The sequence below is a fragment of the Pleurodeles waltl genome, chromosome 10, assembly GCF_031143425.1.
Source record: "Pleurodeles waltl isolate 20211129_DDA chromosome 10, aPleWal1.hap1.20221129, whole genome shotgun sequence".
Taxonomy (NCBI): Eukaryota; Metazoa; Chordata; class Amphibia; order Caudata; family Salamandridae; genus Pleurodeles; species Pleurodeles waltl.
This window is the reverse complement of record NC_090449.1, coordinates 1,005,122,599-1,005,266,777: the sequence shown is the minus strand read 5'-3', so window position 1 is coordinate 1,005,266,777 and position 144,179 is coordinate 1,005,122,599.

Here is a 144,179-nt window from a genome sequence, read left to right as displayed (position 1 = left end):
GTAGTGAGGGTTTCACTGCACTCTCCTCTCCACACATTGAACCCAAACACACAAGCCTTCAGCCTCTTGTGTAATGTGTGAATCTGGCACATTGGAGCCCTGTCGTCAATGGTGTTACGAAACTGGAGGGGGCCCCCCTCCGGACTCACTCAGGCCAGGTGCCGTCTGAGGGGAGCTCCCTGGAGCTCGACCCCCCCTTGCACCGCTGGGGCTGTGGGGGCCTTTGTTACACCTGTGCCTGTCGTGTTTCAGCAGGCCCAACCACAGTTAGCCAGCTTCATTATAGAGAGACTAGTGTAGGGTTTCCTCTGGTTTATACTCAATTGGCTCTACTGGAGTAAGCTTTGATCTAGTGTGAGATGGACAGTCATTCCACCATTTTTAGGATGTAAGACCATCAGTGGATTTCCCTGCCTGAGACCACCATGCGTGGCATAGCAGTCTCTGGCAAAAAAAATTGATTAGTGACACTCAGTGAGAAAACTCCATGTGCACCAAGACCCATGTTTTAAGAGCGGCACAAGAGGAGGCGTGGTCGGGCCGCGAGAGAAGATGGCCGCCTAACCCGGGAGCTCCGCGCCGCGTCGGACTCGGGGGAGTGGCGGGGGCAACGCGGCCACCGTAAACAGGATCATAAAACCTCCGTAGGCTCTCTAAACACATGGAGCCCTGATCCCTGTTTAGGAGGCCCAGAGAAAGCAGCTGGGAAGACTGCCGCGCACCTCGGCAAGAAAGGCCTTGTCCGGGGGCGGAGTTGCGTCTCCCGAGGCTGGAGCCGATCGGCCCGTCAGGACGGAGACAACGACTTGCGCGCCCCATCGCCGTCGGTCAGTAGCGCTGTGCCACTCATCAGGACGTTGTGCCTTCCCCCTTGACCCCCTCCCCATCTCTAGGAAACAGAAGCCGGCGTCAGCCTCGGAGGGGCAGCGGGGACCCCGCAGCTGCCGCAAACAGGACCACAACACATCCGGAGGCTCCCTACAACATATGGAGCCCTGATCCCTGTGGAGGAGGCCCAGAGATAACAGCTGGAAGGACTGCCGCGCACCTCGGCAGGTAAGGCCTTGTCCGGGGGCGGAGTTGCACCTCTCGAGGCCGGAGCGGATCGGCCCGTCAGGAACGGAAGCAACGACTTGCGTGCCCCATTGCCATTGCCTGCAGTCAGTAGCGCAGCGCTACTCATTAGGACGTCGTGCCCTTCCCCCTTTACCCCCTCTCCATCTCCAGGGAATAGAAGCTGGTGATCGGAGAGAGGATGGTGCCCGCCCTCTCAGGGGAAAAACGGGGCAACGAGGCACTGGCATAGGTTAGCATCACCTACCCCCCCCCCGGCTCCTTATTCAACAGTACAACCGCAAGGGCCCTGACATCGACAGAGCCCCCTTGCCGCCACAAAGCGGACAAGTCAACATCTACATGGCCTCCTGCGATTAGGGCGAAGCGCCTGCCGGACGGCCCCTCACAACACTGGGAACAGTAGAGCATCAACCAGCCCTCAACCTTCTCTGCTCGCAGCTATGTAGGACCGAGCAGAGGCAGTGCTGAAGCCACGCTCCAGCAAAGACGAGGTGCTCTGACACAGGAGCTAATGATGGCCCTAAATTATCCCACTGGATAGGAAAGACACTCTGTTGATCAGGCACACTGCCCCTTCTGAAAAACTCTGCAGTGGACCACTAGTTCAACCAGGACAGGTCTCAAGCAGCCCCTCGGATTGGATCAGATTTATGGGGACCCCAGGAAAATATACCTCTGGATACAGCGACCCGGATGTAGCACAGAGGAGGGCGATGCTGGGACGCGACCACCCGCCTTCTCCCTAACAACCTCCGGTGCCTCCAAAGACGAGCAGCTCCACAGTGACAAATCCAGTTCAACAACACAAGTAGGGGAGGTTGGGCACTGACTGACCCACGCACTACTACCCTCACCAGTCCCCGAGAAAGAAAGAAGGGAGGGAAAAAGGGCCTCGGATTCAATAAGGCCTCTCCCACAGGCTGGCACTGAGATGCCCGGAGGCAAGTCAGGACAAAAATCCACAGGCAAACTTGCACAACAATTGCTATTTTCAGAGGCGCTCCAACATAAGCATCTTGCTTCCCCAACAGTGGGACCTCACACAGCCTTAACTCCAACCCAGCCTTCGACGATGGCTGACAAGGAACAGCCTACAACCATGGAACGGATACTACAGGAGATCACCGCCGTCAGTCGCCGGATAGAGGGGAGGGACACTTCTATATACTCTCTGACTCTGGAGACCAAATCCATGCGATCAGACATTGCAAGCTTTCAATCCCGGGTGACAGGATTGGAACACCGCATGGGGAACCTAGAAACTCATATGGCCACAATCCAGGACAAAGACCAGGACCTTCTTTATCTCTGGAGCAAAATAACGGACCTGGAAGATAGAAGCCGAAGAGATAACATTCGCCTTTTCGGAATCCCAGAAAATGAAGAGGGACCAGATGTACAGGCCTTCCTTAACTCTGTCCTCCCCAAGCTGACCTCGCTGACCTTTGACCCGCCACTGGAATTCCAGCGAGCACACAGAGTGGGCCCGAAACGTCCCGATGGGGCCTCAAGACCTCGCTGATCATTGCATGCCTGCTACGCCATACCCAGACCCGCCAACTTCTCCAAGCAGCACGAAACCACTGACCCTTCCCGATAGACAAATATGAAATCCGCATAATGGCCGACTATTCCAAAGACACCAACGAACGCAGAAAGGCCTTCCTGGCTTTAAGACCCAGACTCCGTCAGCTGGAGATGAAATACGGCCTCTTTGACCCAGCGAGAATGTGGGTCACCAAAAACGGGGTATCTAAAGACTTCTACAACCCCGAGGACCTGAGACTTTTTTTGGATTCCTTCCAGCATCAATCTATGGATTCCACCACTCCGACCACAAGACACTTCGGGAGACAACAGTGACATCCCTCCCTTAGGACCGGAGAGGGGAGGCACGGAACAGTATGACCCTGACAACTGCCCTAGAGGCAGGGACCTGGAGGGACTAAACAGGGCACATGACGACAGGGGCCAGGTCCTACACGCCGTGGCACCCCACACTCAGCTCTCGGAAAGGGACAAATCCTGTTCACCCCTAAAACCGGCTTCTATACCCCCCTGAGATAATGATCTGCCACAGGGACTATATGGGACTATATGAGACAACAACGAGAGCCTCGGGGCACGACTGTCGTCAACCCGACGGACAGATGAGTATTTGCCCGGACTCTGCATTTACATTTTCTTTACTGTTGCTGATAATGTCATTACTAAATAGCTAATATGCCTCAATCCCTACAATGCAAGGTTATACAATGTAATGATACAATGCAAGTTATCTCTAGCTCAATTCTGTGCACACATTACCTGCATCCAGGCCAGGCATTGTTGATACCCACTGTGTACGCATACGACAGGTTTATGCCCCATGCCGATGTTGCGAATGTTTTGTTCATTTATTCCTACCCCTTTAATACAAAGTAGTACAATGCTATAATGCAATAGAAGTTACCTCTGGCCCATTGCCGAGTTTTTATTGCCTATATCAAGATTAAGAATTTGTTTATCCCCACTGTTTACACATAGGCCACGGATATGCCTTATAATCCAATGTCCTGCACGCAATATTATGATACTAAGCCACAGAGATGTTATCTATGAAGGGTAAGACGTATGCACATACATGTATGTGTACTTTAAAGCCTTTCCCCGGCCCACCGCTGATCTGCTCTCCCTGCTCCGCTCCTCTTCCCTCCCCTTCCACCCATGCCCCGGCTCCATCAAGCCGTCCCTATAGTATAGGACCCTGCATGGCAGCGATGACTAGACACAGCGGTCCCCTACCCCATCGCTAGGGGTGCATAAACAATATCAGCTCTCACTCGTTAACAGAATGGCTACCCCTCTATACCTTTTTTGAGGAAGTTTTGTAAATAGCCAGACCTCCGCTCTTACCGTTCTTTGAAAGTAATTGAGCATTGACACTCATTTTATTACTTTCCTGTGTTTTTAATCTTGGTGTCATCCCTGACTATTGATTAAAATGATGATATATGCAGTGATGTTTAACCAATTTTATTCTTAATTCTCCTTGTTCTCTCCTTTTTACGGGTGCTTGAGTGTAGGCATGTCCGTTTAGATGGTGCTACCTCTTTTAGTGACTATCGGTACAATACGGCTTAGTGCCCCCCCGATGTGGGGAGCCCGTCAGGCGTTGCACTGCCGACCTGGCGAGGAGCATTATCCGATGATGATGCCAGTCATCCATTGTGATGCTTGAGGGCACTCGCTCCTGATGATTCAGGTCTCCCTAGTTCATTTATCTTCTCGTTGTATGGAACAGTGTACTTTTGGTTTGTCGTACTATTATTGGGAGAACGTACACTGGACCAAGTAATCTCCCGGTCCCTCCTCTTTTTCCTTCATACCCCTCTATACCTACACCTGACCGCCCCCTTCCCCCCTATCACCAACACAATAAGATTCTACTCTGTCAATAACCACAGATACTCAATACCCCCCTCCTTCGCTCCAACTCTCTCTCCTCCCCCTTCCCCCCAAATAGGATACTCAACCCCTCTATTGCCACTCTCCCCTAAGTTCCCCCGCGACAAACCTAAAACACTCCTCCTGCCTCCGGAGACAGACAGAAAGATTCTTAACAAACGGCGGCCGCCCCTCTTTCCCCCCCTGGCCCCCCGCCCCGACCTGGACCTGATTGTCGGCGCTGAGAGCTCCTATAGGAAAAGGACCTGCAGTCTACAGATCTACCCCTCCAGGGTATATTGTTCCCCTAGCTTTCCCAGTCTAGCTTCTCTATCCTCACCCTTACCCATCCCTTCTCCCCCTCTCTTCCTGACTGCATCTCCCCCTCTCGCCTTCTACCCTACATCTCTACGCTAACCACCTCCTCCTTCCTCTCCCCACCTTCTCTCCTATCCCCCCTCCCTCTTTCAATCTTATCTACCCTCTTCTTCCCCCCCTTATGAAGGATCATTCGACGTCCACCAGCTATCCCCCCTAACCGTTACGCTGCCAAAGACACGCTCCCTGCCCCAACGATAGAAGCAGCCCTCTACACTATCCTCCGAATTGCTGAGACCCTACCCTGATATCCAGCATGCCAAGAGCTGCCCTTTGCGGGACACACCCACTACGAATCATCTCCTGGAATGTGCACGGCATGACGAATTACATCAAACGAAAAAAGGTGCTTCCCTAACTCAAATCTAAAAGAGCGGATATAGCCCTGATTCAGGAGACCCATCTGGACAGTACGGAGACTAGCAAGCTCCGTCGGGACTGGGTAGGAAGGGTTTCCTTTAATTGCTGTCCAGCAGCCCAGGGACCCGGAGGAGGCACCCCCCAAATGCAGAGTAGCGATATTGCTACGTAAAACCCTTCCGGTTATAATCATCAAAACATGGAACGACCCGGAGGGGAGATACGTATTCGCAAAACTGAAGGTAGGAGACACTTTCCAATGCGTGGGCTCAGTCTATGCGCCGACCGGTACAAAGCGATCTTTCTTCCTACAATGAAACCGCCTCCTGACTGAAATAGGGACCACCCGCTACATCCTAGGGGGAAACTGGAACCTTGCCCGGGACGCCATATTAGACAGGACGGGCCCTATCGATACGGGCAACAATCACGACAGGGCACTGCTGACGGACTTAATCACTGATGCAGACTTGGTTGATTATTGGAGACTGATACACCCAAAGTACAAGGAATATACATTCCTGTCGCCTGTCCATGGCATCCAATCTTGCCTGGACTATTTTTTTGTGTCGCACACCGTAGTTCCCCAACTCCAAGATACTAGTATATTTGAAAGCGGACTTTCAGACCACTCCCCTATTTTGCTCCAGATCCAAACGGTTCTCGCTTCCCCTGGTCGCCAACCATGGCACTTCGCAGTGCATAGATACCGTTCCCCCAAGGGAAAGAACAACTGAGGACCCATGTATCCACATACATGGCTGACAACACCGGCACTGTGGCCTCCAAACGAGTTTTCTGGGCGGCGGCGAAGGCAACCCTGAGAGGTAATATGATGCACGATGCAGCACTGGCCAACAAGGATAGGATGACACCCCAACGAACCCTAGAAGACAACATCCAGAGACAATACACCGCCCAGCCGTCCCTCGCACTACGCCGCTCTCTCGAACAAGCCCGAATGGCACACAACGAGCTCTACACCTCGCAGGCGGAATACGCACTGCAAAGATTATGCGGCCGTCACTATGAACAAGGCGAGAAAGCGGGATGACTCTTGGCGGCACAACTCCGGCACAGAGAAGCTGCCTCTGCCATCCTGGCCATAACGTCCCACTCAGGAGCAGTACTAACCCGCCCACAATACATCGTAAATGAATTCGCAGCCTTTTACCACCATCATAATACCCGTGAAACAGCGGCCAATAATGCACAAACCGAGGCCTTTCTCACCACGGCCAACCTACCCGCATCTCGGAGGCGGGCCAGGCTCACCGAGAAGGCAACATAAGTAAGGAAGAACTAGTGCAGGCCATTAGGAATCTCCCCTACCACAAATCACCGGGTGAGGATGGCTTCCCTACTGAATTCTACAGATGGGCAGGGGCAGTCACTGCTGTACATGAGGCACTCGCAGAGGCATGCCAAGAGGGCTTCTTAGGCGCACTGTCCAACAAGGCCAAGATTGTTGTCCTACCCAAACCGGGTAGAGACCCCCTACTCTGCGGCAGCTATCGCCCTATTTCCCTCCTGAACGGAGACGTCATACTCTTGGCCCGCGAGTGTAATGGCGGCTCGCTTACGTTAAGTGATCCATCACACCCAGGTGGGGTTCGTACCGGGCCGCACCTCCAGAAACCACATGCACACTCTCTGTCATACCCTATATGAATCTCTAAACATGCCGGAGGAAGCCCTGTCCCTTGACGCGGAGAAGGCGTTTGACCGCAGCGAATGGCCCTACCTGTTCGCTACTATGAAACACTTCGGTCTCGGAGAACAATTTATCTCCAAAGTTCGCTTACTGTATGATAATCCTACGGCGCAAGTTAACTGCGGGGGTTTCCTATCCGATCCGTTCCCCATTGGAAGAGGCACAAGACAGGGTTGCCCCTTGTCACCGCTCCTGTTCCTGCTAGCAATGGAACTTTTGGCAGCTACCATACAAAACTCCCAGCGGATACAATGTATCCATTTAACAGGCGGCACCTCCAAAATCTACCTCTATGCTGATGATATCTTGCTCACTCTGTCTGATCTAGAAAGGTCCCTGCCATCGTTGCTCTAAATCATAGGGGACTTTGCATCCCTATCTGGATACTGGGTAAACTGGGACAAAAGCGGAACTCTACCCCTCTCAAGAATAACGTCGAGGGCCGCAATCCATGGTCTTCCATTCAAATGGACTCCGACACGCCTCAAATATCTGGGAACACTTGTCAAACGGGGCCTGGAGCACATGTTTAGGGATAACCTAGACCCTCTTGTATCCCGGATGAAACAGGGCTTCGCTAAATGGTCGTTATTGGGCCTTTCTATGTGGGGCAGGAGGCAGGCGGCCAGGATGGTCACCCTCCTGCGCTTTACGTATGTACTAGGCATGCTTCCCCTGCATGTACCCCTTACCCTGCTCCAGATGATAGACGCCTCAATAAGAACTTTTGTTTGGGGCTCTACACGCCCGAAGCTGACGCCAGCAAAAATATTGGCACGACGATCCTGCGGAGGTTTAGGTCTCCCCTCAGTGGAATAATACTCGCTAGCCCTACAGCTATCACAACTGCCATATTTACTTCCTGGAACTCCAGATCCCCCACAGTGGGTAGCCACAGAGAAACTCCTATGGGATCAGCACGAAGGGCTAGGAGGGATACACACTGACCGCCCCGAACTGCCTAATCCTGTCCTTACGGCAACAAATGCGGCGTGGTGCAGGGCTCATCGTCTCCCAGGAATACACCCCTTCTTACACACCCAAGCACCTATAGAGGGTAACAAAAGCATTAAAATTGGGGGAAGTACCCTAAAATGGCCCCAATGGAATAATGCCGGCATCAGCTGCATAGCCCAAATCATAGATGGCGATCAGCTCGACCCTTTGCCAACTTAAGGGAAGAGTTTGATTTACATAATAGCCAAGAATGGCAATGCATACAGCTTAAGCATTGTCTACATAAAGTACTGGGAACCCTTTTGTGGGAGGTCAAGGCCTCGCCAATTATCGCCCAATCTACAGACATGGGGTCACCACAAGGGTGTGATGGCAGGTTTATACGGAGTGGTAGTTACTCACCTTTATTCACAACCCCTTCTTGAAAGTTTACGCCTCAAGTGGCAAGACCGGCTCGGGATGACATATACCAAGGAGGAGTGGTCGGACATCCTGGAGGCACTCGACAGAGGCACCCAGGAGGCCCAACTGAAGTTTTGCCTATTTAAAGTCCTCCAGGACTGGTATTGGACCCCCATGAGGCTTTTCAGGGCAGGTCTGATACCACATGCGAATTGCTGGCGATGCACAGATTCTCACTGCGACCTACTACACATCCTGTGCTGCTGCCCATCGATACAACCTTTATGGGATGCTGTGCGACATACCCTGGCGGACTCCCTTCAGATGCCGCACCCAATCCCGCCGTCACTTATCCTTCTCCACGATATGCACCCGTACCTCCCCGCCACGATCACAGCAGAGATTGCTACACACGACAATCGCCACAGCCAAAATTTGCGTACTCCGGCACTGGAGATCCAGCGCCGCCCCTACACCGACAGAATGGAAGACTGCTATGATACAAACCGCCACTCATGAACGGCTAATCTACATTTACAAGATCAGGCAGCCCTGTTCACAGAAGTCTGGAATCCCTTTCTGACAGGACCGTAATTGACAACAACCCTCCCCTACACTCCACACTTAGCACCTTTTCCGCTCACACCACCCCCGCCTCATACCAGCTGGTGGACAGTCGACAGATGCCAACTATGTTCTCCCTCCCCCTCTCTTCTTTTCTTCCTTTTCTCCCCTTCTTCTTATATCTCATATCGTATGTTTCGATTTTTCGCTTTTACTCATCTCTACTCTTATTCCCCATGTCAACTTCTTCATCTCCCTCTCTCCCCAACTCCTAGATCACCCACCCCAGATGGAACTCCTCAACCCCATAATGCTTAAAACTTTAATCAACAACTCCGTCCTCCCTATCTCCCTCCCCCATGTTGCAATGCCTTCCCCCTCTCCCCTCCAACCCTCCTCTCTCTCTATCCAACTTATATTAGATCGACCGGTGCAGAACCATTAGACCCGTCCCCAAGAGTTTCAAAATGTTAAAGGACACCTATGCAGACTTCCCTCGAACCCACCTCCCCTACTCCACCCTTAACATCCTGGATCTTGTGCCTCACATCATAAGTGAATACATGCGCACCCATACATAACCCCACATGATAGTTCATACAATAAAGGAAACCATCAATATACTCTTCGAGCCATCCTGGCACGCTGACATAACACTCCCCCCCCCTCTCCCCCCCTTTCTGTTCTTCTCCCTATTCTCCCCTTTCTTTTCTCTCCCCCACCCATCCCCCCGGCCCAATACTTCCTTCCACCTCTCCGCTCCTACCTATCCCTTCTCTATTCCTGACCTCATATCCCAATGTTCATATTATCTTTCAGTTAAACTTATGCGTACGCTAACCGAGAAATTAGCCTTTGTCAAAAAACATATGGGCGATGCCCAACAATGTATTCTGTATCATACCTCAATTTTCAGTAAAAAGATTAATTAAAAAAAGAAAAAGAAAAAAGAGCGGCACAAGAAACATGACTCCTGCTCATCAGAGCAGTCAGAATACCTGCTGCAACCTTGGTTGCCCTGAAGGCCTAGAGATCCCTGCCAGCAGAAGGAGATCTATAAATAAAGAAGGTTTCCTCTGTTAGGAAAAGAGAGGTCAGGGCCGGTGCTTTTAAGGTCTAAATGGCCCCAAACGTGTCTCTTATTTATGAAGTAAAATCTCTTTTTGAATTATCTGCCATTGGGCATGTGCTGTGCCCCAAACACGATATCTCTTTGCAAAATTCAACTAATTGTTGTGCTATGAAAGGGAAATTCTGTTCACAGCCCAGTTCATTCATCAAAATCAAATCTTTCTTTCCTTTCAACAATCTGACAAAGGCTGCCACAAAACTATCAAGGAAACATTCATAGCCCCTGTGGCATAAGAAACGGTGAGGGGGGCTCGCTGCAAGAAATGCTGAAGGTTCCCCCACCCCCACTCACATCAGTAGTGACTGAGGAGGCGCCCTTCCAGTATGGGTAAGCCTGGGGCCCCCTCCCGCACTGCAGGGGCTCCAGGGGCCACTGATACACCTCTGCATAGCACCTATAACACCTATGAAAACTGTTCTTTTGACGACACCGTTCTAAGCCTACCTTTGCCATCATGTTGGTGACTGAGTTGGCTATTAAAAATTCAGCAGCCAGAGTGGATTTCTGGCCCATCATATAAATGAATCTGCAGCCTCCATACCAGTGCTTTGCCACAAGGCAATATATTTTAATGCCATGGGGCAATTTCTTGTATTTGTTTATCCCCACATTGCAACATTGAAATTACTAGACTAAAGAACGAGTTACTGCTGTTAAATGCCGGATCGCTGACAGAATATCAGAACTAAAAATATGGAGGACCAAAATATGGAGAAGGCAAATGCAAATAGGTAAGTATAGATTTACTATTCTTAACTCCGAATCCACGTACCTTGAAGAAATATATATTGTGAAGGTACAAATACCTATATAAACTTACCTTCACCATATTTTTGTTCCTAATATACTTGACACAACATTTTGTTCCACAATATTATTGGTTCAAATATTCTGTCTGACCACCTTAGAGTTTGTATGACAGAATAATGCCTACAAAATTATCAGCACCGATCACACAATCAACTTTCCATACTTTGCAGATAAAGTAACAAATATTAACTATAAAAATACAGAAACCCACAATATTGCCATCATATAGGACAGCATATCAAAGTTAACCTCAGTGAATACACGAATAAATGCATTTTTATTGACCAGTTAATTAAAACTTTTACAATGAAAACTCGTTGCAACAGCACCGTCGGTTTGGGACTTGTTTTCTACTTATCAAACCATAAATCACCCTGAGTAAGTGCATCAAGTGATGATAGCACATATCAAGTTTTGGCACAAGAACAGATGAATCACTTTGTAAATGAATTATGTGCAAATGCGCCATGAATCAAAATAATTACACCAATTACCAAAATATTAATAAAACGTTCTCACGAATTTGAACTGCTGGTTATAGAAAAAAGTGCAATCTCACAAGTATAAAAACAGATTATGAACATACTAAAACTTAGGTTGCACCTGTTATCAAAGTTTAAAAAAATACTCACGTTTCCAAAGTGCTAGTTGTACAAAGAAAGTACAACCTCACAAGTGTAGGCATAGATTTTGAACATACTAAAAATGAGGTTGCACCGATTTCCTTCTGCAGTTCGCCGTTTAGGCCGCACTAATAACAACAGTGTACAAGATAAGGTTTAAAGTTCCTCCCCTACTACAGTTTGTATCGAAAATATGGTCCAACCTTAGCCCATCCCAGTTAGCAGAGGCTGTGTCACTGACAGTTTTATTTTAGGCTAGTGCCATCAATTTTAAGAATCTTCCCCTGAGCTCTAAGTCATCTTATTGAAGGGGGGCATTGCTGCCTTGCCTACATGTATGAATATGTTTTCTCTTATAAAGTGATACCTTTAAAGCCCTTTTTGTTCCCCCATCAATGCTGGACATCTGCGTAAAATATGCAATAAGTCCTCCTTCATGCAAGTGCACAGGGGACACGCAGTCTCGATAGATGGTCTTATCCAAGGAGGGTGTTAAGCAAAGTGCCCGTCAGTTTCAGTTTCGCTTTGATTCCAAATGGTTCCCTCAAATAGCTTTGCGGTTTCAAAAGGCTACACCTACCAGGCGTCATCCGTGCATGGGATCTTTTTTAAAGCAACTCCTTGTCCATCAGTGGGGAGGACATTTTAACCACTGAGTTCACCGCTTTATTGAAAGCCCCCTGACTGAAGGAAAGCACCCATAGTGGTTCGATTTGCAGCCTTTGCGTAGCTAAATTAATGTATTTGTTGGCTTGGGATTACCTTCTCAAGATATGACTTTCCTCAAGATGTTGTTTGGTGCGCCTCCCTGCGCTCTTTTCATTTTATAACACATTTTTAAACAAGTGCCCAAGCTGGCCAGGTCTTGTCCGCACAGTCTGTGTTCTAGCCTTAGTTGCGCTGGCGATGTGTAGTGTGGCGGCCAGAACACCCATCAGTAAATGACAATAATCACATGTTCAATGGTTCCGGCTGCCCTCCCCCTGAGTGCTTCAGTACAAGTGCTTAATTTGTGCTTGTTGTTTCCGGTGCTCAACACATGGGATATTGGGAATCATTTTTCGCAAATGTTCTATTATTTGTTCCCAGAATTGTTGAATCCCAGAGCATTCCCATAAAATATGTACAATATCGCAGTTGAGTTGGTGACATCTCCAGCAGTCAGAATTTTTACTAAGTTTAGCCGAGTAAAGTTTAGAGGGTGACCAATGCCATTGATGTAGAATCTTAAAGTAATTAGATTTTAACCTCACATCACGAAGGCCCTGATTATAATTCTCTAGGACTTTAGTCCATTCCTTATCTAAATAGTTAATATGAAGTCGTGTAGACCACCATATTTTTAGATTTTCAGAAGTATCTTCTGAAAAAAGATTTATCGATTAATAAAGAATATAAGCCAGATATCATGCCTTTAAAAAAATTCCATTTATAGATATGACAAACAATGGATGAATGTATTATAGGATCTGTATTCAGGTTTCTTATGGAGTTTAGAATTGACGTTAATAGTACATAATTATTAAATTGTGAATTCAGAAGCTTATACGTTTCTTGCAGTTGTAAGAATGATTTCAAGGAATTATTCCATGTATATGAGTCTGATCAAGTATTAATTTTATGATTTCTCCAAACAAACCAGTTAAGTTCTTTACCCTTGTGAATAATTGCTGAGTTATTACATATTGGAGCATATAAGTGAATTTGGGTATTACATTTTATAATTTTATGGGCTTTTTGCCATGCCACTTGAGAAGAATAAATGATCGGATTGGAGAATTGTGAAAATTTTGGACATTTTGTATAATAAATGGCCATGGGGGTGGCAGTTTTCAATAAGAATTGTTCCAGTTTCGCCCATATGGGCGTATTATCCTTCATGGATATCATATAAGTTGAATGTGATAGTTGTTGTGCAATCCAATAATTTTCTAAATGTGGGAGTCTAAGACCTCCTTTTAAAGAAGATGAATGTAATTTTGAACCACTTATACGAGGATTTTTTCCTCCCCAAATAAAATGAGTAATCATTGATGTAGTACTTTTAAAAAAAATTGATGTAATGGGAAGGAATAACATATTGAATACATAGTTACATTTTGGAATTGTATTCATTTTAATAATCTGTACTCTGCCCCATAATGATCGATTTAATTGAGATTTAATTGAGACCATCTCATAAAATCTCTTTTAAGTTTGTCTATAATAGTGTTCAAATTGTCCATCATAATATAACCCAGTGTTACGTAGAATCCCAAGCTATTTAAGTTGTGATGATTTCCATCTAAAAGAAAAATTACCCAATGAGATTGGTGTAGTATTATTGTTCATTGGTAAAGCTTCACATTTAGACCAGTTAATCTTGTATCCGGAGAATAGCGAAAACTGATTTAATGAATCAATCAAAGCTTTAACTGAGGACTTCGGGTTAGATAATGTGAGTAAAACATAATCTGCATAATAAAAAGCCTTTACCTCTCCCATTGAAGTGCCAATACCTTGTATTTTAGCATTTTGTCTGATCGCAATGGCTAAAGGTTCCAATGCAGTAAGAAATAACAATGGAGAGAGAGGGCATCCTTGTCAGGTACCGCGCAAACTTTTGAAATAAAAGGATGTGAAACCATTAAAAGTAATCACGGCAGTTGGAGAATGATACATTCCCTTAGTTAAAGTAATAAAATCAGTCCCAGAACCCATTCTATCCATGGTTCAAAACCAATATCCCCACTCTACTCTATCAAATGCTTTTTCAGCATCCAGGGATAAAATTATACTTTCTTCTGGTTGCCATAATAGGTTTGAAGATGATCGAGATGGAACAAAACCTGCTTGAGAAGAGTGGATAAGCGATGTAATGACAGAATTTTATTGTGTCGCAAGTATTTTAGCCAAGATTTCAATATCGGAGTTTATTCGAGAAATAGGTCTATAACTGGAGCATTACAATGGGTCTTTATCAGGTTTAAGAATTACAGTAATGCATGCTCTTAAAAATTCCGTGGGAAAATGACCTTTTTTTAATGCTTCATTAAGAAAGGATTGTAATATTGGGAAAATTTGAGTTTTTGTGATTTTATAAAATTCAATGGGGAAGACATCTTCTCCGGGGGCTTTATTTGTAGCTGAACAATCAATAGCTTTTGCAATATCATCCATTGTTAGATGTCCCTCTAATCTTAATTTCTGTTTTTGCGTTCATTTTGGAATCTTTAAATTAGTGAAAAAGTCTTCTTCCATGTTAGTATCTTTGCAATTCAATGATGTATAAAGTGTTTCATAATAGTTCTGGAATTCTGCCATGATATCTGTTGGTAAAGTGATCAAATTATTTGAAGAGTCTCTTATAGCAGATATTGTTCTGGATGTAACTGTTATGCTAAAAGACGTCCAGCTTTCCCCCCCTTCATGATTACGTTAACAAATTAGAAACAGACATTTTTCTGCATGGGAAGTATATAATTATTGAGTCTGAATTTGGCCGACATTAGATTTTTAAAAAAATCAGGGGATTCAGATGCATTATAATCTTTTAAGAGTGATGCAATCTCTTTTTCCAATAAAACCCTCTCATTATTCGATTGTTTTTTAAGAAGATATGAGTCTCTCATAATCATTCCTCTAATGACTGCTTTGCCTGAGTCTTTATTCTCCTCCAAAAATTGGTCAACATGCTGACATAGGTTTAATTTGGCTTGAGGAGTCTTATACATAGAAATATTAAATCTCCAATTAGATTTAGGAGGTTGTGTTAATTCAATGTTAATAAGTAAATCTATTAAGTCATGGTCTGAGAGGCTACAGGGAGTAATTCCTGCATGTGTTATTGCTTGTAACATTGCGGATGATGTTAAAAAGTAATCTATTCTAGAACTAATTAAATGTGAACAAGATGTAAAAGTGTAGTCTCTATCATCCGGGTGCAGCAAACGCCATGGTTCTTGTAATGCAAAATCTTGTATAAGATCTTTTAAAAAATATCTATCACTTGTATGATAAATATCTGGTTTGCCAGATCTGTCAATAAATGGGCCCATAGTAACATTCCAATCACCCCCAATCAATAATTTTGTAGATACAAAAGATGAAAGTAATCTACTAATCTTTGAGATAAATATCGTTTTGGAATCATTGGGTGCATATATTGTGCCTATGATCATAAATTAATTTCTAATACGTATTTTAACAAATGCATATCTGCCTTCATCATCTTACCATGTCTGTATGATTTTAGGTGGTAAAGTTTTATGAAATAGAATAGCTACTCCACATTTCCGAATAGGTGTATCATCATTGTTAGAGTTATTATGTGTTATACTTGCATGTATAACTTGGCCAATCCAATCTCTTTTCAATTTTTCACTTTCTGATTCGTTAAGATGTGTTTCTTGTAATAAGGCAATATCTGGTTTTTGTTGCCCTAGAAAATTAACTATCTTCTTTCTCTTGATAAAGTGTGTCAAACCATTTACATTCAAGAATATAACATTCAAAGGTTTCAATTTATAAACTGACATAATTAGACTAACAAAACAATATCAATCTGAATATTTGAAGATAGGAAAGGAGGATATAGGCTAAGGTTAAAAAAAAGGAAGATGAGGAGGAATATAAAGAAATAAAGAGAGATTATGAGAATTCAAGTATATCTGGAAGAAAGAGAATTACAAATAAAATCACAGATCAATAAAATATTTATATTAAATCAAAATAAGAAATGATTATTTACCTAGCCTATCAAATACTAAATAAATTGCCCAACAAAGATGTTAAAACAATTATGTACACCTGACATCTAAATCTTTAATCTGGGGGAATAAACCGAAGTGTCGTGGAGAGGTGAACAGAGAAGAAGAAGAGAATGCTATTTCAAATATAAAATAAAATATCTGATTTTTTTAAACAAGTATGATCTTCAAAAGAGATATATGTTAAAGAAAAAATATACAAAGCAGCATCGTCTATGATTTCTATTTCAGCCTAAATCAAGATTTCATGGGTGATCTAGACTTGTCTCTTGGTTGGTATTTTTTCCATGCTTTAAATTTACCACCATGTGTCCAATGACGTTGAACAGTTTCCCATTCACCTTGATCTACATCTTCTGTGGAATGGGATGGAGAAGGTTTTTTTTTATTGGTGAGGGAGAAGAAGATTTATGTTCCATCTCTGAGTCCTTCCCATCCAAGTCATTCAAAAAGGATTCCAAGTCATGAGGATCTGAGTATTCTTTAGTTTTCCCTTGAAAAGTTATAATCATAGTGGCAGGTTCCATAAGACCATATTTTATATCTCTTTTCTTTAATCTATTACGTACATGTAAAATTTGCTTCCTTTTGAGCTTAGTAGGTGCTGAGAAGTCTGCTGTGATGATTACCTGAGATTTCTCATACTCATATGGTCCATGTTTTTTAGCTGCCATGATTATTTGATGGGCTTGTTGATGTCGTAGACAGTAGACTAAGATATGTCTAGGTCTAGTGGAGCAGTCTGTTCCACGTGATCGAACATGGTGAGCTCTCTGAAATTCTAAAGGCAATGTAAAGGTGATGTTTGTCAAAGTTGGGATTAAAGTGGACAAAAAGTCTGAAATGTAATCTTTCTCTATTTGTTCTGGAAGACCTATAATTCTGAGATTATTCATTCTACTCCGGTCCTCTAAATCAGTCACTTTTTGCTGTAGATACCAGATGTGTTGACCAGTATCAGGTATCGAATCGAGGCAAGATTCAATATTCGTAATTCGATCGTCCATTGATTGTATGCAAGATTGAAAGTTGGTAACATCGCTCCATAAACCTTGAACTTCCATAGTATTGGTGGAAATGTTATTGTCCAGGGATGCAATGGAGGATTTTATGTCTAGAAGTTCCTTCAGGATTGTATCCATAGCTGCTGAGGATAATTCAGTAGAGTCAGCCATTTTACATTTGAAAACAGTGTCCCCAAGGTTTGATAGTAAAGCTTCACTAAATAACAATTGCCTTACTGCCTTAGGTTCTGACATAGGGAGTAGATTAGTTATCTTCCAGACTTCTGTTTATGATGTGTAATTAATCACTTCCATATGGTAATAAAAGAGAATCAGAGAAAAGAAAAAGGGCAATGAACCAATTCAATCTCCGTCTTCCTAAGCAATTGTAAAATTCACCGTGTAAATTACAGTAATTTTTAGTCAAGAGTCACTTTAGTTCTATGAAGCTTTGCGCGTGTTGTCCCTGCGTCTTCCAAGGTAAGTACTCTTATGAAAGTTTATTCAGGCCGGATAGTACTCAAAGCAAATCACAACAGTCTTGTTGTTGTTCAGAGCAATGAGGGAGGGAATGATCAGATTATCCTGTTTCCTCCAGATTAAACATATGTTATCCCGCCGTTCTCCACAAGGTGTTACAATGCGATATAATTAGTCAAGTGTGAAAGTAGAGCAGGAAACAAAAAACAAATAGAGCATCCAGCGTTGTTACGTTGCAATTTCAATACATGAAGTATTAAACCAAGAAGCGTGCATGTTTGTTATTTACCACTAGGCGGCTGTAATCTATCCCGTACTGTATAATAATATGATCGGGCATGTCGAAGATCTTTTTCAAGCAGCATACGGAGTACCTGATGTTACTCGATGGATTAAAGAAATGATCGTCTTTGTTTCTAAAATTCCAAAAGTGTAGGAGAAAGCGATCCATACCATTCAGAGCTTGAGTTTTACTCTACGTCACCATTTTGGCCTCCTCGATCAGCGCGGACCTCAGCATATATTTCGGTTGTGCAGCATGCGATCCATATATTTTTATATTCTACACCATTCTGACGATATCCGACACAGATGCTCACTTTTTTAAGATGTACGGAAATTGGAGAAACGTCTTTTGGCATATTTCTCCGTCTCCGTTCTTTCCGGCTCTAAAGAGGAGCCGCCATCTTCCTCTGTGCCTGGATCCGCCCCCCAGGTCATGTGTTTCTGACCAGAGGAGTTTTTTTGCCTCTGAAGGCCTGCCTTTGTGTGACTGAGCAAAACGACGTTATCAGCACCTTTCACGTTCGGAGCATTGAAACCTACCACATTTAGGGGGTGAAAGTTTACCTTGTTAACTGTTGTTAATTCTTCCCAGTTTACATTGAACTGGAAAGGCACGAGAACACAGCCCGTTTGAAACTGTTTTTAGCATATCTTTACCACAAGAATGTTGTTCGGGTCCTGAGCCTGATTCTTATCCATGTGTTGGAACATAAGAGCTGTAGCGTTTAGAAGCACAATGCAATACGACCTTGCTGAAGTTTGGGCCACAGTAAGTTATACTGGACTGCATCAAATGGGGACTGAGAGTCCACAAGACACAGATGTAGGTTCTGGCTGTGATTCCTTGCCTTATCAATTATTAGGGAAAGCATTAAAGTATTGGTTAGCATTCCTGTATCCTTGATAAAGCCAGTTTGGTTTGGAGGCAATAAGGAGTTTTTCTCTGTCCATTCAGTGAGCTCAGACAATAGCACTGATGCTAAATATTTTGCCTCCCCGTCCAACAGTGCAACCAGCCTATAGTTTGATGGCAAGGAGTTGTTCTCAGCTTTGTAAATTGGGGTTATTATTAAGCCCCGCCAGCTGTCGGGCATCACCTGATGGAAAAGAACATGACCGGAGACCAGACACAGGTGCTTTGCCCAGTACTGCGGATTTTCTGTATTAAAGATGGCCTGTGGTAGGCCAATGGGGCCAGGAGCCTCTTCTCTGCACCCTTTCATTATTGTTTTAGAGACTGCTTCCAGGGAAACAGTTTCCTGAGCAGAATGAGTTGTAATGCTAGAGGGGCAGTGGACGTGTTAGTGTCCCCTCGTCTGATTTTAGAAACAACGCCTTTACATCGCCGAACATTTCTTGCAGGTAGGCCGCACGCACTTCCTCAGCTATGATGGATGACACAGGTGGCTGTATAGGTACCACAGTATTGTTCACGAGTTTACAGAACTCACATGCGGTTTTCCTTCTTGTATCTTCCAACAGTTTCTGTCAGTACAGGCTTCTCTCTTTTTAATAAATCTTCCATATTGTTTTATGTGCGAGCTTCTCAGCTTACTTAAGCTGGTCATCTGGGCCAATGATATGTGCTTAATACAGGATATCCCCAGAGCATGATATAGATTTTTTTTTATGTCACCATCTCTATTGATGGTTTCTTGGGGCAGGCATGTTGTTGAAAATTTGTGGCTTTTTAGACGTGTTTTTACAGACAGAAGTGCAGCAGGCACTCGGGTCCATTGTGCTATGGTCTATGTTGACCTTAATTCTATGCTCCCATAGAGATCTTGCACAAGCTTCAATGTTGGCAATTGAGCTTGTTGTCCATTTAAGCTTTCTATAGTTTCTGGTTGTAATCGTGCCAATTTTATGACTGATAGATTAAGTTTAGGTGGATCACTTGTGCTTGGTGATCACTTTAAAGGCGAGTTTCAATCTTGAAATGGGTTACCATTTGGTACAATGGTAAGACCATCAAGGTGTAGTCAAGGGTTGAATTTGGCTTCCCCGAGTGGAAGGTATATTCTGCTGGTACATCGCTACTTATTCACCCGTTCAGAGTCCTCAGGCCCAAGTGTTTCATATCTTCTGTAAAGGCCAGGCCTTGCTCATCCTTCCTTGACAACCAAGGACCTGATTTAGAGTTTGCGGATGGGTTACTTCGTCACAGCGGTGACAGATATCCCATCTGGCGAAATATAAATCCCATAAAATGTGATGAGTTTATATTTTGGTGGACGGGATATCCATCACTGTCGTGATGGAGTAACCCCTCTGCCAAACTCTAAATCAGGCCCGAGTGTTTAAAGGTGGTATTTGCCAAGTTTGGTTTTGGATATCCAGAGGTCAGCTGGCACTTCCTTGAACAGGTTCATGTTGAAGTCCTCTGTCAAGAGGATGTATGATGTAGGCATACTTCTTGTTTGTGCAATAGTAAAGGCCTTCAAAGTTTCAATTGTTGCTATTTTCTTTTTTGATGACACGTGAATATAAGCATTTATTATTAGAAGCAGGTTAGAGTTGTCTTGAAAACACTTCAAGAGTTGCCCAGCCTGTAAGGTTGGACGATCTACTTGCGTCTCTGTTACTTTTCCGTTTATATCAGCCAATACGAGTTTTCACTGCTGGCTTGTTGAATCCAATGTATGCATGGATGTGTGACGGAGATAGTGCCAATGTTTCCTGCAATACTTCTAATTGGAAGGTGCTTATGTAGGACAGGAAATGCTGATCTTCAATTTTGCTCTGTAATTAAAGAAAACATACCTTTGTAGTATAGTGCAATTTTTCAAGAACTGATTGTGTACTGGAAAGGAGCCCCTTCCAATTAAAAATACTCCGATTTGACAAAATAAAAAATACTTTTCCCACTAGAGATTCCAATCAAAATGGAACCCCGATCTACGCATCCTGAGGAAAAGTAGCATTTGGTGCTATTTTCCTTTATGGCTACTTACAAAACTATATATGTCAATGTGTTCTGTACCATTGTGTGGCATGTCTGGTTACATGTCCCTTTGCCATCTTATGGACTTTTGGAGCTCTGGGCAGGACACATTTTGGGCCTCCTGTTCAGGAAAACCCTATACCCAACTTCAGCTATTTCAAGCCTCCATGATTCCAAACAAAATTGAATTATGTTAAGGTTTTTCATAATTTAGTTACTCAAAACACCCAAAAGCTCAAGCAACGTGGCGCTTCTCAGCCAAAAGTAAATAAAATAAAGCTTCAACATGGTCTTTCCTTTTTGGTGCTACGATCTCAATATATTTGTCTTTAATTAAGCTCCTGAGTTCGCAACACTTTACTGTACTGTTGTATTTCATACCAGAATCTCCAATTGGCAAGAATGATCATACAACTGGCAGAATGGTAAAAATGAATCCGGGGACATTTTACATCTGATTTTTATCCTCCAAGTTAAAGACATTGCTGCAAATATTTTTTCTCAATGCTGATTCTTGCATCCTTCTGAAATGTTTCAAAATCAGAGGCACTATTTGGACCCTGGAGCTTCATTACGGATATTATGAAAAGAAGATTGCTTTCTACAACTTTAAATATGATCTTGGGGTAGCCATGATGTTTCTGTAGTACTGCTATTTATCAAAAAAGTAATGCACAATTCTGCTGCTAGTGTGCGTAAACTTGCACTCACTTACATTTTTTTTACATGAAACTTTGATACATTTTTTAAATCAAGATTGCAGGAAAATGGCTCTTTGTTGCAGTTCACCCCCACTTTTTGCCTGATATTGATGCTGACTTGACTTGAGAGTGTGCTGGGACCCTGCTAACCAGGCCCCAACACCAGTGTTCTTTCCCTAAAAATGTACCATTATTGCTACATTTGGGACACCCCTGGCACACAAATAAGTCCCTTCTAAAAGGTACCAATGGTACCAAGGGCCCTGTGACCAGGGAAGGTCCCTAAAGGCTGCAGCATGTGTGTGCCACCCTATAGGATCCCTCACCTAACACATGCACACTGCCATTGCAGATTGTGTGTGTTGGTGGGGAGAAAAAAGGCAAAGTCGACATGGCATCCCTCTCAGGATGCCACAAGCACAAAATACTGCCTGTAGGATAGGTATATCACCCCTCTAGCAGGCCTTAAAGCCCTAAAGCAGGGTGCACTATACCATAGGTGAGGGCATAGATGCATTAGCAATATGCCCCTACAGTGTCTAAGTCCATTCTTAGACATTGTAAGGACAGTGTGGCCATATTAAGTATATGGTCTGCAAGTTTGTCAAAACAAACTCCACAGTTCCATAATAGCTACACTTAACACTGGGAAGTTTGGTATCAAACTTCTCAGAATAATACACCCACACTGATGCCAGTGTTTTAAAAAATACACACACAGGGCTTCTTAGAGATGCTGTCTGTATTTTACCCAGTCTTTCAGTGCAGGACTGACTGGTCTGTGCCAGCCTGCCACTGAGACGAGTTTCTGACCTCCTGGAGTGAGAGCCTTTGTGCTCCCTGAGGCCAGAAACAAAGCCTGCACTGGTTGGAAGTGCTTCACCCCTCACCCCTGCAGGAACTCTTAATACCTAGCAGTGAGCCTCAAAGGCTCCGTGTTACAATGACTCAGGGCACTCCAGCTAGTGGAGATGCCCGCCCCCCAGACACAGCCCCCACTTATGGTGGCAAGTCCGGGGACGTAATGAGAAAAACAATGAGGGGTCACCCCCTCAGCCAGGTCCACCCCTAAGGTGACCAGAGCTGAAGTGACCCCCTCTTTGGAAAATCCTCCATCTTGTTTGGAGGATGTAGCCCAATAGGATTAGGGAGGTGGCCCTCTCCCCAAAGGGAGGAGGCACAAGGAGGGTGTAGCCACCCTCAGGGACAGTAGCCATTGGCTACTGCCCTCCAGCCCTAAACAAACCCCTAAATTTAGTATTTAGGGGCAACCCTGAACCCAGGAAAACAGATTCCCTGATGACTTAAAGAAGAAGAAGGACTGCTGACCTGAAAGCCCCGCAGAGAAGACGGAGTCGACAACTGACTTGGCCCCGGCCTTACCGGCCTGTCTCCAGACTCAAAGAACCTCCAACAGCGACTGTTAGAAATGTGGTCTCTAGTTGGCAGTCGGTTTGCACCCTGGCAAGTAGGGCCCCTCACTCTAGTCAGGATCAGGGAGATACCCGCTCAGATAACCCCTGCTCACCCCCTTGATAGCTTGGCACAAGCAGTCAGGCTTATCTCAGAAGCAATGTGTAAAGCATTTGCACATAACACACAGTAATAAGTGAAAACACTACAAAAGGACACCACACCAGTTTTAGAAAAATAGCCAGTATTTATCTATATAAAACAAGACCAAATACGATAAAATTCCAACATACAGTAATAAAAATATGAATTCTGCAAGATTTACTCAAAAATACATTTCCTTGAAGCCGATAGCTCCACCTGGGGCTATCATGGCGTCATGATCAACGAAACCAACAGTTCAGGCCAACTGATGCGTTGCGGGCCAGCTACGGTGTCAGGAAGACCCGCAAACAGTACGTTGGATTTGCAAGGCATCGTGATCCTCGAGGTGAGCTCCGGAGAGTGTCGCCGCTGATGTCGCGGTGTCGGTTCTGGAGTCGGTGCAGGAGTCGTGTTGCGGATCGAACTCCAGGCTGATGAAGTCAGGTGTGCCGGCGTGGATGGCGTCGGGGCTGCGGTGCGAAGCGGGAGGATGTGACGTGCGGTGCCCACAGGTCACGGTGCAGGCAGCGGCTCGGTGACGGCATCCAGCAGCGTCAGTCAGACCAGGGCTGCAGTGTGAAGCGGGGCAGTGCGATGTGCGGTGTCCAGAGGTCACGGTGCAGGCAGCAGCGTCGTCGTTGCTGAAACACTGTCGTTGGTAGGCCCAAGAGAGCGGTGCGGGATGGGACTGTGCTTCGTGACCCTCATGAGCAGTGTCCACAGGCCATGGTGCAGGCAGGATGCCTGGTGGCGATACAGGAGTAGATGGTGCTGGCGTCAGTAGACCGGGGCTGCAGTGCAGGACGGGACAGTGCTTTGTGTACCTCACAAGTGGTGACCACAGGCCACAATGCAGGCAGCGGCGCCGGTGTCAGCAGGAGCGGCAGCGATGGGGATGCCCAGGCTGCGGTTAGCAGGCGATGCCAGAGTGAGGGGCCCGCAAGCCACGGTGTAAGCAGTGGCTCAGTGAAGTCGTCCGATAACGGCTTCGGGGAGACCAGGGTCACAGTGTGAAGCGGGGCAATGCGACTCCGTGTGGCATCGGCAGGTCACGGTACAGGCCAGCGGCGTCGTTGGTGGCGTCACAGTGGTGTCTCCTCTTGAACAGCACAAAACACACAGTTCCCAGTGCTGCAGGTCGAGGAAACTGAAGTCTTTGGTGTCCCTTAGACTTCCAACAGGAGGCAAGCTGTACTCCAAGCCCTTGGAGAATTTTCTCAAGCAGGACACACAGCAAAGATCACCATTTGCACTCTTTTCAGGCAGAAGCAGCAACTGCATGCCAGTCCAGCAAAGCAGCACAGCAAACGGATAGTACTCCTCCTTCAGCTCTTCAGCTCTTCTCCTTGCAGAGGTTCCTCTTGATTCCAGAAAGATTCTAAAAGTCTGGGGTTGTGGGTCTTCTTCCTATACCCAGTTCTGCCTTTGAAGTTGGCAAACTCCAAAGCAAAGTCTCAAGTGTTTGCAAGATCCTTCCTTGTCCAGGCCAGGCCCCAGACGCACACGACCTCTCCTCCCTACTCTCTAGCTAAGATGGTTCATCAGGATATGCAGGCTACACCCTCCCCCTTTTGTTTCACTGTCTAGAGAGGTGCAAAACAGCCCAACTGTCAAACTGACCCAGACAGACAATCCACAAACAGGCAGAGTCACAGAGTGGTATAAGCAAGAAAATGCCTACTTTCTAAAAGTGGCATTTTCAAACAGACAGTTTAAAAACCAACTTCACTAAAAGATGTATTTTTAAATTATGAGTTCAGAGACCCTAAACTCCACCTTTTTATCTGCTCTCAAAGGGAATCTGCGCTTTAAGGATATTTAAAGGCAGCCCCCATGTTAACCTATGAGAGAGATAGGCCTTACACAGTGAAAACCAAATTTGGCAGTATTTGGTTGTTAGGACATATAAAACACTCTAGTATAGGTACTTCCTTAAACATACACTGCACCCTGCCCATGGGGCTACTTGGGGTCTACCTTAGGGGTGCCTTACATGTAGTAAAAGGGAAGGTTTAGGCCTGGCAAGTGGGTACACTTGTCAAGTCGAATTGCCAGTTTAAAAATGCGCACCTAGACACTGCAGTGGCAGGCCTGAGCCATGTTTACAGGGCTGCTACTATGGGTGGCACAACCAGTGCTGCAGGCCCACTAGTAGCATGTGATTTACAGGCCCTGGGCACCACTAGTGCACTTTACTAGGGACTTACCAGTAAATCAAATATGCTAATCATGGATAAACAAATCAACAGTACACTTTACACAGAGCGCATATGCACTTTAGCACTGGTTAGCAGTGGTAAAGTGCCCAGAGTCCTAAAGCCTACAAAAACAGGTCAGAGAAAATAGGAGGAAGGAGGCAAAAAGACTGGGGATGACCCTGAAAAAAGGGCCATTTCCAATAGCGACGCATCCAGCGGGACCAATGACCTCTGCCGATTCAGAGGACTGCCCTGCAACCCAATGGAACAAGAAACTCCTGTGGACAGCAGCTCTGTCCAAACAACAAAGAAGAAACCATCTTTAAAGGGACTCCAGCCTCACTACTGAAGCGTGAGTCCCCACCACTCTGCACCCGACGCCCCCGGCTCGTGTCCAGAGAAACCAACACTGCAGCGAGGACCCCCAGGCGACTCCCACGACGTGGCAACCCTGAGACGACCTCCCTGCACCCCCACAGTGAAGCCTGCAGAGACACTCCAGAGGCTCCCCCTGACTGTGACTGCCCCGTAACAAAGAACCCGAGGCCTGGAAGAAGCACTGCACCTGCAGCCCCCAGGCCCGAGAGGAACCAACTAAAGGTGCAGGAGTAACCAGTAGGCGGCCCTCATCTTTGCCCAGTCGGTGGCTGGCCAGAGAAGCCCCCCCTGTGCCCTGCCTGCATCACCAGAGTGACCCCCGGGTCCCTCCATTGATTTACATTCAAATCCCAACACCTACTTTGTACACTGCACCCAGCCGCCCGTGTGCCACTGAGGGTGTATTTTGTGTGCCTGTTTGGGACCCCTACCCCCCACCCCCCAGTGCTCTACAAAAACCCCTGGTCTGCTCCCCAAGGATGCAGATACTTACCTGCTAGCAGACTGGAACCAGAGCACCCTTAGTCTCCATAGGCGCCTATGTTATTTGGGCCCCACTTTGACCTCTGCACCTGACCGGCCCTGTGTTGCTGGTGCTGGGTGTTTGGGATTGACTTGAACCCCCAATGGTGGGCTGCCTATGCCCCTGAGACTAAACTTGTAAGTGCTTTACTTACTTGCTAAACTAACTTGTACTTACCTCCCCCAGGAACTGTTGAATTTTGCAGTGTCCACTTTTGAAATAGCTTATTGCCATTTTTGCCAAAACTATGTACCTTACTGTTTTCATTCCAACTCCTATACTCACCTATGCCAAGTACCTTACAACTTATATACTTACTTGAATTCTGAATCTTGTGGTTCTAAAATAACATAAGAAAATAATATTTTTCTATTTAAAAACCCATTGGCCTGGAGCTAAGTCTTTGAGTGTGTGTTCTCATTTATTGCTTGTATGTGTACAACAAATGCTTAACACTACCCTCTGATAAGCGTACTGCTCGACCACACTACCACAAATAGAGCATTAGTATTATCTCTTTTTGCCACTATCAACCTCTAAGGGGAACCCTTGGACTCTGTTACACTATCTCTCACTTTGAGATAGTATATCCCGAGCCAACTTCCTACAAATATGGTTCATAGTTACATGACTTTTTTTCTCCAAATGCAATAACAGAAAGGATAGCTAGCTAACTACCTACCAGAGAGATCCCTAAGCGAAAGTGTTCCTTCGGCAAGGAAATGCAAAGGTCTTTCCTGTTTTTGAGCAAGGTTGGGATCAGTGATGCCAACTTGTTCTACAAAATCTGCAAATCCACATTCTCCATTAGCCATGGCAGAAAGTCTGATGTAAAGGAGCACACACAGACAAAAAAATACAAGTTGTGGATCGAATCTTCAAGCAGCAACTTCAACATTACCACTTTTTTGGGGAAGGCAGCCCCTGGAAATTCTGAACTTAGTAGGGTGGCTTCTGAAGGTACATTAGCATATCATCTTGCTAAGCATAACCACAGTTTCAATGGACTGAACATCAGCATTGATTCAGAAACTGTATAATGAGAAGTTTTGCTGTGCTTGCACCAAGACAGAAGCCTTGATCATGAACATGCTTGCTCCTCTTGCAATTAGTGACCTAAATTCTGAATTGAATAACATTCCTTGTACATCTGTTTCTATTGATCCTTCCAACAGGAAAGAAGTTACATTAGTATCAATTGTTATTAGGTATTTCACGTACTTTGAGAGTGTTAAAGTGAAACTTTTAGAGTTTGCCTACATTCCTGGTGAAACATCTGCAATACTCTTTGAACAATTGTTCCAAGCCCTTGAGAAGTGTAATCTGCTTGAAAAAGTAGTTGGCTTTTGTGCAGCTAACACTAACAAACTTTGGGGGAAAGGCTAGAGCAGGAAAGAACAATGTGTTCTGCAAGCTTAAGGAAGCTATTCCTAATAATAAGGTACTTGGAATAGGGTGTGCAGCACATTGTCCATAATGCAATGCAAACCACTGCTGATGAGCTGCCTATGGACATAGAATATTTTGTGTTATAATTATACAAATACTGTTACATCTACACTGTCCGAACTGAACAACTGAAATAATTTTGTGAGTTTGTTGATATAGATTACCAATGACTCCTCGCTTCTTTTCCCTGCTTACTGCAGTTGACAGGATGCTAAAACTGTTCCCAGCCCTACGCTCTTATTTTTTGTCCCAATCAAATCCCCCAACAGCAATTGTCTTATTTTGTGAAAATCCTCTTGCTGAAGTCTTGCTCAAATTTTTCGCAACCAACTGTCTCTTTTTAGTGGCACAATAAAGGAGATGGAAAAGCAGATTGCAAATGCCATAGACAAGACAATTTCCACAACTGATAGGAAAGCTGAAGGAAAGGAGAGATACCTGTTTCATGGGCCTTAAGATGAAAGAGCGTCTTAAATCCCTGAAAGAACAAGGACTCTTGCCAGAAACAAAAGTCTGTAACTCTGTATGTACTTTCTACAACAGCAGTATTGATTACTTGGAAGAGTGGGGGGCATATTTTGCTGACAAACACTTTTTCCTGGATCCTTATTGATACTGTTCCTGTCTGAGATAATGTTTAAATGTCTCTCTGCTACTTGTAAAATCTGTATCAAGCACACTTCAGATTAATGAAAGGGAGCTTTTTGACGAAATCACCTGTGTACGGAAGTGTACAGCAGACAGACTCATCGAATGGAATTATCAGAAAAAGACTGCAGATGAACGTTGGGTGGAAATTTTCAACTATTTCCAAAATCAGAATATTACATTTAAGAACATTGGCCTGATGGTTCAGTTTGAATTATGTCTGCCAGGAACTAATGCTCCAGTGGAAAGAATATTTTCCATTATGAATAAAACGTGGACTGATGAAAGAAACCAAATGGAACTGGAGATTCTGAAAGCATTGCTGATCACAAGGGTCAACTCTGAACAAACCTGCAGTGAGTTCCAAAATCGGTTGCTGCAAAACAAAATGGTGTTGCACCTAATCCATTCCCCAGATAAGTACTGTGCAATGCAGCAATAGGCCTTTTACATTAAACAACATTTTATCTGTCCACTTTTTGGATCTTTACCCTGCATATACAATTCTTCAATAATATCTTGGAAATGTGAACCTTTTTTTTTATTGAAGCAAATATTATTTATAGTTCAGTCAACTCTGCTGAATGTAGGGTTTACTGCCAATAAATGGACCTCTGATTTATCTGTAATTCTTCATATGTGCCTGTGGAGGAGGCTGTCATTGTAGTCCCTTTTCTATGTCTATGACAGCTGTCAAGTAGTCCTACCTTTATGTTGATTGTTGTGGCCAACTGTAGTCCTACTTCTATGTCTATGATCTGTCCCGTTTTTTTGCTTAGAGAATCTGGTCACCCTAGCTCACAGGTCCCTTTTGTTCCGTCTTTTTGATTTTGCCACATTAGGGAGTTTTAAATGTTATTTAATGTAGCACTAGTTTCTGCCGGTTCCGGAAGTAGGCCCCAAGGGACCAAAATACACGCATTTGTTCCTGTTTCTACCGGACTCCTTTTTTGCAGCTGGGTGATAGCTTCAAAGGCAGAGGTGAATAAAAAATGTTCAAGCTTACGCATTAAGAATTTTCAATTCTATTAAGGACACGGAGGCGAGGATTATGCTTCTCTTTCTATTGCTTTAATAAACACAGCAGCCAATCAGAGAAGATGTTATTGAACAAAAACATATCCCAACCATAGAGAACACATAGTCTATATAAACTTCTGAGGCAACGGAACTTCCTCTTTTTTTGCAAATTTCAGTCAGTAAAGTCAGTGAAGACAAATAAAATCGAACCCAGACACGGAATCATCCAAAGTCCAGGAAAGGAACAATGACTCAGACATCGGAAATACCAAATTCCAAGGCATGAAGAGCTTCAACTCTGATCGAAACCTGTGAGAAAAGGAAACAAGAACTAATCATAGCATATGCCATAATAATAATTGACATCGACAAATTACATACACTGATACAATCACTGGGTGGGTAAAAACAGTGTGTCATGATAGCAAAACAGAATACTTAACTCGTAAGCAGAGGTCTTATTGTTAACTAGGGGGGATAATCCTCACCTCCGTGTCCTTAATAGAATTGAAAATTCTTAACGAGTAAGCTTGAACATTTTTTATTCTATGTCAGGACCGGATGCTCAGATTATGTTAGTTCAAAGCTGATCAACCACAATTGATGCAATGTCTAAAATGGGTTTATAATAGAAGGTCTTAAAAGTAAATTCTGAAGACCAGTCTGCTGCCTTCATAATGTCTTCTATTCTCATGCCTAAATTAAAGGATTTTGAAGCCATAGCTCCACGCACTGAATGAGCCCCAAACATGGAGACATTAATTCCTGCTTCAGAGTGAAGCCATCTGATCCATCTGGCTAAGGTAGCCGACGAGACCGGATTGAAAGGCTTCTGCAGAGCAATCAACAACTGACCTCTAGGGTCCGTATGAAATTCCACTGTGGCCGCTTCAGAGGCCTTCAAACATTGCACCACACATAGTTTGGGATTATGAGGAAAGGAAGGATAAGACACTGACTTGGTGCCTGTTTTAGTGCCTTTGGAAATCGAAAAGGAAACTCCTGTAGGAGAAAAAATCCTGCCTGCAAGGTCAAGGGAATGGACATCAGATACTGTTTTGCAAGAAATGAGGCATAATAATAGGGATAGTTTGGCCGAGAGTTGTTTGCGTGACAGGAAACTATTGTCTGGCCAAGAAGAAATGAATGAAAGAACCACGTTCACGTCCCAAGGGGAAGAATACCTAGGACGAGGAGGGTTCGAAAGACGAATGCTCCTCATTAATTTGCAGACAATAAGGTGTTCACCGATAGGCTTACCCAAAACTGGCAGATGACCTGCTGAGATGGCGGATCTATAATTATTGATCGATCTGTAAGCCAGGCCCGCAGCGGCCAGTGAAGCCAGAAAATTGACTACTAAACTGACATCAGCATTAAAGGGATTAGAACCCCGTTCCTCACACCAATGAACCCATCGCTTCCAAGCGGAGGTATATCGTTTGTGTGTATTGGAAGACCAGGCTTGTTGGATGAGACTGGAAGCCTGTTCCAAAATGCCTGACAAGGACCATTGACGCCTGAAATTCTCCAGGCCACCAGGTGTAATTTGCCCTCCACAATCAAGGGATGTGGAGTCTCCAGAGGATCCAGTAGTAGGTTGTGTAGAGGAGGGATCAGAAGGGGAAAATTGCACAGCAATTCTAGCGCCATGGGGAACCAGGCTTGAGCTCTCCAAAGGGGGGTTATCAACACAATTTCCGTTCACAGACGGCGGACCTGGGACAGGACCCGAGGAATCATACTGAACAGGGGAAATGCATAACCCCGATGGGGTGACCACTCCTGGAGAAAGGCATTGGTGGCAATCGCTTCCGGATCTGGCCTCCAGCTGAAGAAGAGACGGAGCTGGCGGTTCAATCTCGAGGCAAAAAGGTCTATCGAGAAAGGGCCCCATTTCTGATTCAGAGTGGCAAACACTTCTGGGAGGAGTATCCAATCGCTGCCATCCCGAAGAAATCTGGAATTCCAATCTGCCACTGTATTGTGAGTCCCCGGAAGGTACTCCGCAATCACCGTAATGTGATGTTGGAGGCAATACTGCCAGAAATCCATGGCAATGCGAGCTAAGGTCTGAGATCTCGTGCCCCCCAGCTTGTTTACATATCTGACCGCAGAAATGTTGTCCATTTTCAAGAGAATGCAACAATCCGATTTCAGAGGTGAGAGACTCCGGATTGCAAAGGATCCGGCTAGCAGCTCCAGGCAGTTGATGTGGAGATGGAGTTCCTCCTCTGACCAACGGCCTCCCGTGGTCAGATCCCCGCAACGGGCTTCCCAGCCCCATCTGCTGGCATCTGACTCCAGGATCACATACGGGGACGTGCCGAAAATCGCCCATCCATTCCAGGCCTCCATGTGCTTTAACCATCAGGCTATCTCCCAACGGACCTCTAGAGTCAGAGGTACCATGTCCGTATATGACAAACCCTTCTGGAGATGGGATATCTTGAGCCGTTGGAGGGCTCAGTAGTGTAGGGGGCCCGGGAAAATAGCCTGGATCGAAGATGATAAAAGACGCACCATCCTGGCTAAGCTCCTCAAGGACACTTTCCGTCTGGGTAAGAGTAGGCGCAATTCCTTCTTTATATTGCACACCTTCAGCGGAGGAAGGATCAACTGAGCTTTCACGGAGTCTATCCGAAAGCCCAGAAACTCGATCTGTTGAGATGGTCGGAGACAAGACTTGGGTTGATTGATTATGAACCCCAGATTCTGAAGGAGTTGGATCGTCCAAGCCAACTGGACCTGAAGGAGAAGGGGGTCCTGAGCCATAAGGATCAGATCGTCGAGATAAACTGTTAGGCGCACGGCCCGGGCGTGAAGGGCTTCTACAACAGGCCTCATTACCTTGGTAAAGCACCAAGCAGCGGAGGAAAGCCCAAAAGGTAGTACCTGAAACTCGAAACATTGATCTCGCCAAAGAAACTGAAGGAAACGCTGATGAGGGGGGAAGATAGGGATGCTTAGATAAGCGTCTTTTAGGTCTAGTCGAACGAACCAATCTGCTTCTTGAAGTACAACTCTGAGGAGGTGGATTCCCTCCATCCTGAAATGCCGATAGTCTAGCCAGGCATTGAATTCCTTGAGATTTAGGACCAAACGCGATCCCCCGCCCTTCTTGTCTACCAGAAAGACGGGGCTTAGGAAGCCCCGGGGATGGGGGACAGCCTGACAAATAGCCCCTTTTTTGAGAAGGGCGTGAACCTCCAGGTCTATGATGTCTTGATCGTGATGGGAAAAATGGAGAAAAGGAAGGGGGGATTGCTGGAAAGGGGTCTGGTAACATTCCAATTGGAACCATTGTACAGTTTGTAACACCCAGGGGACCCTGGATAATTTTTTCCATTCTGTCAAACCCTGCCCCCAAGAATCACCTCCGAGGGGTGAATGATTCTCACCTGAATTGGTAGAGTCTTGGGCGGCTCCTTGTTGTCCCTTATAGGAGTTCTTGCAGTAACGGCCCCTGCCTCCTCGGGGTCGTGATGGATAGAAGGTGGTGTTTGCTTGCTGATCTCTGTAATACCTACGGCCCCTGGAAAGGGCATCTCGTCTGGGGCCTTGATAATAGGAGCGGCCAGACGGTCGACCCCGCAGACGTCTGGCTCTCCAAAAAAGAGTCTCTCTGAAGACTTTTTTAAGTGACAATTGGGCCTTATCCATAGTATTGAAAGTCGCGGCAAATTTGGCTAGGTCCTTAATGAAGGGAGCTCCAAATAGGAGGCCTTGGGCTAACGGGCCTGCCTCAGAGGGGGCGAGTTCAGTGAGTTGAGGGTCAATTCTCATTAAAATAGAGCGTCTTCTTTTCATAGATAAGGCTATGTTGGCATTGCCAAGGTAACAAATGGCTCGCTGAGCCCAACCTACCAGAATGTCAGGGTCAATAGGGGATTTTGATTCTTTAGCTACATAAGCCATCTGTAAGATCTTTGCCAACGGGCCGGAAAGGTCCAGAAGTTTGTCTTGGTATGAGCTCCAAGCCCGGTCAAGACCCTTCTTGGGGTCCTTAGCCCATTTCTTTAAAAAGGTGACCATAGTCGGGTCAATGTCTGGGGTGTTGGTGACTCTACCCTCTAAATCTGGACGAGGGCACTCAGCGCGAATCCTGGCCCTCACGTCCTTGTCGAAACCAGCTCTAATGTGGTTCTGGAGGTACTCTGCCACCTCCGGAGGCGGAGTCCAGCTTGAGGAGCGAGGGTGAATGATCTCTTCCGGGCTCAACGTGGTGCTTTGGAAGGTGGGGCTTTAGCCGTCTCCGTCTTTTTGCGCTTGCTCGGGCCTGACAGGTCCCGGAGGTCCTCCTCTGAATCAGAGTCGGATGAATGCTTAGAGGAAGACTGATCCGAATCTGTATCATAGGCATCTTGCGCTTGTGAGGAACTATATCCATGCTCCTTTTGAATGGAGGAAGCCAGTTTTTTAAAAAGATCGGAGTGTGCCCAGTTCTTGGCTTTCGATTTACCCTTGGAAGTAGAGGGTTGGTCAGAGTGAGCCTCTTCAGATGGCGTAATGTGGGGAAGTCAACCTTTTTGGCATGCAAAGCTCTCAAAATAATGGGCGAGGGGGCCCAGAGCTTTCGCCAGCGCCTTATTTACTGATAGCTGCACGCTATTGTCGATTGCACCCACCAAATTATCTTCGAATAAGGGGGGGTTGCCCCCAAAATATTCATCATCATCATAGGCGTATGACTGGGCCATAATATATCTCTGGCACGTTGAAAACGTGGATTCAGGGTATCCAACCCTGGTCAGCACAGTGAGCTCAGGGTGTCAGGGAGCGAGGTAGAGTTGGTCAGAAAAAATTCTAAGAATTTATGAGCCTGACGTACTGTCTGTTGCATTCAGAAGGCTTTAAGCATTCCAATATAGCACCGCCGGGAGGGAGAGCAAGTTGGGAGCACCCGCGCTGTCTCGTTCTCTGGTCGCGCTGTTTGATACTTATGCCGTTTTAAAACGGGTGCCAGAAGAAAACAAGCGAGCGCGGGGGCGAGAATGTCTGCGTGTGCGCACGCGCACCCGAATCAGAGGGAAAAACGCTAGCGCTGACCACACTCTACCGACGGAGGAAGAACCTCCGAGACAGGAGATAACCCGTAAAAATGCTCCCACTCCACTTACATGCAGCGCGATGCAAGCAAGCGCTAATTACAGAACAGTAAATAAACAGCACTGAAGGAAAAGCTATGTAAACGGAGCAAGGTACTTTATTGGCTGCAGAAGCAGCAAAGGAAGAGGAAGTTCCATTGCCTCGGAAGTTTATATAGACTATGGGCCTGATTTTAACCTTGGCGGACGGCGGAGGCCGTCCGCCAAGGTACCGCCGTGAAATTACCGCACCGCGGTCAAAAGACCGCGGCGGCCATTTAAACATTTCCGCTGGGCCGGCGGGCGCTCTCCAAAAGAGCGCCCGCCGGCCCAGCGGAAATGCCCCTGCAACGAGGACGCCGGCTCAGAATTGAGCCGGCGGAGTTGCAGGGGTGCGACGGGTGCAGTTGCACCCGTCGCGTATTTCAGTGTCTGCTTAGCAGACACTGAAATACTTTGCGGGGCCCTCTTACGGGGGCCCCTGCAGTGCCCATGCCATTGGCATGGGCACTGCAGGGGCCCCCAGGGGCCCCGCGGCACCCCCTACCGCCATCCTGTTCCTGGCGGGAGACCCGCCAGGAACTGGATGGCGGTAGGGGGTGTCAGAATCCCCATGGCGGCGGAGCGCGCTCCGCCGCCATGGAGGATTCCCCCGAGCAGCGGAAAGTCGGCGGGAGACCGCCGACTTTCCGTTTCTGACCGCGGCGGAACCGCCGCGGTCAGAATGCTCGTGGGAGCACCGCCAGCCTGTTGGCGGTGCTCCCGTGGTCGGTGACCCTGGCGGTCACCGGCCGCCAGGGTCAGAATGACCCCCTATGTTTTCTCTATGGTTGTAGTTTATCCTTTGAACTCTGGGATATGTTTTTGTTCAATAACATCTTCTCTGATTGGCTGCTGTGTTTATTAAAGCAATAGAAAGAGAAGCATAATCTGAGCCTCCGGACCTGACATAGAATAAAACAGCAGAAGAGGTCAGCCTGCCCAACGACCGCATGGAGTAATTTATAAGTTGGTTGGGTGGGTGTATGCTCAGGAGGTCAAAGTGCATTTGTAGGAAGGCGCTGTTTTCTGGTCGCTTCTCCAGATGAAGACTTGGAGTAACTGCTGGTAACGATATAGTATAATGTGACTAAATGCTGTCTCTGTTTGATGAGCCGCATCACCGGGGTTTAGTTTATGTTTTTCCGATTTGTGCTGGGGGATCCATTCAGTAGCCCCTCCGAATTGTTCATCAGAGGTTCAAGGGTGCACCCCTGACCTAACGTTACTGCTGCAGGTGCTGCATACGCATATATTGGCCGCTTTTCTTTTGCTTTAACTCTTCTTATGCCCACCACTCCAATTCCAATGATGGTTTTATTTTACTTTCCAATTTTATCTTCTGTACTGAGTCACCATGGACAACTTCCAATTGCGGTTCATTAGTGGGAGTGCTATGTAGCTGCAGAGATGCTTGTAACCCTTAGACTTCTTTATTGTGTGAAAATATTCCATCCATTGTTTTTTTTTAAGAAACTGAGGGGGTCATTCTGACCCTGGCGGCCGGTGGCCGCCAGGGCCACCGACCACGGGAGCACCGCCAACAGGCTGGCGGTGCTCCCACGAGCATTCTGACCGCGGCGGTTCAGCCGCGGTCAGAAGCGGCAAGTCGGCGGGCTCCCGCCGACTTACCGCTGCTCGGGGGAATCCTTCCTGGCGGCGGAGCGCGCTCCGCCGCCATGAGGATTCTGACAGCCCCTACCGCCATCCTGTTCATGGCGGGAAACCCGCCATGAACAGGATGGCGGTAGGGGGTGCCTTGCAGACACTGAAATACGCGACGGGTGCGACTGCACCCGTCGCACCCCTGCAACTACGCCGGCTCAATTCTGAGCCGGCGTCCTCGTTGCAGGGGCATTTCCTCTGGGCCGGCGGTCGCTCTTTCGGAGAGCGCCCGCCGGCCCAGAGGAAATGTTTAAATGGCCGCCGCGGTCTTTTGACCGCGGTGCGGTCATTTCACGGCGGTACCTTGGCGGACGGCCTCTGCCGTCCGCCAAGGTTAAAATCACCCCCTGAATTTGTTCGGTGTTCTTGGCCTAGCTAGTTGGGGTTGTTCCACTGCCTCAGGTGAAAATAAGTGTCCCTTCTTCTGCTGCACCAATTGCAGAGGTCCTTTCGGCACGCTGTTTAGAAGATTGTACACACCTCTGCTTACGCCCAGTGGTCTTCAGCACCACCTGTGTTTTCACAGATCTCATTCTACCATACCTGGTGGATTAGGTGTGGCCCCACCAAGCTCTCTAGAGTGACAAGGGAGAGTGGGTAAGACGACCTCTGCTCCCAAAGAGGCACCCGTCCCTCTCCATCTGATTCTTTAGATGCTCTTTGGATGTTATCCCTGCACAGGTCTTACTAGGGTTACAGGAGTCAGCAATTTTCTGTTGACTGTAAGTCACAGGCCGTGAATAGCATGCCTCTGAATACTCAAGCATGTACTGTTCTTGTCAGTCGTCGTGCTTTAAAGTTCTTATGTCGGATACAATGTGTTCGAATAAAGCTAGGGATACCTTTCCAGCTAAATCATAGGATGTGCTGGTGGTCTTGACTTTTTGGTGGTGTGCAGACTTCTTCGCAATGTGCAGTGTATCGTACGGCTTGCAAGTTGGGGACTGCTTGTACATCTTATGTTGCACACCCGTAGAGGCCATTCAAGGAAAGTTGAGGCACGTTAGCCTACGGACAGGTGCGGGGGAACACAGCAGGGGGCAAGCCGCACCATGTACCTAGTCAGGCCAATTTTGCCCTCCGCAAACACAAACCCCGGGAAGAGCGCTAAAGCCCTTCCTTCACCCCAGTAGTTGCGCAGAGTGTTGCCACCTCCGTCAGCTGTCTCTTTTCACACGATCTATCAAGGTAGTGGTCCCATCACTGACCACTGGGCTGACTATGTTGTTGGACAGAATAGCCCCCCGCCTACTCACCGCCTCAGAGCTCTCTCCCCCTCACCATCCTTGGCGTGGGCCTTCAGGTGGTCCAGCTTCCGACTACCAACTGCAGGATGAAATTGTGTTTCTGTGGCACCAGGCCACTGAGTACGTCTTCTACTGCCTCGGGTTCCCAGCCCATGGATCAATAGGTTTCAAGCTGGGGCCTGGAGGGGATCTGGTGTCCAGGGGTTCTTGGGGGTCCGGAAGCTGTGAAACCCTTTAGTAGCCTCAGCAGAACAGCAGAAATGGTGGTGGTGGTAGCAACTTCAAATGGGCAGGACAGCTTCTCCTAGATCCACTTCAAATTTTACCTAGTAAACATGATATTAACCTTAAAATATATATATCACCTTTAAAAATATTTCTACATTTTACACAAATGTACATATATCAAAATTAAATAAAAATATTTATAACTTACAAACATAAAATAAAAATCTATACTTTAAAATAAATGCAAAAAATAAACAATATTCAAATAAATTGAGGTATTAAACATAAGTGATGAGAAACAAATACTAATAAGAATACATTATAATTGCAAACACTATATACAAAAACATATTTTTTTTAAAACCATAAGTAACAATTAAAAATATATATAAGTAGCACTGCTCCAAAAAATAATACATCTAAATTAAAATAACTATATAGTAAAATAGTTTTAAAAAATTCACATAAAAAATTACATTTGGTTGGGTCAGATTCAATACACTCACTCTAACCTGGCCAACAGTATGAAAAGTATTGGGTTTCGGGAGGGGTTAGATTTACTATTCCTACTTGAATGGAAGAAACAGTAAGGAAAGAGTTGGATTTTGCAGGGGGTCAGATATACTATTCCCACTCCAGCGTAAGTAAAAGCAGGGAAAGTGTCGGACTTTGGAGCGGTCAGATTTACATTTCCCTCTCCAACCTAAGTAGCAGTACAGAAAGTGTTGGACTTTGGAAGAGTAACATTGATTATTCCAATTCTAACATGAGCAACATTAGGGGAAAATGTTGGAATTTGAACACGAGTCAGATTTACTATTCTCAATCCATCGTACAGAAAAAATATGGAAAGGTTTGGACTTTGGGGCAGGTAAGATTTAATATTCGAATTCCAACTTAGACAAAAGAAGAGAAAGTTGTGGACTATGGAGGGGTCAGAGTTACTATTCCCACTCCAGCCTAAGCAACAGTAGAGAAGGTTTAGGACTTTGGAGGAGTTTGAGAGTGGATCACATTTACTATTCCCAATACAATGCAAGCAACAGTTGGCAAAGTGTTGGTCTTTCGAATGATCAAATTTAGTATTCCTACTCCAACGTAAGCAAGAATAAGAAAAGTGTTGGACTTTAGAGGGATCAGATTTACTGTTCCTTTCCCAACCTATGCAACAGTAGGGAAAGTGATGGACTTTGGACAGAGGTCGGATTTGCAATTCCTGCTCCAATCTAAGCAGAAATAGGAAAAGTATTGCATGTTTGGAGGGGCAGATTTAATAGTTCCACTCCAAATTAAACAACAGAAATTAAAGTGTTGGACTGTGGTGGGGTCAGATATTACATTACAACTCCAACCTAAGGGCCAGTAGGCAAAGTGTAAGACTTTTGGTGGAATTACTATTCCTACTCCAAATCAGGCAACAGTAGGGGGAAACACAGGAAAAAGAGTGATGTTTCTTTTTCCATCGCATCCACAGCTAGGGACATATTAATCCCCATGACAGGAGTACATATTTGACTGTTTTACAGGGTGGCATCAGGTTGTGAAAACGTTTGTGAATACTTATAAAAAGTAAACTTATGGGTGTACACTGCTTAATTTGTGCATGTGTTTGCGAGTGCTTGGCACCAGCATTTAATTCTTAACATCAACACTTATTTATGACAGTCAACCACATGGTAACACTCTATTTATTTTTCAAGTGAACCCTTGTAATTACTCAGGGCTGCTTCGCAGTCCATTGTTTTTGTCTACAATGGTACTCCAGACTAGACCCAGCTATATGCATACAATTTGGAACAGTCCAGCCCAAACTGCCAAGCCAGGTCCTTTCTGAATCAGGCCACATGCAACCAAAGAACCTTTTTAGCCTAATAAGGCCTCTTCATTTGGGTGCAATTTGATTCCAGTGGTACAGTGATCACAGGGCCCACATCTGAGAATACCCATTGCACTTAAGGTGTTCTACTGAAGTAAACAAAAAAGTGATAGATGGAATGTTTGAATTAATCAAAGCTCAAGGCTGCATCCCAGTGCATTGTATTTTTGCCCACTATGCAACTTCAGATTAGACCCAGCCATATGCAAAAAATATTTGGTCCCACTCCAATATGAACAGACCAGCCTGATCTACATCTGGAGAGGACCTGGTCTGTTAGTTTGGATTGGACTGTTTGAATTAGAGTAGTACCAAGACTGATTGGCATAAGACAAGTCTCTGTCTAGATTGCAAAGCAAGCAAAAAGGGATGTTCTGGAATGCAGCCTGAGTGATCACAAGTGGCAAAGATTAATTCAAGTATTCCTTCCTTCACCTTGTTTTTATACTCTATCTATGTTTGAGCAGGGCACCAGAACAGCTTGTTGAACAATTCAATATACCGTAAACAACAATATCATGGTATCAATGCTATTCTTACAGTTTTGCATGACATTTTTTAGAGCGTGATGGTTAGTAAGTAGCTTGTGCACTGACATTTAGCAGAGTTGGCCGGGGCAGTGGATGGTGCAATCTGCAGTGGTCACTGAGAAGTACCTTTGGCCCTGGCACTGTGGGTGTGTCCAGCCTTCAGGGCATTCCATCCCTATGAACTCCCCGCCCCATTCTCCACTAGGAGTGTTTGCTATGTTTTCTCAGACAGATGAGTAATGATAGCGCAGAGGCATATCACTCATTTCATAGCACGTTCATTTGTAATGCATTCTTGCACCCCTGTGTAAGCAGCTCGTTGCTGAATATCAGATGTTTATTTTTACCTGACACAATATTGCTGATTTTATCAATCTCAAAAGGATGAAAGGTTGAGTTATCCAGTCAGTATACAAACCTATGTAATTAGTAATAACCCACAAGGATACCAGGCCAGGTTTCCACATCTCAGGTAGGTTTTTGGCAAAGTCCTTTCTTGTTTACTATTCAGGCTGTGCCATCTCAATTCTGCCTATTTGGGAAACACCTCTGCCCATCACTGAAGACAACATGTCCACTCAGAGGAGCAGGGAATGGCAAGCACTGTATTATCTGACCTCCAAACCTGTGGGCGAGGATAACACAGCAAATGCTGTTCTTAAAAATAAGACAATTTTATGACTCCGAAATGTTAAACGTAAGGTTTCCACTGACTGACATGGTTACCTTGATCCAAAATGAACTGATTTATTGATTTGGTTTGACAGGAAGTATTGCTGTCGTTCTTTTTCATTAATGGAAAGCAGTTTTTTTTCCAGACTCAAGTCTTTTTGTAAGAAATGTGATTAAGGAATAAATATTGAAGCCTGCTCTTGATTAGCCATGACAAATGAACTTGGACACATATTTGAAAGTCTGAGACTTAGCCCCAAGTCAGGTTTTACGAAATGCATAGGCAATGCTAACATCTCATTTAAGAAGTGCTCCAAACCACCATAAACGGATGTACTACCCTTTGTAGCTTTAATCAATATTTGAATAACCAAAATCTGGTTCACAAGCAGAGCTTCATTGGTAAAAATATAATTACATGGCCAAATGTTCTTCATAGAAATGCCAGGGTTGTCAAAAACTAAAGCTTCTAATTTTTGCTTCAACTTCATGGCTCTTTCTACCACCACCTTAAACTTCGTGTCTCTTTATTTCACTCTCACAGTTTCTTTTCACTTTTGTTTTTTTCTTTTGTTACTGCTTCCCTACATTTCTCTTCCTCTCTATTTGTCCCTTCTCTGCCCTATGCACTCTTGCACTGGGTCAAAGTCTTATCTGAAAAATAAATCCCAGTCCCCAGAAAGTTAGTGCAGGTACCCACCACTTCCAACCACCACCACAAATCAAGCATTGCTGATTTCCTAGTGAATTCCTACCAGAGTCCTACCATTCCTCACGACCCTTTCGACCCTAATGATATCTGATTCAGGTAGGATGTCAGATACATAATTTAACAGCATAACCATGGTTTGGGAATGTTTTTTTAAAACATTTGATGAAGTTACACTCAAGCTGTTACAGTCAGAAATATAGCAAGAATCATTCAGCACAGACACTCATTCACCAATGTTACTGCAGTGCCTGTTGAGCCCTTATTATGAGGGGGAGGGGGATGGATGAAGAGTGAGGCAATTATTCCATGATTGAGTTTCCCTCTAGAAAATGAGGAATATCGTCTGCAACCTGTGTTTTCTTCCCATATTCTGTATACCTTGGAATTTAATGCACATGTCCTCCGAATCTTGCCAGGCAGGATTATGAGGGGAGGGAGTGTAGTAATTACAACATTACTCAGAATTCGAATCCCTATGTAAATTCGTGCTTCCACGGGGAGTGGATTTTATCACCTGATAAAACCTTGGTCATTCCGAAAACATGAAATAGCTCGAGTTGCATTGCTCAATAATTACACACTATTGCTTATCACACAGCAAAAACTATTTGTAAATATACACAGTGAGAATCAAGCACCTTGCTCACCAGATAAGATTTGGAAGGAAAGCAGTTTCATGTAGATAGCCGTGAAAGTATCGTGAAGAATCTCCTAGAAATGAAGGGCCCTATTTAGAGTTTTGCAGACAGGAACTCTGCCACAGACTTGGTGAATGCCCCGTTTGCTACATTGCAGGTGACACTGGATACAACATACTTTTTATACAGTGAACAGGACATCTGCCAAGTTTGTGACAAAGTACCCGGGCTTAAAAAAAAAAATCGCCAAAAAGCCCTACATTGAAAATAAAAGCAAGGAGGCTTTTGTTTGAACTAGTGTATGCTGGTACTGATGTCCAGGAAACTTTAGATACATTCTCCACCAAGGTACACTGGATGGCACACAGCACAAAAATGTTGTAATTGGAGGGTGTGGGACGTATTGATAATATGACAGCATTACAGCATGGTTTAACAGAGGCAATTATACTATGATGCTTTAGACCTTGGGCTCCACAAGCTTTACTCGATGGGTCTACATTATTATTAATCTACACTTTCTTACTTTCCCAAATTTGATGTAGAATTCAAGAAATACATTGTGCAACTGGCTTACTTCACTGTAGTAGTTTGCAGGTCTGGAAACAGCAAATTATACTTATCTTTTGCATATATGTAAATATGACATTCACTGTAGGGATTCTACCTGGCCCGAAGAAGGCCCAAGACACTTTATGGAATGTTGTACTGACTGAAGCATGTTGGCACTCAGAGGATTACTGAGATATAATCTCTCAATTTTCATCCAATTTTGTATCCTATTGTGTACTTTTGAATAAAGGAAGATACTATGGGTTTACAAAGAAGTCATATTAATAGCACACTGGATCCCTTATTAGGCTAGTATCATTTATCTTGAACTCCCTCACATTGAGGTTGATGCTGCCCTGATAATACTACTGTATTAGTGAAGTGTGCTACACAAATGTGAGTGAAGTTTTGTGGTATCTGCAGTGCTTAATTTGTAAATAAAGAGGTGCCGGTGCCAAAAGCTCTCCTCTTAAACATGTGGCTGCTGCAATTAATTGTGCGAACACGGAATACTGATGCAGCATAATCCTGAAGCCATCTCGGGCCTCTTCAATCCATTTAAAGCCACTCTCTGCCCCTTCTGCTCACTCTTGAAGATTTCTGCTGTCTTTCTTTGTGACGCTTTTTCCCTTCCTCCGTCTTTCCCATATGTGTCTTTTGCTCGCAGCAAATGTTTGAGGCAGAAGAGCAAGCCCCGGCCCTCAAAAATAAGTGCTGGTGCTCAGCACAGGAAACAACAAGCACAAATTAAGCACTGGGTATCTGAGTATTAATGTGTAATGCGCCTATGCTGCCTCTGCTGCTTCTGTTCACAGGTTGGAATATGTCTGTTGTGATGACTCAAGGAACCTTGTAGTGTGAAGAATCCATGGTGACTAGAATGTAGGGTCAAGGATTCAAATGAGAGAGGATTGAGGAAAGCAGAAGCAAGTTAGGTGGCAGAGGTATTTCACTGTACTTCAATAACTAGCAGAATAATCATAATTTGTCTATCCTGCTTCATTTCATTGGTGACGACTGGAAGTACCCCAGTGAAATCACCTCAACTACGCTCACAATACTGAACATCTTATCACTGTATGGAGAGACCTGCAGTCTGTGTGAAGCAGTGAGTATATCAATGCTGCACTGGATCGTGTGAGACTGTGAGTTTATGAGTAGTGCGCTTAAGGTGTTGGGCTGTGTCTCGTCATGCAAGTCTTGTAATTCAGTTTACCACATATTCAACAATGCTTTTCTGTTACCGTAGGGTTAGCGACTTTCAGTTTCCATAGTAGCATGTTACCCCTAGCACGAGGACAGCTGTGCAGCTTCTGCCATTGTAGAGAAGTACCTGGATACACAAGACTGTGAACGTGCTTTGCTGGTCAACTGCACAAGGGGTTATCTGATTGGACCAGGAGGAGCAGATTACCCGATATCTACTGTGCGCGTCACTGACTCCTTTCTGCATATGCCTACAAGCCCCAATCACCGCAGAGTACATGTAACAACACCACTTTCACGACGTATGAAACTGCCATCTTTGTTCTTTGGAGAATCGGAAATGATTACAGGCACATCAATTTTGTCATTTCTGCCTGTCCTGAAACTGTGACAGGCACACCTGGATAATTGATAAATGCCATGCAGACTCAACCCGAGCGATATTCACGGTGACTGGTTATGACTGGTTATGGAAGTCAAGTCCAAATTCAAAGAAGTGAGCATTTTATTCCCGACAACAATGATAGGCACATCTTACATGCCTAATAACAGACTGTAATAGGCACACCTACCCTTATATATACTTATTATTATTAAGTAAAAAAATTATATTAAATATTGAATAGTCAAGTGGATGTAGATTTAGTTTGCTATTATGTAAACACCCTTATTTGAAAATAACTTTAGGTAATTAACTGAGAAGGATATAGAAATAAGAGGTGCAAGCAAATAGGGCAGCCAGCTTGCAAAATGTAACACCTTCTCCATTTTTCTTAATGAGTCTGGGGAAACCCCCAATAAAATGGAGAAAGTGGATTTTTTTTTTCACTCACTACGCCCAAAGTATGTGGTACTGCTTTAACATAAAACATAATTTATATTGTTTAGTATCTGAGGGCCAAGAAGTATTTGAAAACTTGCCTGATTTGACGAAAGAAGATAATCAAAATTTAAATTAGTATGGAATTTGTATGAAAAAAACTAGATCTACACTACTTACCAAAAGTGTCAACAGTGTTTGAGTGATACCAGTTTGGGAAATGTTTACAAAGACCAGATGAATCGGTAGAGGAATACATAACAGTATTGTGCAAACTTGCTTCTCCATGTAATTTTGGTGGGAACAATGAAGAACAGTTAGAGATCAATTCATCCTTAGGTGTAGTTTGGAAAAAGCAAAAGAATTGCTTTGGCAGAAAGATAATCCATCCCTATCTGAAGTAGTAACAATGGTGAAAACATTTGAACGCAGTTGTGCATGTTTAGTTGAAGTAAAGAAATGGGAAGTGAGAAATGGGAAAGATTGTGAAGTGAGATCAGTAAACTCACACCATAGAGATCTTAAGGGTAACCTAAGAGTCAAGAAGGAGGTGGATCAAAAAATTAGAAAAGAGACTGAATTCAGAAGTGCCTCTGAGAAACAAAAGAAAAGATCAACGGCGCTGTTTTAGATGTGGCGAAGTTGGTCATTTTGCACATTATAAAGGCTGTGTTGAGTGGAAAACCATGTGTAAAAATTGTGGGAGAAAAGTACATGTGGTTAAGTGTTGTAGAAGCACTGGTATGTATAGGAAAATTGTTTGGGAAATAAAATGTTATGAAGAAGAGGATGTTTGGGGTGAAGACTGTAGTCAGGTCATACTACAGGTAAAAGAAGGTGTTAGTGGTCCCACTGAAGTAAGGACCGCTCAAAGGGAAATCAAATCAAAGGGAAATCAATTTCTATGATGTTTGATTCTGGAGTGAAAATAACCTTGATCCCAAGAAAATGGTTTCAGAAGACTCTGGCCAATAAAAAAGCTTTACAAACCAGAGATATGTCCAAAAGGTTTTGGAGGAGAAGCCATCAAATTACTAGGCTATTTTAATGGTTCTATCCAGTCTAAAGACCAGCTAACAGCAGGAAAGATACATGTCTCAATGACGGGATACTCCCTTATTAGCTGATAATACTAAAAATTCTGAAATGAACAAAGATAGAGCAAATTATGAACAGGAATTTTCAGAGGTGTTCAGGGAGGAACTTGGGTGTTTAAAAGACTATGTGCATAAGATTAGAATAAAGAAAGAGGCAGCATCTGATGTGAGCAAGGTAAGAGCGGGCCCCTTGTGGTGAAAGACAAAATGAAGATTAAATGGAGAGCTTAAAAGAAACAGGCATAATTGAAGAAGTAGAAGTGACTGATTGGTTGGCTCCGGTAGTTGTGGCGAGAAAACCTAGCAGTGATGTCCGACTGTGTGTAGACTTACATGGGTTAAATAAAAGTGTTGTGGTAGATCGGTATCCCTTACCTAACATTAATGAGATGTTGTCTATGTTAAGAAATGCAAGATGTTTTTTGTTAATTAATTTAACTTCCACATACCATCAGATAAGGTTACATGAAGCCTCTCAGGATCTGACTGCCTTTGTCACACCATTTGGTGCATTCAAGTTTGTAAGGATGCTGTTCGGTCTCATCTCAGCAGCAGCTGTGTTCCAACGCATAATAGAGAGAGTATTGAAAGGTGTGTCTGTAATCAAGATATACCAAGATGATGTGTTGGTGTATACTGAGAATGAAGATTAACACAACATAAGAATGTGAGAGGCTTTGCAGAGGTTGAGTAAAAGTGGGTTGATCCTCAAAGCCAAGAAATATAGGTTTAATTTGGATGAAATTAATTATCTAGGACACAGAATAATGTTCAAAGTGACAGAACCTAAGAAAGAGTTGGTAGACATGATTGAGAATTTGGCAAGTCCTAACTCAAAAGAGGAGGTAATCAAATTTCTTCCTACGGCAGAATATTACAATAAGTTTATAATGAATAATGCTGAAAAAACAAAAAATACGAGATTCCTGTTAAAAAAGGTTTCAACTTTTCAGTAGAATGCAGAGTGTAAGTCTAAATTTAAGACAATGAAACGAGGTCTGAGAAAAGTTTCTTCATTGTAGAGTTTCAAACCTCATCACAAATCCATCATTATGTCTGATGCTAGTGCAAAAGGTCTGGGGGCTGTTTTGTTACAAAAATATAATGGGATAGAAAAAACAATTCTGTTCATTTCAAGAGCTTTAAAGGGAGCAGAATTAAACTATTTGGTAATAGAGAAAGAAGCTCTGGCTGTGTTCTGGGCAGTACAAAAGTTGAGGAAATTTATAAAGGGCGATAAGTTTCAAATAAAAACAAAAAATAAACCCATGAAAGAGGTATTTGAAAAAAAGGTTTAGATGCCATACCTGGAAGAATACGATGTTGGGTAATAGCTTTGCAAGAATTCCAGTTTGATATCACGTGTGTTCCAAGCATAAGCAATAACTTAGCTGATTGTTGTTCACGTCTAGTAGACACAGAAGACAGTATGGAGAGTGATGACTTGAGTAGTAATGATGATCTAGATGTAGGTAATGTTGATATCGGCCTATCTACTATCTTGGCAGCAGAACGCTAACTTCCAGATGGGATTGCTCTGGAATCGCTTTATGGTCCTGTCTCTGCCTGCGTAATGCGTGCTGGACATCAATATCTGCCCTTACGCATGTTTTAGGTCCTCAAAGTTTTTCTTGCATCAAAAGCACTAAAAAAAATTCCAGTACTCCAAATCCTTCCACCTTGTGGCGACCCAGAGTAGCGGTTGGTGACATATTCCAAAACAGTGACCAGGAAGTGCTGGACAGACTGGGGTTCCTCCTGCAGGAAAAGACCAGGTGAATGTGAACAGAATTTAATTCATTTTTGCATCCTTGTGTTAAGAAATTGATAGGAGATGTTAAAATTGTCAGTTTCCTGGCAGAGTGTGTTTTCTCAGTTCACATGACATGGAATTGCCTTTGTGATGACTGAGACCCATATTTATACTTTTTTAGCGTCGCATTTGCGCCACTTTTTGATGCAAAAACGGCACAAACATGTTGCAAGTTTGCGCCGCTTTTGCGTCAAAAAATGACGGAAGTGCGGCGCTAAAAAGTATAAATATGGTCCTGAATTCCTTAAAGGCATGCAGAGTCTGTCCTCATTTGTGATGGTCATCTGAGCTTTATTTAGTTTTATGTCTGTAATTGTCTATTTTAACATGACGAGTGAACTCCACACATACCTGTCGAGAAGGTTGTGTGATCTTACACAATGTTAATTACACTGTGACTGCTGTGGTTGAGTAGCAGGTTAACCTGCCTAAGTTTCTACCCTTACAAACCTTTCAAACAAGAAGATAAACAGTGAGTAAAGAGTCGCACTTTATGCCGCATGAAAAGGAGCTCCGTCTCTTGTTCTATGTTCCCAGAAGTCCCGAATCGACCTGTGTCTGCTTGGGGATGAGTAGCCAATACATGCTTGTTAAACTCAGAACAGATGCATTCTGGTCCTTATAGTACGGCAATCGTTGTCAAATAAGTAAAAATGCAGATGCTAGATGTAAAAGGTATTTGAGGTAAAATGTCAGGAAAATGAAATGGAGATTGATTCGGAAAGAAACAAAATCATAAACCAGAGAGAAGCTGAATGTATTCATATAGTGAAATTCAGTGCTTGCACTTTTAAACCAGTTTGCTTGTACTTTTGGGTGTTATTCTGGGGCAGCAAAGAACATAAACGTTTCCAAAGTCCATACTGAAAAAAATTGAACTGACAAATCAATAAAAGTGAGCATGCCTGGTAAATGCTTAGCTCCTAAGCTTGGAACTGCCTCTTACTAAGTAACATCCTGAGACAGAAAAGGTCAACAGTTCACTGCAGTTTAAAAAACCTGGACTATGAAACAAAACAGGAAATGGAAAACTAAGCTAACAAGCCTCGCAGTAAGAAACATTATTAGAGAAACATACCATAGAGCTGAGATATGTCTCCCTGGTGGTGCACCACATGGAAGTGAATAAATATCTGCAGCGTCATGTCTCCAGGGGGCGGGTGGTCCTTGCATGAGGCAAGGAAATGTGCAGATGTTTATTTCCCGTTCCCTGGAGCTGCAGACTAGTTGCAGAAATATAACCTTGTCTTTATCTTGTATTATGACTATTATGAGTGTTGCTGAACTCACTGACAACAGTATTGTCGACATCACTGCCATTGCATAAGCACAGCTGGCACATTCTGTGACACATTCTGGCATGTCAGACGTTTTTGTGAGGATGTGGGGCAATAATTCTGTGAGGTCATGGAAGCAGGGATGGGTTTTGCACTGTGCAGATTGTTGGTGCAAAGTTAAGTGCAAGCTGCACTCGAGCGGATGGACCTTTAGTCCTAGGCTGCGTTTTAACATCTGGCAAAACAGGAAGTTTATTAGCAGATAAGTAAAATTACAAACTCAAATCATTCAGTCATAAATCAATGATCATCACATAAATGAGTAGGTCAGGATAATTCAAAGTAACTCAAAATAGCCAATACAAACTATGTGAAGTTGTCATAAGCAAATCCAGCAAATTCAGTTTCCCATGAAGGGAAGATTCCCTAATTTGTTAGGCTAAAAAATCAGGGTAATTCATGAGAGAAGTTAAGCAGAAGGAGTCTGCAAGTAAAAGCCTCTGAAAAGAAGAATCAAATAAAGATTCAGTCAGGTAAAAGAGAATAGATTTGCTCCAGAGTCTAACTCTTCGAGCAGGAGCAAAACAATGCTTCTGATCTCAAGACAGTGGAGAAGGGGTATCTGACTCTATCCTTTACACAAGGGAGGGGAGCCTCATAGATAGCAAACTGTAAATGTTACAGGAGTTTTCAAATCACTGGTCTCAATATATACCAACGTGGAAACGTATCTGCTCCCAGGTAAAGCAGTGTGACCTTTGCATCACATGGATATATTAGTAGGATCCTCACCCACTAGTACCATCAGCGGCATGCTTCATCATTGGACCCTCACCCACTGCACCTAGTGTGGGTGGGTGGGCTCAATGCAGTTTGTAAGCGGAGCTCTTACTAAGACCTAAGTGCAAGTTGAAAAAGCCTTCAGGATCCTACTTCTTGTTTATTAATAAGGTCCGTTAGCTGGGATAAAAACAGTGTGCAATACAAAGGGGGAAATGACCAATAACATCTATAATGCAATAAGGTTGACATGTTTGAGTCTATCACAAGTGCCACTCAGGGTCAGAAGGCTTTCTTCAGGACCAGCTACATCTGTAAACATTCTACAGATTATAATATGTACAAGTTACTAATGCTGGTCTACACAGTGTGATACACAGGAAGCATGCAATCATACAGACCATACAGGACCTTTTCCAATTAATAGTCTATAACACTTAAGAATTCAGGCTCCATGAGGCTGTGGGGGTGGGACGACCCCTGTAGTCACAATTGCACCAAGGGACATTGTCCGCCTAATCATCTATTCAGCTCCCCATACTCCTCTGACACATCTGAATATAATCAGCTGAACAATGCACAATTAAAACATACAATTCTCAACAAGATGCAACACTCCCCATGGTTCTCTGGGAGAGGGGACCAATCGGATTGCACATTTCATGATAAGATAGCTGCATCCTTCTTTCCAGTCATCACACAATGGAAGGGTTCAGTTGCACAACCTTCAAGAGATATCTCATTGCAGGATGATACATCGCAGTCAACATATCCCAGGCACAGGTGTGGAAATTCACTATTCACTCCGTATAGAATGCACACAAATTAACAATTCACACAGAAACCAAAACATTTGTAACAATGTAATTAACTCAAACTTCTGCATCTCGGCTTCTGGAAGGAGAGAAGGAGAGAAAAAACACAACAGTCATAGATACACATTCATGTTAGCATGAGTTTTTAAACTGAGGGCTACATTAAATATATCTAACTTAACATGAAAATCACACTTTAAAATCCTATATATGATGTGCAGATTAATATATATTTTATGCAAAATGAAAAATAATTAAAGAGTTTTGCTGATTCCTCCCTCTGATGACCTGGACAGTTATTACACAATACATTCAGAAGTCCTCTTGTAACTATGGACCAGGTGTACAACCTTTTCTTTTGGTAATCGCAATTTGTGATCCGTTTGGGAATTGCAAATTGCGATTTGCAAAACAAAATGTACAACTGTGTTAAGTACACAGTTTGTGATTCCCATTGAGGTTGCAAATGACCTACCTCAATGTGAGAAAACAGGGCTGATTGCAGAGGCCCCCTAACTTTTTGCCCCCATTTTCCGCTTTTTGCTGGTGTTTTCCTGACTCTGATGATGCCCTGGGTACTGCTAACCAGTCCCAGGGCCTGTGCTCTGTGTAAAATGGATATGCATATAACTCCCTAGTATATGGTAGGGCATGTAGGTTTAGGGACCACAGCATAGGTAGTGCACCCATAGGCGCACTGCTGAGGTGCACAGTGTCATTTTAAAGGCAGGCCTGCCTTGCTGGCTGCTTTTAAATTAAAGTTATATGCAAATTCGACTTTGGAATTAAAAGTAGTTCCAAAGTCTTAAACTACCTTAGTTTTACATATAAGTCAACCCTAAGGTGTGCCCCATGTGCCCCTAGGGCTGGGTGCCATGTAACTATAAGCAGGGACCTTTTAAAAATAGTTTTATAAGCCCTGGTGAGGTAAAAACAGCCAAATTCGTTTTTCCCTCATTGTAGTGAATGGCCTCCAAAGGCTAGAATGGGGAGACTTTATTTTAATTTTTAAAGTCCCCTTAAATGATGGATACCAAGAATTTGGTATCAAATTAATTGTTATAATAAATCCCACAACTTCCAGTTGTTGGATTTAATATAACTTGTTCAGGTAAAGAGTTTTAAACTTTTCCTGAAAAGTTGCCAATTTCAGCCCTGCATTGTTTTTGCTGCTCTGCCCTGATTGGCCAGCCTCTAGCAGCCTGGCCAGGCTGCATTGATGAGGTGTGAAGTGGCCTGGCTTCACACAAAGGAATGTGCCTGTGGGAGGGAATCTCCCCTCAGCAGATGGTGAGGCAGGAAGGGGGAGGGCTGCCAAACTGGTCTGCAGAGAAGGACATTTGGAGCAACCAGCAACACCCCCACATCCTGCAAACCCAGACAACTAGGTGCCCCCTTGATTAGATTAGGAGAGAGCAGGAGAGGGGTGTGTTTATGATTTTTAGCCACACCAGTGGGTGGGCTCAGCCAGATGTAACCTCCAAAAATCAGATTCAGCCATAATGGATTTTTGGAGAATGTTGCCTCCTGGGATTGATTTTTGCCACACTTCCCAGGAAGTGGTCATCACCGGCGGAAGGACCCTGCACCTGATTAGAGAACCAGGACCCCCTGCTTTTCACCCAGGAGCAAGGATAAAACTGGCAGACCTGCACCCACACCTCAGATCCCCATCAGATTCCAACAAGGAAGAACCAAAGGAGAAGAAGGACTGCCCTGCTGGACCCTTGGCCTGCACCTGGAACCTGCACTCAGAAGGACTGCACCAGCTGCACACTTGGGCTTCACCACAAGAAGGACTTTGCCTGGCTTCAACTGGTTCAAGGAGGGACTCCCTGTTTGCTACAGGTGAAAAATTGCTAACCAGAGTCCCCTGCACCAACTCCTGAAGAAATCAACCAGCTGACCACTGCCCAGTGGCCAAAAAGGAGTTTGCGCCAGGTGCATTCTGGGAGTTGTAGTCCGCACCCCCAAGGATCATCTCAGAACTTCTGGACCCTTGGGGTGAGCTGTGGACCTCAAAAGAACCTTAAAAGGACATCTGGGAGAAGCCCCAGAAGTTTGGAGAAGTTTGGACAACTTTTGAAAAAAAGCTCCATAGAGGGACCAACCCGCCGCGGCAATTCTAGCCGGATTGCCTCAATTGCGACCTGGCCTGATTTGCTGGTTCGTCCCGGTAAAGAAAATCTCAGAAAAAGAGACTAAGGGGGTCATTCTGACTCCCGCCGGCCGCGGTAACCGCAGGGCCGGCGGGAGCCGCCAGAATACCGCTGCGCGGTCAAAAGACCGCGCGGGTATTCTGGGTTTCCCACTGGGCTGGCGGGCGACCGCCAGAAGGCCGCCCGCCAGCCCAGCGGGAAACACCCTTCCATGAGGATGCCGGCTCCGAATGGAGCCGGCGGAGTGGAAGGGGTGCGACGGGTGCAGTAGCACCCGTCGCGATTTTCAGTGTCTGCATGGCAGACACTGAAAATCAAGGTGGGGCCCTGTTACGGGGGCCCCTGCAGTGCCCATGCCATTGGCATGGGCACTGTAGGGGCCCCCAGGGGCCCCACGACACCCCATACCGCCATCCTGTTCCTGGCGGCCAAAACCGCCAGGAACAGGATGGCGGTATGGGGGTCGGAATCCCCATGGCGGCGCAGCAAGCTGCGCCGCCATGGAGGATTCCCCAGGGCAGCAGAAAACCGGTGGTACACCACCGGTTTTCCGTTTTTTGACCGCGGCTGTACCGCCGCGGTCAGAATGCCCTTGGGAGCACCGCCAGCCTGTTGGCGGTGCTCCCACGGTCGTTGGCCCTGGCGGTCAATGACCGCCAGGGTCAGAATGAACCCCTAAGTCCGAAGGTAAAAAGTTGACTGGGACCTCCCAGCCAGCGTATCCGAGGAGGGCTCCAGGGACGTCGGATCAAGATCCAGGTTTACCTCGGTCGAAGGATTTTCACCTCGAAAAAACGACTAAGTCCGAAGGTAAAAATCTCCACGAGGATTCCCGCATCGCGTATCCGGAGAAAGGCTCCAGGAGGTCGGATTGGACTGGCAGGTTCGTCCCGCTGAAGAAAAAGAGACTAAGTGTGAAGGTAAACTTTTAACCGAGGCCTCCCGCAGCCTGTAGCCGAGCAGGGCTCCATCGTGGTCAGCCTTAAACTTTGAATTTGCCCCGGTCGAGGTGCAACCAGATGACCTGATTGGTGCTTTTTGTTTCTAGGTGCTAAAAAAAAAAAAAAATCTTTAAAAATTAATATCTCCGGTTCCCCTTATCCGATTTTATTAGTTTTTGTGTCATTTTAAAGATAACAATATAATCTATTTTTATAAATTGGTTCTGGATTTTTAAACTGTTTCCTGTGTTTTATTTAATTACTGTTTTGTGATATTTGAAAGCTTTACACTCTGTCTCCTAAGTTAAGCCTTGATGCTCGTTGCCAAGCTACCAAGGGTTGAGCTGGGTTTAATTTACTGAGACCTAACTGGGACTAAGTGGAGGTTAGTGGCCTATTGCTAAGTGTAGGTACCTACCCGCCCTTACCAATAACCCATTTTCCAACACTCATCAATATTCATGAGGTAGGCCTAATTTGTGAGCAAATTGGGATGGCCGCACTCACAGGGATGGTGAACTGCTGGGGACAGCGGACCACCATGTCTGTGACTGCTTTTAAATAAAGTAGTTTTTTTTCAAAAGCAGAACGTTTTCCTTAAAGGAAAATGTGATGCATTTCAAACAAAAAAATGAAAGCTTGCTTTTCATTTTTTCACAAACTAAACTAAAAGTTGGTGGTAACTGTGATTGTTTTGCGGCCGCATTAACAGTCACAAACCAATCTTACATGCCTCTGCGACTTGCTGAGGAAGGGAAGCACTTGGTAAACCCCTTCCTAATATCAACCCGCAAACCTATTTTATGAGTAGGCAACAGGTTACCGGCTCGCAGAATAGGCCGTTTGCAACCAGGAAAAGGCTTTCATACACCTGGCCATAAATTTCTAATGACAGATGTTGCCTTCTGCTGCTTACTTCTAGACTCCTCAAGATCCTTTAACTCATCATATAGATGACTTTGCATCTCCCCAAGCTCCATTTCTTCTCTCTTTCAGTTTCTTCCATTTCCCCTTCGTCATCGATTCTCTTCCCTTACACTTTGATACATCTCTCCCAGTCATTATTCTGAACCCCCATATACAATGAAACAAGCATTTTGCTAAGATAGCAATAATTAGTGTAGGGGTCAAAATAGTTCCTAATAGTCCACTGCAATGCCACTAAGCCATCTACCTCCTGCAGAAAATATTTTCTCTACTGCCTACAGGCAGTCCTTGCTTCCAGCTCCTTGAAATCTTTAGAAACATCAGAAATATTAATAAAAACATTTTGTTCATCTCATCACTCTTGTTAGGCACATACATGCACCATTGCTGGACACGTAGCACGCAGCAGACCCTGTCCTCTTTACAAGTAATGTATCTAAAGCAAGCTTGTTCTGTAGAACCATGGTTCTAATTGCCACAAGTTCCGTATTGATAGTGGTTAATGCACCGGCCATATTGGTTACAAGATGGTCAACCAATGTAGATAGATTTTTAATCTGTAAATCATAACAAAACTACTCCTACAGAAGGAATCATAGCTACAAGATGATACAAACTGTTTGTCAAGTCCTATGCTTAGTTATCACATGAAGTACTACTCCCGTATTATCTATACATAGGGAACTCTAAAGCTGAGTAACAGCTGCCTACCCAATTTACAGGAAGCTACAAATAAGCATTTTTCCCACACACATAATAAACTTCAGGAATAACAGGATCTTTTCCACCGAACACTTGGTCTTAAAATCTTTTAAGGCATTCACTGCAACCAATCATCAGAGGGGTTCTAATCTTTTCATTTAATCTCATAAAACAAAGCTTTATTTGTTGTTGGCAATCCTAATCTCAACTTTGGGTTTGTCCCAGCAATCTTTAGTTTATCTTCTTATTCTCCCACTCACCCTTAGCTTCTTTCTTTGCCTTCAGCTTAGTTTCTTCCCTTCTGTCTTCCAATTCTTCAAAAAACCCTTGTCAGTCTCGTCAACTTACATGCCATCCTTTCTTTCTGGGAATGGGGAAAATGAATCTGTTAATTGTTGGAGACTTAAAGAAATGCCATTCTGTATGCATATATTTAGCAGTATAATAGGATTTAAAGTTCTCATTCCTGGTACACGATGAATAGGAAGCTCAGCCTCACTATCTGTCATCTAATATATACAATACTCCTCTCTAGCTAATGAAAATCACGAGAACACTCCTGCAAGAAAAGAACATGCTGACAAAGCAAAGTATGTTTCAAGATGTGGCCTGTAGTCAGGCTAACTTTAACTAAACATTTAATGTGCATTTAAAATACATGTAAAACGCACATTACAAAATAAACACAAAATGTTAATGAAAGAGCATATTTGAGTGTAAAGCATGAATACTGAATACATGCTAGCATTTTCAACTAAACATTAGTGCACATGTATATAAATCATTAGTTTTTACAATGATTACATTTAATTATTACACATTAATATGATTAAGGCACACAGTGAATATAATGTTAAATACAAATTCATAAGTGTGCAATTGTGATGTGCAAAGGATGTAGTTTAAATTGCACTATTCCATTTCACTGGTACCACTACCAACAGAACGTAGATATACATTCACATGATCGTAAACACTGCCTAGTTACGTCCTGGTCCATTAAGTACTTTGTTGAGGAAGAAGGAGAGTTTGTGTCTTGATCTAAATAATGATCTGGTTATCCATACAGGATGTAACAGTAAGATTGGAGAGCTTTTCACTCAACAAGAGGAGTGAAGCTTGGGCTCTGGCTAAATGTAAAAGAGCAAGAAGTAAAAGGATAGAACTAATGTCTCCTGGCAACAACTTTCATAATGAACAAATGGTACTGGATCTTGGAGACTACTGGTTAGTAATCATGAATGATGTGTTTCTTGCACTGTTATTTATTTGTTTTGGTATTTATTTGTTAGTTTTATAGCACTAGCTAGACCCGAAGGTATCAGAGTGCTTTACAAGTCATGTGAATGAGTTTACTCGAAGTCAATGTGTGTATTCATCTGGGTCAAGATAGTAATAGAAAAAGTATGGAACAATGCAGCATTAATGTAGTTAAAAATGGTCACTGACCGTACATAACAATGCAGCATTAAAGTAATGGCGTTAAAGACTGATTAGAAACTGAATGTGTCATACGACCACATCGAACAGGTCTAGTTGGTGTGGGTGGGATCTTTAAGAAGCGTAGATCAACTTGTGTGCGTGTTGAAGTAGTTGTTGAGGAATAGATATTTGACATCACATTTGAAGCAGGAGAAGGGGGGTTACAGTGGAGATCTTTAAGGTGTGAGTTCCAAATCTTAGGGGCATTTTCTGAGAAAGAGTGCACCTGGGAAGATTTCTTCTTCAGGTTAGGAGGTAGGAGAAGAAGTGAATTGGAGCTTTTCAGTGCCAGGCTTTTTCACACTCTCAAAAGTTTGGTTTCTAAATATTTGGGGTCCTTTGTATGAAGGTCTTCGTGGGTGATAGAAGCAGTCTTGAGGATGCAACTTCCTTTAATCGGAAGCCAATTGAGACTCCTGAGGGCAGGTGAGATGTGATCAAACCGTTTAATACATGCGAGGAGCCTGGCAGCAACGTTGAGTACTGCTCTTAGGGGGGCAAGGTGACTTTTCGGAGTTCCTGTGATGAAGACATTGCCGTAGTCACGTTTCTAGAGGACTAGTGATGGGACTACGGTCTTAAGGTAATCAGGGGAAATGAGCAGTTTGATTTTCTTGAGATGTTTTAATGTGTTGAGCCAGGGGTGGCTCCTCTGCTTATATATATTATCCTTTCTTGTGAAAGGGGCGGGGCCATATGGGATGACGGGGATTAAGGGAGTGCACTGTGCACTCCCCTCAGTGCGCATGTGTGTTGGGCTGGCCAAACACACATGTCACTGTGCTCCCTCCAGCCTGGATATGGATGATCAGATCTAACTTGACAGTGCAACTGTCACCTGACCTTTTAACCTGCACCAATATTATTCTACACTCTGCTTTCATACAAATACATATCTATTCCCATGCAAATTATGTGTAATGTTTCACATTACCGTGCAACATTCCTTTAAAGCCAGACCTACTGGTATTGGCAATGCATGTGTGTTGGAAATGGCCCTTTTTGCAGGGTTATCCCCAAACATTTTGCCTTCTTCCTCCTATTTTTTCAGGTCTGTTTTTGCTGGTTTATTGTCTCTGCGCACTTTACCACTGCTAATCAGTGCTAAAGTGCAACTGCTCCCTATAGAAATTGTACTGTTGATTGATTTATCCATGATTGGCATATTTGATGTACTGTAAAGTCCCTAGTAAAGTGCACTAGAGGTGCCAGGGCCTGTAAATCAAATGCTACTAGTGGGCCTGCAGCACTGGATGTGCCACCCACATAAGTAGCTTTGTAATCATGTCTCAGACCTGCCACTGCAGTGTCTATGTGTGCAGTTTTGACTGTAACTTCGACTTGGCAAGTGTACCCACTTGCCAGGCCTAAACCTTCCCTTTTCTTACATGTAAGGCACCCCTAAGGTAGGCCCTAGGTAGCCCCAAGGACAGGGTGCAGTGTATGGTTAAGGTAGGACATATAGTAATGTATATTATATGTCCTGACAGTGAAATATTGCTAAATTCGTTTTTCACTGTTGCAAGGCCTGTCCCTTTCATAGGTTAACATGGGGGCTACCTTTAAATCTGATTAAAGTGTAGATTTCTTTTGGGAGCGGATGTACAGTAGAGTTATGTAGAGTTATGTACTGTCATGTAGAGTTTGGGGTCTCTGAGCTCACAATTTAAAAATACATCTTTTAGTAAAGTTGATTTTAAGATTGTGCGTTTGAAAATGCCACTTTTAGAAAGGACTGTGCCTGCCCTCACACAATGCCGTCTCCGACCCCCTGGTGAGTGTCTGGGGCCTGGCCTGGACAAGGAAGGATCTTGCAAACACTTGAGACTTTGCTTTGAAGTTTGCAAACTTCAAAGGTAGAACTGGGTATAAGAAGCAGACCCAAAACCCCAGACTTTTAGAATCTTTCTGGAATCAAGAGGAACCTCTGCCCAGGAGAAGAGCTGAAGGAGGAGTACTGTCCCTTTGCTGTGTTGCTTTGCTGGACTGGCCTGCAGTTGCTGCTTCTGCCTGAAAAGAGTGCAAAGGGTGAACTTTGCTGTGTGTCCTGCTTGAGAAAATTCTCCAAGTGCTTGGAATAGAGCTTGCCTCCTGTTGGAAGCCTCAGGGACACCCAAGACTTCAGTTTCCTCGACCTGCAGCACTGGGAACTGTGTGTTTTGTGCTGTTCAAGAGGAGAAACCACTGCGACGCCGCCAACGACGCCACTGGCCTGCACCGTGACCTGCCGACGCCACACGGAGTCGCATTGCCCCGCTTTGCACCGTGACCCTGGTCTCACCTACGGACGACTTCACCGAGCCGCTGCTCGCACCGTGACCTGTGGGCCCCGCACTCCGGCATCGCCTGCTCACACCGCAGCCTGGGCATCCCCGATGATGACGCTCCTGGTGACAACGGCGCCGCTGCCTGCACCGTGGCCTGTGGACACCACTCGTGAGGTACACGAAGCACCGTCCCATCCCGCACCGCAGCCCCGGTCCACTGACGCCAGCACCATCTACTCCTGTGTCGTCCCCAGGCATCCTGCCTGCACCGTGGCCTGTGGACACCGCTCGTGAGGTACACAAAGCACCGTCCCATCCGGCACCGCAGCCCCGGTCCACCAACACCAGCACCATCTACTCCTGTGTTGTCCCCAGGCATCCTGCCTGCACCGTGGCCACCACTCGTGAGGGTCACGAAACACCGTCCCGTCCTGCACGCTAGCTTGGGCCTACTGACGACAGCGCTTCAGCAAAGACGACGACGCTGCCTGCACCGTGACCTGTGGACACCGCATGTCGCACCGCCCCGCTTCACACCGCATCCCTGGTCTCACCGACGCCGCTTGACGTCGTCACTGAGCCGCTGCCTGCACTGTGACCTGTGGGCTCTGCATGTCGCATCGTCCCACTTCACACCGCAACCCCGACGCCATCCACGCCGGCGCACCTGACTTCATCAGCCTGGAGTTCGATCTGCAATGCGTGTGACCTCAAGGGCCCAACGACTCCTGCACTGACTCCGGACCCGACGCTGCGACATCAGTGACGCCGCCTTCCGGAGCTCACCACGAGGATCACGACGCCCTGCAAATCCAAGGTACTGTTTGCAGGTCTTCCTAACACCGCAGCTGGCCCGCAACGCAGCGGCCGGCCTGAACTGTTGGTTTTGTTGATCGCAACGCTGTGATAGCCCCAGGTGGAGCTATCGACTTCAAGGAACTCTAGTTTTGAGTAAATCTTGAATAATTCATATTTTTCTTACTGTATGTTGGATTCTTATCGTATTTGGTCTTGTTTTATATAGATAAATATTGGCCTATTTTTCTAAAACTGGTGTGGTGTCCTTTTGTAGTGTTTTCACTTATTACTGTGTGTTATGTGCAAATGCTTCACACATTGCTTCTGAGATAAGCCTGACTGCTCCTGTCAAGCTACCAAGGGGGTGAGCAGGGGTTATCTGAGCGGGTATCTCCCTTATCCTTACTAGAGTGAGGGTCCCTACTTGGACAGGGTGCAAACCAACTGCCATCTAGAGACCCCATTTCTAACAATGTTCATGTTCAGTGTTGTGCTAAGCATTTTTCCACAAGCACAGGCACTAACATAATTGGTGTTCAAGCATGCTAAATACAGTGCTGTGTTATTTTCTGACATTCCTGCAATGCGGCGCTGAAAATGTCCACGCAGCAATATTGTGTTAATCTTAGTAAATACTGGCCTGGTCAGACACTGATTTAGCCCATAGTATTCCCATAGTTTTGTTTTCATGGCTTCCTGGGATGTCCAGTTTGTTTTTTTCAAACGTGTTAACTTTAAAAAGAGTGCTATTGAATTTAATTTTTACGAATTCAGGACTTTCAGCCATTTATCCTAGAAAAGATTGCATTTGCTCCACCGTAATAAAAAAAGAAAGATGTACTGTCACAGTCCTTTCTGTTGTCATTGCTGTTTCTGCTTTCGTTTACAATGATGAGCATGGCTTTATGTAGTCAAGATAGCTCAGCGAGTTGAGTACGTACGGTAAACCTGTGTGCGACCAGCAGATCACGGTTTTGAATTCTAGCATGGTGGTATAGCTCTTCTTCTTCTGATGTCCACCCAGTACTATGGAGATGGTTAAGAACACCTGTCCTTTATGCTCAAGGACATCTCAGTTGTGCTATGCTGCACAAATTCCAATATTATTATTATTCGGCAAGAACAGCACAGGTTTTACACCAGTCGATCTTTACTATCACGAAATCAGCATTGCCTTGTAATTTGGAAATCGTACGATAGGAAATAATTTGTACTGTGCTTTTTCATATCATGATAGTAGTGTTTGGAATAAATAGGCTCTTTTAAAACTGCCCAATCTGGGCTTTTTACTTCCCTGTAACCCTATAGGTAACTCTGTCAGAATCTTCTGGTAACATGCACAAAGTGGCAGACCTTTCAGTCTATATCTTGCTTATTAAAGGGTGCAAAATTCCATAATTTGCTTTTGTGTAAATATGCAAAATTTTGGCAAAATTACGGCAAATTAAACAATTACTCAAAATGCAATCTGGCATTTAGCGCTGTATTATAGCCTGGAATGCGCCCTTGCATATGCATTTCCAGATTAAAAAATAGTTCCAAATGGTGCAAAAATTTATAGTGGAAAGAAATAAAAGCATAGCTAACGATAGATGCTCGGGCTCTGTCATTTGTGTGGTTCCCAGTGAGTGTGTGGTATTTTTTTTACTGCAAACGCTACATCTGCATTAAATTCCAAGAGCGAATGTCATGTGATTATGTGATGTGGCATAGTACCATGGGCCAAATGTACAAGAAAGTGGCGCATTGGTCCCAATGCTCCACGTTTCTTGCATCGCCCCACCTAACGACACCATCGCTGCACCATATTTTGTATACGGCGCACTATGGCGGTTGATTCCACAACAACGTCATAATTCATGATGCTATTGTGGTGCTTTGCTCGATTAGCAAGTAGAAAACAGGGTCCCTAAATCAATAAAGAGAGAGATCAAGGGTAATCTACCACAGGTACAAAAACATCCCTCTCTTGCATCATGTCATACGCAAAGAATTTTTTGTCATAGAGAATAATATTGTCAAACATCAATGAATTTATTCATAGTAAACACAATAATATCAGACTTTGTATTAAAATAGAAATCATTACTATATACAATCACCCCCTCTATACAAGAAAGAAGCCAACATAGGACCAAGACACAAAAGAGACCACATCATGGACAAAGACAACATAAACCACATAAATGAACACAAACAATATCAAAAAACAAATCTCAAGACAAAACAGAAAAATCCAGATCACAAATAAACCCCACCAGACATTTTGCCATTTAACACAAAACTGACATTTCAAACATTATAACACAAACACACAAAATTGTATATAAATTCATAAAGATGTTACACAAATTTGATAACTGAATTTATATATAATAATCAAACAATAATTCAAAAATTAAATTCAATTGAAAATATTCCATATGTGAGAGACCTTTCCGCTCTCTCTCTCACTTAACATGATACATTTACCAATGGGTTCCAAGATATTGTTCCTTGTATCAAATGTCCTGTTAAATTATGCAAGGCAAGGCAAGGCTGAAGGAACAGATCATCGAATTCAGATCAATCTCCATTTCTTCTTCAAACAAGACGCAATCAATACTGGAGGGATTAAATGGTATCCCAGTTTTCAATTTCAGCACTATTTCTTTAGACAGTAATACTGAGCGTTTGATAGCCAGGGGCCTTTCCTTTGTTCCTTATTCCAACGTTAACAAATTTCAACTTATGAGACACTTGCAGGCCTTTTTCAGACGCATTAGACTCAAGAAATACTTTCTTTCCACCGACATGCCAGGTGTTTCTTTGAATAGATCCGGGTTAAAACCTCCTTCATCTTCCCCCCCCCCCGTTCTCGAGGTTGTGGGACCGGAAGTGGCTATTTTTGAAAGAATGGTATTGCAAAAAATTGACAGAATGTTGAAACACATTCCCAAATCTAAATATGATTTGGATGTAGATGAGATGTCAGCATTGCAGAAATTGAAAAACAATAAGATTGTGACAGTAAAACCGTGTGATAAGGGTGATGGGATTGCCATATTGGACACTGTAGGATACAAAGAAAAAATGTTAACTATGCTTAAATGTTTAGAATTTTATAGACCTACACTAGGGAATCCCGAAGGAAGGATCAAGAGACATATTAAAGCTATGAGTACCACTGCCTTAGAGTCGGGATTGATTTGCCAAAGAGAATATGAGTATCTGACACCAGAACATACGAGATTTCCCATCATATATGGATTACCCAAGGTTCACAAAGATACAGTATAAGTGATCCTCCTCTTCGACCTATTGTATCAATGAGTGGTTCTGCTTTAGAGCCATTATCGAAATACGTTGACACCTATTTGAAACCTTTAGTTTCTCAACTACCATCATACAACCGGGTCACAGGTGATTTTATTTTGAAGCTAAAAGGTTTACAATTTAATCCTGAACAGGAAATATTAGTAACAATGGATATTGAGTCACTCTATACGAACATTCCTCAGCAAGAGGCATTAAACTGCGTTGCGAGATTTTTTAACAGGATGGGCGATGATCCTCTCCATTTTTTCATCTTGGATTGTCCAGAGATGATTATGTTTAACAACTTTCTTGATTTCCATGGAAAAGTTTATCAACAAATTAAAGGTGTGAGCATGGGAGCGGCATGCGCTCCCAGTGTAGCTAATCTGTATGTCGGAGCCTTTGAAGAAATGCATATCTATAATGAGATTGCGCCTTTTTTTGAGAATGTACACCTTTGGTGTAGATATATTGATGATGTTTTTTTCATTTGGAAAGGGAACAAGGAAGAACTTAATGAGTTCCTTTTATGGTTAAATCTTTGTGACAGCAATTTGATATTCACCATTAAGTACAACCATGAACTGGTGGAATTTCTAGATGTATATGTGAAACATCTTGATGAGAATCTGGCGAAGACTCTTTTCACGAAACCTACGGCAAGAAATACCCTTCTTCATTTTGATAGCTTTCATCCTAGCAGCCAAAAGAAGGCTATTACGTTTTCACAATTTTTTAGATTAAGAAGAAACTGCACGGAAACGAGAGAGTTTCTGAAACATGCGGATGTGCTCTCGGAGAAACTGGTTCAAAGAGGGTATCCGAAAAAAGTCATTAAGGACGCGTTGAAGAGAGCAAGGTATTATCATCGTGATTCTCTCTTTCAAGCTAAAGAGCGTAGCAGTATTGACAGGCTTGCATTTGTAGTTCATCATTCCTCTCTCAATGATAGAGTGAGAAGAATTATCAACAGTGAGTGGCATATTCTTAACGTTAGCGTTGATGCAATACGTTTAGAAAGACCTCTGTTTGCCTTTAAAAGAAACAGAAACCTACGAAATATGCTGGTTAGGGCTGAAGCTAGCTCTCCCTCTTTACAGGCCCAAGGTTCTATTGTTGGAGCAGATAAGATAAAGGGCAACTTTAGATGTGGCAGTTGTCATGCTTGCAAAACTGCCTTGGTTACCAAAGAGATTGCACACAATGGAAAGAACATTCGGCTTACTGAAATGACCAATTGTAGATCTAAAAACTTGATTTATCTAATTTTATGCCCATGTGATTTGGAAATGTGGGTGAGATCTCCAGAGAATTCAGAATCCGTCTTTCAGAACATAAATCATCGATCAGAACCCGTAAACCCAATGCCCCACTCGTGGTGCATTGGGCCATTGAGAATCACCGGGAGAATGAAATGAGATGGGTGATCTTAGAAAAAATTACTGCAAAGAATGTACATGATTCTGAAAAATTAAGAAAGAAAAAAGATTTATTTATTTATTTTTTTGCTTGATACGTATAAGAGAGGACTCAATGAGGAGGTGCCATGGCATAATGCTATGTAAGAGAGAACACAGACACGATTCCAGGTATGCATTTTCATTAGGTGTGTTCCTTCTTTGTCTTTTGTGTGCTTTATTTTAAAAAGCAAATCTTTTTCTACCTTTACGTTGCTATTTTATCTTGGTTGTATTATAAGCACTTTTCTGTGTTTGTGTTGGCTGACAGGTCATATTTAGGTTTTTATATTGAGTTTTAGTGATCCTTCACAATGGAAATGTTGGTATGAGAGGGTTCTTGTTTGCAAGTATTTGTATTTTCTTTGTAAAAACCACTTGTTGCAGTGCATTGTTGTTGGGGTAAACGAGGACTCTTTGGCCATTTTAAGATAGCCGCCGTGCTGAGTTCAGAGGACCTGGTTCGTTCCGGTCCTTCTTCTCTTTTTATCAATTCTCGAGCCGGCCGCTTTTCCACGGCAGCGTTTAATATTCGAGTAACGCGAAGGGCTCGTTTGATTTTGAGCCGTCCAAAACCGTATTGCTCGAACTACCCCGTATTCGACTTAGTACAGGTAAGTTAGTTACTGATATATTGGTGGCGTCTGCTCAGCCCTTGATTTGTTTGCTGCGTGTTAACCCCTTCTGTGCCCAGGACGTAATGGTTACGTCCTGAGGCACAGTGCTCGTGTGCCCAGGACATAACCATTACGTCCTGAGCACAGAGCCCAGAGGGAGCGCTAGCGCTCACTCTGGGGGTTCCCCCCACCCCCCCAAGGCAGGGATGGAAGGGGAAGCCCTTCCCCTTCCACCCCCAACCCCCCCCACCTCCCCTGTGACGTCAGCGCGCGATCGCGTGCTGATTGTCACAAGGCATCCTCCCAGCTTCCAGCGCGATCGGAAGAGAAATGCAAAAGCATTTCTCTTCCGATCACGTGGAGGAGGCCGAGAGACTTCAAAGGGAAGGAAAGTTATTTCCTTCCCTTTGAAGTCTCTCTCAGCGTTTTAAACGCCCACTAGAAACCAGGGATTTTTTTTTTAATGAAATTGGCATGAGGGAGCGACCCCTTGGACAAGGGTCGCTCCCAGGGGGGGCATTTTTTTTAAAGGCCAAACCTCTAGGCACCAGGGAGCATTTTTTTTGTTGTTGTTGTTTTTGTTTTGTTTTGTTGAGGTGGGGAGCGACCCCTTAGGCAAGGGTCCCTCCCCTAGGGGGCAAATTCTATTTAGGCCATTTCTGCCCCCCTTGGGGGCAGATTGGCCTATTTTAAGAGGCCAATCTGCCCCCAAAGGGGACAGAAACCACTAGACACCAGGGAGTTTTTTTTCCCCACAAATTTCACGCAAGGGGAGCGACCCCTTAGGCAAGCGTCGTTCCCCTGGGGGGCAAATTTGTTTTAGGCCATTAGATCAGCCTATTTTAATTAGGCCGATCTTCCCTAGGCACCGGGGATTTTTGTTGTTGTTGTTGTTTTACAGATGGGGAGCGACCCCTTAGGCAAGGGTCGCTCCCCTGGAGGGGCAAATTGTATTTAGGCCATTTCTGCCCCTTTGGGGGCAGATCGGCTGATTTTAGGTCAATCTGTCCCCAAGGGGGGCAGAAACCACTAGGCACAGGGATCTTTTTTTTTGCGCCAACGTCACGCAAGGGGAGCAACCCCATAGGCAAGGGTCGCTCCCCAGGGGGGTGGGGGGGGGGCGGGGGCAAATTTATTTTAGGCCATTTCTGCCCCCCCCGGGGGCAGATCGGCCTATTGTTATTAGGCCGGTCTGCCCCTATGCGCCAGGGCAAAAAAAAAATTTTGTTTTTGTTTTGTTTGTTTGTTTTTTTAGAGATGGGGAGTGACCCATTAGGCAAGGGTCTTTCCCCTGGGGGGCAAATTGTATTTAGGCCATTTCTGCCCCCCTTGGGGGCAGATCGGCGGATTTTGGGTCAATCTGCCCCCAAGGGGTGCAGAAACCACTAGGCACCTTTTTTTTTTGCGCCAACGTCACGCAATGGGAGCGACCCCGTAGGCAAGGGTCGCTCCCCTAGGGGCTGGGGGGCAAATTTATTTTAGCCCATTTCTGCCCCCCCTGGGGCCGGCTGAGCTAGAGGCCAAAATCCACAGGTAGGCACTTTGCAAAAAACACCTGTTTTCTGTGAAAAAATGTGATGTGTCCACGTTGTGTTTTGGGTCATTTCCTTTCGTGGGCGCTAGGCCTACCCACACAAGTGAGGTACCATTTTTATCAGGAGACTTGGGGGAACGCTGGGTGGGAGGAAATTTGTGGCTTCTCTCAGATTCCAGAACTTTCTGTCACCGAAATGAGAGGAAAAAGTGTTTTTTTGGCCAAATTTTGAGGTTTGCAAAGGATTCTGGGTAACAGAACCTGGTCAGAGCCCCACAAGTCACCTCAACTTGGATTCCCCTAGGTGTCTAGTTTTCAAAAATGCACTGGTTTGCTAGGTTTCCACAGGTGCCGGCTGAGCTAGAGGCCAAAATCCACAGGTAGGCACTTTGTAAAAAACACCTCTGTTTTCTGAGAAAAAATGTGATGTGTCCACGTTGTGTTTTGGGCCATTTCCTTTCATGGGCGCTAGGCCTACCCACACCAGTGAGGTACCATTTTTATCGGGAGACTTGGGGGAACGCTGGGTGGTAGGACATTTGTGGCTCCTCTTAGATTCCAAAACTTACTGTCACCGAAATGAGAGGAAAAAGTCTTTTTTTGGTCAAATTTTGAGGTTTGCAAAGGATTCTGGGTAACAGAACCTGGTCAGAGCCCCACAAGTCACCCCATCTTGGATTCCCCTAGGTGTCTAGTTTTAAAAAATGAGCTGGTTTGCTAGGTTTCCCCAGGTGCCGGCTGAGCTAGAGGCCAAAATCCACAGGTAGGCACTTTCCAAAAACACCTCTGTTTTCTGTGAAAAAATGTGATGTGTCCATGTTGTGTTTTGGGCCATTTCCTTTCGTGGGCGCTAGGCCTACCCATACAAGTGAGGTACCATTTTTAACAGGAGACGTGGGGGAACGCTGGGCGGATGGAAATTCGTGGCTTCTCTCAGATTCCATAACTTTCTGTCACCGAAATGAGAGGAAAAAGTGTTTTTTTGGCCAAATTTTGAGGTTTGCAAAGGATTCTGGGTAACAGAACCTGGTCAGAGCCCCACAAGTCACCCCAACTTGGATTCCCCTAGGTGTCTAGTTTTCAAAAATGCACTGGTTTGCTAGGTTTCTCCAGGTGCCGGCTGAGCTAGAGGCCAAAATCCACAGGTAGACACTTTGTAAAAAACACCTCTGTTTTCTGTGAAAAAATGTGATGTGTCCACGTTGTGTTTTGGGCCATTTCCTTTCGTGGGCGCTAGGCCTACCCACACCAGTGAGGTACCATTTTTATCGGGAGACTTGTGGGAACGCTGGGTGGAAGGAAATTTGTGGCTCCTCTCAGATTCCAGAACTTTCTGTCACAGAAATGAGAGGAAAAAGTGTTTTTTGGTCAAATCTTGAGGTTTGCAAAGGATTCTGGGTAACAGAACCTGGTCAGAGCCCCACAAGTCACCCCATCTTGGATTCCCATAGGTGTCTAGTTTTCAAAAATGCGCTGGTTTGCTAGGTTTCCCCAGGTGCCGGCTGAGCTAGAGGCCAAAATCCACAGGTAGGCACTTTGCAAAAAACACCTCTGTTTTCTATGAAAAAATGTGATGTGTCCAAGTGGTGTTTTGAGCCATTTCCTTTCGTGGGCGCTAGGCCTACCCACACAAGTGAGGTACCATTTTTATCGGGAGACTTGGGGGAACACAGAATAGCAAAACAAGTGTTATTGCCCCTTGTCTTTCTCTACATTTTTTCCTTCCAAATGTAAGGCAGTGTGTAAAAAAGACGTCTATTTGAGAAATGCCCTGTAATTCACATGCTAGTATGGGCACCCCAGAATTCAGAGATGTGCAAATAACCACTGCTTCTCAACACCTTATCTTGTGGCCATTTTGGAAATACAAAGGTTTTCTTGATACCTATTTTTCACTTTTTATATTTCAGCAACTGAATTGCTATATACCCGGTATAGAATGAGAACCCATTGCAAGGTGCAGCTCATTTATTGGCTCTGGGTACCTAGAGTTCTTGATGAACCTACAAGCCCTATATATCCCCGCAACCAGAAGAGTCCAGCTGACGTAACGGTATATTGCTTTCAAGAATCTGACATCGCAGGAAAAAATTACTGAGTAAAACGTGGAGAAAAATGGCTGTTTTTTTCACCTCAATTTCAATATTTTTTTATTTCAGCTGTTATTTTCTGTAGGAAACACTTGTAGGATGTACACAAATGACACCTTTCTGAATTCAGAATTTGGGGGGTTATTCTAACTTTGGAGGAGTGTTAATCCGTCCCAAAAGTGACAGTAAAGTGACGGATATACCACCAGCCGTATTACGAGTTCCATAGGATATAATGGACTCGTAATACGGCTGGTGGTAAATCCGTCACTTTTCCGTCACTTTTGGGACGGATTAACACCTCCTCCAAAGTTAGAATAACCCCCTTGGTCTACTTTTCAGAAATGTTTAGCTTTCTGGGATCCACCTATTTTGGTCACTAACTGTAAGGAGGCTGAAAGCACAAAAAATAGTAAAAATGGGGTATGTTCCAGTAAAATGTCGAAATTGTATTGAAAAATTGGGTTTTCCAATTCAAGTCTGCCTGTTCCTGAAAGCTGGGAAGATGATGATCTTGCCACCGCAAACCCTTTGTTGATGCCATTTTCAGGGAAAAAACCACGAGCTGCCTTCTGCAGCCCTTTTTTCCAATTTTTTTAAAAAAAACAAAATTTTCACTGTATTTTGGCTAATTTCTTTGTCTCCTTCAGGGGAACCCACAAAGTCTGGGTACCTCTAGAATCCCTAGGATGATGGGAAAAAAGGTCACAAATTTGGCGTGGGTAGCTTATGTGAACAAAACGTTATGAGGGCCTAAGCGCGAACTGCCTCAAATAGCCAAAAAAAGGCTCAGCACAGGAGGGGGAAAAGGCCTGGCAGCGAAGGGGTTAAGTTTTGAATGCTGAATTATATTGCTCAGTAGGTGTTTGTTTTTTCGTTGTAGCTTTTATTTTAAGGCGTGACGGAGGATCGAGTAACCATTTGTGTTACCGGGTGACAGTTGGCCATAAAATGAAGTCGCATTTGGCATTTACGCCTTTGTAGTTTGTTTTTAATTATTTGTGCTTTCCTTGGTTCACGGTGGTGTTGGTATTTCTGGTATTCTGAGGTTTTCTTTCTACACTTTTTCACGGTGGGGGCTGTGAGTGTGAATGGAATTTGAGTTAACAAATATTTTTTGTATCATTTTGATGGTGTGACTTACACACCTATATTTATTTGTATTAGATATCAAATGGCAAAGGAGACCCCATGTTTCATTGACTATTGAATGCCCTGAGGAAGTTGGAGTCAATCGATTTGAATATATTGTTGGTGTAAGTCCACCGAAACGCGCGTCGGCGATTTTGAAGTGGCGAACTGGATGGGTCAATTTTGAATTGGAAAAGACACCTGATGATTTTTTATTTTTTTTTAATTAATTTAACAGGACATTTGATACAAGGAACAATATTTTGGAACCTATTGGTAAATTTATCATGTTAAGTGAGAGAGAGAGCGGAAAGGTCTCTCACATATGGAATATTTTCAATAGAATTTAATTTTTTAATTATTGTTTGATTATTATATATAAATTCAGTTATCAAATTTGTGTAACATCTTTATGAATTTATATACAATTTTGAGTGTTGATTGTGTTATAATGTTTGAAATGTCAGTTTTGTGTTAAATGGAAAAATGTCTGGTGGGGTTTATTTGTGATCTGGATTTTTCTGTTTTGTCTTGAGATTTGTTTTTTAATATTGTTTGTGTTCATTTATGTTGTTTATGTTGTCTTTGTCCATGGTGTGGTCTCTTTTGTGTCTTGGTCCTATGTTGACTTCTTTCTTGTATAGAGGGGGTGATTGTATATAGTAATGATTTCTATTTTAATATAAAGTATGATATTATTGTGTTTGCTATGAATAAATTCATTGATGTTTGACAATATTATTCTATATGACAAAAAATTCTTTGCGTATGACATGATGCAAGAGAGGGATGTTTTTGTAGCTTTGCTCGATTAGCACCATAAATTATGGAGCTTATGCAGCAAAGCACTAGGGAGGCCCATAGGTTATTATAATGTTGTCACTTTAACGCCTGACCCGAGCAGGCGTTAACAATGCCGGAAAAAATGTTGAAGTGAAATCTTGTAGATTTCACTGTGCCATTATTTGCGGACTCCCTCCATGGGAACACCCCCCCTTGCATACATTATGACTGGCGCAGGCATAATGTGGCGCAAGGGGTTACAAAATGGCGCAATGTAAGCATTGTGCAATTTTGTAGATATGGGTCCGAATTTTTACTGTTTGGTGCAAAACGGCGGGAAAGCAGTTTTGCACCAAAAAGTATAGCGCTGGCTTGTGCCGTTCCTGAGCGCCAGACGGGTGCCAAATTAATGGAATGGCACAATCTGGCACTCAGCTTGGGCTTGCGTCAACTACAATGACCCTAGCCGGGTGGGGGTTGCGTTAGGGAAGGAGGACTTTGTGCCCCAAAAAATTACTCTAGCCTGGTTAGAGGCAAAAAAAAATGCCTCTAACCAGACTAGCGCCATTTCCTGGCGAACAACCACCAAAAATATGACTCCTGTCTTAGGAAAGACAGGAGTCATGAACACCACCCAAATCGCCAGCACAGGGGACAAGTGTCCCATGGGCATGGCCATTGCACCCTGTGCCATGCAGGGGGCCCCAAGCTAGGGTCCCGATAGCCCTCTTAAAAAAATATATACTTACCATTACTTACCCTACTTACCTAGGATGGGGCCACCCATCCTCTGGTGTCCCTCTGGTGTGGGTAGGGGTGTTCCTGGGTTTGGGTTGGGCACCTGTGGACCTATTCCATGGTGTTTGACCAAGGAAATGGGTCCACAGGTCCCCTAACGTCTGGTCTGACCCAGGCGTTAAATAATGGTGAAAAGCAAGCTTAGCACCATCATTTAGCCCCTCCTCCCACCTGTGTGTTATTTTTGCACGGGGAGATAAACATGTGGCTATGGGGATAGCACAATTTTTTGGATGGGAACGCCTACCTTACATCTCATTGACGCAAGATAGGTGCACGCATCCAAAAATTGGCGCAAACTCCTATATTTTTTACATTAGACGTGTCTAACGTCAAAATATAAATGTGGAATTGAGTTTGTGCTGAATTTGCATAAAAATAAATGACGCAAATGTTGCGCAAATAGGGTATTAATATGCCCTATGGTGTAGGGAAAAGGTGTTCATGGCCTATGTTGCTCCTGGGTTGTTTTCGTAACAGAATTAGGCAAGAAAGAAAGACAGGTCAGCAGTTGAACTCTATTGTTCACCAGCTGCACAGCATGTTGCAAAACCATGAACATGCTTTATTGTTTCAGAGTATGTAACCCTGCAGATGACATGGCACTTTTTTCCTTACCACAACTTCCCTAAAACTTTACTCATCAGTTTAGAACCAGTGAAGAAGCCTCAAAAGTGTACATTCAATGCTACCCCACGAGGAGTCGTGATGTTGCTGTTGTTAAAACAGACTAAATTGAAAAGAGTCCAAAGGAATCTAGGTACCACATTAAGGGCCAGATGTAGCAAAGGTTTTTAGCCATTCTTTGTCTATGGGAAAAAGTGTTCGTATATATGGCCCTAAATGTATACAACTGCCAGTGGAATTGCAGGCTTTGTCACTTCAAAATTTCAAATACTTTGAATGTGCTAAGGGGCATATTTATAAAAAAGTGGTGCATCAGAGCTGATGCACCACTTTTTCTGTGCCCCCCATACAGGCACCTAACGACACCATGTGTGCAGCGTAATTAAAATACGGCTCACCATGGCGCACGTTAGGGAACTAGCGTCAGAAATTTTGACGCTAGTTTGCCTCTTTGCAGGATTAGCGCCGGTAATCCTGCAAAGTGCAACGAGGCCCACTGAAAACAATGGGAGCCTCATTTTAACTCCTGCCTTAGGCAGGCGTTAAAAATGACGCTAAAAATGGCACAGTCAAATCTCATAGATTTTTTCTGGGCCTCCTAACGACGGAATTCCCCCCTTGCATACATTATACCTGGCGCAGGCATTATGTGGCGCAAGGGCTTACAAAGCGGCACAATGCATTTATTGCGCTACTTTGTAAATATGATGCAGTGTTTTTGCCAACCTAACACCACATTAGCGTAAAAAAATGATACTAATGTGGCGCAAGAGCCTTTATAAATATGGCCCTAAATTGTTTAGGTAAAATATTAGTGGTACGTTTTCAAATGTTAGGAGTAACATCTTTTTAAAGCTAACTGTCCACACTTCACTGTAGTTCACAAAGTTTAATACTGTCAATATTTCTGTAGTAAGAGCATTGTCATATGACCACCTACTCCTGTCTCTGAATATGACAAAAAAGTGAGATGATGGTCAACTGAACCATCTTTTTGATCCAAACCTGATCAGTCTATTATATTCTGCTGTTAAAGATCACCTCTGCGATACTAGTTTCATTCTTTAGAATGTACCTAGACCCCTGAGAATGTCACCTGAGTGGAATGAACTAGAATAATGGACTGTGCAGAGCTGAATAGATCTTCTACCAGTTTTTTGACTTGCTGGACTGTCTATAACATGTTCTTTCAAGAAGCTAAACTGTGCCTTGGCTTTCAATATGAAATATGGTTGTACAGGGATAACATGGGGAGCATATTGAGCGCGTGGCAGCTCTAGTAAGAGCTTAGGTGAAAGGGACTGAAACTGAGGCAAGATCAATGTCTTTTGCAGTGCTGGAAATTGTATTTTTGGGAGACATAGTATCAGAGGCAGTAGTAAGAACAAGACCTGTTGTTGTTGAAAACAATTGAGGAGGCACCCCAACCAAAATGCAATGATCAGCTGTTATTTATGGCAGTGGTTCCCAACCTTTTGACTTCTGTGGACCCCCTTTTTATCATTACTGGAACCCGGGGACCACCACTGAATCATTATTGGAACAAGGGGACTCCCAACTGAGTCATTACTCAAAGCTGGGGACCTAGGGCCAGATGTAGCAACCCTTTTGCGAGTCGCAAACGGCGAAAATCGCAGTTTGCGACTCGCAAACGTGGGTTTGCAATGCACAAATGCATATTGCGAGTCGTTACCGACTCGCAATATGCATGTGCGACTCGCAAATAGGAAGGGGTGTTCCCTTCCTATTTGCGACTCGCAATGGTATGCAATACCATTTGCGACCGCATATGCGGTCGCAAAGGGCATCGCAGTTACCATCCACTTCAAGTGGATGGTAACACAATCGCAAATTGGAAGGGGTCCCCATGGGACCCCTTCCAGTTTGTGATTGCACCCAAAAATAGTTTTGGACCACTCCCTGCCCTGAAAAAACCGAAACAAAAGGTTTCGGATTTTTTTAAAATGCAGCTCGTTTTCCCTTAGGGAAAACGGGCTACATTTAAAAAAAACTGCTTTATTGAGCAGCAGGTCGCTAACATGGAGGCCTGCTGACTTCAGCAGGCCTCCATGTTAGCGAGTGCCCATAGTCGCTATGGGGCCGCAATTTGCGACCCACCTCATTAATATTAATGAGGTGGGTCTTTGCGACCCCATAGCGACTTGCAGAAGGTGTCTGAGACACCTTTCTGCATCCCAAATTGCGACTTGCAATTTGCGAGTCGCAGAGACTCGCAAATTGCAAATCGCAATTTGTTTTTTTCGTACATCTGGCCCCTAATCTGTTAATATAATTTAATTTTCTAGGCAGTCGCAGACCCCCTAAGGAGGCTTTGTGGACCCACCTGCGGTCCCAAGACCACATGTTGGGAACCATTGATTTACAGGGTGTGTGCTATACATGGTAAATTCACTATCAATTTTGGATTGCCAATGGAGCCCTTGTGATACAGGGATGGAGACTTATTTTTCAGCTGGAGGAGTAGTATTTTGTGCACCATTTTTGTAAACAAAATTTCGGAACTACACATGCATGTGACAAAGGATGATACTATTTGTGGTCCTGCTGCAATTCCATGTTTGAGACAGTGGAGAGTGTGCAGTGCTTCTGTTTCTCACACTTTGAGGCAGCCGAAACAGTTGTGCTCCAAGTTTGGGAAGGATTTGTTAGCGTGGATGCAGGTAGTTGAACATTTTAAGACATACATCTAGGACAAACACGCATATGAGTGGATCTACTTCTAGATTAGCCACATTGGCAACAAACTGCCTGAGTATCATTGCTGTGGCACCATACTAGGCTACGCTCAAACAACAGGAAGACCAAGTGTGTGTCCAGTGTACCTCTTCCAGACACTAATGTGGAGGCGGGTATTGATCTGGAGGAGGAGAGGGAATGTTTGGTGTGTTGTCACATGCTCAGTTGGTTCTTCTGTCGCTGTGTGTTAGCAGTCATGGGATTTCTTGGGAAAAAAGACCAAAAGAGTAGACTTTATTATATTGATGGCAGTTGTCTATGTAAATTTGTTCACAGCTGTCTTTGGAGAATAGTCTGTTTAGAGAGGACATTTTGATTCATCCACTGAGTTTGAATATTATGCACAGGGTCTCCAGGGCATGATAGATAATTACAAATAATTCATGAGCAATATTGGTGTTCCAGCATGGACTAGGATGTGGCGGTGTCATGATGCATTGCATGCACGACAAATGCAACAAGAATTTGAAATACAGAATACCTACCATGATTGATATGTGTTTGTACGAGAAATTTGGAGAGAAACTGTGGGTAGACCTCTTGTGTCCATTCCATATCCAGCAGGCAAATGTCAGGTTTGCTATTGTCCTTCTACATCACCATTCAGATTGATAAATGAAGTGTGATTTGTCAGGAATATGGGCGCTGAAAGTGTTTTATACTTTATAATGGATGAATTTTCATAGGAAGGTTTCCTGAAAGTACACGTGTTGGCCTTTAATGTCCTGTTTGTGTCAAATGACATGCAGAAATATCTGACAGATGCAGATATCCATCATAAGAGGTGAAACACCTAGAGGGCAATGGGTTTGCAGATAGGCCCAAAAGGCAACGTATGGCTGCGTGTGATCATTGGAGCTTGTCATGTGACCGATGTGGTGGCATGCCACAACACAGTTCATAGTGCCACTGGGGAGTCTCCTTTCAAAGGTTTAAGAGTGAGATTTATAAATATATCACAGGGCCCAGCGTGATTGGGCAAGTGAAGAAAAGTGAATTTTGGTTGTCCAGGTAAAAACATAGGTTTAGGAGAAACAGAGAAAAGCAAGGATGGATATGATAGACTAAGGTATGCATACACTTCATTGATTAAGATAGGCAATGAAGTCAGAGTGAAGTTAGCTGGAAATGTCAGAAAAGGAATGTTGAAAATCGGGAATGAGATTGTTGTCAAATAAGTTAGAAACAGGATAGGGATGTAACCTATAAAAGACCGCCAATGTTGTTGGGTTAGAGCAGGTTCTGGACAATGGAGTTGAAATGTTCTGCCTCATGGTTTTTTCTCATATCAGAACCCCTTGACAGCATTATTGGACTCCAGTATACAGTTAGTTATGTATCTTATGTTTATATTATATTTATATACCCTCAATGTGTACCCCCAGCCCTATTTAATCTCTTCATGGAACCCCTAACAGTTATTCTGAACAAAGCAGGGGTCAATTATCACCTATATGTCGACAATACTCAACTCTGCTACACAATTAAATTACCCAGTGACATCTGAATGCCACACTAAGATACAAACATGGCTAAACACCAATTACCTAAAGCTCAACCCCAACAAAACTGAACTACTACTCCTCTCCCCCCAAAATAATCCTTTATCAATCCAAGAATGTATCGAGAATTTGGACGCACTAAACTGTTATTTCTCACAATCTAACTCAGTAAAGTCCTTGGGGATGACCCCGGACAAAAACATGTCAATGAAGGAGCACATCAACAACTTAGCCAAAGGAGCACTCCACACAGTCGCGGCTCGCTGCACTTTGAAGGGGCGGGTGGTGCAGGTGGGGTGAAGGTTAGGAGGGAATAAAAACATTAAGGCCCTCATTATGAACATGGCGGTCCGTACCATGCCGTCGGCAGGGACGGTAAAAACCGCCAACAGAGGAGCGGTCCGGACCGCCAAATAAAGAACCAAACGAAACACAGGCATTCAGAAAACCACCCACCACCAGTAGAGGAGCGCTGACGACTACGGCAGAGTCCACCCACAGGCCGACGGAAAGGACCAACCCGCCCATCAAATTATGAACCACCAGTCCGCCGTCAGTTCCGGGGCAGGAACCACCGCCACACAAAGCCAGGCGGAAATGAACCAAATCCAATGAAACACTCACCGGAGGCCCTCACAACGCGCCGAAGCAGACATGGATAGAGAGCTGCAGATCATGCCAGCCCTGCTCCTTGCCATATACCTCCACGACCGCCAACAAAGACGACAACGGTAAGTACCGCAACCTATGAAACAAGGGAGGAAAGGGCACAGTTACATACCCACCCACTCCACCCACCCAGCAACACCCCCCCTACCCTTCACAGAAGCACAAGTCATACACCCCACAGCAAGAGGTACTTACCCGACACAAGGCAAATCCAACTTGACCATAGTACATACAAATGCCCCACACCCATAAACAATGAAACAAAAGACCAGGGTTCAACAGTGTGCCACCAAAACACAGCCCACACAGAAATATTTTATTAAAGCTCACAGAGCCGAAAACTTCAAACAGGGCCAATGGCCAGTCCGTATGGCTACAAGTGCCATGGGCCACAACGGACCCAACCTGACTCCCACAAGTGCACAGTACTCCACCTAATGAGGCAACAAAGGGGCATCCAGGCACCTCACGGAACAGGGGCGGCGGGTGGTGGGGGTGGGGATTTGCGACGGGGGTGGGCCTTAGACTTTCGTTTGGAAGGTGGAGGGGGTGTGGGCATGTCCTTTGAAGGTGGGGGGGTGTTTTGAGCGGGTGGAGCCAAATGGACTAGGCTCTGCCTGGGCCTTTTTTTTCTCTGGGGAAGGGGCACGGGAATGTGAAGTGCGGACGGGGAGGGCTGTGAAGTGGAAGGAGTGGAAAGGGCAAGGAGGTGAGCACGCTTAGGGACAAGACGGGGTGGGCCAGTGGGTTAGAAGAGGTCAGCACAGGAGAGGAAAAGTTTCTTCGGAGTAATTGGGGTGGTCCTGGATGAGGGCGTGGGAGTAGCGGCAGAGGCAGTGGATGTATGTGGTGTAGGGGTGCATGTAGTGGTTGCAGGTGACTGGACAGTATGCTGTGGTGTGGTGGATGTGTGATGGGTGGGTGTCTTGGTGCGTTTGTGTGTTTTTGGAGGAGGGGGGTGGACACAGTGGGAGAAGACAGGCAGCTAGTGTGGATGTATGTTGTGTGGTCTGCAAGTCTGGTGAGTGTGCTGCATGTGTCAACTACAGTAGTTGTGGTGAGTGCAGTTGTGGTGTATGGGGTGCATGTATGGATGTCTGCTATTTTGGTGAGTGCAGTAAGAGGAGCAGCAACAGTGACTGAAGGTGCAGTGCATGAGGGTGTGGAAGTGGAGGGGACAGACAGGGAGGCGAAAGAAGTGGGCACACTGGGGGAAGTGGATGTTGTTGTGTGTGCATGTTTCTGTTGGCTGTGTGAATGCTTGTGGTAGGAGGTATGGTGCTTGTCTTTAGAAGTGTGCTTCATGTGTGTTGATGTGCTTGACTGCGTGTCTGAATGTGTGCTTTGGACGGTTGAAGGGAGTGGTGTGCTAGAAGGGGTAGAGGAAGTTGGAGGGGGGACAGAATGGCCAGGGAAACTGGATGCTGTCCAAAAGGAGGCTAGAGCCTGAAAAGATCCCTGTAGGGCAGACACGGCATGGTGAGTGCCATCCAGATAGGCATTTGTCTGCTGCACCTCTGATGCTAGCCCCTGGATGGCATTGAAAATGGTTGTCTGCCCTACAGAGATGGTTCTCAGGAGGTCAATAGCCTCCTCTGTGAGGGCAGCAGGGCTGACTGGGGCAGGGGAGGAGGTGCCTGGGGTGAAGGAGACGCCCACCTTTCTGGGTGAGCGGGCACGGGCAACTCGGTGGGGAGCAGAAGGGAGGGCGGTGATGGAATGGGGGGTGGCGGAAGATGTCACTGCAGTGGTGTGGCCACTAGGGTCCGCCACCGCCAGGGAGCCCCCATCGGAGGACGTCTCGGAGTCACTACCTCCAGTGGTAGTTTCCTCCCCGTGGTACTCCCCTCGCCCGCCCACTCACTGGTCCCCTGGGCGTTGGATGTCTCTGCCTCCGAGGATCTGTGGGCCTCTGCTTCCCCACTTGCCGGTGCCTCAGCTCCCTCGCCAGATGTTGTTGCTGTACCAAACCAACACAAGAGAACAGGGATGGGGAGACAAAACAGGAGAGACACTTGTAAATAGCTGAATGGAGGTACATAATGGCCAGACATATACCCACCCAGAAGACACACCCAACAGGCAGCACCGTTCAATATGCCCATGGCCATGCCTCTGACTACTGACCAAAATACTGCTCTACACCCATCCCCTGGACTGCCTAAGGAAGCGACATGTGGGAGACCTGACAAAGACACCCCTACACCCTTTGGGGACCATAATGTAAATGGACACCAGTCAGAGTCCGTGCCTCAAAGCAGCACGAACCCTAATGCACACACAGACATCATTCCAGACTGAAGTCTGTGACATGAGTGCTCACCCCCTTAAGACTGCTGTGCACCCTTCAAGCGCCCATCCAGGTCTGGGTACGCCACCGCAAGGATACATCGCATGAGTGGGGTCAGTGCCCGACGGGCACCCCTTCCACGTTGGGAGGACTTCCCTATGTGGGCTTCACAGATCTTACACGCCCAGCACCGCAGGCCCTCCCACCTCTTTCTGCAGTGGGTGCTCTTCCGGTTGTAGACCCCCAGGGTCCGCACCTCCTTGGCAATGGCATGCCAAAGTGCCCTCTTCTGGTGGGCGCTGACCCAAAAGGGTGACACAGATATGGAACACAGAGGTCAGGCACTTGCAAGATAGGTACAGCTGGCTAATTGTCCACTATGGGACAGACAGTACTCTCAGACTTACAGGCCATACGCACGCAGCATGCTATGCACCATGGCCCATGCAGGCACAGAGGAGCACACATATGTCCATTCAACACCATCCATTACTCCCAAACAGTGCCCCCCAAGCCCAGACTCACCTGTACCTCTGGCCGTCCGTACAGTTTTGCGTACAGGGGCAGGACCCCGTCCACTAGCCTCTCCAGTTCCTCCTGGGTGAAGGCTGGGGCCCTTTCCCCTGCAACACGAGCCAAATCCATTGCCAGAGGCAGGCCACAGCAGTACACACAGGGGAGTACTTTTCCGCACGAGATCAGGGAGTCAAGTGAATAATAGATGACGAAATTGCATATGTACTTTGGCGGTGTGCACCGTCACCGCGGATCATGATACGCCAGGATTCCCCAATGGCATCCATATTAACCAATAATGGTGCGTACGGCGGTAAACACCGCCTTACGCTGTGACGTCAATCGCTAGCGGTATGAGGTCACTTCCACAACAAAAGGCCTGGATTCCAGTGGGCAGACATTTTGGCAGTAACTACGCATCCATAACTAATAATAATGTGCACAATGCAGGCCCTACTAGCCACATGAAGCACCTATGCATCTGACCATTCCGTAATATACCACACATGAAAAACACTGTTCCCTCATTGAGGTGTAGATGTAGATCTGTCAAGAAGAAGTTTATGTTGAGTCACTACAATGAAATATGCAGTGCACGATGTAAGGCAATGTGTGCCTATGTATGTGTGTTCATCACACCTTTTTGATACCCCTCATAGGTACCGACCCTTGTGGCGAGGAAGGGCACCGTCGGTTTACAGACCACTTGTGGATATGAGGACCACGGTGGAGCGTCAGATCATAATCAATTACAGACTCACATGTGCAACAGTTCAGGAACTTTGTGCTTTACTGGATCCTGCACTAACTTTGGGAAATTGTAATTAGCATCCCATCCCTACTGAAGTGCAGGTGCTCTCCGCACTCCATTTCCTGACCCCGGGCTCATTTCAAGTGACAGTGGGCATGCGTGCTGGATTTTCACAGCCAATGTTCAGCATGGTACTGACAAGATTTCTCAATGCATTTGTACGACACCTGCAGTCCTATGTGACGTTTCCCCAAAGTACTTACCTCCCTGCCATCAAGTATGAATTCTATGTCTTTGCCAACATACCCCATGTGATAGGTGCCATCGATGGCACCCACACTTGATCATCATCCCCCCAAGAGTCAGTGAACAGGTGTACAGAAACAGAAATAACTTTCACTCCATGAACATCCAATTGGTATGTACTGCAGACCAGTATATCTCACATGTGAATGCCATGTTCCCAGGTTCAGTCCATATTTCCTTTGTGTTGAGGAACAGTAGTGTGCCACAGAGGATGGAACAACTCCAAGAGGACAGAGGGTGGATCATAGGTAAGTGTCTGTCACTAACTGACACATAGCAGACAGCCAGGCTGTCTGACTAAGGTGCTTAACAATGACTACTCTGTATTGCACCTTTTTCTAGGAGATTCTGGCTATCCAAACTTGCGTTGGCTCTTGACACCAGTGAGGAATCCTCAGACGGATGCAGAGAGGTAGTACAATGAGGCCCATTCCCGTACTAGGAGGGTGATAGAGCGCACAATAGGTCTCTTGAAGGCTAGATTTCGTTGTCTGCATTTCTCTGGGGGTTCCCTGCCCTATGGGCCTGAAAAGGTGTGTAGAATAGTGGTAGGCTGCTGCATGCTGCACAGCTTGGCAGTGAGACATTCTATCCCCCTCTTGGAGGTGGAGGGTACTGTATGTCTTGACCAGCTACCCCAGAGAGGGGAGGAGAGTGATGGCGATGACGAGGAAGGGGAAGATGTCAATTGCAGGACCCAACTGATACAACTCTACTTCCAGTAACTGTGTGGGACTTTAGGCTGACATTGGGGTTTGTGACACATACTGTCAGTGTGCTCAGTCATATGGGGGGGTTGATAATGATAGGTGAAACATGGTCCAGTTCTGCATGGTACAGATTGATATTTTCTGCTTTTACTTAGGGTCCACATTTAGGCACACAGGACTTCCTTCATGCAAAGATTTGACAATAAAGTAGTTATCATCCAGTTGCATCCATCCTTCACTTTGTTCAAATTGTAACACAGGGCACAGTGTTACAGGTGTGATATGTGTTTTATTGGTTGCAGGGAGTGAATAGTGCTGTTTACAGTGATGGTAAGTCATAAGGGGTGGGTGTCCTCAAAGCCATCATGGTGGTAGCCTTGTTGGTAGTATTGATGGGTCCATCTTTTCTTACATTAGTTCATATTGCCTCTTAGCAATGTGTGGTGGCTGAGTGAGTGGGATGGTTGCTGGGCAGATTGTTGTTGAGTTATTTATTGAAGGGGGCCTTGCTCTTTGCTGGGGTTCCAGTGCCATAGCTTGGCCTGAGGGTCTGTTTGGGCGCCTGCTGTTGATCTTGAGGGGATGACATGGTAGGCCCTTGGGTTTCCTGTGAGGGAAGTTCCTGGGAAGTGTCTGCTGATGGGGTAATCTCATGGTGGGTGTCTGGTGCTGTAGTGGGGCCCTCCTGTCCTGTGTGGGTCTCAGACTCGGTTTGTACCAGCTGCTATGGTGGCCATTGTGGGGTTGTGCTGTTTCCACTGCTCCATGGCCTGTTGGTGGTGTTCCTGCTGCATCCTCTGACTGTGCTCCAGGGTGGACACTATCTGTGCCAACCTGTCATGGGTATGCTGGTAGGCCCCCAATACCTCTGATATCACGTCCTGGGCTGCTGCATCCTTCCTGTGGCCTCCCCATGGCCCACTGACACCCTTGCACTTGCCCTAGCCCCCTGTGCCTGTGTCCCTTGCACAGGTCTGGCAGTACCACTTGTACTGTGGCCCTCGCCTTCTTGCATGTTGTGAGTGGGAGACTGTGGCCTCTGTACCTGTGTTCCACTAGTCTGTGGCCTGGATACACTGGTGTGGGGAGGCTTGCCCTGGGCTGCTGGTCTTGACTGGGTGGTAGGGGTGACAGTGGTTTCCTGGGTGGGGCTGCTGCATAGTGACAGTCCAGGATTGTGTGAGGGGCCTGCCTGCTCGTCAGTGTCCAGGGATCCTTCACCAGTGTCCTGTGAGGTGCCTCTGTCTCCCTGGGGGGCACTGGCACTCCTTGTCCTGTCCGTTAGGGTGGCATGGGTGGTGGTGCATGTTGGGGGACATAGACATGTCTGTTACAGCTGCATGAACATTTGGGGTGAACAGGACTGGGCTATTTTGTGCTGGTGTTACTTTCAGTGGCCTTACAGGGTGCCTTTGTGAGGTTGACACTGCATTTAGCTTCGACTGTGGGGTTGCATTGTGGTGGGGGGTGTCGTTCCATTGTGGGTACTTGCAGGGGAAGGTGGCTGTGCACAGGGGGAGGGATGTGGGCCTGTTAGTGGGTTGGTGGTCATGCAGGGGGGTGGGTTTAGTGGCTGTTGCCTGGGTGGGGTGTTGGTCCTGGTGGGTGTGGGTGGGGTGGTGCATGCATTACATGTATGGTGTATATGGGGTATATGTTGATGACTTACCCGAGTCCATTCCTCCAGTGAGTCCCTCAGGGTGCAGGATGACCAGTACCTTTTCCTCCAAGTCTGTGTATTATTCTGGTGGTGTTGGTGGCGGTCCTCCCCCAGTCTTCTGGACTGCAATGTGGTGCCTTGATGCCATGCCCCTGACCTTCCTGCGCAGGTCGTTCCATCTCTTCCGGATGTCGTTTTCTCGTGCGTGGATGGTGTCCCACTGCATTGACCCTGTTCACAATGGTCTGCCATAGCTCCATCTTCCTTGCGATGGGTGTGTGCTGCACCTTGGCCCGAATATTTGTGGCTCCACCTTCAGGATCTCGTCCACCATGGTCCTTAACTCCCTTTCTGTGAAGCGTGGATGTTTGGGGGTGACATGGTGTGTGTGGTGAATGGTGTCGGAGATGGGAACGCGGTGAGGGTGCTCTTCTGTGGGTCGGTGTGCGTCTTGTGTATGGTGCCGTTTGGTGTCTGCCTCTGGTGCTCTCTGTCTTCTTGGCCTGGTTTCATTGCAAAGGATTGTGGGGTATGTCTAGGGGTGGTTTATGGGGTTGTGGATGTGTGTCAGGTGTGTGGGTTGCACGCTTATCCAATGTGTGCACTTCTTGCTGTTAAGTCCACTTGCTGCCCGTGGTGGTCGGAACCGCCAATGGTGGTCCGGCTTCCACTGTCCGTCAAGGTGATTTGTGCGTCATTAGTTGGAGGGCGGGATGTGGATGTGCTCGGCGGTGGCAGGATGTGGAGGTCAGTGATTCCCGTCGACAGGGTCATGGCGGGGAGTGGTGGTCTGGTGAATTTTGGCGGGGTTGGGATTTTTGTTCATTATATGGCGGGTTGCCATTGACAGCCAAAGGCGGACTTCTGTTCACCGCCGCCACGGCAGTCGGCGGTGTTTCCCGCTGTGTTCATAATGACCACCTAAACTCGTAAATAAAATAAAAAAATAAAACCTGCCCTCCTCCCATCTATGCTGCTGCCAGAGAAAAACAGAATACATAATATAGTTACCGAAGACACTTCAACAGCATTACAATGTTGTGTGTGCCCTGAACATTTAAGCTCAGGCAATAGGATAAATAAACACAATGGTCACAGCTGTGTGGAGGGCAAGCACTTTTCTGTGGATGCACACAACTTCTGCCCAATCAAAGCATGTACTCATGGCTCCCAAAATGTGAGTAGAGCCAAAGCCTCTCTCTAGTGATGCTCACATACTTGTCTGGTGACACCTGTGCTGTCAAGCCAGATCATAATCAGCATTGCACTATGCTGCAAAAGTGAGCGAGCAGTGTCTGGCTTGAGATTTGTACTTGAAGCACAACCTCCACCAAAAACCACTAGGCACAATTGTCCAAGAGTTACTCATGCAATATGAGTAATTTTACACAAATTACCTGTGTGACGTGTGGTGAAATCAAAATATTTTACTTTGGCTCATTGTTTGTGACAGTTTTCATTTAATGCCAGGACACCACACAAAACAGCAGTTCAAAGCCATTCAGTGCTGTGGTGGCTTCAACTTTTGGCGCAAACCAATCTTGCACTCTGATATCAATCAGCATTGCAGCTAGTGCCATTATTGCAATAGCCAGCACCATTTGTCAATTGGTGTACATTACTTACAATTAGTAAACCTTGACCTGGGTCTGCAAGTAGCCTCATGAACAAAAGCGGGAAGTTATGATAGGAAAACTCCCAAACTGTGAATGGCAATAAAAATGTTATCCATTCAGTGTAAGGTACATATAAGTATTAAATAAATACATTGGCACTGAAAAGCAAAAAAAATTAGTTGAGAATCAAAACAAAATAAAAACACCTGGGCCGTATTACAAATGCGGCATATTTTCCTTCTTTGCACAAGGCACAAACCAGGAGAGTGCAATGTATTAGAATGGATGCGCTGCCCCAGGGCGTCTGAGAACTCGCCACCCCCCCAGGGCACTGCATTCAAGCAAAATGCAGAGCAGCTTTGAAGCAGCCGCTTCATGTTTCACTGTGCAGGTAGCAACCTGTCCGCACTTCTAAGAGGGGTGAGAGATCACCTTGCAGGCGGGTGCAGTGAGTGACAGCATCCACCTGCAAGGGGATGTCCAGGAAGTCCGTAGGATCTCCGTTACCCCTCCAGAGGGCTGCCATCAGGGGGTGCACTGACAGTGTGCCACTCCTGATGCCTTCTTTGCCTTTGTGGCACTTCTATAATATGGCACACGCGCAGAGGCGAAGAGATTCCCACATTTCCATGGGACAACGCCCCCATGCATATGAGGGAATGCCCTATGATGACAACTCTGGCGTTATATGTGTGCCAGAGCTATCTATATTACAAGAGGGGCTGCACAAGCGTCTGCCGCCTCTTCTGTAATACCAATGTGCCCCGGAGGTGCACAAAGCGGGCGCAAACGCCCATTGCACACCCGCGGCATTTTATATAATACGACCTCTGTTGTTTATGCCCTTTTTTCATGATTAGAATTAGCAATATAAATAGACAGAACGAAGATAATCTCGTCTTTGAAAATTTAGTAAAATCTTTTCTTCATCTGCCAGGAGCTTTTTTGTGCTTGATTAGAGCATTGTGCAGCCCACTTGTATTTAAAAAGTCTGTATTGCTGTATCTGCTGTTTACTTAAATTTTCCAATGCTGAAGTCTGACATCGCCATGATCCTGGTTCGAGGATGGGGTTGCCATCTGGCCGCCTTTTTTTTTACCTGCCTTGCCTATATTTTTACCTGCCTGGCAATGTAAGAATATTGGGAAAAACAATGAAATGCATTTTTTCTCCTCTGAAACATAGTCCTAAGACAGGAAACACGTACAGAAATAAATATAAACAATTATGAGAGATGTCTAAATTGTTTCAGAATGATCACTAAAGCAAACAGAGGGAAGAATGCCAAGTTATAAAACAATTCTGACAATTTTACACAAGTTATTTTTCTCCTACCGACTCTTAACTGTTCTAGAATAGCAAAACGTGAATGGATGGCTGGTATTTGTTTTTTTTAAAGTGTATCAACACACTCAGGGTTCTCTGGCCAGGACCTCAATTTGTGCATGCCCCACTCTCCAACTGCTGCATCACTGTGGGACGCACCACTCTTTTCATTATTAGATAATCAGTTTGCATATCACCCTCGCGCTCCTTTCACAGGGTGCTCTCTCTTTCTGTGCTGACATACAGCAGCTTAATTTTCTGAATCCATTGGCCCCTCACAGCCTGCTGCAGGCCATGGAGTACAATCTTATATTTTTGAACCACAAGCCCTTTCCTAAATTATCAGCACATCACTAAAGCCCATGACCAACCTAAACCACGCTACTTCCTGTCTCCTGCCATCAGGCCTCTATAGCATCCCTCCAGGGTGTACAGTTTACCCAAATTGACTTTGGCCCGTATTTATACTTTTTTGCGCCGCATTTGCGTCGTTTTTTGACGCAAAAACGGTGCAAACTTGCAAAATGCCGTTGTATTTTGTAGGTTTGCGCCGTTTGCGTCAAAAAGCGGCGCAAATGCGGCGCTAAAAAAAGTATAAATACGGGCCCTTGTTTTTACTATAGACTCTGTACAAAGGGTTACATGGCCAATAGCTGAACCTCTCCTATTCCTGATCTAATGCGACAGCTTTTAACTCCACCCGTTCTATCTCCAAGTTCATATGCAATTTCCTGCATGCAAATCCTTTATAATCCTGTAATTTACTTGTGAATTTTACTCATACTACAAACTCAGACATGTAATATCCTGACCAACAAGTCTTCTGGAACTGAATCGTTTATTATTTTCATTTAGACGCCAATTCCTGTATTTACTTAGCATGCCCTACTCCACTTTCTGTGTCCCTCCACTTCTTCACACATACTCCTTCTAATCCCCTTTTACTCCTTTGTTTCCCCCTCTAATCTTGCAGTACAGCCCTGTAGGATCTCTGTATACATCAATGCACCACCCTCTAAAATGGTTGTTATCTATTTTGGTTCCTCTATCTCTGATTAACAGATACCATATTAAATGATTTTGCTATAGCTCTCTCTTCCTCTGATCGTGCAGGTCTAACAGATAAGTGCACTCACTTAAATCCTTCCCTACAAACCTTGTGCACTTCAGTGACTAGTCACATGTACCACAAACAATTCATTCTCTATAACTCCTCTTCAGATCATTCAAGGCTCTTTTCTATAACTGCTCTCACCTAAAGGATCCTATACACACCCCCTACACGTTCTCTCTCCTCCGGTTCATAATAATTATAACATATTCATGATATCCAAAGCTGAATAACAGATGTCTATGAAATCTAACTCTATGACACCCTGTGTGTTGACCTCAGGAGGATGAAAGGCTGAGTGGAGCTGCTGAAAATTGAACCTGGGGCCATGAACTCACATACAGATACCTGCAAACAATGGGTTAGTCTACCGAGCTTCTCTTTGTTCCTCACCTCTCCTCCTCTTATTTTTGCCCTCTTACCTTTCTCATTCTCCTGAAATGTTGGTCTATTTAAAAAATCTACTACATGCCTCATGCATTTGTACTCTTCTCCTCCTCGCCTCTCTCTTTACTGATATCCTATACTCTCTCATACAGTTTCAATTTCTGCACAGTATGTGCCTTTCGATTTAAACCAAATAAAAATACATACTGCAACCTCCTCCTAATAAAAATACCAGATTAATTGTATGTTTATAAATGCTAGATGTTGCAAATGGGCTCCACCCACTTAGTCCAGCAAGATTTTATGTTTTTGATTACCCCGTTTTTTTAAGTTTTGTTGGTGAGTCTCACTACGTGAGCCTCACTCATGATCATTACACGATAATTGGACTGAGCGTATTTACCACCAGTGTCTGCCTTTTAAGATAAGGCTGCTGCAGGGCAGGCAGGATAAGGGGCACTGGGCTGGTTACATGTGAACACGTGTGCACAACAGTGTGCGGTCTGTGTGAGAATACCCTCCAGAGCAACCTCATAATTGGGCCAGATTGACTGGTGCAGGAGAGACTCTGCAAGGATATATGCTGTCCTGGGGTAGGCCTAGTAATACATCAAGACTTGCCTTATATCTCAGGCTCATCTCAGAATCAGATTCCAGGCCTTTGTCCCTACTGCTGGGCCAAGTTAATTATTCTGCTCCCCAGCAGAGAAAAAAAGGCATCCCCATACAAAGGAAGCAATTATCAGTCATTCGCTCATGTCCTGGGAACAAAGGAAATGAGCGGAAAATCTGCATCTGATAATTAGCTGTCACACTCCACCTTGGCTAAGTCAGCCTACTCCCACCAAGCAAAGGATGAAGCCCAGATATATGGGGCCAACACAGGAGGGTCTCTCCTTCAAAGTTTTGGTGGGAAGGGATCTGGAAGTGTTGTCAGCTAAGATGGAGCTGAGGCCCTCAGAGGAGCTCTTCACAGAGAAAACATGATGGCACCATATTGGATTGTCCAAGAATGCTGTGCAGGAGGTTGGGACAAGGGTGTAGGGATGATGTGGCATCCTAGGATTGGCCAGGGGTGCCTGACACTAGAAATTTCCAATTGAACTTATAAACATTGCACAAGGTGAGGTAGGGAAGAGGATCCTGGCCCTGGGCAAAAATTACAATGGAAGAATGGTCCGCTGAAAAGGAAGCCATCTAATGCCCTGCAAATTTGTACTAAGGGTTTTGGCTTCAGCCGACCACCAGGGATAGATGGGTTTCTTCTGGGCCAGAGGCAATGACACCCTCATAACCCTTGAGAACCAGTTGGTGGAAGACCTGGACGCCACTGTCTTGCTGCTGCTTTGCAAGACAGCCAGGAGGCTATGGGACCTGGGAGTGCAGGCAATAAGGTGTTCTGCTGGCTGGAGCAGAGGGGCTGCACAAGATGCCTCCACCAGGAGGAGAGGAGCACTGGGAGCCATGCAGAAGAGAAGACACACACAGGGAGTCAGCAAATTTAGCAAATCCAGCTACTTGAAAAGTAGACTAGCACTCACCACCAAGAATAAAATAAGTTCAAGCTTGTGAAAATTAGCTAAATGGGGCCTGAGTTATGTTCCTTTAAAGATCTGGCCTTTGACCCTGGACCAAAGAAAGGAGCAGGTGGCACTCTGCTGTATTTTCAATAATTGCCCACCAATGCATGGTTATCAATTTAATTTGCCCAGGGATGACACATGCATGAAACCCCCACTCCAGCCTTACTCTTGGTCCCAGAGGCCCCAGACTGTGGATCTGCCAAAGGACTCAACAGGGCCTGGACCCCCATTGCCGAGACCCAGAGAGCTGAAGGAGGCTAGGTATTTGCCCTCAGAGGGCAATCCCCAGTCAGGGATCCACAACAAAAGACATCAGGGGTTATATTTTGTGGAGGAGCAGCACACCCAGGCCATGGCCCTGTGCTCCCGCCCATGGGCACAATCAGTCTTTCTGCACACCAGTGTGGCAGATGTGGGTGTTTGGCCCCAGTCTGGGGTGGTGAGGGCAGGAAGCCCACTAGCTATTAGGGAATTTCATTTGAAAAGGGGTGGAGGCAGTCAACTCTGGCCTCAGGCCATATTCCCACCCCAAAAGGGTGAAATAAAGCCTTTCCTTCCTCTGGAAGGCTGATTGGGGATTTTCCCCCAAAGTGTCCTGGAGGGGTGGGCCTGGATAGCCCACTAGACACCAGGCATTTTTTAAATCATAAATAAAAGGGTTGGGGAGGGCCACCATAGCATGATCCATGCCACCACTCTAAAGAGGGCAATACAGTCTTTTCAATTGTGGGTTTGCCTGTCCCTAGACACCAGGGATGCCTTTTCAAAACAAAAGTAGCGTGGATGGCCCACACTGGCAGATGACCTTGCCCACACACAACAGGAGGCAATTCATTCTTTCTGCTCCCCAGGATCAGATTGGGGTGCTGGCCCTCAATCTGCCCCTAATCTGTCCCCAGGGAGTAGAAGATCACTAAACACCAGGGATTTCTGTTTTTTTCAGACACCAAGGGTTGGGTGTGGCCCACCCTGGCATAGGAACATTCCCCCACCACAAAGGGGACAATTCAATCTTTTTGCACCCGCAGGGGCAGAAAGGAGGTTTTCTCTGTTTGGGGGAGAGGGAGTTTCCACTAATCTTCCCAGGGGTCGGGATAGAAAGCCAGATCAGGGAAACCAGGGATTTTGCACTGGGACAAATTAAAGGCGTGGGCATGGCGCAGTGCCAGGGTAGGACCCTTGACCCTGCTCTCAGGCAGGTTGCTCCCCTCGCCGCAACAGCACTGCCTGCCACGTCCGCCTCCCCAGCTCGCTGCTGCTGCCCGACGCGGGTTCGAGGCCCTCCTCCACCAGCAGGCCACCACCTGCGCCTCATCCCTGGTGGCCAGTGTTAGGCCATAGGTTGCATCGGTACGGTATCTTTTTCGTTGGTTTAGTTTCATTTTCATTGTTTCTTTCTTGTGCCTTGTTTTTCCTTCTGCCTCACTCTCCCGCTTACCTCTGCTGCGTACCTGCGGCCACGGCCCCCTGCTCGTCCATTCGCCGCCCGCTTCCGCCTCCCAGCTGCCCTTCCCTCCCACCTCCCCTGATATGGCGGCCGCTGCGCGGTGAAAGGAGCGACCCTTGACCCTTTTCTCAGGTAGGTCGCTCCCCTCGCAGCAACAGCACCACCTGCTGCGTCTGCCTCCCCAGCTCGCTGCTGCTGCCCGACGCAGGCCCACCAGCCTCCAAACTGCCAATCCACCCGCCGAGATAGATCGCAATCACCTCCAATGCATCCTACTGAACACCCGCTCCGCACACAAACACGCCGTTGAACTCTGGGACCTGCTCAACACCTCCGCCCCAGACGTCACCTTCCTAACAGAGACCTGGATGAACGCCTCCTCGACCCCGGACATCGCCATAGCCGTCCCGGACGGCTACAAGATTACCCACAGGGACCGCACCAACGGAGGCGGAATCGCCATAGTCCACAAGAACACCATCAGGGTCATGACGTGCACCGACGACACCCTTAGCACCGCCGAACACCTGCACTTCCAGATCCATGCAAACCCCAACACCGCCCTCAGAGGAACTTTCATCTACAGACCCCCAGGACCACGGCCTCAGTTCTGCGACTCCATTGCCGACTTCGCCCGCAGACTACATCCTCCTGGGAGACCTGAACTTTCACCTTGAGAACAACAACGAAATCAACTCCACCACCCTGATTGACAACCTTGCCACCCTCGGACTCAGACAGCTCGTCACAACACCAACACACTCCGCCGGCCACACGCTGGACCCCGTCTTCTCCGCAAGCCCCCACGTCACCTTCAGCCACACCACCGAACTTCCCTGGACCGACCACCACTGCATCCACTTCACCTTCCGGAAACCCACCTCGCACCACCGCACCCAACAGATCCCCCGCCGCAGCTGGAGCAAAGTCAGCAAAGATCAGCTGAACACCGGCCTCGCTCGAAACCCGCCCGCCGAACCCAGCGACCCTAACCTCACAGCCTGCAACCTCAGGCGCTGGATCGACGACTGCGCCAACACCCTCACCCCGCTCAAGAAACCCTCCAACAGAGGCGCCAGCAAGAGAGCCAGCTGGTTCACCCCAGACCTCCAAACTTCCAAGCAAACCTGCAGGAAGCTGGAGAAGAAATGGCTCTGCGAACAGACACCAGACAGCCATGCAGCCTTCAAGAACGCCATCCGCAAAAACCATCACCTCATCAGATCTGCCTAAAGGACCTCTTTCAAAGACCGCCTTGACAACAACATACACAACAGCAAGGTGCTCTTCAACATCGTGAAGAAACTCTCCAACCCCAGCTCCAATACCAATGACATCCCACCTTCGCAAGACCTGTGTGACTCCCTCGCCACCTTCTTCCACCACAAGATAACTGACATCCATGACAGCTTCAACAACCAGACCACCCTGACAACCACTGACACCTCAGACTCTCCACCCGCCATCGACTACAACCTCCTGCTTGCCTGGGCCAATGTAAACGTAGATGACACCATCAAAACCATGAGCACTATCTACTCTGGGTCTCTGTCAGACCCATGCCCACACCACATCTTCAACAAAGCCAGCGCCACCATCGCACCCCACCTCTGCAAAATCATCAACATCTCCTTCGAGATCGCGACTTTTCCCTGAGAGCTGGGAGCACGCCAAGTTCAACGCCCCACTCAAGAAACCCAAGACGGACCCGAAAGACCTCAAGAATTTCTGTCCCATCTCCCTGCTAAGGTCATCGAGAAGATTGTCAACAGGCAACTGACCCACTACCTCGAAGAGAACAACATCCTGGACCCATCCCAGTCAGGGTTCCGCAGCAACCGCAGTACCGAAACTGCCCTCATCGCTGCCACCGGTGACATCAGGGCCCTGCTTGACAACAGTGAAACCGTGGCCCTCATACTCCTGGACCTCCCCACCGCCTTTGACACCGTCTGCCACCGCACCCTATGCACACACCTCCACAACCCAGGGATCCAGGATAAAGCTCTGGATTGGACCACCTCCTTCCTCTCTGGCAGAACCCAGAGCATCCGCCTCCCCCCATTCCGATCTGAAGCCTCCAAGATAATCTGCGGCGTACCCCAAGGATTGTCCCTCAACCCAACCCTGTTCAATGTCTACATGGCCCCGCTCGGACTGCACGACCTCAACATCATCTCCTATGCCGACGACACCCAACTGATCCTCTCCCTCACCAAGGACCCCCTCACCGCCAAATCTAAACTCCACGAAGGAATGAAGGCCGTTGCCGAATAGATGAAGAACAGCAGACTGAAGCTGAACTCAGATAAGACGGAGGTCCTCATCCTCGGCGCCAACCCCTCAGCCTGGGACTACTCCCGGTGGACGACTGCACTGGGACCAGCCCCGACACCCACAGACCGCGCACGCAACGTGGACGTCATCCTCGACTAAACACTCTCCATGACCAAGCAAGTCAACGCTGTCTCCACCTTCTACTTCAACATCCTCCGCATGCTCTACAGGATCTACAGGTGGATCCCCACAGAAACAAGAACAGTCACCCAGGCCCTCGTCAGCAGCAGACTTGACTTCGGAAACGCCCTCTACGCAGGAGCCCCGGCCAAACTCCTCAAACGACTACAACGTATACAAAACGCCTCTGCACGCCTGATCCTCGATGCACCCCGCCACAGCCACATCACGCCCCACCTGAGAGACCCACACTGACTCCCCATCAACAAAAGGATAACCTTCAAGGTCCTCACCAAGCACACAAGGCTCTCCACAACACCGGCGCAGCCTACTTCAACAGACAACTCACCTTCTACACCCCACACCACCAGCTCCACTCAGCCGACCTCACCCTCGCCACCCCTCCTCACATCCGAAGAACGACCACCGGAGGCAGATCCTTCTTCCACCTCGCTGCCATGACCTGGAACACCCTCCCACTGCTCCTACGACAGACCAAAGACCAGCTGACATTCAGGAGACTTCTTAAAACCTGGCTGTTTAAGTAGTAGCAGCACCCCACCTCCCCTCAGCGCCATGAGACCCTCACGGGTGTGTAGCATGCTCTAAAAGTGAACTGACTGATTGCTTAGGATGCTCCACCTATTTGTTTTGCCCAAATTTAAAATCCCTTCTGTCTGGTGGACATTCTATCACCCAGGGCAGATTAGTGGTGAACCTGCAATCAGAACAATAAAGACTTTCTGCCCCTTGGTGGGCAGTAAGGGAGTTTGCCACCAATTTTCTTCCATGGGCACAGAAAACCCACTAGACACCAGGGGTTTTAAAATGGTGCCAAAACACCCTAGAAGAAGAGGCTGGTCCAACCTGGCACCAGGCAACACCTTCACCTCAAGAGGGGCAAACGAGTCTTTTTTTCCCCAACCAAGGGGGCAAATAGGATATTTGTAGTGATTGCGGAATTTGCCCCTAATCTGCCTTTTGGAATCTGCAGGGATCCACAAAGTTCCTACCGCCCAGTGTTCTCACCCTTAGCCTGATAAAAATGCCACTCCACTTTTGTGTTTAGGCCTAGTACCTAGAGGAGATCCATTCCTGTCATGTGCACTAGGCCCAGCCACACAAAGTGAGTTTGCATTTTTATTAGGACAAGTGTGGGAGTGCTAGGTGGAATTTTGTGCATTGTGGACATTCCCATCATAGAAATGTAAGAAAATGTGTGATTTTAGGCAAAGTTTGAGGTTCGCAGGACATTGTGGGTAAGAAAACTTTATGAAATCCATACAAGGAACACCACCCTGGACTTAACCGGGTGTCTAGTTTTAAAAAATATCTGGGTTTGGTGGATTTCACTGGGTAGCAGTCAAGTCTAGGCCCAATTACAAAAGCTACCCCTATTGCCAAGTCAGGTCATTTTTTAGGGTCGAACGTGCAAGTGCTCTGGCCCCTGTTGTAATCTCTCTGTGGGCTTTTAACTACTCCCATGTCACATCCTTCACTTTAATTCATTTGTGGGCTTGCCTTTTAAAATTCACTTGATTTCATTTGTGAAAGGCATGCATACTTCAAGCCTTTTCCGGTGTTTGGCCCTCCTCAAGCGCACTGGCCAACTACTGAAAACATACGAAGCTCCATATTTTCAGCATGGTTTCTGGACTACTTTTTCTTTTCATTTCCTATGCAGTGCGATCTCACTGGGTTTTACACAGCATGATCGCGCTATTTTTTAAAACATTTTTTTGATAAATTTGCCCTGTCCCCATCCATACGACCACCCGTCCTCCCTTAGAGATTTGCGGCAGCCGCCACTGCACATATGCGTTGCCACGCATCCTCTAGTTTACAACACTAATAGCTCTAACTCGAGCAAACACTATACCCATTGCATTGCTTGTTTCTTTTTACAGCCAATGTTGATGTTGCCACATTGCGTAATGTGGCCTTTTATCTCAAGGGTGCTGGGCCCACCCACACAAGTGGGGTAGTGTTTTTATCAGGACAAGTGTGGGGATGCTGGGCAGTAAGAACTTTGTGAATCCACACAGATTCTTGAACTTTGCCTCACAGAAATATGTGAACAAAGTGTGTTTTCAGCCAAAGTTTGAGGTTTACAAGGGCTTCTAGATAATACAACATTATGAAACCCACATAAGTCACAACACCCTTGACTCCCTGGATTTCTATGCATTTTTGGTTTCCAAATGTAGGTCAGTGTGCAAGAAAGGAAACATTTTTTAAATGTCCTCAGACTCACATGATACTATGGGTACCCCGAAATTCAGAAGAGTACAAATAGCCACTGTTTCTAAACTCAATATCTTGTACATACTGCAGAAATACATAAGCTTCCTCAAATCTCATTTTTCATTCATTATAGTTTACAGTATGATTTGCTGCAAGGTCGGTATACAATCAAAAATCATTCAAAGCTTCTCTTCTGTCGATGGCTCTAGGTATCACATGGTTTTGGAGAACCTACAATGCCCTATGTATTCCTACAATCAGAAGGGTGTATTGGAAATAACTGTATTTTACTTTTGCAAATCTGCCATTGTGTCAAAAAATTAAAGATGAAAACGTTGTCACCATTGACTATTTTTTCTCGCTCATTTTCATTCTTATTTATTGCAATGATATATTCTTTGGGAAAACCTTGAGAGACCTACACAAATTATCCCTTGCTGAATTTAGTATTTTAGACACTTTTCAGAAACGTAGAGCTTTTTGGGATCAACCATGGGTTTCACACATGTTTCCACCACAAACTATGGACAGGTTGAAACCACAAAAAATGGAAATAATGGACAAACTCTTAGGAAAATGCAAAAACCGTGCTAAAAAATAGTTCTTAAGATACAGCACAACTTGTTCACAAAAGCTGGGTAGATGGTGATCCTAGTACACTACACCTTCTGTTGATGACATTTATAGGAAAAACATACCGTTTCTTGCATAGCACTTTTTCCAATGTTTCCCAAAATAAGCTTTATTTTGGCTACTTTCTCAGTTCCCATTAGGGGAATACACAAACAATGAACACCTTTCCAATTTCCAAGTGTAAAAAAATGCACATTTGTCATTGACACCTTATGTGGAAAAAGAATTTTGAAGGTTTAAGCGTGAAAAACCACAAACATCCCAATAATTGCTTAGCACTGGTGTGGGTCAGGTTTGAGGAGGTTGGGGTGAGCACTAGCAGTCAAGTGGTTAAATTGGAACATTCTACCCTCAGTGGGTGGAATGTTCTTATAGATTTATATGTCTCATGCTTAAACCAGTTGTTAAAGGTGCTCATTTTAGCTTGCATGTTAAATGTTACATAAATCAATGTCAACTGGCAGTTTGGATTTATTAAATGTACTCTTTCTCCTTTTGTTGAGAAACTTTTAGGGACTCGGTCCAATTGAATCTGTTTAACAGCAGCAGCATGACTCACCCTGGGGCTAGCATTGCATGAACATGTTTGCGGCTTCTTCACTGTTTCTAAATTGAGTAAAGTTTTGTGGAAGTTGTGGGTAGGAAGAAAGCACTGTCTTGACAGCTGTGGTGTTATACACTCTGAAACATTAAAGCATTTTCTTCTAACAGGCTGTGTAACACGTGAACAACAGAATTCAATGTTTTTATCTGCTGAATTGGCTTTCTTTCGTGTCCAAATCAGTTTTGAAAATAGCCCGGACCAAGGAGTAACAGAAAAGCTTGCCAGTTTGCTCTTGCTACCATGAAGGTTCTGACACAGATTTTTATAGGCTGGCTGTCAGGGACGTGTCAGCCCAGACTGGGCACTGTAACATGTCTCTGTGTATTCCAAATGCTGCCACAGGAGGAGTAAATGGCTCATACCAATGTGTTTCCCATGTCAAGTTCCCATCCCTCACAGTCTTTTGCAGTAGATTGGTAGTCGAGATTTAAAGATGTGAGGCCTGATTTGGAAAGATTTTGGTGTGAGACGTCTTCTCACTCCTGGAATTCAGCAGTAATCAAGGAGTACTCAAATAATTAGGACTGGAGCAAAAGGCGCAAGCAAGCCTTGAGCACAAGAAAGAACAATGCGTTCACATCTCTGAAAAAAGATGATAAAGATTACTCATTACCAATATGATTTGAAAGGTTGTCAGGGCATCACAGACCAACAGTGATTGGTGATGCGACCATTATGTACTATGGGATTTAGATTTTGGTGGACGGGATATCCATCACTGTTGTGAAGGAGTAACCCGTCTGCCAATATCTAAATCAGGCCCAAAACCTCCTGCCACTGTGAGATCTATGCTTAGCCTGGGGGTGAGCCAAGAGCATGGCCTCAGCTGATCACATTGTTCTGATGCTTTTAGTAATTTTTCTATTGAAATACCAAAGAAAAGTTTGTTGACCACTGTTAGAACCTTGATCTTGACCATGGTTTGAAGAGGCAGCCCACGGGTCTCTTTGCAAATGGGATGGCAGATATTTTATGTAGAGTACAAATATCAAGGGCACTGTCACATTTTTCATCTTAGTTTGCATTGGCATTAAACTGTTTGGAGTTGATCCAATGATGATTTAGGAGAGGCATTACTTAAACCAGCAGTACTTACTTAATCTGTTAGTTGGAGGAGAGAGGCTTGTTCTCAAGTCCCAAATTACACTGATATTTTAACTTGGGTTTTTGGGATTTTCCTTTTACAGTCGTGTGTGTGCAGGGTCTGTGCACTTAAGTCAAATATCCCAATTGATCTCAATGAATACTTTCACTGTCCTGTGAACGTATTTAAATGTAATAAAGTGTACACAACATGGCTAGACATTATGAATTGTGTTTAGAAGATGCCCTTGAAACATATTTATATGTCAGTTTGGTAGAGCCCATACACCTGTTGTGATTGCTCAGGTAGCATTGCAAGTTTTCTTTCTAATGCCTATGATACGACCTTAGTTTGGACCCAGCCATATGATAAATCAGCCTTGTCCTCACTCCAATTGGAACAGTCCAGCCCAAACTGTCAGGCCAGGATCTCCCTGACTTGGAACACAAGCTATGCAAGACCCACATCCCTTGCACCTTAAGGCGATACATCAAAAACAAAAAAGGTGATGGGAGGAATGCTTGCATTAAGTCTAACCACTGGCCATAGCTTGGGTAGGCATTTTCCTTCAGCAGCTAGTGGCGGGGAGCAGAGTATCTCTCACTATGACAAACTTACTAGTCAGGCAGCCGAGTGCTCACTTCTGGGATGGCTCATTAATATGCATGTAATTTGTGATGTCATATATTGGATGGGTGTAGGAGGGATTCCTTTTTCTTTAGCAAACATAAAATTCTGCAGCACAATTAGTAGCCCAGAAGCTGTTTGAATTTTTTCTTAGCCTAATTAAAAATCCAACCAGTGTCCAGTTCTTGGCCCGAGCATGGAAACACATGCCTGTGTCTGGTGTCATCCAGCATCAAGAGAAACCTACCAACCCCAGACATTTACAACCACTAGACACCAGGAGAACTCATCGGTCACATGACATACTAGGATGTCACTACTTTAAACTATCCACAAGTCCCTGCACAAGTCAAATATTATTTAAGAAAATAATGTCATCACATTTCTTTGAGAGAAAGTTTCAGAATGTATGTGGGTGAGCAACACTCACACCACCCACTGTTCGTCCACTTCTACCAATTAAAACAGTACCTCACATGTTTTGGTGGACCTATCAAAACTAATAGGAACAAGTCAAAAAATATTTGACTGTGTGAGATCAATTTTGGCTCATTCCTGCCCAGTGTTGTAGGTCTACCACACATGTGAGGTACAGTTTTATTGAGACATGTTTTGGATCTTTGGATGGTAGGACACATGCCATGTGCCTGAAGTTCTAGAAGTTTCTGTCACAGAAAGGGAAAGAAATTGTGATTTCTTGACATGTACGTTAACATTTGAAGGGGATGCTGGGTAATAAAAACATCTTGGGATTCATGCAAGCCATTTCACTGTGGGTTTTCCTATGTCTCTAGATTTCAGAAATTCTAAATGTTTCGTGTTGGTAGGTAGCTCTAGTTGCCAGCTCTAGTTGCCAGCTGACAGAGGGACACAAAAATCATTCCCTGATATGTAATGTACAGGTCCCGGTTCAAACCCATTGAGAAGCCACATGTGCGTCATAATCCCACACTCAGAAGACCTAGGGAAACATAGATTTGGGTCCTGTGTGAGGGAAATACACTTCTATGTGAGGAAGAATTAAAGAAACTATGATATTCGGTGGAAAGAATGCTGAATAAATGGGTGTGGTATGTTTCCATACGGCTTGGGGGGGGAGGGGGGGAGGGGTATGTGCTACCAAAGACAAGTACAATAAATCAGTATTTTGTTTGGAGATACTTTACAAAATCCATAATGCACTCCTCCCAGTGAATTGCCTGGTGGCACCATGAAGTTTGGAAAACCCATTCATGCATGGTACCCCCAAGTTCAGGAGACCCAGATGAACAGGTATGGGGGCTAGCCATTGGCAGGGATATGTCCCTGCATTGGAAAGACTGAGGAGAATTACCACGTTTTGGGAAAAAATTATAAAAAATCTGACCGACATCATATTCAAGTGATATTGCGGCCACCCAGTCAGAGAGGAAGACCTGGCTACCCCGCAATTGAAGTCTTAAGATATGTAGATGTTAAAAATATATATTTGTGTTGTGTTTCCATAGGGCTGGGGGTTGGAACCTGTGAACAAAACACAGGTAGCATATACTGTCATGCTGCATGCACTTGCATTCCAAATTTCCAAAATGTACTGTCTCTAGTTTATTGCCTGTGGGGACCCTAAACCCATATAAAACCTGTACATGTCTGGTACCACCATGCTCAGAAGACCCAGTGGAACAAAGCTGGAAATATATGCTGAGCACTGGAGACAGGAGGGAATTACTACATTTTAGAAAAACGGTTGCTAAAACATCTGATAAAAGTCATGTTCGAAGAGTTCTACTGGCTAGACAGTCATGGCAAGGGGGGTCTGGCTTGTGCCAATTGATTTCTAAGGTAGTATTGAATTAACATGTGATGGGCATGTATGTAGTTTTTATACTTTTTATGTAGTTCTGAATTTGACACCTGTCATCAAATGAATAGTGCACCATAATAAACAGTTATTCTGCAACAATTTCATGATCTGTGCTAATATTACCTAGTTGATTGTGCTGCAAACTACATTCTCAAGAAAAACATGGACATATTTGCTATTGCCAGATTTAAAACAATCAGAGTAAAATTTCTTTGGTTAGCATTCCAGGAATTATGTTTGTCTATTTGAGAAATGCAACATAATATAGTGCAAATTTGTTAAAAAATACATTTTACAAAATGCTCGAATGCCCATAGGCTTCTTGGTGCTGCCAATTAACAGAAAGGGAAATGACAAGAAAGGGTAGGGGTGACTAGCTGAGATGCTGAAAAGCCTCGTCTTAACTTTCTCCTGAAAGGTAGCAGAGATATGCATCTCTTTAGATGAAGAGGCAGAGAGTTCCAGTGTTTGATTGTGCCATAGATGAAACTTCTTCTCCCCCAAAGCACTCTTTTCAATTTAGGGTTTAGATATCGAGAAGGAACGTACCAAATAAACCTTTTCTTTAGATGGTACGGACCTGTGCCCTGTAGGGCCTTGAAAGCAATAAAGAATGCCTTAAAATCGATGCATTTGTGCACCGGAAGCCAATGAAGTTGGACAAGAGCCTGAGAGGCGGATTTATGCTTGACGATTCCCATCAGCATGTGAGCTGCCATATTCTGTAGGACCTGCAATACTCAGAGAATCGAGGCTGAGAGGGAGTCATTCTCTTATTTCCTATTTGCTTTACTAAAATCAGTGGTCAGCCAGAACTGATATTCTAAGATGTCGTAGTCAAGAGTTTTCGTGACTGTAGGTAGTCTGGTATGCAACTTGTTTTCGAGCAAGGTGATATCAATCTTATGCCACTGACAAATAACTTTCGGCAATGAGAGAGAGGGTTTTGGATTAGTCCTATGCTCGAATTTTAGATTGATCATGACAGCTGCATGATTGCACAGGGTCAGTGGTAGTGCTTCTGAGAAGGGTAATGTGGGTTTGTCAGGGAAAATACCATTAAGTGTGTGGCTGGATGCATGGGTTGGGAAATTGACAAACTGAAACAGGGCAATATTGTTCATGAAATCAATTAGGCCCTCTGTGTCCCTGTCCTTTTTATTCTCCAAATTAAAATTAAAATCTCCTAAAACAGTAAAATCTGCTTTTACAGCCTTACCTTCTAATAATTGGCAAAAGCTGTGCAGGAACTCTGATCTCGGTCCCATTAAAGGAGGAATTGTTGTTGAATACAAATTTAAAAACTAAAGCTTCATAATCAATTGAGAGAGGGGCTGCTGAGATACTGCTAATTAGATAGTTCCTATAAACAAAGCTCAGTCGCCCCCTTTCTTTCCAGTCCTGTCTAAACTGAAGACTGAAAAGCCCTCTGGAATTGCTGACACAAAGTTGGGGCCGGAATTCTCATCTGTCCAGGTTTTAGTGACAAATGCAATATCAAAATGATGTGCTTGGAGATACTCAAACAATTCTCCCATATTTTTAATATGTGATCTGGCATTGATTAGTGTACCCTAGAGCACGCTAGGTAGAAAAAGCTGTGTTACAAGGATGATCGATGCAGGTAGCTGGACTAGCTTTAAGGTCAGTTAGCATGAAAGGGCAGCATGGACAATTCCACTTGATGCATTATATGTGCCAATACATTGCCCTCTATGGGTGAAAAAAGAGACTTAAAAGCTACATGTGCTTCTACAACCTAAACTGAAGATAGACCACTAAAAACAGACCTAATAAGTTTATTTATATATTGTTTTAGGTTTTGTTATCAGAATAAAATTTTGTAGAATATTAATTTGATTTGTATGTGGTAAAACTATTTATTGTGTTAGTTAGAAAAAAATGTCAGATGCTAGTTAAGCATGAGTGATGTGTCCGAATTGCGTAGACGTTTAGAGGACATTAGGCAGATATATTGGTTTATTGCTAGGGCATTGTAAGTGGAGACTGCGAATGCATGCAGGTGTAATATTTGATGTTCTTTAACACTGTTAGTACAATTTGTTCCGATATACTTATAAGGAGTATCTGCTTTATAGACAAGATATCAAATAGTGTTATTATTGTGATTGACTGGTTGAGTTGTATTCTCTCGTCTTTCTCTACACGCAATAGGTTACCTTGAATACAGGGCTGGGATTCTGAAGACGAGTTGGGAAAGGGGCTTTGTGACATAGGCATGTAGGAAGATTGTGGTAAGCACTTAAGAAACCTAAAACAAATATATATTGCGAGATCTGTTCATAGATGTAGAAATTGAAAATTAAAAACAAAACAAGAAGAAAAGAAAATGGATTGGCACCCTTATTAGGATAAGAAACCAGGGGTGGCTCCTCCATAAGGGTGGAGGAGCGTCGCCCCCCCCCCCCTCCTTGCCAGCAGCGACAGCTGCAAAACTTTTACCAAACAACACTAATAAACTGTGTTGATTAGTGTTGTTTGGTAAAAGGGCGGGACCACTGGGGTGATGAGCAGTGAGAGGGAGTGCTCAGCACTCCCCCTCAAAGTGCATATGTGTTTGGCCAGCCGTCTCGGGCCGGCCAAACACACATGCGCTGTAGGCTCTCTCCAGCCCAGCAACATAGTTGCTGGGCTGGAGAGAGCCTGCACAAGCTCCCAGTCTGCCCGGGATCGCCCTGGCTGGCTCCTCCCAGCCAATCCTGACGATGCTTTGAGTAGCGTCAGGATTGGCCGCAGGGCAGGCTGGGAGCCTTTGCCTGCAGTCGACGAGGGACAGAGGAGCGGTGTGTGGCAGACGAGGTAAGTGTTTTTGTTTTTTGATATTTCTAATTTCATTTTAATTCCCCCATGCCTCCTCCCTTGCGTGCCGCCCCGCCCCTTTACCTTGCCGCAAGCCACTCCTGTGAGAGACTCATCATGTATAAAAGATTTTACAATTTTCTGCTACACAGTGACTAATAGATCTGTCTGCAAGCTATGTGCCAGAGGAACTAAAAAATACAGTACATCTCCTTCTGTGTAATTCCTAAGAAAACAATAGAAGTATTGTCTTCTGTCCTATGTAATTGATGCAGGTCCTTTGGGCCATTAGCCTTAATGCATTGAAAAGGTATAAAAGACCTTAGCAATCGAGCAGGGCTTGAAGTCTGACTAATTGCTGTGGAGACATGATGATTCTCAGGATTCAAATTTGAGGTCTACTGGGCTGTTGGGGAATATTGCATGACTCTGCAAGTATAATGTCACTTAATACATTATGCTGGGAGCCAGATGAAGATAATATAGTAAGTGAATTATACTAACTGTGTAAGAATGTGTGATAAATAGGACAGAATAAATGATGATACTTTATAACATACCATTATTTATGCTTGTTCTATTTCTGGCCTCCAAGGTGAGGCGCTGGCACATGGTCTGAAGCTGTAATAGATTCTCTGACAGATTTGTCTGACTCCTAACACCCATATTTCCCTTGAGCATAATGCAATGCAATGGGTAAGAGAGACCTGCTAGTTTTCCTTTCCTCCAAAAATGTCCTAAATTACTTTTGAGGGTGAGAGAATCTATAGTGGGACCTTCAAAATCTCAAGACATGCAACGTGGTGTGCAATATAGGTTGTTGTGTTGCACACCTATATTTTTAAAAGACACCTGCCAGATTTCCTCTCTCTCTGAAAAAGTCATATTTGATTCTGGAGTTCTGAAATTCTACTGAGAGGGAACTCAGACTTTTCAGGGTGCGCAGAAGTCCATCCACTGTTTATATTCTGAATGCCTTTTCTAGTTTATCATATGAATGTTATGTTCGTACTTTTCTAATGTAATGCGCTGATTCGTTCAGCAAATTCATGCTGTATAGAACTTACAAATACAAAAAACAGAGTACCACCAGTGGCGTAACATTAGCCTCCACAGTGGGGGGTGGGGGGGGGAGGCAAGCTCCAAGGGGCCCCATCAGCACAGGCCTCAAAGTTCCTGACTGAGTCCAGGGGGAGCCCTCCATGTACTTTGCAGGGAGACCCCCTCAAGTTTCGTTATGTTAGTGAGTACCACCCTACAGGTGGCATCATGGCCTCCAGGGCACAATATCAGAGAGTGTTGTTAAAGGGTATTTGTAGAATGCACACTTAGGGCCTGATTTAGAGTTGGGCGGAGGGGGTAACACTGTCACAAAAGTGACAGATATCCTGTCCACTGTATTACGATCCCATAGTAGCCTATGGAGATCATAATACGGTGGACTGGATATCCGTCACATTTGTGATGGAGTAACCTAACTGCCAAACTCTAAATCAGGCCCGTAGTTACTCGTAGGTTTTCTCTATTTCAACTAGCTTTTAGTGGGGATTCCTACACAAGCAGTTGTCATTAATGTTCTGAGTGTAGGGCCTCACTGAAATTAGGCCAGAGTGGAGTTCGCGGAGTTCTACTGCGTGGAACTAGGCGAAGTGTCAAAAAAACTCTGCCACGCTAGGCGGAGTTCTGCGAGTGGATGAGTTTGGGTAAGTTGTGGAGTTCGCACTGATTTTCAGTACCAGTGGTTTCTCTGCACTGTAAAATCAGCAGGCATCATGTGGAGCACCAGAGGGTGCTAACTTCTTTCTGCCGCTCAAGTAGTTTTTCTACTCGAGCTACACCGTCCTCAACATGAGCGGCAGCTTTTTCAATGCATGCAGTCGCGACGTGCCGTGACCACCCGCGTTCAGAAATCTTGCTCGCCAACATAGTGATTCTCTCGCTCGCCGTCTTAATGTTGGCAAGCCGCACAGGACTTTTTGGGAACTCTGTGCCTCGTGCAGAGCGCCAGAGTGAGCAAATCCCTACGAACTCCACCAGCAGAACAGAATTCTTCACCCACCCCTAATTGAAATGTGATTTATGCAGTGTGAGTAGGCATGGGTGTTGTAACATGTTTTTGCTATTCATATGTTTCTGAATGTCCAGACATTTCTTTCTTAGATTCTTCTCATCCAGTAAGCACTGTTTTGATGAAGAGGGCGCATCTCAGTACAATTCTTCTTTGCCATAGTCTTTTGTTTTCCACCATACTCCCCCACACCCCCTCACCCCGAATGTTTTGAACCGTGTAGAGAACTATTACCTTTCTATACACTCATGCATTTGCGACCGTCATAAACATGTCATGCTCCTTCCGGCCAGCCTTAGGGTACCTTTATTGTCTTTAGGGTGGCAGGCATTTTGTGAGCAGTGGGTAAAGCATGTACCAAGCATTCCTTCAAGGAAATAGCATCCCTCTTTTCTTCCAGGAGTACTAAATGTTACCAAATCAATGCCATCCGGTGGATTGTTTAGATTTAACTTTCTTCCTTGTGCTGGAACGACTCCATGGACTCCTTCCAATGTAATCTGTTTAGCAACAGCAACAGCATCATGACCCGCCCATGAGGTAGTCCTGAATGTGCACGTTTGCCGCTTCTTAACTGGTTCTAAACTGATGAGTAAAGTTTTGTGGGCGTTGTGGTTTGGCACAAAAGGAGTGCGATGCCAGCTGCAGAGTTACATACTCCGTACATTAAAACATGTTCATGGTTTTCCTTGCTCCGACTTGCTGTGCAACACGTGAACAATAGACTTCAGTGTTTGAACTGCTGAATTGGCTTCCTTTCCTGCCTGCTTCTGTTTCCATAGCAGGGTGTGTACACTGAAAAGCCCGCCTCTTTGTGCATGTTACCAGGAAAGAGCTGAGGCAGCTATCTATACCTTTGCAGGGGGAATGAAAGCCTAGTTTGGGCTCTCTTAAAGACCCATTTATATACAAATGCTGCCATGATGGTAGGTAACAGTTCATTTAAGTATTCCTCTTTACATATCCACATCTTTTTAGCATTTATATCAGCTTGGGGGGTGATATTAAAGTATGTGGGGCCTAGTTCACTATCATTTGCTGTGAGTGTATAGGAGTAAGCCAGGGTTATGCCAGGTTTACTTTACTTTACTCCTGGAGTCCTACAGCAAGCAAAGATCACTTCAAAAGTATGGACTCTATTATTAGTTTGGTGGATGGGAAAGTCCGTCTGCCAAACTCCCAACAGGGTGGCCGCCAACTACGCAACGACCTCCCCGTAGGTGTTATTAAGAGTTTCCTGCTAGGTTGGCGGGTGGAAACCTGATTTTCTGTCCGCTGGCCTAGCGGGAAACAGGCTACTGGATTGTCTCCGGCTCGTAATCGAGCCAGTGGCAATGCAGTTGCCTGCAGGGTGCAAAGCAGACAGTGAACATTGCAAAGATGCTGGCCAGGGGACCACTATATTGGCATGGGCAGTGCAGAGGCCTCCCTGGGGCCCTCTGCACCCATTCTCTGCCAGCCTTTTCAAGGCAGTGCTACCGCCATGAAACCGCTGGCGGAGAAAGGGGTCATGATCCCCAGGGCGTATTACATCTTGTATTCTGTAGAAAAAGATAACAGATCAGCACCAATCTATTTGTGTATCTGATGGTTGCTTAAGTGTTCTCCCTTTGTGTATTACTTGTTTTATTTGGATGTTCTTTTTTATTTTGCGCCGTATTGTGGGGATGGCAGTTTTTAGATATGCATGCACTTTTGTACAATCAGCATACTTTTAATCAACCCTGATATTTGCTATATATGTAATGCAGATAGTTAACACATTCTTTGTATTTTAGCCTTGGATTCTTTGTCATACATTGCTGTGGTACTGATCTCTATGAAAACTGAGGCATATCTGAGGTACGTGCTAGGAGTAAGTGAATGCGGTAGTAGGCAATTGGAGAGTCACTGATTATCAAGGGGAGATCTTTTTTCTGTTTGTTTTCATATTCCTCATACAAACCTCCAGCATCTTCCTGACTACGTTCAGTCAGGTTCATTAAATAGAAAAAAAATCTGAGTCTCATCAATACGTAAAGCTCTTCTAAGGAATTGCCTACAATGTCCATTCAAGTTAAGTCATACCGTTTATGTCGTATTGACGGCCTTTAGAAGCAGACACTCTGGGGGTCATTATGACCCTGGTGGAAAGCGGAGAAGCGGCGGTAAGACCGCCAACAGGCTGGCGGTCTTTTTTTTTGTATTATGACCATGGCGGTTACCGCCATGGTCATCCTCCGGTTCTCCATTCCGCCCGCCGGGCTGGAGACCCGGGTCTCCAGCCCGGCGGCCGTCACTATACCGCCGGCGGTATTTTGATCCGTCTTACCGCCGTGGATTTCCTGCGGTTGGAACCGCCATGAAATCCATGGCGGTAAGCACTATCAGAGCCAGGGAATTCCTTCCATGGCACTGATAGGGGTCTCCCCCACCCCGACTCCCTCCCCTACACCCCCCCACCACCCCTGCCACCCCCCAAAGGTGGCAGGGCCCCCCTCCCCACCCCTATCCCCAACATCACAGAAACTCACACACACACACGACACGCACGCAGGCACCCACCAACACACACACGCACACACACCGACATACATGCCTACATCCACACACACAGACATGCACACCCAGATACAAACATACACGCACACATCCATACAGACACACACGCACTCATTCCCACAACACGCAACACCCCCGCAAGCATACACGCACTCACACACCCCCTCTACATACACAGACGCACACCCCCATGCACCCACACAACACCCCCCACCACCCTCCCCTAACGGACGATCGACTTACCTGTTCCGTCGATCCTCCGGGAGGGGACTGGAGCCATGGGGGCAGCTCCGCCTACACCACACCGCCAACAGAACACCGCCACGGCGAATCACAGGACGTGATTCGCTGGGCAGTGTTCTGTTGGCATGGCGGTGGAGGTGGAGCAACCTCCACTTCCCCACCTCCCGCCAGTATGGATGTTGGCGGCTCTCCGTTCTTAAAAGGACGGAGGGCTGCCAACGGTCATAATAGGCTGAGCAGCAAACCGCCACCACTGGCGGTCTTCCGCACGGCGGTCCCTCAGCGGTCTTGTAAAAAGACCGCCGAGGTTGTAATGACCACCTCTATATCATTACTATATGTTCAATATTTTTGCCTCTTCATAAACCTGTAGTGACTGCTTGTTCCCATTCTTGTATTTATGTCAGATTTTGTTTGACAAAGGTGTACAGATGGTGGTCTTGCTAGCAACATTAAGTGAAATAACAATTTATTTTTACTCGTATTAAGGTGTTTATATAACGTTGCAGTACCATGTATACCCAAAGACTCGCCTCAATTCCTTTGTCCAAGATATCGACAACTGTCATATTTACAGATTGCCATACTTGTTTTACGGCTGTGCAATGTACAAATAAGTGTAGGTCGTTGGCTCCTACTAGTCCATATTTCACACAGGTTAACACACAAGTTTCCTGCAGCTTCATCGTTTTGTGTCGTGTCCAATATAATCTGTAAACTGTACAAAAGTCACTCTTCCTATGTGGTTCTGACTTAGCTGTATTTTACAAAAGCCCTACAGATTCTTGGTAGCTATGTTGACTCTCCATTGTTGGCAAGAAGCTTTTCCAGACCTTCTCTGGTGGTTTCAGATCTTCTTCTAAGATTTCCATAAGCTTGTTGTCCCATGGGGCCAGCTCTTTTGCAGGATTACTTGTGCCGCACATTGCCTGTTTTCATTATAACCTACTTTCCTTGTCATATACAGTGTTTTGCTTGTCTGTCCTGGTAGCCAATTAAAGGTATTTAAATCCCTGAAATCCATGTCATATTTTACAGCACATTTTCCATGAAGCAATCCTTCATTCAGATATAAAATCCCCCTAGTTAGCATACCCTGCTACTCTGGTCAACATCTTTCGCACAATCTGAAATTGCCGGAGAGTCCTAAACTGGTTGCAAAGAACTGTAGTAGAGGATTTCAGTATTCCTCCTTCCTTTGTAGCTAACATCGCTTTGTATGCTGGGATTTCTAAGCCCAGTCTAATAGTGGAGACCAGAAACAACAACCAACAGGATTCAAAACACTTTTGGCTGAACGAGAGGACTGGATGAAGGTGCCACTCATGCCATGATGTGACCACTTAATAGCTGTGCTTCAAGTTGATTAAATGAATTCACCTTAACTGTATATTTACAACATAGGGGGGCAAATTATTTGTAGTTTTACATATTTGCAGCCTTAAAAACAACTCCAAATGCCTCAGGTGGCCTGCGACCGACCCTGGATTAGAAGCTCATGTTGGTAGAAGGCAAGCCCTATTATTAAATTATCGACACATCATCAACATCCCACGAGCTCCCAAATCACAAGTCTTCACATCACTTCACTCTGCTTCCTGTCTCCTGCCATCAGGCCTTTTTCGCAGCAGTTCTAGAAATAATATTTAAGTCTTTACTCAAGCAAAATCCTGGTCGCTCACATACATAGTTTATAAGTGAACCCAATTCTTTTCTGTTTTTAATTTGGCTGCTATCAATTCATAAGCCTGCAATTTGATGTTGAAGCGTTGCCCATATATCCGCAATATCCTGAGAGTTGAATCACTGCCACAACCTTCTGTATTTACCTAACAGTAACTATTCCACTGTCCCTGCCTTTCCCATTTATTTAGTCACCCGCGCTTTCTTCGTCCGAGCTCCCCCACCCTTGTTTTGCTTTGCCACCATGCACTATTTTTCTATAAACCTCAATACACCACCAACCTCTCACATAAACCTCTTATATTTTAATGTATAATTCTTAATGTAATTCATATAATTGATAGTTAATTAGGTATATTAACTGATTAAGTATGATTTTAATCTGTCTTTTATATTTAATTAATTGGTTGATCAATTTATTTTTGTAAACTGTGGTAAGTAATTGTATGTTAATCACATTCATTCTATTATTGCATTTTATTTTAGTGTAATAATAATTTACCATTTTTAAAATATTATTCATTTATTTTATTAATTGTAATTGTTTTCCAGTGTTAGTTTTAACATAAGTAGGATCAGGGGTGTTTTAATTGAAAATAATAGTAATTTTTTTAAACAACATTTATGTTGATAATATAAAATGTTTACTTATTAAATGTAATTGTATTTGTTTTATATTTAATGATATGTTTATTGTACTGATATTTTCAAATTTTATTTTATTTTTTTGTCTATATGTACAAGTTTTATTTTGAAAAATATAGGCATGAGAGTATTAAATGTGACCCCTTGAATTCCCAACATTTTCCTCAGATTGGAGTGAGAATAGTAAATCTAACCCCTCCAATGTCCAACACTTTCCTTACTGTTGCTCAGTTTGCTGTAGGAATAGTGAGTTTAACTCCTCAAGTCCAATACTGTCCTTGCTTTTGGTTTACTTGTAGTGTGAACGGTAAATTGAACGCTTCCAAAGTCCAGCACTTCCCCTGCTTCTGCTTATGTTGGAATGGGAATAGTAAATCTAACCCTTGCAGAGCTCAACACTTTTACTTAGCCTGGAGTTAGAGTAGTAAATATGACTCATTTGCTAGTGATGTTTATTTTTAAATGAATTTTCTTTCTTATTTAATTTTTTTATGTTGATATATATATTATAGTACATTCAGTATGCACTGGGTGTCCTCCACAGAGGAAACACAGTTTGATTAGCGGGCACAGTACAAAAATATCTACAGAGTTTACGTCAGGCATTTCTCAATGAAAGTAATTAAATATTAAAATCGCTGAATCCTACAGTCTACCCAAACGAGCCGTATCCCTCAAAATGGGGAAACGTCCTTTACGCCGATTTTTTTATATCGAAGTCCTGGTTAACGAAAGCGCAACAACGCTTTTTTTAACCACGACTTCTTTATTTTGTGCCTTAACTACGCATGTCCTGAACAACGAACATGCGTGGTTAAGGTACAAACAAGGGAGTCGGCTGAGGAGGACGACGCAGATGACGAGGCAACTACTCGGGTAAGTGGGGGGTTTTAGGTTTTGGGGTGGGGGTGGGGGGTTGGGGCGTTTTAGTTTTTGGGGAGGGGGTGGGGGGTCAGGGGCTTTTAGGTTTTGGGGTGGGGTTGGGGTGGGGCGTTTTTGGTTTTGGGGAGGGGGTGGGGGTTAGGGGGTTTTAGGTTTTGGGGTGGGGTTGGGGGGTGGGGCGTTTTAGGTTTTGGGGCGGGGTTGGGGCGGTGGGGTGTTTTTGGTTTTGGGGAGGGGGTCGGGGGTCGGGGATCAGGGGGTTTTAGGTTTTGGGACGGGGTTGGGGCAGTGGGGCGTTTTTGGTTTTGGGGAGGGGGTCGGGGGTCAGGGGGTTTTAGGTTTTGGGGCGGGGTTGGGGGGTGGGGCGTTTTTGGTTTTGGGGAGGGGGTGGAGGGTTAGGGGGTTTTAGGTTTTGGGGTGGGGTTGGGGCGTTTTTGGTTTTGGGGAGGGGGTGTGGAGTCAGGGGGATTTAGGTTTTGGGGCGGGGTTGGGGGGTGGGGCGTTTTTGGTTTTGGGGAAGGGGGTTCAGGGGGTTTTCGGTTTCGGGCGGGCTTGGGGGTGGGGCGTTTTTGGTTTTGGGGAGGGGGTGGGGGTCGGGGGGTTTTAGGTTTTGGGGTAGGGTTGGGGGGTGGAGCCTTTTTGGTTTTGGGGAGGGGGAGAGGGGTCGGGGTTTAAGGTTTTGGGGCGGGGTTGGGGGGGTGGGGCGTTTTGGGGCGGGGTGGGGGGTCAGGGGGTTTTAGGTTTTGGGGTGGGGTTGGGGGGTGGGGTGTTTTAGGTTTTGGGGCGGGCGGGGGTGGGGGGTTGGGGCATTTTTGGTTTTGGGGTGTTTTTGGTTTTGGGAAGGGGGTGGGGGGTCAGGGGGTTTAAGGTTTTGGGGCGGGGTTGGGGGGTGGGGCGTTTTTGGTTTTGGGGCGGGTGGGGGGTCAGGGGGTTTTAGGTTTTGGCGTGGGGTTGGGGGTAGGGGTGGGGCATTTTTGGTTTTGGGGCGGGGAGTCAGGGAGTTTTAGGTTTTGGGGCGGGGTTGGAGGGGTGGGGCGATTTGGGTTTTGGGGTGGGGGGTCAGGGGGTTTTAGGTTTTGGGGTGGGGTTGAAGGGGTGGGGCATTTTTGGGGAGTGGGTGGGGAGTCAGGGGGTTTTAGGTATTGGGGTGGGGTTGGGGGGTTGGGGAGAGGGATGCAGGATCAATGGTGCCTATTACTAATGCTTTTATCAGGAATGCCTTTACAACGAAATATCGTTGTTAAGGCATTCATGGTAAAGGCATTAGTAGTAACAACGAGGTCGGTGTTCCGACCTCGTTGTTAAGGCACTCGTTGTTTTGGAAGTCGGTGTTCCGTCGTACAACCCTCAAAATGTCTCAAACAGCATATTACAGAAATAGCCCTGTCTAGTGCACAGACTGCACATCACTCATTTAAGATTAGAATGTACCAAAGGGATTAAAGGAAAGTATGGTTATCTCCCTTCTATTAAAAAAATCTCTTGATAATGACCCTCAAACGTCAAGACCCATTAAGCACATTACATCCTTTTTAACTATTTTAAAGAATGCCTCCACCAGCCAAGTTCAAGTTTACATTGAGTGATGGAGCTCTATTATGCCTGGTACAGCCATAATTCGGCTGTGACTGCCCATATTAATGGTGTTATGTTATGTTGGTTTGTATAGCGCAGCTTATCACCTGTGAGGATATCCAGACGCAGTACCTTGTAGTAATGGGTGAGGGATAACCAAAATCCATCTCTGTATGCCCACAGTATGTCAAGGATGCCCCGAATTGTACAATGAATGCCCACAAAATGTCAAGGATTGTCTCCTATTACCCTGGGATAATGAGAATGTCTTTGAAAATGCTAACATTATGCCAAGGATAGGCCACTCTAGCCCATATCTAGATTATCACCGTGAATATCAAGAGTACGTCATGGATGGGCCCCTATTTTGATTGGAATAGTCTGAATGTTACACTGACTGACCAGGTAGAGTATGTTTTGGATGTGCCGTGCTACGCAAGTGATAGCCAGAATGCTACCATGAATATTCATATGATGCAGTGGATAACAAAAATATGTCCAGAATTCCAACGGTATATTCTGGAAGGATCCCTGTGATTCATGTGGAGCTAGCATGTTGCTATGGACACTAAGAGTATGTCAAAGGATGACTGCTAATATGGTTGCCATAGCAGAATGTCACCTTGAATGTCCACAGTGTCTCATGGATGGATGGAACATTAGCAAGAGACAGCCAGAACATCACCATGAATGCCCCAACATTATAGTGAGCATCCTAAGCTACCTACCAAACCCTATCTTCCTTTCACTCCTTCATATACATGGAGTCACACACATTCATATGTTTGTTCATTTATCATGAGGTTGGGATGGGAAGCCCACCTAAGTACGTAGACTCTGCAAATACAGTAGATCGGCGTCCCAGTCACCTCAGTCCATTTTTTCCACCATATCTCCCAGAGGTCCCCTATAAGTATCCTCCATCTTTGAAAGTTGCACTACTGTGGCCCATTCAGAGTAAATATTTGAAAGCGACAGAAAACAATTGGTTTGACCCGATTCAAAATGTGAGCTTGGAAAATTTGCTCCTTATAGTACCCTCCTACCAGTCAAATAAATTTCTATTTTTTAAGGATTCACAAATACCCTTCGGAGTATTCTGGGCATTATTTAGTATTTCTGATTTTCTAAAAGGTGTACAATCCACCAAAGCATACCTGACAAATATACATGAACTAAATTGTGAAAAAATGTATCTTTTGAATATCTCTTCTGCCTCATTTAAACGCGGGAACATTTTGGGGTAGGTTCTGGTGTGTAAACAGGAGAAGAAAACTATTTTGGAAATATTTGCGATTATCCACATAGTTATGACTGGGTGTGCTTACAAAAGTTTAATGGCCACCCTTTAGCCACCACCACACTGGCAGAGTTCCCACCATTAATTGCAATTTTTAAATCCACTTAGCTTGTTTCCATGAATTTCAACATGGTATGTAGAACCTCCAAAGTTATTTGAACACACAGGCTATATTCAGATGTGTAAAAAATTGGTAAATCAGGCCCTCTAAGTGTTCACATTAGTTTACCCTACCCATGGTTATGATTCATATGTTTCCCTTTTTGGTGATAACTCTTGGTAATAAATCTTAAATTGGTACGCTATACACCTTCCGTAAAACTACACGTGGGCTCGCAACATTGTTGTAGAGTGTTTATTTCAGTGCACAAAGGATAGGCCAAGGTGTTTCCTCACAGACTCATGTTATGACTTTTTTTTACAAGCCAATCTGATGTCGGTTACACAAATGAAAGGTGCGCAAAACAACATTCCTCAATTTTTTGTGCGGTTGCGGGATCTGGTGTAAAAGTGTTGTAGAAATGACTGATGTTTTGGTTGGTTCGTGTGTGAAGGAGGTATCGGGTCTGGGGGAGGGGCTAGTTGGAAAAGCCTGGACTGCAAAGGTATGACTTTTGAAGTGTCAGTGTTGTCAGTCAAAACAGGCCACCCACAATCGGAGTGGTAAAGACAGGGAGAACCTGTGCCCCCACCTCAGAATACAGCGTGTGTAGGAAAGGAGGGGTGACGTGAGGAGCTGTGTTACTTTAGATCCCAAGGTTCAGGGTCCTGAACATGTCCAGGTTGAGTGAACGCAGAGATTAGAGTTTCAGCTTGTCCATAAATAATTGTAAACAGGACTAAATTGTTCGATTTTGTTAAGATCTTTATTCTTTTACTGTGGAATAAATGTAATAAAAGGTATTTTCTGATATGATACATTACAATACCTGGAAACAGGAAAAAGGGACAATTTGAAAAATAAATTAGGCGGATGTATTTTCTCATTGACTTCTATTGGAGTAGAGTCAATTGTATGCGCGAAGCAGCTAAAATAAAGCCGTTTTGGTTTTTAAATCGAAGAGAGCGTGTTGGCGTGATTGATTGTTGTGTGTTATTTTATTGTTTATCGCATATAAAATAAAATGCAAAACAAAGAAATTTCTGATCTCGATAAAAGTCAGTTTATCTAGAACAGCAAGTTATATTTGGATTTCTGTGAATTGCTTTCATTTCTTTGAATGTGTTTTCGTAATCGGGTTACACGTATTCTGAAGGCTTTGTCATTGGCTGGTACGTGGTCACGTGGTACTGTTTATTGTCCCTGTGAGCCCTTGGCTGCTGCATTCTGGAGTTACCTGCCAATGAATTCCGCAGAGAAAGGCCATGTCAACATGGCAGAGAGCCACGTGCTGAAAGAGCAAACTCCATTTCAAACAATTAATGCTGAAATCACCGTTTTCTCAGAATCTACAGTCATAAAGGAGATACACAGTGCAAAGTTCCCGGCTTCAGGTTACAAACCTCGATGTTTTCTTGGTATATTAAGTGAATTGCGCAATACGACACTGCTAAAAGATGTGCGACCCACATCCCTGGAGAGTGATATAGTGTGTTAATCCGAGTAAGTTTAAAGCATGAAAGATGCACCTTTATGCTGGAGCCAGCCCAGCCTCACTGACATCCATATATAAATAATAAATTATTAAGATTAATGTATACCACATACTGCATTTGTGTATTGCATGTGCTTTGTTCCTGTTTCCAATCACTTCAAAGTACCTATCTTGTGAAATCCACATCTATGTGGCTAAGGGAATTTGTGTTTAGGACTGGAATTAGCCAAAGTCTTCACTAAAATTGTGTGCATGATATACTTGTTTCTAGGGTCTTTCAGTCAGCCCTCTTCCTCCATTGGCCTGTTATAGTGTCAGTCACATTTTGATTCTGCCCACTACGCGTACAATGTGGGGAAATGTTTCATTCTACTTCAGACATCGGCAAATTTAACTGTGCCTGACGGCATTCTTCCCTTTCACAAGGAACACTTACACATACAAAGTGGTTCCCTTCAGTGCCAGTGACTACCATGGAAATGAGTGGCTTTCGAACCCAAAAACAATTTTTGTTTTTAGTCACTGTAGGTCTAGCATTAGTGAACCTTTGATTTTACTAAAATGAAATATAATACACTTATTTCTGGGGGGGGGGGGGGGGGGGGGGCTTCAGCCAACCCTCTTCACCCATTGGTATGTTGTTGTGTCATTCATATTTTCCTCTGCTCACTACAGCATACAACATGGGGCAAAAGGTCAGCCCATTCTAGCAATTGCCTAAGTTCACTGTGAGTGATAGCATTCTGTCCTTCCAAAAGGAGCACATACTTCAGTGCCATGGACTGCCATGGCAATGTATGCTTTATAAGACCAATTTTCTTTTTATTTTAGCCAATTAATTATTTTTTAGATTAACGAGGGCCTCTCAGTTTCCCCAAAAATAATGCTTGCAAAAAATCTGACAAAACAAGCATTAACAAAGCCAAAATGAGGGCAGCCAATGCCCCATTTATTGGCTTTGCCTGTACTTACTTTGAATATGTGGTCGCCCTACTTCCAGCAGAAAACCTCTACAATCTCTTGTCTTTATGGGAAAGAGAGCCAGGATGTGGAAAACTCCACTGGAGGTGGACAAAAATACCACATTTTTGTGTTATTTTTCACTGGCCTCAGTCCTGCATTCAGACATCAGTGCAGAAACCAAAGGAGGGAGGAGACATCTAGGGCCCGAAACATGATCTACTCCTTTAGCTCAGCACAGAGCTGAGTAGTTAGTTTTTTTGTCTGAGACGTCTAAAGTTCATACTTATAACTCGAAATTTCTCCAGGTTAACATACTTTAGACTGACAAAGTCTGAAACGGTGAGCAGAGATTACCACTCTCTGTTTCAAGCTTGGTCTGTTTAAAGTTCATGTGTTAACTCTAAAAATTCTGAGTTCTGTGTATTAAACTTTAGATACCTCAGATACAAAAGGAGGCTCAGCTCTACACTGACCAATCACAACTCAACCCAAATACAGCCTCAGGCCTTCCTTGCCTTCCGCATTGGGCATTGGGCCTTGCCCCTCTGAAATTGACACTGCTGGCCCCAAAAATGATCAAGTGGGTGTTTTACAATTCCGCTGTTGTATAAGGTATCATTTTCCAATGGGCCACATACAGTGACCCGTTTTAACCCTAATTCAGGCTTAAATAGAAGTTTGCATCAAAATCACAATTTCGAAATTTGTTGGGAAAACAACATATCCAATATTTTCCCATTTAAAAACAATCCAGTGAAATGTGAAGTGACAAAAACTGCTTAAAAGAGGGATGACCTGTAATATCAGGCGTGCAAAACTCTGATTCTGCAAGTTATCCTCATTCCAAGTAGAACAGCATAGAATCAGGTGATACGACGGGAAACGTCCTTAACAACATGGATGTTTCCTTCATACGCGTAACCACGCTTGCTAGAACAACGCATGGCTTTTTCTGTGCCTTAACCACGCATGTGCTAAACTATGCATATGTGTGGTTAAGGCACAGAAGGCACAGAAAACGTCAGGTGTTGTACGGGAGAGGAAGCAGTGGGGTAAGTGGGGGTGAGGTGGGGGTGGATTCAGGGATTGGATGGGGGTAGGGAGGTGGAGGAGGGTCGGACTATTTTTTTTAAGGGGGGGTGTGGGGTTGGGTTACTTTGTTTCTTAGGGCTTAGGGTAGAGGTTGGGCATTTTTTTTTTTTTAGGGGCGGGAGGGGGGTGTTTTTTTATTTTATTTAGGGCTTGGGGTGGGGGTGGGGTAGTTTATTTTTAAAGGGGTGGAGGAAGGTTTAAGGAAGGGAGGAAGGAGGGAGGAGAGAAGAGGAGGAAGGATCGGGAGAGGATACGGTGAGGTAAGTGGGGTTTGGGGCAGGGTTGGTTGTTTTTAGCGGTGGTGGTGGATTTAGGGCTCAGGGTGGGTAGGGGTGTCAGGGTACTTTAGTTTTTAGGGGCCGGGGTGAGGGGAGCGGGGTAGTTTTTTATTTAGGGCTCAGGGCGGGGGGGTTGGGGTAGTTTAGTTTTTAGAAGCGGTGCAGGTGGGGGGTCAGGATAGGTTTTTTTTAGGGCTTAGGACGGGTGGGAGGGGTCGAAGTAGTTTACTTGAAGGTTTTAGGACTCAGGGTGGGTGGGGGTGTCTGGGTAGTCTAGTTTTTAGGGGCAGGGGTTGGGGTAGTTTTGTTTAGGGCTAATGGTGGGTGGGTGGTCGGGGTAGTTTAGTTTTCAGGGGTGGGGGTCAGGATAGCTTTTTTTAGGGCTCTGGGTGGATGGGGAGCGTCGGGGTAGTTTAATTTTATGGGGCATGGATGGGGGTTGGTTAGTTTTTTTTGGGGTTCAGAGTGGGTGGGGTGGTCTGAATACTTTAGATTTTTAGGGTGGGGTGGGGGGATGGGATGACAGAACCTCGCATGCCATTTTGCATGCCGTTTCCACACACGCCTTTATTAAGCATACTTTTGTAACAAAATTAGTTTTAAAGGCATGTATGGTAAGGAATGTGTGGAAACGATGCAGTCGTGGTTCCGACCACGTTGTTAAGGCGTGCATTGTTCCGGCATGCATTGTTCCGGCATGAGTGTTTCCACCATACAACCTCATACCACAACCAGTAAATACCCCATTTTGCTGAGTTTAGCGGGTACAGTATTAACACACTAGGATCAGGGGCACTTGGCAGGAAGCCCTTCATTGCTTGTCCTATTACACTTTGCCAATTCTGTAATCAATGCTGTACATTGAACGAATGCGCTCTTATGGTATGAAATTGGTTGGTCTATTGTCGGCGGCCAGTTGTTTGCACTTTTGATACCGAGTCACCAAAGTCAACTGGCCCACTGCCATTTATACTTGTTTATCAACACGCAGTTTTTGAAGTCAAAAGTCCATTTGATAAAGAAATTAATGAATTCATAATATAGGCTTCCACATTGCGGAAATGTATAAGTGGATTACCTCAAAGTGTTTGCAAGTATACTTATTAATGCCAGATTGCACAATAGAGATGTGGTGTTACGAAAATAGTACAATGTAAAAACTTAATTTTATCTTTATAGAAAATATTTCACAATGGAATCTCTTTCATCCTGTGGCAGGGAAGTCCAATGGTAAAAGGGTGTCGCTCTCAAGTTGAGGTCCTGGAAGAGGTGGTTGTGTACTGCGAGGATGAGGTGCACGCTAGACTACAGTAGGTCTTGATGCCCTCTCAATGGTGTTCGGACAAAACTTTGATTAAAAAATATTGAGTTACAGAAATATCGACTTTTTAATATTGTGACACAGAAATACTGTGTTCAAAAATATTGTTGACAGAAATATCAATGTTTTAAGGTAAGAAAGATCCTTTTGTAAGTTTTCTTTATGTGTTTAAATTATATTTTAATTGTCTATGTTTTATATTGTTTTTGTAATTGTTGTTAATGTTTTTAAATATAGTTTGTAATTTTAAGTTACTAATATTTATAATTTAATTGTAAAATATTAACTTAAAGCTTTGTAGCAGGTTTGTAGTGGTACAGGGTGGGAAGTTAATTAAGTATAATCAATTTATATATTTTTAAAATTAATATTATTTGAATATTTAGCATGTAAATTGTGTAAATATTATTTTTTAAGTTATATTTTAGGTGCGGATTGTTGGGTTTGTAGGCGTAGTTGGTGGGAAGTTAATTAAATAATAATTGTTTAATTATTAATTATGAATACATGAACAATTAATTACGTATTTTTTATTATTATAATTTTGTAATTTATATTTTAGGTGCTGGGTGTTGCATTTGTAAGGGTATAGGATAGGTAGTTAATTAAATAATCTATTGTTAATTATTTACAAATTATTAATTAGTTAAATGTTCATTACTTATGTAAATTGTGTAATTATAATATTTTTATTTACATTTTGGGTGCGAGTTGTTGGATTTGTAGGGGTATAGGGTGGAAAGCTGATTAAATTATAATTAATGAATTAGAAATGATATATATATGTATATATATATAAAATTAATTAATTGTTAATTTATTATGTAAATTGTATAAGTATTATAATATGTATATGTTTAATGTACCACTATATAGTGGCAATTTAATGAAATAGTTATTAAATATTTTTTTATATTAATCATTTGAAAAATGTATAATTATTGTAATTGTTTAATTGTTTTAAATATAAATATTTAATTTTATGTTAATAGTTATATCATTTTATGACTTAACTTATTATTGTATTAAAGTAAGGTATGTGTTTCAAGTGAAGTACTGTCCTGACTGTTGCACAGACTGTAGTGGGTATAGTTAATTTTATAGAAAAATGAATGCACAGTTCCAAAGGAAATATATCAGTATAGATCTTCCCCTAGTCCAGGAGAGATCCAAAACAGTCCCTGTAGGTAACCTGAATTAGGAACAAGTGCCCTCACTCACCAGTTGGTGACATGCTTCATCATTGGGCTTTGCTCCTCGTCAGAACGGCTCTGCAATGACTCATGGGGGCTCTTTTCCAGAGATCTTTTGAAGAGAATTGCCGGAGATGAATGCAGTAATGTGGGATTGGTGAGATGAACTGTTAAAATTGACTATATACCATATAGTGAAATGTTTTATTGAGAATGTGGCCTCTGTCAAGATTAAAAACAATTTAGATAAGGGGAAGTAAGAATAATGTCTGTCTTACCCTATTCACAATGTTGTGTCTAATGTTAGTGAACCCTATAGTCTAGGGACCAAGTATGTATATGGCAGAGTTGGACATCCCTTCACTGATTGAAGAAGGTCAACATGTTTCATGCTAAAATAAGTCTTTAAAGATCTTGGTGCGCTTCGTCAGGACCTCAAAATAATCATACCTAATCCTCACCGTTATGGTAAACTAGGTTAAATTTGTAATACAGGAACCCTCCTCAAATTAAAGGATGGGCCCCAACGGGAATAGCGGAGAGCCTACATGATCCAGCCAATGTAATAATCAGCATGCTTGGGTGTCGGTCAAGGCTTCTGTGAGCACCTACCCCAGCGCTGCATATCGTGGCCCATAATGTGCATAGATCATTGGGAATCACATGGACAAGGGGCTTGCTCGGCATGAGAATTACACTTGGCTGGCTATCTCACCATTATAGCTATGTAATTAAAATGAAATCTGGTGAGAATAAAGCAGTGCTGTTTGTTCTGAATTTCAGACCGGTATGTTTCGAATCCTGCCTGAGGAAATAACTGTTTGTACATAACATACTGTTAATTTGTACCAGTCAGCCACATCTCTAGCAGACCCTTTTACCCCCAAATACTTCTCTTTCAGCATATGTTTGGGGCAACTGCTACACATACTTGGGCATGAGAACAGCTTCGGCAGCCCACTCTTCTCAAGAGTCAGTTTAACATACGCGAGCCAAGGAATGCCTAAGGCCCCTGTCAAGCTTAAGCAGTCATTAATAATCAAACGATTCAGTGGGGCAGATTACCCTGCCCAGATAGCACTCCCTAACGGGAGTGGAGTTAATTTTATTTTATCCATAATATATGTCATACCAAGCTCATTGTGACACAATATTGTGGAACACACATGCGGGACTGCTAGCACACTCCTAAGGAAGGCATTTTCTACTCTTAGAACCCCGCCAGTGTCCACCATACACCATATGCCTGCCCAGTAGGAAGCGAGGGACACTGATTTGGATGCATTATGAGTCAAAACCTCTTTCACTGGTTTGGTAACCAGTTTTTTACAAAAGCTCTGCAACCCTAGTAAGGTATTTTCCATCAGTGCCACCCTGTATGCCACCATAGGCTTCCATGTGGATTTGTAATCAAAGAGTACTCCCAGGTAGAAGGTCACAGTCTCTTCAATTCTAGTATTATTGGCGTGAAAGCATGGAGATTTCTTTGGGTACTTCCCACACCTCATTATGAATGTTTTATTGTATTAACTTGGAGATTGAGGTCATTCATAAAGCTAACATAATCATCAATTAGGCCCTGTAGAGCTCGCCTTGTCCTTGCGATTAGGACCATGTCAATTGTGTAGAGTAGGATCCAAAGGGGGTGGGTTCCCACATAGGAGGCATAGTGAGCACAGCCTCTATTTTGTTGGTATACATGGAGAAAACAAAGGGGGCAAGGATGCAACCTTGCCTCCCGTCACACTTAATATCGAATGTGTCCGTACACCCCCCATCCCTTCAATAGCGCACTGATGTTTTGGCTTCTGAATAGAGTTGTCTGATGAAGATAATGATATCTTCCCCTATGCACATCTCAGCCATAAAGGCCCAGAGCTTGGAATGAATGACGCAGTCGAAAGCTGCTGATAGGTCCATGAAGGCCATGAACACCGTGCCTTTCTTGACAAAAGCATATTTGGAAATAACCAAACCCAAGATCAGGCACTGATCTGTTGTGCCTATTCACTTCTTAAAACCATATTGCATATCAACGAGAGCATTATTTGCTTTAGCCCACTCCTCTAGCCTCTGAAGTAAGAGGGGTCCCATTATTATGGCTGTGTAATCAAGGAGGGATTTGGGCCTATAATTCTTTGGTAGGGTCCTGTCTCCTTTTTTGTAGATGGGAACAATAACAGACTCTTGCCATGTGGGGTTGGGGGTGGGGGTGGCCCAACCATAGAAATCACATTAAAACATTAGTTAATAAAGGACCCCACAGTTCCTGTCAGTCCAGATATAGGTCCACAGGGACACCATCAGGACCTGGTTCCTTACCTCTACAGCACCCACTAAGGGCTGTCATTACCTCCTTGAGTTCAAACACCAGACGCCCCGTTCTTTGCTCCTCCCTGCAAACATAAGTATATGCTAGAGAAGTGCTCCACCCACTGCATGCCCCGCAGTGCACCTCAGTGGTGTAATCAGACCATTTTTTAAGATAGGAGAATTCACCACCCTCCAGAATGCTGCACTATCTTTCATTTGGCTTGCCGTCCTGAGGTCTTCCCAGCCTTAATCCTGAACTCTCTAACCCGCTCTGCCCCCAATATTCAGCCCTAGCCTTATATATATATAAAGCCTAGTGGCAGTCACCACTAGGTAGTTATAGATAGGACCTAATTTCTATTGAAAAAGCTGTTTTTCACTTGCCTATATCTTTGGCGCCACTTGACAAATCTTCACGAAAATGTCCCCAAAAACGTGACAGTCACGTGAGCTGCTCTCTGGAAAGTTTTGGGGTGATCCGTCAAACGTGGGCTGAGATAAAGGGGATGGTGAAATTTAGAACCTTTCCAATGTTAATTCCCATAGGAAAAATTGAACAGTGATAGCACCAAAACCACTGGAGTGAATTACACCAAATTTGGAAGAAAGGTAGCTCTTGGTCTAGAAAGAGTTATTTTTGTTATTTGGGGTAAATCCATTAAGTAGTTTTTGAGAAATTAAAGAAAATCCAAATTTTTATATATAAAGACGCCAAGGATTTGCGACCTATCCCGATCTCGTACTGAGATCTAATTGGCCGCCAACACGTCCATGTTGGGACTCGGCTTGAGCTGCCTCCTCCGACTCCCCGGATTTTTAAATGAATAAAACGTGGGGGAGGGGGATGCCAGCCCTCCCCCACAGCCCCAGGGACCACCACCACCTCCCTGGGGCTTCTACAACATTGGAGGGGGGCCGCACCACTCCCATCGAGGAGCCACTGATGGCCCTGGGGACTGGTACCCCCCAGGGCTGGCTCCTGCCATGTCCTGGAGTGCCTACCCCAGGACATAGCTGTTTGCTGTGACTTGGCTGCAGCTTTACAGCTGCTACCAAGTCACAGCAAACATAACTCCACTTTCTGACAGTGTCTGTCAAACAGGTCCCGCTGTCAGAAAGCGGTGTTTTCATCTGCGGGGAAGACCGATGAAAACATTGCTGCAGGTAGCTGCTATGAAAAGCAGTTTCCTGCTTACTGGAGCAATGGGACCACGGGGGAGTCCTTGAGGCTCCCCCCATGGTCCTAGATAGCCTGTAAAGGGCCTAAAATAATAATAAAACAAATATAATCAGCAGGGACCACATAGGAGGCCTTTAGCCTTCTCCACGATCCCAGATAGCCCTTAAAGGGCTAAATAAAAGAGAAAAAATATTCTAGTGTTATGGTGAAGGTCACAGAACTTCACACTGAGAGTTCAGGGTTTGACTCCAGAGGTAGTACATATCATACATCAAAGCTTAAAATACTCCCTATCTCTCTCCCTCTAACTTTCTTTCTCTCTTTCCCTTTCAATCTCTTTCTCCCACTTAAACACTTATGCACCCACTCACAGACCCACTCAGACCCTTGTGCACCCACTCACATTCCCAGGCAGACCCTCATGCACCCACTCACAGACCCACTCAGATACTTATACGCACACTCACAGACCTGCTCAGACTCTCACACACCCACTCCCAGACCTACTGACACCCTCATGCACCCACTCACAGACCTACACACACATTGACGCATCCACTAAAACCCTGATGTACACACACTCACACCCAGACAGACACTCTAACAGCCACTCTCACCCCCAGATACACCCTCTCAGACAGCGAGGGCCGTGGCCAACTCTCACCATGCACCGACAAAGTTCCTTGCATAGTGTGGGGTTGGGTGGTTAGGGGGGTTGGCCACAGGGTCTGGCTGCAGGCCAGGTCCTGCAGGCAACCTCCGCTGGACACGGGTAAAGGCCGTGCACGGTGCAAGGTTGGGTGCTTATAGAGGGTTGGCCTCAGGGCCTGACTACGAAACCATAGAAATCCACCGGTTAGAGTTAGAATTATCTCAAGTAACTATAACTCATGCCCTAAGGTAACTATACCTCACATGCTCGCCATGCACTGCTAATTATCCCACAAATTACGGCACTCATGACATCTTTGATAACATCACTGATAATATTACTGTAATATTTGCAGTAACATTTTTGACAAACAAACTGCATGGTGGGGCCACGAGTTATAGTTACCTTAGGGCACAAGTTATAGTAACTTGAGATAGCTCTAATTATAACAGGTGAATTTTTATGGTTTTGTACGTTCAAAACGTGAGCTTAACTATAATATCCCTGTAACCTTTGTTTTTTTCAGTGAAAAAAATTAATAGAAAAATAACATATATATATGTATATATATACATATATATATATATATATATATATATATATGTATATATATACATATATATATATTTATTTATTTTTAACTATATATATTTTTTAAAAACAATATTTTGTCTATTTTAGTCGATATAAGTGTAAAACGATTTTTTAAATATATTTTTCCATTTTCAATTATGAGTATTGGAAAACTATATTTTTGGGCACAATATTTATGACACAAAGACCCATATTTATACATTTTTAGCACCGCATTTGCGCCACTTTTTGACGCACAAATGGCGCAGACTTACAAAATACAATTGTATTTTGCAAGTTTGCACTGCTTTTGCGTCAAAAAATGACGCAAATGCGGCGCAAAAAAAAGTATAAATATGGGCCAATAGTTTTGTATCACGATATTTCGGTTTTGGATATTTTGTCAGTGAACCCCTCTCAATAGCACATGAGGTTGGCGATGAAGATGCAGAAGCCTGGAACACAGCCCAAAAAGGATGGTAACATGGTAGATTTGGGGTTAGAGAATGAAGGAAGATCAAGCTGGGCACTATAAATCAGGGTGAGCATGCGAGATCCCAGAGGAGATTAAATGCAGCAAAGCAGCATTCTAATGCTTAAAGTAAAATCAAAAGTTCAATAGTTGTTGTAGTTCATTCACATAAGGGATGGATTGTCCACCCTGCGCAAGGATGAAGGGGCTCTCTTCCTGGGCCATCCCTGACACAGTTCAACAGTATTAGGTCTATTGCAGCAGGAGGTAGGCTTGTTTGGAATAAGCTCAGCAGCACACAAGGCCTAGAGAACCCAATGGGCTCAGGAAGGGCCAGGCCCCCATACACCCCGTTCAGGCATCTTCAGCATTTTCCTGGTAGCACAAGTCTGGATTCGAAGGGAAAAGAGCAGGAATATAGCCTAGCTCTTGGTAGAATCCACACTAGTGCCCCCAAGGCTCTATCTGAAGAGTTGTGGATGCTCGGTTCCCACAGATGGAGGCTTAAGTAAGCTGCAGTCAAACAGAACGAACTACACATAGGTTGGGGCGAATCTGAATCCACAGGGGCATGGTAAAACAGCTATTTAGAGCAACAAGGAGCTGTCAGTCACAGAATGCTTCATGGATTATCCTATACCTATGGTTGGTGCCTGCAATGAAGCATTCTGATTGGCAGCCTAGCTCCCAATGTTCCATTGTTATGGACAGTAGCCTGTCAATAGGATTATTTATGAATGCCACAGGGATTGGCCTCTTTGTGTGAAAGTGGGAATGTGGCTGAAGTCCCCACACAGAGTCCTCTCTGAGTGAAGCTGGCCAAGTGATGCATCTCCAAACTCAGTGAAGGGGTGAAAATAAGTGCTACATGGGGAGTTTGTTAAAGGAGCCCTGCTGTGGTTTTCATTGTGTTAGCTGTAAATGTGCCTCACCTCGAGGGTCAGACAACCTTGGGGAGGGAAAGAAGATAAGCTGTGATCTTGTTTGGCAACTGCAGGTACATAATGGGGCAAAATCCTGGCAGTATCATAAGCATGGGGTATGTTAGATCAGGCAAACAGACGCAGGGCTAGATAGCATCCCTACAAGGCTCAAGCAGTCCTACCCATTGGTGCACTTCATCTAAGATGTCTAGCCCTCTTGTGAAGATATGGTCATCGGAGAGGGTTGTATGGACCAGTGGCACTGAGGTAGTTGGAAGGATCCAGCAGTAGCAGATGAGGTGGGTGAAAGGCTGTACAGGTGTTGATGGTGATAAATGTCAACTGGATTCACACCCTACAGAGCTAGGATCATAGATAAGTAGTCTGGCAACAACAAAGAGGGTACATAAAGCTGATGAATGGGTCCACCCTGGGGTTTGGTATCAGGAAAAGGGAAGACTGAAGCAAAACAGTCTGAGGTGCAGCTACACTCCAAATAACGCTTACAGCAAACACAACAGTACCAATACATTCCAGGGTGGATGGTCTGTGCTCTAGTTGCAAGTATGACCTGGCCCTACCTTGCACACAGAAAAAAGGGAAATGTGGCTGGAAACATCCCGTAGTCTTTGGGTCTGGAATAAATACCAGGTCTGAAGTCTCTGCATCAGATGAAGCCCTTAAAGGACACATGTGTCCCTGTTAGCAGCGCCATATAGTCACTCTTGTAGGGCTAAAACTGCTCATGTGGCAAGAAAAACTGTACAACGCACTTGCATGTGCCAAAGAGCCCTTGAAGTTTGGTTCCCTTTGTGGTCTTGCATTGCCATTGAAATCGATCACCAGCAGTCGCCGTTACAATGCACTGACAATTCCATAAACCAGTTACACGGCCCTACTGGTCTATTCCCAATCCTGTAGGCATTTCAAATGAATTGTCAGCACTAGCAGGGGCAATGTGTGGTGGAAGCTGCAGTGGGCTTCTGAGAAGGCCCCGGCACAAATTAAGCACTGGGAACTAATGCTTGGCACATTGAAATCACCAGTATCGATTCGAGTGGGACTTCGTATATTTATAATAGCCTGTTTTGGGGCGTCTTTTCCTTTGGGAAATGTTCAGCCCCCTCGGCCTGAACCCACTGATTATCACGTACAAGCGCTCACAAAATTAGGGCAGAAGGCAGTTATCCTAGAATACTTGATACCTTGTAGCATTCTTCACGCCCCTCTTTCCCACTGACACAAAGTATCAAACACACAGTCAAGAGTAAAGAATATGCTGTACCCCACAGTGGGCCAAAGTCAGCAGAACTTTTCTGAGCTAGGACTGCATTTCCTACAGGGCTATATGTAATTATTTTTAGCGTGTCACTGTGTAGGAGTTATGATTGCATCTAAGGTCGTATATTTACCCCGTAATGTTTTCAAACCTTCTGTTTCTGTTCTTTTCATTATTCATAAATTTATATTAAAAGTCAAAGATGTTTACTTGAATACTGACTATCCTATAAACGCCGACCCTGCAAGAAAATTACGAACAGAGAGACACATAATTTCATATTAAAATCTGTATTCCATACATTATCCCAATGATTTTAGAGATCGTAGACATTGTTTCTTAATTCTGACTGCCTTACTTTCCCCTAAAGGCAAATGAATGGCCTTTCAATGTTAAAACACACCTCTGAATACGTATAGAATTTGTTTAGCGCAAATGCAATATCTTAATTCCAAAGCATCTACCCTACCCCTCTTAGAATAAATCTTAATTGCCTGACCCAGTTACTTTGCAGGGACAAATACACAAGGGGTAGAACTTTGTAACTTCTTGAAGTACCTAAAGCCTGGCACACCCTTGGGAAATGGCACTGCTCACTACAGTTACCCACCCCAATGGACTCTACAGGTACTCCCCAGTAACCACTAATTCTCCCAGGGCCAGAGAAATGGCATCACATAACGAGTTGTGTGTCAGAATATTGTGGACATAATGACAATATTGTAGCCAAAATTTGATAAATGAAATATCGTCAACGTAGGTATATACAGATACATATAGATTTCCTATACTTTATTGAATGTGCCTTGAAGATATATATCTATGGGCCCTATTTCGGGTTTGGTGGATGGGAAAGCCTGTCTGCCAAACTCCCAAAAGGGTGGCCGCTGCCTACGCGGTTACCTCCCAACTGGTGTTATTAAGAGTTTTCTCCTAGGTCAGCTGGCGGAAACCTGAGTTTCCGCCCACTGGCCTAGTGGGAAACAGGCTACAGCATTGTCTCCCGCTCATAATCGAGCCAGCGGCAATGCTGTAGCCTGCAGGGTGCACCAGCACCCTGACAATGTTCACTGTCTGCAGAGCAGACAGTGAACATTGCGATGATGCAGGGCAGGGGGGCCTCTGCCCTGCTGATGGCAGTGCACCCGTTCTCCACCAGCCTTTTTATGGCAGTGCTACCACCATGAAAAGGCTGATGGAGAATGAGGTTGTACTCTCCAGGGCATCACTGTTTGCAGTGCTGCCCTGGTGGATTAAGACCTCCACCAACCTCCGGACCAACAGGATCTGAGATCCTGCGGAGCTGCAGCTTCCCTGGTGGCCTGACTGCTAGGGTTGTAATGTGACAGTCACCGCCACCACAAGTGTGTCAGTCTGTGGACTGACGCACTTGTAATGAGGCCCTATATCTTTAAGGTGCTCTCAGTGTTAGCTAATTTGACATCCATGTGCCATATGTTTAAAGAATAGTACGTTTATACTTAGCTGTATGCTGGGATGTGAGGCAGTGTGCTCCCAAACCCCCTACCTATACTTAGCTGTATGCCTATCGCTGTGGTACATTGGAACTCAATATTTTGGTTATAATATTTTTGCAGTATGGTATTAAATCTACGTATTTTGGTACCAACCACCCATCCCGTGACTCAGTGTACACTGGGTTGCCCTCAATGAGTTCCTGCCACCATGATGAATTACTTTGGAACTTTGTTGTGATGTCAGAAAGGCATTTTGTCTAGAAACAAAATTAGGCTGGGTGCCGTGCCCCTTTCCATCACTTTTTGGGTGAGGCCTACCTGCATGTGGGCCCTTAGGTACTGATCTCACTCACAAAGGGCAAGAGAGTAGAAGGCAACCAGAGGAGCACCAAAGCACCGATAGTTTCCATTTGTTGTGTGAGCTTCTGCAGGGACATCTCTTGACATTGCCTGCGACAAAGAGTGATAGAGGCCTGGCCTCCCAGCAGCTTTGTGGCGAGGGACGCGGACTTCGTCCCCTGTTGCTCTGACCTGCCCATGACCAAAGCTGAATGCATTCTCTGGGTGGCTAGCAGAGGAGAGGTTCCCAGGTAGCAGATGGGAACCCGAAGAGATGCAGGGAGAGGCGCATAGAGATGCAACTGGCAGCGGACAGGAGGCTGGCACCTTGGAAGGTTGGTTATCCCGTTGTGCATCCTAGGGGCCACTTTATGAGGGGAAATCCCTCGCAGTGAATATTGAAAACATGGGAATAAGGTGTCTCGCTCTGCAACTCTCACTCTTTCTGTTATTACTGTTGGCGTTTTCAATGGTCTAGTCACCTATGCTGTGGCTATCTGGTGTTGGTCTCTCTCAGCTATTATGGGAAGAAGAGATGCAATGGTTTGGCAACACTGGTTCAAATTTAGGGTAAGATTTGCAGCGTTAGGGAAGCCACACTCTTCTCAACTTTACATTACTTCTCCAGGCTTGCGCAGTACGAAGCGAAAGTGTTTAAAACACAGAAATTGAGAAAAGTACCCTGTATAACAATGAGAGCATTCCTAATGCGTTCAGGGCCATGAGTGAGCCAGCACTGCTCAATAGCCACTTGCCACCTGCTCTCCTAATGCGTTCAGGGACATGAGTGAGCCAGCACTGCTCAGTAGCCACTTGCCACCTGCTCCCAGAGGACCAAGATGCATGTGGTCCATTTCCCACTTCTAGATCTCCTGAAATGAGAGCCAACCCTGAGTAATCGTGGAGAACCCTTATGCTCACCAGCCAATTCCATGAAGTCTGAAGTCCCACCCATCTTGTTGGTACATCCAGCTGCAAGCAATTCCCCTGAAGTGAAGTCAAGAAATCTTGTCCATCACCGCAAAGGTGGAAAGATCCCACCTTCACAGCCAAAGTGTTCTTTTCACTTAGGAATAGTTGGAAATGTGTGAGATTTGTGCTAAATGGATTACAATGCATTAAGCGCTTGTAAGAAATTTAACATGATATGATATTAGTGCATCTCAGATCCAATAATACTACACTGAAGCACAGGAGGATGGTGGTTGTTATATGCAGCAAAACGCTGGTGCTAAGTCCACACTCATAAATGCCCCCCAGTGTCCAGAAGCACTGATTCTTTGTGAAGCTTCAAGGATGGCGTCATTGTGTACTTGGGTGCCCAGGATCTCACTCTGAATGTCACAGGACCTCCTTGAACACCTTCTGGTGAAAGTTAAACACCAGAAACTAACTATCATGGAAAGATGTTAGCCATTCCAGGCAATGCAGCATAACTGACACTGGAGTGCTCCCAGCTCACTGTGAAAAAAACAGCTTTTTGGGCTTGTCGTTGTTACTGCCACCTAGTGGTGGCACTTTAGACCACTGACTTAACTCGCATTTGATAAGGGGACACCAGCACTGCAGATGACAAGGCATTGATGGTCATACAGTGGAAGGGTATTTTGAAGCGAACACGGAGGATGTAGTAGTTGATTGCATGAAGTAGTGAGGAGTGAACAAGCGTCAGGCTTTCTCCTCTGTCTGTGAAGTTTTTGGAAGTTCCTTGCAATGTCAAAAGGGACAGTGCTGATAAGGATTCCAGGCACTTAGGGGCATATTTACAAAGAGCTTACACTGCAGTTGAGTCATTTTTTGTGCTGCTCAGACAGCGCATTCTCTGCCCTATATTTACAAAATGATGCTCTAGGCCCAATGCATCAGTTTTTGAAGACCTGCGTAAAAAAAATACCTGTGTTAAAACCAGCTGCATCATGCAGTGTATAATGTGTGCAAGGTAGGTTTTCCCTTGTAAATTCTCACTCACTACTGAGGCAGTGATATTCACAAGTTTAGCAAAGTGTGACTCATCTTTATGATGCATTACCTTCAGTCTGGAATGCTTCATAGTTTTAACGCTTTTGTAACCGAGGCGTGGCATACGAAATGACACAGTGGCTTTGTAATAGGAATCTGACCAGCTGAAGTCACATAACACACTGTAAAGAGTAATAAAATCACATCCCGCAGCAAGTAGTAGGCATACACATGTATCAATCATGTTTTAGGACCTGTTGACCAAAGCGGAAGCATGGCACCTAAGATATGATCATATACGTTGCAGAACATGGAGTGTGATAATTCTAATATACTCAGAAATATTTGCACAGTTTATACACAGACATTTAATTTGTGTTATGTGCTCGAAATAAATAATATTATGCAGCCTTCCGCCAGCATACCCTAAGTACCCATAATGATTGTCACATAAATCCTCTCACTTTGAAGTCAGAGAACGAAAATTAAACACTAAGTTCCCTTAGAAGACGGAGCTCGACATTTGATGGCTGTCTTTGAATGCACAACAAATGCGACAAGATAAGAATGAGATTTTATAGGCCTGTTTACAGAGAGTAAGCACTCTTGGAAGAATACAGTAAGCAGGCTTGGTCCATGGGAGGGACAAAGACATACTGGACAGCCTAAAACAAATAAAGCCAGCAAATAGAAAGCAAGCAACTGTGAGTTACAAAACACAAAGTAAATGGTAAGCAATGGGCAGAATACATTCCTAGGGAAGGTTTCCGAATGTCCCCAAGAAGTCTTTACTAACCGGGCAGCTTCACTGTCTGGCAGGCTTTGACTTAAAAAGTAGATCCTTCAGCTGCCAGTGTTGAAAGTGAAATACTGGAGCAGCAAGATACCTCCCTTTCAAGAACGATAATTCCTATTTCTTGTGAATGACATTCGCTGAATTATTATTGAAATATCTTAGTTAGCACCAATAGTTCTGTTACCACAATTGGTAAGTGCATTCACTTCCCCAATGTAGGATCTAAGAGCATCTAATAAATGTGGTAAGCATTTACTTCTAATAAGAGTTTCTCTGAAGTGGCCATAAATGGATTTGATTGAAATATATTAACAAAAAAAAATGTTTAGAACACAAGCAAAGTCAAAGACTTAAATAGGTGTCTGACTGTGCTTGAAATCAACAAAGACAGTGGTGCCCTCGGAGGAAGTATAAGCTTATACTTACGAGGCAAGTTATACACAGAAAATAAAATCCTGTTGAAAAAACAATTTTTGGAAATATGAAATTGCAAACTAACTTATTCACCGTTGAACTTTATCATTAATATGTCAGATATTGCATTCCCAACAACGATGCTTTAATAAAAACAGCACAGTAAAAAGTGAATTGTGAAAGTTGTGAACAAAGTGCACTAGTGCTATGTACAAGCATATGCAAAATGCCAGAGACTGACATACAAATATTCGTTTAGCATGACTCCAAAATGAAATTACATTATAGGTATGGACATAAATAGTATCAGTCTACTGGTCTAAATTTCGGTCGTTTCGTCCCTGTTGACACATTGTAAGTAGGATCATCATCAGTATAAAAACAGGAAGCAGCCCAAGAGAAAATGAGCCAGATCTATAAATTAGTATTGTGGATGCAGCGGCCAAAGACCAAGAATCACAAGACATGGGTGATGGATATCCCAGAACTTGAATAATCATGTTACTGCTCGATAAGGCCCCCATTTGTCAGGAGACTCTAGGGGCAAAATCACGGACAAAATATTAACAAACATCTGTCCTGTGCTAACTTGCAAAAATACTCATTATGTGTGCCCCAAAACTCTCTTGTATATGGAGGATTATTTATAGTATAGTTGTATATACATACATATATATATATACATATATTTTCAAAATATTGATTTATTTTATTGGTGAAGGCAGTACAATAAATGTGTTACATTTCCTGGACTTTGGAGTTTGTGAACAGTTTCCTTTTTCGGAAAGAGCATTATTTAGCAAAATATATTGGGTAGCCGGCACCCTGCACAAACCGCCGCAGCAGCCCCTTCCTTTGCTGGACTCAGAAGATATATATATAGTTGTATATTATTTCTAAGGGCAAGAGTATAGAATGACCCCTGATGTAGAAAAATTGTACCGCTTTGCTTGAAATTCAGGAAGTTGAGGCCCTAATAATATAGCTGTGCACGGTCAAAGCACATGAGCAGCAGGGTTTAGGTCACTGCAACACATTGGGGAAGTACATGACTGCAAGCGGCCAGCATGGGTTAGGCAGATACGGCAGGTTTGGTACAGGCTGGGCACTGCCATCCCTGCGCCTGGTCAAAGGCTCCAGATTCATCATCAAGTACAATGGCTGGCCATAACAAAAATATTTCTTTTAAGGCTGCCATTACCCAAAACAGAGCACTGTTGAGAAAATTAAAAGAAAAAGGCCCTAGTCGGGCATGGTAAATCCACTATGACCCCCAGGTTCACGTATGGAGGTCCAAAGGGTCTTCTTGGAACTAAAATAAAAATCAAAACAATGTTTTGTATCATGAGATTTGGATACACAGACCTCAGACCTGCTCTTGGTCCCGTGAACCCTCTTGATCCTCAATATTCACAAATCCAACCTTGTCCAAGCACTAAGGCTGGTGGTTGGTCACATGTGCAGAGTAGGAGCAGCCCTGGCCATGACCAGTGGGAGTGGACTGCCCCCAGAGATATGGGTGCAGGAGCGGCCAAGCTGTAATGCTCCATGGTCAACCCTGTTGCAGACGGCCAAAAGCTGTGCGCTGCAGAAGTAGGCCATTTGCAAAGGGTTGGCACTCTTCACAAATCGTTATTTCACACAGTTGAAGGCCATGCAGTCAACCTTGCTACACACAGTGGAAAACTGTGAACAGCAGGAGTTGGCAGCCTGCAGTGGTTTGTCTAGAGGACCTGAGAAGAGACCAAGACCTGTGGCAAACCCTATTTGTGTAAGGCCTGAGGCCATGGGCTGTGGTTGGGAATCACCCTAGGAGGTGGGCAGTTAGGCTGACCACATGACCGGGTGTCACCACCCCTGCATCAGTGCGGGTGTAATACACAAACGTGTAATATCAAATGTGAATAAATCAGTCCACAAGGGTAGGGAATGGGCATTCCAGTATGGAGATGCATTGGAAAATAGGTGTGTGTCAAAACACTTGCTGGTTTGTGGTTTCTAGGCACATACCCATCTTAGAAATGGTTACAGGTTCACTTAAGTCAAAGGCAGGAATACATTTGTATCCAAGGAGATAATACACACGGATCAACCCCTACATTGGTAAATTGGTCATAATGTGGTAGATAATATTATCCAAGCAGAGAGAAAAATCAAAAGTGCAATTGCACGCCTATGCAACACTTATATGTGCATAAACGAATATCTAGTTGGTTACTCATGTGAAAATGATTTCGCATAGGAGGGGCTCGTAATTCATGAAATAATTGTAGAGGTACCTCTGGTATCCTTTGTGAACTTCAAAAAAGTTGGAAATTCACTCAAAATTTGAGTTGAGCTACAGGAGCTAACTTTTAACTTTGCTTGAGAATCGACCCTGACAATTTTGGTTTCTGGACTGTCCTTTGCTATGAAGACCCAGTTAAATATTGACTTGAGATGAAGTGTAGAATTACATTTCCATTAGCATGTATAATGTTTAGCTATCCCTGTCCCAATAGACCAGTGGGTCTCAACCTTTTGACTTCTGTGGACCCACACTTTATCTTTACTGGAATCCGGGGACCCACCAGTGAGTCAGTACTGAAAGCTGTGGACCTTATCTGTTAGCATATACATTTCTAAGCAGTCGCGGAAGGACCCCCAGGGGTCCCTGGGACACAGGTTGGGAACCACTGCTCTAGAATGTGTTTTTTCTCAGAGGAAGGCTATGGTTTAGAGGTCACAATTATTTTCATATATACAAAGCACCGACATCATTAGAGTAACATTCTTTCGTTTAATCTTTTGTTCTAAGGTGAAAAGAAAATAGAAACAACATGTCACTTAGATTGCCTGCAGCAGTGAATTAGACTTTGACACCATTCACAGAGCTCTGACAGGTGCCGAGTTAACTCTTTGCTTTGTGTATTTACTCGAAAGCTTCCTGTTGGGAAGTTCCCAAGGAAGGATTCACAGTAATTGTAATTTGTGTTGGAGGTGTTACAATTGTACTTTAGACTTGTTTCTTCCGCCACTGTGGAATTCTTCCTTGTAGTTTCCAGCTCCACTCATTGGTCAGCGCAGGAGGACTGTAACCAAGTTTGGTTGAGAGCTTTGTAATGTCAAGAAATATAATTTCATCGTGTGAGCTAAACAGGTTGCAAGAACGGTATCTCAGTAGGATTTATGAAGAAGCCACTGTATCAAGTCTTTAGCCTTGTGTATCTATTGTCTTCCACGAAGCACGCAGGGGAATACTTACAAGAAAGTGACGCATCATGGATGATGCACCACTTTTCTGGGGCCCCCCACCTAACAAAACCATGTGTGCACCGTATTCACACGTTAGGCCAAAAGCGTAAAAAATGTTGACACTTTTGTGGCACTTTCGTGGATTAGCGTAAAACATGATGGCGCTAATCCACAAAATTCAAGGGAGGCCCATTGAATAAAATGAGAGCGTCACTTTAATGCCTGCGAATGATGCTAAAAATGGCACAGCGGAATCTTGTAAATTTCCCTGCTCCATTTTTCTGGGTCTCCTAATGAGGGAACGCCCCTCTTGCATACATTATGCCTGGCGAGGGCATAATGTGGTGCAAGGGATTACAAAGTGGAGTAATGCTTGCATTGCACCACTTTGTTATTATTGCACAATGAAAATGCCTCCTTAACGCCGCATTAGCATACAAGAATTGATGCTAATGTGGCACAAGGAGGCGCCAGGGACTTGTAAATATGCCCCATAGTTCAAAACGAACTTACCAATCCACTGGATACAGCATGAAACATTTAACAAAAACTATATCAAGTTTGACTTTTGGATATTCGCAGAATAAGGCAACATTTTGCCAGTGCATTAAACAGTAGGGTAAAGGGAACATCTAAGAGAGTTTGTTGGGTGCGAGGTGAGTGGCCCTGGGGTACTTTCCCAGCCCGAAAAGGATGTGTGCATACGATTCAGTTATAAATGCATTTTGGCAATTTATTAGTTCTGGCCACATGGGTTCCTAAAAATCACAAGAAACATACATACATATCTGTGCACATGTACGGCCTTTCAGTTAGCCCTCTTAAACCATTTGCGTTTTCAGTTGTAATTCACACTTTGCTTCCGCCAACCACAGCCTACAGCATGGGCCAGTGGGCCAGTGGGTTAGCAGAGGACAGAACTGTCTATCCTCATTGTGAGGGACAACAATTCACACGAGCACATTAATATCCACCTAAAAAATAGTCCTGTTAACTACCAGGGCTGGGTAATCCAGTCTCTGCTTTTGTATTTTTACTTAAGTTTTCCAATAGGTCATTTTGTATCTACCTTTTTTCATAATCTAATCTTTCTGACCATCTCCCTTCATCTTGTGGAGTTACTGTATCTTTGTGCACGGCCCAGATTATGCAAACACTACACCATTCAATCAGCCTGTTACCTCGTCGCTTACACTCTGCATTAAATGTCAATAGCTTTGGGTGAAGCTGACCATCTCCATAAGCCCCGGACACAGAGTCCACTTATGCCTGGTGCATGCCATACAAGCAGTATATTCTTCAAGTACACTCTCAGATCTCATCTCTTCCACCTGGTTACAAATGTTATATTATTTTGCTTTTATAAGAGGTATGCTTTGCAGTCTTTAAACTCTTGTTGCGCTTGTTTGATAGGCACGCAGTCTGCCTTGCATGTCCTGCATTAATGTAATGATGTCAATGTAATTACTGATGCTAATTGAGATGTCATCAGTGATGTCATATGTGAGGTCATGAGAAGTGCATGGAGAGGGTGTGAGTTATGGTTTGGTTGGCTAACCATGACTGGCAAGTTTCAGAGGTATTTCAGTATTGTTTCATATTCACAACTCCAATTTAACTGTGTTTTTAGTACATTTCTAAGTTTATTTAATGTACCTTCCTGTCTGGTGAGCAGAGGTAGCCATAGTTAGCCCTTCACAAAGTTTTATCAGTGTGTTTTGATAATATACAGCCTCCACGTCCTTCTTGCAGCAGAGGTTGCCCATGCGACTTGCACCCAACCCAGCAGACAGCCAGTCCCCTCTCAGCAAGGCCTTGAGCCATATGCAGTGAGGGCTGGCGGCAGGGCCTTCTCTATAACCAAGAATTACACCCATTCTCGAAACATCACTCAGCCATCACTGAATATGTTTTCGGCTGTGCGTAGCTGGGGTTTTCTCTAGGTCTAGCCTGTGTTCAACCTAGCAGACTGTCAACCCACCAGGTACATCACCTTCTGCAGTGCGCCACGGAGTTGGGTGCAGGGTCAGGTCCTGGTCCTCTACCCAACCAAAAACACAGCCAGTCCCCAATGTGAGTGTCCTCTAACCATGCTCAGTGGGCACGGCCCACAACTCCTGTGATTCTGTGGGTTATACATCGATTGTCATTCACTTATTACACAGCGTTTCTTTTTGGGGGATTGCATTTGTGTTTTTCAACTTTTACAAAATGACATTATTGACTGTAGTGAAATGTAAGCAAAAATTGTCTACTTAAACTTCATACAAAATTGAACTAAAATGTTAGAAGAGAGACAAAAATTAATGAAATTTAGGAGGATGGCTGATGTTCGCATCAAACCCACACCTTCCTGCTCCCTATCCATCTCCATGGCTGAAGTTTGCATCACTTCCTGCTCCCTATCCATCTCCATGGCTGAAGTTTGCATCATTTCCTGCTCCCTATCCATCTCCAGGAGAACCTTTAATGGTTATGATATTAGCTGTTTCTGCTGCTATCACCAAGGTATGAGATGTGGTTCCAGAGTCCTATAATCCATGTATTTTCCCCTACAATGTAAGCCATGTTTGAGGGTGGACCTCAAGAAGGTGTTGCAGACTTCTCTCTGGAAGGCAGAATGATATCAGCGTGGAAAAATATTAAGGTGTTCACTAATAAGATCGTTCATTCTCAATCTTATGCAGCTCATGAGTCAAGCCAGTATTTCACTGGCTCATCTAAGATGTTTTAGGTAAGAATTCCTGTTTTGAGCTCAGGGACTTCTGCTTCTGTGGCCCACAAACACCTTGTACCAGAAACAAACACACTCATCATAAATGCACACTGTGACTAACAATATGATTGTTGTCAAGTCCTAACCATGAAATGTAAGGAGTGCATGTATTTAAACTATTATCTTTCCATGTGTAGGAGGCTGGCTCGCTATATAGTGTGCAAAACCAGACACACTGTGCAAAGAGTCCAGGCAACCACACGTTGATTTACAGAGGTAAACACTAGACCACCTAATGCTCTAATTTTTATGGTAGCTTGGTAGAGCAGTTAGACCAATCTTGGAGAAGTACAAAGCATTTGTTGTGCGTATAATACCAATAAAGCAAGACACACACTCAAAGGAATAACTCAAGAACAATTTACAAAAATACTTCAGATTTTTATATAATTTTTAAGACCAAGATCTTTGAAATCAGGTAAGTACTTTTTAATTTATGATTTTTCTAAGTTTAGCAAAAACAGTCTTTTTGTGCGTAATTACGCACCATAGGAATCAATGAAAGAAAACTTTAAAAATACATATCAAATCAGGCAATGCATTTACCAATGGCCCCTTTGGCATATAGGTTGAGGAAGTCAAGAAGTTCTGCTGGCCAGCCAGAGGAGTTCAGACGGTTCCTGGATTTTGGCAGGAAGAGCGGATGAAAACTCCTTAGGAAGAATACACATTTACTTAATATAAAAAAGTATTTTTCTAAAACATGGACTCAGAAGCCCGAAAGATGCCAACATACCCCTAAAAATATAAGATTCACCTCATCTGTTTTTGGTTCATGAACCTGATCCCAGGCCTGCAGGGTTTCAACAAAAAAAAAAAAGATGTTTTACTGGTTCATACTTGCTCTCAATGCAAGCCAATACACATATCATTACTTTTGAGCTGTCTCGCTGCGGGAGAATCTTTGATCACTTAATGCAAGTATTTTATACATTCCTTCAGTGTATTTTGTGACAAGATAAGTCATGGACTCTTCAGAGGAAACCAAAACCAACATTTCTATGGTTCCTGGTACCACAGAGGAACGTGACTCTGATGTGGAGGTTGTGTTAGAGGAGATTGTGGTAGGAGAGGTTCAGAAACGGAAAAAGTCTATAATCCCTTATATGATGTTTTTCCATTCCAGAGGAGGAGAAAAAATATAAATACAAAATGTTTCACTTGCTTGCTATGTGACCAGCTTCTCTGCTGAATCAAGTACATCTTTCTTCTAAGTGAAAAGTTCTATAAATCCAGCTTATGTGTGCTGAATATATAATGCAATTGCAATGCTAGTCACATTCAGTAGTTAGACACAAAAGCCAATATTCAAATGCCACTGGGTAGAACAGATAGCAGTGATGTTTGTGTTCTCAACCTGAGACTGCAAGTGTGGCCGACAGTCAGGCACTGCGCCCACCCCAATGAGGGGGATCCACTGCCATGCTGTCAGGATGTAGCATGGGATGCACTTGCCTTTTCATGCTAGCCCCATGTGATGTGCTACACCGAAGCTTCTTAACTTGCATGTCTTCAGCAGCAGAAGAGGATGGAGGGATGTGCAGAGTGTGAAGACTACATTCCTCATGGGGACACAACACTCTCACGAAATTTCCCAGTGTCGGCAGCAATCTTGAATGCCTGGAGTATGAGTTCCTTGTGGTCCATAGCATCCTTGCTAGGCTATTTCGGTTTAGTTGCTGCAACCAGGACTTGCTGCAGGACATAACAATCCTTGTGGCCTGTTATCCTGAAAAGTTGATTACAGATATCATTGATATCTGAGAAGTAGTTTGGCATCACACTTGCAAAGGTTATAGACTTGAACTTCTGTTATTTTCACCAGGGGGAACGTTTAGGATTGTTAACTCTATTTTGCACTTGTGTTTTTACTAGACCTCTTCTGTTATCTAAATGAGCTTTTTACTTTTCACAAGTAGTCATTCATTTGGATTAGGAACCCCATAAATGCTGCAATGGTTTCATAAGTCAATGAAATCATGTTGACATAGAATTGTTGTGGTGAAACAAGTATGATATGAAGTTATTGATCATAACAACTATATGCTAACCAAGGGTGTATATGTTCTAAATAATAAGAATGAACAGTTATCAACCTGATACACTGAAGTTATGAAATAACACTGGTTCTCTTTAGCAAACAGCATACCATTCCTCAGGATGTTGTTGGCAGTTACCATATCACCTTTGGCTGCATTACAGCTCAGAAGAAATATCGAGTTTCATTTCAGTATAGAGAGCGGAAAAAAGAGAGATCAGCAACATGTATTTTAATCATAGTATCACAAAATAACTTCTAAGGCAAAACTATAGGCATTCTATAATGTCATCTCTTGTTTTCAGATTTCAGCGTGCATATTGATTAAACACAGCTGTGCAAACAGGCAGTGTGACAATGTCCAGTATCTCTACTTCTCTTTCTCATTCTCTTTCCCGCATGGTAGTACTATGAGTTTGGCTGTGGGTTCAGCGACGTATGTAAGCTCTGATTGAGCCCGTTGGACCTGAATTGCAAGGTCAGAGCACCTCGACAGATAGCCTAGCCCACATTATAACTCTAATCTCAACAACAGATTCCAATACCGTGTCGCATATATTAAATGTAGTCGCTAAACTACAACAGGTCAGTTAAAAAAAAGTCTGAGAATAACATTCTACAAAATAAATGATTACCTATTGAACAAGAAATTAGTTATTCTCTAAAACCTGATAAGAAAGACACTAGTTAGGCACAGATACACACTACACCTAGGAGTTGCCGCTTCTCATAAAAGACTGAAAGGCCAATATGCATTTGTATTCTTAAGTTCTACCCTTAATGCCTTTTTCACCACCTGAGAGATTTAGGGGAGAATCCTAAGAAATGTACATTCTTTGTTAATCATTGTCAGTTAAACTTCATGTGTAAACCTATCACATTTCCAGATGATCAATCAAAGGTTGTGTCTTGGCTAAGATAAGTAGGAATGCTGCTAATTGGAGTATTCTATTAATAGAAAGCCATAATCCCTTTCTATATATGTTTTGCCTTCTACAAGCAAATGCAGAGGTTGCTTCATATGAAATTGTAGGCTCTTTCATTAGATAATGTGCTGTTAAATTTAAATCAAGCACAAGAAGACTTAGCGGGTTACATATTACCGCACTTAGATCCTCATTATGAACATGGCAGTCTGGGCCACCATGCCGGCGGTGGCTGTAATTACCACCACCTGCATGGCAGTCCAGATCGCCATATAATAAACGTGGCAGAAACGCCACTTTTGAACTCCGCCACTGCCAGGCTTCCGCCACCAGGCAGCCTGGCAGTGGTGGAGTTTCATATCCGAATGGGTGACTAGGGGCCCCCATGCACAGCCCGTCGTGCTTTTCATTGCCCAATTTACATGCAGTGAAATGCGCGACGGGTGCTGCTGCACCCGCCGCACTGCTACATTGCAGCTGAATATTCATTATGTGGCCGGTGGGGGGTTCTGCGCGCTGGCGGTCTTCTGTTGACCGTCAGCACCGAACTCTGTGGGTTTTCCCGCAGAGTTTGTAATGAGGACCTTAATCATTAGTTGTTGAAAATGCTTGGCCTGAAAAAAAAAAGATCTACTTTGCTTTACCAAGTGTTACTGAGTGAATAGTCAATCCTAGTTTAAAAATTGAGAAGTTCATAGATTTAGTGGTGCAGTTCGATCACCATTTGAATAAGTGTCTTTCAAAGATAAAAATACTGTTAATAACATGTTTGTCGTACATTCCAAATTAGAAGAGAATAGAAGTAAATCTAATATTTTTAATTGTCAAGCACTAGCAACTCCACAATTAGATTTGGTACAGTTCTCAGAAAACTGGATTCTTTAAATTTTCAAGTGATTAACCAAATTCATCATTGACTTGGATTTTGAAAGCTATGAAGTCTTCATTTGCTCAAATGATAGTTCCTATGAGAATACCTTTGGCAGATGGATAGGAAAGCAAAGTTTCAGGAATCTTAGATTCAGGAGCCTCATGAAATTATATGGAAATTAAATTTGATCAATATTTACAGTTATAGCAACTATGAAAAACTCCCCATAAGAGTTCAAGCTGATGATTCAATGTTGTCTTCAGGGCTCATGCATTTTCAAAGGCATATGATTCCCATTTTTTTCAACTCATCCTGAGAAGATTTGTTTTGAATTGACTGATGCAAATGTATGTCATGGCTAACTGTATATTTCTAACATTCACTGGGCAGCTAGGACATTGCAATTGAATTCTCAATATTGTGTCAATAATTGTTTACCAACCCATAAATCATCTTAATCCCTTCGCTGTCTAGGCCTTTTCGCCTAAGCTTTCAAGGACAGGCAGATTTGAATCAGAAAACCATACTTTCAACACAGTTTTGCCGTTTAACTGGGACGTATCCCATGTTCCTATTTTGTGTGCTTTCAACCTTTTTCTAGTTAGTGGTAGAAATGAGTATGAAAGCAATGATGGATCCTTGAAAGCTATACATTTCTGAAACCTAGACAAAATTCTGAATTCAGCAAGGTTTTCCTATATAACGTAACCACTGAAATAAACAAGTATTGAAATAAAGTTGAAAAAAACAGCCATTTGTGTCTACGCCTTTGTCTGTACATTTTCTAATTATGGCAGATTTTCAAAAGCAATATACCATTACATCTGCTGGACATATTCTGGTTTGGGGATGTAAAGGGCTTGTAGGTTCACCAAGAACTTAAGGTGCCTAGAGCCAATAATGGAGCTGCACCTTGCAATGATTTTTCACTGTGTACCGGGTACATACTAATTCATTGGGTAAAATATAAAGGGTGAAAAATAGGTATCAAGGCAACGTATGTATTTCCGAAATGAGCACAAGATATTGAGTTTAGAAGCAGTGGTTATTTGCACATTTCTGTATTGTAGTGACCCATACTAGCATTTGAATTAGAGGGCATTTCTCAAAATGACTTCTTTTGTACACACTGTCTTACATTTGGAAGGTACAAATACAGAGAAAGACAATTGGTAATAACACTTGTTCTGCTACTCTGTGTCTCCCCAGGTCTCCCAATAAAAATGGGATCTGTGTGGGTAGGCCTAGTGCTCACAACTAGAAACAGCCCAAAACGCAACATAGACATATCACAGATTTTCCACTGAAAACTGACCCTTTTTGCAGTATGCCTAGCTATGGATTTTGGGCTCTAGTTCAGTTTGCACCTACGGAAACCCAAACAACCTGTGCATTTTTTAAAATTAGACATGTAGGGGAATCCAGGATGGGGTGACTTGTGTTGCTCTCACCACATGTTGTTACACAGACTCCCTTGCAAACCTCAGCATTTGTCTAAAAACAAATTTTCCTCACATTTCTGTGATGGGAAGTTCTGGAATTTGAGAAGAGCCACAAACGCCCTTCCACCCAGCATTTCCCCAAGTCTCCCA